At 43.7% G+C, this 144,179-nt stretch overlaps 1 protein-coding gene across 1 annotated transcript; it reads left to right on the forward strand.

The window, feature by feature from the left end:
• The first annotated feature begins 24,841 nt into the window (after window positions 1–24,841).
• On the forward strand, window positions 24,842–83,375 carry LOC142750138 (intercellular adhesion molecule 5-like). The gene is made up of 8 exons (XM_075858965.1): window positions 24,842–25,326; window positions 61,153–61,419; window positions 64,025–64,336; window positions 68,094–68,381; window positions 70,248–70,559; window positions 74,577–74,813; window positions 75,988–76,254; window positions 76,870–83,375. The coding sequence occupies exons 1-8, from the start codon at window positions 25,272–25,274 to the stop codon at window positions 77,067–77,069; spliced, it is 1,938 nt and encodes a 645-aa protein (XP_075715080.1). The 5' UTR covers window positions 24,842–25,271; the 3' UTR covers window positions 77,070–83,375.
• Window positions 83,376–144,179: the final 60,804 nt, after the last annotated feature.

Here is a 144,179-nt window from a genome sequence, read left to right on the forward strand (position 1 = left end):
AGCAAATACAGTAGCAACAAAGTGGATGGGATAAAACAATCTCATCCACATGCTGCGTAAATACTCAGCGGAAAAAACTGACCTGCGGTGCAGAGTTTTATTCTGTAGCATGTCAATTGTATTTGCGTAAACGCACCTTATTTGTTGCGGGTTTTCCCCGTTGTATTCAATGGGGAGGTAAATTCCGCAACAAATAGCAGTCGTGTTTTTTGCGGCGGGTTCGCAGCGATCCTGCCACAAAAAACGCCACTCAGAAAACTCACAATATATTATACTTACCTAGGAATCTGTGTTTTATCCTCCTGGTATGACGCTTCATCTCATGTGACCTCCGTTGCAGCCAATCATAGGCTGTAGCAAGCAGGCTGGCTAAGTGCTGCAGTTTTTCACAGCAGACATTCCAGGCGAGAAACTGCCCCACAGATTGGTGCGGTTTTTCCTTCCAAATTCCCTGCGGAGCACAGGGCAGATACGCTGCGTTATTTTACGCAGCGTATCCGCCCCATATGAACTCAGCCTAAAGGTAATTTCACATTACATCCTGCCCATCTGTGTAACGTATGCACCGGGAAAGCTCCCAGAAAATATGGTAAATAGTCCCATACACCTGATGGAGGTTAAAAAAGCCTCAGTGCGGGGACGACTGCGCTATTTTATGTAGTGGCGTCCAGTAAAAAAAAATACTGCATGTTTTTGGTGTCCATTTAATGTATGCGCCATGAGCTTTTCCGCCACATATGATAAATGGACAGGCAGGACGTAATGTGAAAACAGCCTTACCAAAACATAGGCCTTGTTCACACTGTGCTAAAAACGGCGGAAAAAACTGAAGCAGAACGCCTCCAAACATCTGCCCATTGGGAAAACATTGTTCTGTTCCAACGGGGCGTTTTTTAATACGGCCATGAAAAAGAAGTGCATGTCACTTCTTCAGCCGTTTTTGGGGCAGTTTTTCATAGACTCTATAGAAAAACAGCTCCAAAAACGGCTGTTAAAAACGCAGTGGAAAACGCGACTTTGAATAAAAAACGGCTGAAAATCAGGAGCTGTTTTCCTTTGAAAATAGCTCTGTATTTTGAGACGTTTTTTACTTTATGCGTGCACAAACCCTTAAAAACACTAGTGTTTTTGTAAAGTTCTTTTTAAACTACAGGCGCTTTTGACGCGTATTCATCGCGTTTTTTGCCGCTCAATCAGAACTCCCATTGACTACAGAAATTAGGTGTGATTTTGATGCATTTTCGGCACTTTTACGTGTCGAATAATTGACCTGACACTACTTTTTTTACGCGACACATTTTTTAACAAAACGTGTTGTATGCACTAACGGCGCGCTATACCATTGATGTCAATGGGACCGTTAAACCAAGCATTTTTGACGCGTTTTTCGGCGTGACAAATGCACAAATAAAAGCGCTAAATGCAGACAATACATAACAATGATAAATGGAGTGGGGGGCACCAAAGGGCAATTCCGCACAGGGCACCATATAGCCTAAGGCCGGCCCTGTATGTAAATATCCCATATGTAGTCATAAACTGCTGTTTGGGAACACGGCAGGGCTTAGAACCATTTGGCTTTTGGAGCACAGATTTTGCTGGATTGGCATCGTGTCGCATTTGCGTAGCCCCTGAGGTACCAGTACAGTGGAAACTACCCAAAAGTGACTCCATTTAGGAAACAACATCCCCTGAGGAATTAATCTAGGGGTGTAGTGACCCCAAAGGCATTTCATAGTTTTAATTAGAATTGGGCAGTGAAAATAAATAAAAAAAAACATTTTTCAATAAAATGTAGCTTTAGCTCAAAATGTTTCTATTCTCAATAAATAAAGGAAAAATAGAACCCCCCCCCCCCCCCCATTTGTAAAGCAACTTTTCCAGAGTGCGGAAATATCTCATATGTTGTCCAGAACTGCTGTTTGGGCACACGGTAGAGCTTAGTAGGGAAGATTTTGCTGGATTGGTTTCTTGGCACCATGTCGCGTTTGTAAAGCCCCTATAGGACCAAAACAGTGTAAACTCCACAAAAGTGACTTCATTTGGGAAATTGCAGACTTTAAGGCATTTATCTAGGGGTGTAGTGAGCATTTTGACTCCCTCATGTGTTTCATAGATTTTATTAGAATTGGGCAGTGAAAACAAAAGACAAAGATTTAGCTTAAAATGTTTCATTTTCTCAACAAATAAAAGGAGAAAAAGCACCTCAACATTTGTAAAGCAATTTCTCCCGAGTACGGCAATACCCCATATGTGGTCATAAACTGATGTTTGGGCACACAGTAGGGCTCAGAATGGAAGGAGTGCCATTTGGCATTTGGAGTGCAGATTTTGCTGGATTGGTTTATGGGCGCTATGTCACATTTGAAAATCCCCTGTGGGACCAAAACAGTGGAAACCCCCCAGAAGTGACCCCATTTTGGAAACTACACTCCTCATGGTATTCACCTAGGGGTGTAGTGAGCATCTTAACTCTGCAGGTGTTTTGCAGAAATTAGTGTGAACTCAATGTTGCAGAGTGAAAATGGGATTTTTTTCCATAGATATGCCAATATGTGGTGCCCAGCTTGTGCCATCATGAAAAGACAACTCTCTAATTATTATGCTGTGTTTAACAGTTTTAGAATCACCCTACACGCGGCCCTAATCTTTTGCCTGCATGATCGACAGGGCTCAGGAGTGACTTACAAAGTATTGGTTCACAATTGCAGAGGCTCGGATGTGAAATAATAAAAGAAACCCCTGAGAAGTGAGCCCATTTTGGAAACTACACCCCTCAAGGCATTTATTAAGAGGTGTAGTGAGCATTTTCACCCCACAGGTCTTTTCCATAAATGATTGCGCTGCGGATGGTGCAAAGTAAAAATAGCAATTTTTCCCAAATATGCCATTTCAGTGGAAAATATGTAGTGCACAGCTTGTGCCACTGGAGACACACACCCCAAAAATTGTTAAAAGGGTTCTCCCGGGTATGGCGATGCCATATATGTGGAAGTAAACAGCTGTTTGGGCACGCTGCAGGGTTCAGAAGGGAGGGAGAACCATTTGGCTTTTGGAGCGTGGATTTTGCTTGGTAGTAGTTTTGTTTGAAGTTTAAGGGTATGTGCACACACACTAATTACATCCGTAATTGACGGACGTATTTCGGCCGCAAGTCCCGGACCGAACACAGTGCAGGGAGCCGGGCTCCTAGCATCATACTTATGTACGATGCTAGGAGTCCCTGCCTCGCTGCAGGACAACAGAAGAGGCTGGACGCAGCTGCAGGCTTAAGGGAAGCCGACATGACCGTCCTGGTAGGGAAAGGGTTAATGTTATGAGGTGAGGGAAAGTTGAAGGAGCTGAAGGAGGGACGGGGAGGAGTTAAGGGGGACGGGGGGGCCGTTACTGCGCTTCCCGCTGTTTCTCGGCATTGAGCCGGAAGCAGCGGGAGGAGTAACACACACTAAGCAAAGCTCCCCGTCGCCCGGTTTTTTAGTAATGGCAGAGGCCCTGATTTTAGAGCGGCTGCGTGCCGCTGCTGTGCACCACGGTCCCGGATGGCTGGAGGAGACCGTGGCTGCATTAACGCGGATCCCGGACGCCGTTTCGCCACGCCGGGCACGGCGTTCGGGGTCTGTTGTAAGGGACAGGCTCCCCTCCCCCGGCCCCCTTACGAGCATGGCTATGGCGGCGGGGGGGAGTGGGCAACAACCGCTCCTGCGCTGGGCAGGCAGAGAGCGGTGCCAGGGGTGACGGCGATGCAGGCTGTGTCGACCCGTCCCTCTCGGCGGTCCCGACCTCCAGAGCGCCTTAGTCCGGAGGTAGTCCCGCGGACACGGCGTCGCAGAGGGAGCCCGATCCCGGACGCTGCAGGCCAGGCAGCTGGGAGGACCGCCCCTTCCCAGGCCCTGCGTCCTGGCAGGAATCCCAGGCCGCGACGGGGTCCGGCGGTAAGCAGGGAGTCGCAGGCTGGGCTCCCTGTCACCCCTCCCCCATCAGATGGAAGATGTCGAGAGCATGGTACGGCCGCCCCGCATGGTGATGTTCCGGCCAGGGGGCAGGCTTCGTCAGGATCGTCTAGACGGGCGACTAGATCTGCAGCGACGTCGAGGCAACAGGTCCGGTCGGAAGTCTGGGTCCCGGCGGTCGGGCGGCAGGTTGCCGGCCCATCGGTCAGCGCGTCCTCATCCCCTTTCCGAAGATGTCGTTGGGAGGGACAGTCGTCGGCGAGAGAAGAATTGGAGGAAGGTGAACTGGACGTGTATCGTCGAGGTCAGGATGGTCCGGCTGACGGGAACACAGCGCCTGTGCAGCCCGGTGAGTGTATAACTCCATTATTGTCTTATCCAGCGATTTTTATGTCGGGTGTCGGCGGGGGGGCTGCTAGCATAGCATCGGGGGCCGGTAGTGGCGCGGGCGGACGCGACGGAGCGGGTTTGGCAGATTTAGTGGGTTGCTTACGGGAGCTGGTGGGGCGCCTGGATAGGGCCGCGGCGCCGGTAGTAACGGAAGTGTCCCCTGCGGTAGTTTGGGAAGGCCCCAGGGACGTGGGATCGTTGCAGGCGCGTCCTGTGGTGGCGGTTAGAGAGGCGGTCGCGGTGTCGGTACAGACTGAGGCACAGAAGGACGGCGATCGAGTGCGCATGGATGATCGTGCTCGGGGGGAGGTGTATGTTTGTTTTGAGGGTCCGTTGGGGGCGCATTTAAAGCAGGAGGTGCGTGATCGGATCTGGAAAGATGAATATGTTGAAATTTTTTCTCTCTTGCCGCTGGCTAAATTTAATTTGGATAAGAGCAAGCGGGATGAGAGTAAAAAGGACGAGGAGGAACGGCGGCGGTATAGGCTTATCCCGCAGACGTTCGTTAATTGGTCACAGGCGTTCGCCATATTGGCTAGTGTGATAGGGGAAAAGGCGCCGGAAAATTGTTCGGCGTTATTTTGTTATTTTGATGCTATTGGGGAGGCTCATAGGGCGTATGGGGGTCAGGCGTGGCTGCGATATGATGAGCAATTCCGTCAGCGGAAGGCGGTTCGGCCGGCGATTCGGTGGGACCAGAAGGATATTGCTCTCTGGTTACGGGTTACGGCTCCGGTTAGGCAGCCCTTTCCCGGGAGCGGTGGCCAGGGAGGCCAGTCTAGTCAGAGTGGACAAAGCGGCGGGGGAAAGGCGGGGTTTTGCTGGCAATTCAATGAAGGCCAGTGCAAGTTCGGGGCCACGTGCAAGTTCAAGCACGTGTGCTCCGAGTGTAATGGTGCATCACACGGGGCGGCAAAATGTCTGCGAAAAAAGAGGTCAGGGAACCAGCACGGGGCTGGTCAAGGGGGTGTCGCCGGTGAGGGTGGAAAGGATGGCCCCTTATCTAAGTGAGTATCCGGATAGGGCGGCAGCTAAGTTGCTTTATGAAGGGTTTAGTGTTGTTATTCCTCCGCCTCCTTATGAGGTTCCGGTTACGCGGAGAAATTTAAAATCGGCTTACTTGCAGGCGGAAGTCGTGTCGGAAAAGTTGTTAAAAGAAGTTTCGTTGGGGCGCATGTCGGGGCCATTTGGGGAGGCGCCGGTGAAAGATTTAGTTGTGTCCCCTTTGGGTATTGTCCCTAAACGCGAGCCCGGAAAGTTTCGTTTGATTCAACATTTATCGTATCCCAAAGGTTCGTCGGTAAATGACGGGATTGATCACGAGTTGTGTTCCGTAGTTTATACCTCATTCGATAAGGCGGTGGGGTTAGTGCGGGCTGCGGGTCCGGGGGCGCTGCTAGCAAAAACCGACATCGAGGCGGCGTTCAGGTTGTTGCCGGTCCATCCAGAAAGCCAACGGCTGTTGGGTTGTTTTTGGAATGGGGCCTTTTACGTGGATCGGTGCCTTCCGATGGGGTGTTCTCTTTCTTGTGCATACTTCGAGGCGTTTAGTAGCTTCGTGGAGTGGGTTACGAGGGGAGTATCCGGGGTCGATTCGTTGATCCATTACTTAGATGATTTTTTGTGCGTTGGCCCGGGGGGTTCGCCGGTTTGCGGTAACTTGCTTCATGCCCTGCAGAAGGTGGCGAGGGATTTTGGGATCCCTTTGGCGCCGGAAAAAACGGAGGGCCCGGTAGCGACGATTTGTTTCTTGGGAATCGAAATTGACTCGGTGGCAATGGAGTGTCGGCTCCCGGCGGATAAGTTGGGTGCTTTGAGGCTGGAGGTGCGACGGGCTTGTAGAAGGAAGAAAATGTCGCTGCGGGAGCTTCAGTCGCTGCTGGGGAAGTTGAATTTCGCATGCCGGATTATGCCGATGGGGAGGGTGTTTGGTAGAAGGTTGGCGGCGGCAACGGCGGGAGTGCGGGCGCCGCATCATTTTGTGCGGCTCAAGGAGGAGCACCGAGCTGATCTTCAGGTTTGGGATGACTTCTTGGGCCAGTACAATGGTCGCTCGCTATGGATGGCCCCAGCGCAGGATACGAGTGATCTGAATATTTTCACGGATGCGGCTGGGGCGGGTGGCTTTGGAGCTTACGGGGGAGGTCCGTGGTGCGCAGGTCAATGGCCGGCTAGCTGGGTGTCCAGTGGATTGACGCGGAATCTGGCCCTGCTCGAGCTGTTTCCCATCGTGGTGGCGGCTACCATTTGGGGGGACAGGCTCAGGGATAAGAAGGTCCGTTTTTACTGCGACAACATGGGGGTGGTGCTTGCCATTAATAACATCACGGCGTCCTCTCCTCCGGTAGTTCAATTGTTGCGACATTTAGTGTTGGTGTGTTTGTCGTTGAACGCGTGGGTGGTGGCGGTGCATGTCCCGGGTGTACGGAATTGTGTTGCTGATGCTCTTTCTCGCTCGCAGTGGGACCGGTTTCGGCAATTGGCCCCGGGAGCGGAACGTCTCGGTTTGGCTTGTCCGGATCATCTATGGGATCTGGTATCGGTCCCGTAGAGCAGCTGTTACAAAGGTCTTTGGCGCGCACGACGTGGAGTGCTTATGCTGCTTGTTGGAGGCAGTGGGAGGAGTGGGTAAGAGAGTTGGGTGATGTCAATACGGATAGAGACAGGTTGGTGGCACTTTTGTATTGGTTAGGGGATGCCTGGGAGGTGGGGTTTTCAGTAGCGAAGGTGAACCGGTTCATATCCGCGGTGGCGTTTGGGCTTAAGTTGCGGGGCTTGCGGGATGTATCGAAGGAATTTCTGGTATCGCAGGCTTTGAAGGGGTTGCGCAGAGGTAGGTTGGAGGCGGATAGTAGAAGGCCGGTGTCGTTTGCTTTGCTTGGCTTGTTGGGCGGTTCATTAGCATCGGTATGTCGTTCTTCAGATGAAAGGGATTTGTTTCGGTTGGCTTTTTCGTTGGCGTTCTTCGGAGCATTTAGAATAGGTGAGTTGGTGTCGCCAAGTACTAAACAGGCAGGGGGGCTGAGATCTGGGGAGGTGAGCCTTTTTGCAGATCGGCTGGAGGTATGGTTGCGTAGATCAAAAACTGACCAATTAGGGAAGGGAAAACTGATAGTTTTGTTCGCTCTCCCGGGGTCGGTCATGTGCCCAGTAGAGTGCATGCGGGGTTTTACAAAAAACAGGGGGTCTCCAGATTTGCCTTTGTTACGTCATGTGGACGGGTCGTTCTTGTCCAGGTTTCAGTTTGGAGCGGTTTTTAAAAAATGTTTGACGGTGGTGGGGGTTGCGGCAGGCTCATATTCATCTCATTCCTTCCGGATTGGCGCAGCAACGGAAGCAGGGCGCTGGGGGTTGGATGATGAGGGGGTGAGGCGTATTGGTCGTTGGGAGTCTAAAAGGTTTAAGTCCTATGTCCGCCCCCATATGTTGTAATTTTGTTGTTTATGCTTGCGAATGTTATGGTGGTGCCTAACTGTGTTTTCCGTTTCAGATTCGCCTCCTTGTCTGGTGTGGTTGATGGGTCATTCGTACGTGCACTGGGGGGCTTTGAGGGCGGACGTCCGCCCGGATGGTCGCCAGTTGCGCATTCCGCGACAGGATGCGGTTGTGCATTGGCTGGGGTTTAGAGGTATGTCGTGGAACAGGGTGTTGGCGGAATTCCAGACATATGTGCGGCTTGATAGGGTTCCGGAGGTTTTAGTGTTGCACGTGGGTGGGAATGACTTAGGAGTCCGCCCTTTTCGTGAGTTGGTGCGGGATATCAAACATGATTTGTTGTGTTTGTGGGTATCTTATCCCAAGTTGGTGGTAGTGTGGTCGGACATAGTCCCAAGGAAGCATTGGCGGTTAGCTAGATCGGTGGAGAGAGTCAATAAGGCTCGGATAAAAGTTAACCGGGCGGTGTCCCGTTTTGTGGCGAAGAACGGGGGCATTTGCGTGAGGCATAGGGATTTGGAGTCAGGATTGGGGAATTTCTGGAGAAGTGACGGGGTTCATCTGACCGAGGTTGGCATTGATATTTGGAGCTTGGCTATAGCAGAAGGCATAGAAAGGGCGGTGGTGGTGTGGAGGAACTCACAGGCTTAAGGTGGTCAAGGCCTGTTTCGCGGTGGCGGGGGGAGTCCTTGAGGCCAGTCAGTACAAAATGGTGGGGGGGTCGCATCGGGGGTATGCGTCCCCCAAAAAAGGTACATGGTTGAAGACTTCATCGGGTGTTATCCCTTTGAAGTGGTCTTCTGGTAGAAGGTATGTCACTTGAAGGCTTCATCGGGTGTTATCCCTTTGAAGTGGACTTCTAGTGGTCGGTATATCACTTGAGGGCTTCATCGGGTGTTATCCCCTTGAAGTGGACTTCTAGTGGTTGGAGCCATCTGCAGAGGTGAACGGTGCTTCCGAGCTGGTTTACGGCTGGAGGTAATTAGTGGTTTGCAGATGGCTAATTCGGTGTGTTCTTGAAAGGAACATCTGAAGGGGCTTCAAGGACTTCCTCTGCTCGGGTTAATGTTAACGTTTAATTGTTATTTATGATTCTGACCCATGTTGGGTCATGTGAATTATTAGGAGGAATTCTCGGGTGGATTCCTAACTAGTTATCCGAATGTTTCGGATTTAAATTGTTTTTATAAAACTGTGAAATTAATAAACGGCTGCTGTGGCCATTTCACATCCAACCTCGGTGTCATGTGTCGTTACTAAATGGGGGTGGGGGATAGTATGGTCTAAGGTTAACACACGACTCTACCTAGGCAGGTCAAGAAGAGGCTGGACGCAGCTGCAGGCTTAAGGGAAGCCGACATGACCGTCCTGGTAGGGAAAGGGTTAATGTTATGAGGTGAGGGAAAGTTGAAGGAGCTGAAGGAGGGACGGGGAGGAGTTAAGGGGGACGGGGGGGGCCGTTACTGCGCTTCCCGCTGTTTCTCGGCATTGAGCCGGAAGCAGCGGGAGGAGTAACACACACTAAGCAAAGCTCCCACCCTCCCACCCTTGTTTTGTTACTCCTTAGGTCGTATGTACGTCCGTCTATGAGCGTTGTGTGTTATTTTGTGTGCTTATTTAACATGTTTTTCTTTTTTCCGGAGTAGGTTCTGTTGTCATGGCAGCTGGCGGGGGGAGTCCTTGAGGCCAGTCAGTACAAAATGGTGGGGGGGTCGCATCGGGGGTATGCGTCCCCCAAAAAAGGTACATGGTTGAAGACTTCATCGGGTGTTATCCCTTTGAAGTGGTTTTCTGGTAGAAGGTATGTCACTTGAAGGCTTCATCGGGTGTTATCCCTTTGAAGTGGACTTCTAGTGGTCGGTATATCACTTGAGGGCTTCATCGGGTGTTATCCCCTTGAAGTGGACTTCTAGTGGTTGGAGCCATCTGCAGAGGTGAACGGTGCTTCCGAGCTGGTTTACGGCTGGAGGTAATTAGTGGTTTGCAGATGGCTAATTCGGTGTGTTCTTGAAAGGAACATCTGAAGGGGCTTCAAGGACTTCCTCTGCTCGGGTTAATGTTAACGTTTAATTGTTATTTATGATTCTGACCCATGTTGGGTCATGTGAATTATTAGGAGGAATTCTCGGGTGGATTCCTAACTAGTTATCCGAATGTTTCGGATTTAAATTGTTTTTATAAAACTGTGAAATTAATAAACGGCTGCTGTGGCCATTTCACATCCAACCTCGGTGTCATGTGTCGTTACTAAATGGGGGTGGGGGATAGTATGGTCTAAGGTTAACACACGACTCTACCTAGGCAGGTCATGTCCCGTACTGTAATCATGTTTTCAGTACGGGACAGTTGTCCTGCAGCGAGGCAGGGACTCCTAGCGTCGTACATAAGTATGATGCTAGGAGCCCGGCTCCCTGCACTGTGTTCGGTCCGGTACTTACGGCCGAAATACGTCCGTCAATTACGGACGTAATTAGTGTGTGTGCACATACCTTTACTGGTATTTTAGTTTAATGTGGGGGTAAATGTAAGCTGGGCAGAGTACATCAGGGGCATAGTCAGGTGGTATAATAATGGGGTAAAATAATGCATAGATGTGTGTGAAGCAATCCTTCATGCACAGGCCGGTGTCGCACTAATAAATAGTGTCCTTTCTTATCCCCCTTTTGGCCCACACTAGGGACCTTTGCCAAACTGCAAAGGAATTTTGTTGGGAAAGTGTAGTCCTGGTATAATACGGGCACGCTCGCTTCCAGCAGATATGTTTGGGCCCTCCCCTTCTTGGTTCCCTAATTTTATTGCCTTGATAAATTGCCTCTTGAAACAGAAGAAATGTCCACTCGGGCCTGCACAACTGCATATTTTTCTTTTCTGACTTATTGGAGACTTAACTTATTTTATTTTTTCATAGACGTAGTGGTATGAAGGCTGTTTTTTTTTTTTTGCGGGACCAGTTGTAGTTATTATTGGTAGCAATTTGGGGTACATGCGACTTTTTAATCACTTTTTATCCTTTTTTTTGTTAGACAAGGTGACCAAAAAAGAGCAATTCTGATATCGTTTTTTTAGGGGGTTTTTTTATATAGCGTTTTTATATAGAGTTATAGAGTTTTTATAGGTACCATTTATGGATACATGCAACTTTTTGATCACTTTTTATTTCAATTTTTGGAAGTGACCAAAAAAACAGCAATTCTGGCACAATTTTTTTTTTTTTTTTTTTTACTGCGTTCACTGTGGGGGACAAATAACATAATATTTTTATAGTTCAGGTCATTAGGGACGCGGCGATACCAAATATGTATGGTTTATTTATTTCTTTTTTAAATAATAAATGACTTGATAAGGGAAAAAGAGTCTATTGTGTTTTATTTCATTACTTGAAACTTTTATTTTTTACAACTTTTATGTTTGATTGATGTTCTTTTTTTTCTATAAATTCTTTTATTTTCATTTTGAACATTACGCATACGATAGTACAGTGCAAACATACATCGGCACGCAGGCCAACATAAAGTAGCATTGTAAAACTTGTAAAAACAGCGTCAGACAACTGAGAAAATATACAAGAAAACTTGCCAGTTACAAACCATCAACAGTTGACATTTGCATAATACAAGAAGAATAATAACATAAGAAGGAGGTAGAGAAAGACAGAAGGGGATATAGGAAGGTGAGGGAGAGCAGGAGACCAGCATAGATATCAAGACCAGAAAGATTGGAGTTAAGAGGCAACAGCGGTCCTAAATTCCGGTGAGGACTGTAATCGAATCCAATGGTACCAGGTTTTGATGAATGTAGGATGGGTTCCTCTCATAGATGCAGTAAGATCCTCCATTCTCATGATCTCCTGTATTTTACCAAAGCAAATGGCAATCGAGGGAGGATGGGATTGTCTCCACAACGCAGGGATGTATGCTCTAGCTGCATTCACCAGATGGCGAACCACAGAACGCATGTACATAGATAACGGAACATCACACAGATGGAGCAGGATGAAGGCTGGCGAACATGGGAGGGGGAAGTCCGTAAATTATGAGGAGATACGCCATACTTCTGACCAAAAGTCAGCCAACTTCGGGCATGCCCAAAAGATGTGTAAAATTGTGCCCTTATGATCTCCACATCTCCAACACAGCGGGGAGACCGCAGGTATCAATGTATGCAATCTGGAAGGTACTCTATACCGGCGCGGCAATATTTTAAATCCAGCTTCCTGGAATCTACTAACCATGGAAGATTTATGTGTCATTGTAAACAAACGATCCTTGTGGTCAACAGTAAAAGTGAGGTCTAAGTGTCTCTCCCAACTTACCAAATAGGAAGGCGTAGAGAGATTGGATGGAGAATTTAGGAGGGCATAAAGTCGAGATAGTGTATGACGTATTGTGCCCGTGCCAGTGCAAAGAAGTTCAAAACGGGTGCTGTCTCGGGAGTATTCCGATGGGTTTGGTAATGACGTGAGGAAATGTCGTAGTTGAGTAACCTGCCAAAATGTAAAGGCGTGTGGTGTTGTTCAGATAGAACTAGTTTTTCTCAGGTGCTCGGAATAGGGTCCCAACCCAGTTGAAGATAGAAAGAATTGTATTCGGCACACTCTCGGAATGTTAACGTAAATTTATTTCGAGTTTTTTTAAATTTTTTCATAATGCCATTGGCTACATGTGCAACGTTTCGGTCGTGAGACCTTTGTCGGGCACTGAGCCGTACTGGGGACTGGTTTAGCGATATGGCTGGCGCTGAATCTGTAATGGCGGCTTACCACTCTTAGTGGCGATCTGTAAAGGAGTTAGGATTCATCAGAGATGCTAACTGTTGACAGTGAGATTTCTTTCCGGGGAAAGAGTCGTGACGCAACCGCCAAGGTGGGTCCAATAGTCGGGTGTATATGTGCTGATAGGGGTACGTGTTTGCCTAACCAGGGAAGTACCTGCAGCGGGGAATCAATGAAGATCTGTCCCATAGACAGCCATTGTTTAACCCCAGAGTGTCTACACCAGTCCAGGATTCGTGATAAATGTGAGGTCTGATGGTATGAGGCAAAATCCGAAAGGCCAACACCACCCTCAAATTTAGCATGGAAAAGCATAGAACGGGCAATATGAGCCAGTTTCCCCACCCAGATGAATCTGTGTATTGATAACAATGTTTGGAAGAAGGGACGGGAATGTGGACAGGCAGGGCTTGGAAGAGGTACAAAATCCTAGGGAGTACATTCATTTTAATGATTGAGAACTGACCAAACCAGGTAAAGGTGCCCGTCGTCCAAAAGTCTAGATCACTCTTTGTGTTAAAAAAGCGGAGGGTAGTTCACCGCATAAAGGTCCAAGAGTCTAGATCACTCTTTATGCGTTGAAGAAGCGGAGGGTAGTTCACCACATAAAGGCGAGACAGATCCCTGGTAAGTAGGATACCCAAATATTTGAGAGAGTTCCTAACCAATTTAAAGGAGAATGACTAAGTCAAATCCTCCACAAGAGTCTGCGACAGAGAGATATTGAGTGCAATTAGGTTAGGGAATGAAATCCTGGGTGAAGTAAGAAAAAAGAGCAAATCATCCGCATATGCTGCGACTTTGTGGGACCTCTCCCCTAGAGGAACGACCGTTATATCTTAGTTGGAGCGTACATGACATAAGAAGGGCTCCAGGCATAAAATAAATATTAATTGGGACAGAGGACATCCCTGCGTTGTACAATTCGAGATAACGAGCAGGGAGGAGAAGTGTCCATTGGCCTTAACCCGGGCCGAGGGGGAGAAATAGAGACTCGATATCCATTGCATCATGTGGACGCCTAATCCGAGATACCATAAGGTTGCCAGCATGAAGTTCCAGTTAACCCTGTCAAAGGCCTTTTCCGCGTCCGTGGACAGAAAGAACGTGGGCAGAGCCGAGGCAGTAGCTTGATAAATTAAATTAATAGCCATTGTGGCATTATCACGTGCTTCCCTAAGAGGCATAAAACCCATCTGGTCTTTATGGATTTGATTGATATTCTAATACATTGCACTGTATTAGAACTGTCAGTTGTTCACTAACAGCGAGTCGATGAGGCTCCGCCTCCAGGTGGTGCCTAATTGGCTTCCGTAATGACAAACAGGAGGCCATTGTTGGGCATCCTGTTGCCATAGTAGCAGTCGACAGCCCTGCCATCGCATAGCAGGGCTGCGGATTTGCTACAAACCACTAAGGTACAGCAATCCCTTTTGAACGCTGCATCTAAGAGGTTAATGGCAGGGATCGGAGCTAGCTCCGGTTCCTGCCATTACAGCGGGGTGTCCGCTGTAAAATACAGTGGACACGCACTGCTGATGACGCCGGCCCTGCATCTGAGCCAGAAGCTGAGACAGCGCCATCTTGTCATTGGTACCGGAAACCTTTTAGGCCCTGCCTCTGAGCGGGGCATAGGAGGCTTTCTTTGCTGGCAGACCGGGAAGCCAGTATTAGGCCTCCGGTTGCCATTGCAGCCCGGGCAAGCCAGCGATCACGTTGCTGGGGTGCCGGTGGCTAATAACCCCTCAGATGCTGCGATCTCTAATAAACGCAGCATCTGAGGGGTTAATCGGCTCGATTAGAGGCTAGCGCAAGTCCTGGCTGTTACATCAGGGTGTTAGCTGTAACATACAGCTGGCCCCCAGTGGTGATGATGCGGGGAAAAATTTCCTCAACCTGTTGCAGGAAAATATTATGGACCAGTTTGTGGAAGACCCGACTAGAGGTGGAGCTCTGTTGGATCTGGTCATTTATAATAATGCAGAGCTTTGTTGGGAATGTGAATGTTCGTGAAAACCTTGGTAACAGTGATCACAATATAGTTACATTTTACCTATACTGTAAAAAACAAACACAGGCTGGGACGGCAAAAACACTTCATTTTAAGAAGGCCAAATCCCCCAGGATGAGGGCTGCAACTCAGGATATAGACTGGGAAGAACTAATATCAACATATGTCTCACAGGTCACGTGACTGGTTAGGTGTAGCCAAGAAATTGTTGAGACACCTCCAAAATATAAATAAAGAGTAGCAAACTCCAATATATCATGACAAGAAAATGAGAACAAGGAGTCACAACGCCACAAGTAATAGAAAAAGGTATACATTTTATTTATTAAAATATCATAAACAAGAGAAATATAAAAACAAAGCGAGGATCTAAAGCATAGTCTGTATGTGGATCACTCAAAAAAGACAATAGTATAGCCAAAGGCATAATATTAATATTACACACTAAACAAATGTATGCAACAGGCAGCAAACACAGACCACTTAATCAATTGTATACCATTGACTAAGCGCTAATAAGTCTGATATCTCCTATTTAGAATGTGACAATGGATAACACTAGGGTATCAGAAAAATTTCAGACATAAGAGACATTAGAAAGAGTCATCTGCCCAAAATACCGGACATAGATCAGGGAAAAGTGCCCTGGAATGACCAGAGATGCAAATCTATGCCCACCTGGTATCACCAGAGGGGCCAGTGTGACAAATCTTACCCATGGAGATGAAGGTAATTAGGTGGTCCACACAGTGAGACAACGCCCCGACGTGCGTTTCGCTGGTACAGCTTCTTCAGGGGGTATTGAACAATGTGCATCATGTCCTGTTTATATAGTGTCCCGGGTAGTCAACGGGTGTATTCTGGCATATCAGACCAACTGGTCTACGGCGCATGCGCGTGATTGTATCTGAGGCCACGAGACCTCCATCGCCTGTCGTCACACCGCTACTGCGCGTGTGCGTCTCCGAGGACGCGTCTCTAAGGAGACAGCGCAGGCGCAGAGCCTGTGTATTGACGAGAGGAGACCAAGGCAGGCACTCGATATCACCGCAGCACGCGCGACCCCAGAGAGAGAGATATTTGCAGTGAGTATGTCTGTATCTATTAAGGTGTAGAGTTGACTCTAATAATTTATATATTGTAAATTAGGCTCATTCCAGAAGCACATCCCCCTGTTGTGTAAGAAAAAAATATAACAAAAGCCAAATGCTAATACAAAATAACGTGAAAGCAATATGTTAATATGTACAAAAAGCATTATATAGTGTATCATCAGCCAGAGTAAAGTAAGTGACTTTTATTCAGATAACATTAATAATGAATCGCAAATTAAGTGATCATTACAATACCATAATGCAAAAAGAAAAAATAGTAGTAATCACATTTTTTTTATATAACAGTGAATTAAGTACATGGAAACCATGTAGGGAGGACGCGAGCTATAGTAAAAAAACGAAAGTGCAAGAATAATGTGAAAATTAAGAGTTATCCATACAGTCCAAATGAACAAAAAAAATTTTGAAAGACATAATCAATATCAACAAAGAAGGAATCTCTTCTCATAAACGTATTGATAGATGATTAAACAGATATCTGTTAATTCCTCATCGTTTGTACATCATCATAATTTTTTAGATGTGTCCATTGAGGCCAATGAGGAGGGAGCATTACAGACGGACGTCTATAGAAAGAAGACGTCAGTCAACTCCCTCCTGCATGCCACCTCGGCACATGTACACTCTACTGTTAGGGCTGTCCCAGTTGGTCAATTCCTCAGGATGAAGCGGATCTGTTCTTCAGAGGAAAAATTTGAGAAACAGTCACGGGACCTAAAAGATAGATTTCAAGAAAGGGGCTACAGTCAGAGATGTATCAAGCAGGGGTACAGTCGGGCTAAAAAAACTGAACGAAAACAATTGTTACACCCGACAGGAACAAAAAAGAAAGATGTGTCCGATAATGAAATTAGATTCATTTCCACTTATAATAACCAGTGGCAAACAATGAGATCGATATTACAAAAACACTGGCCCATCTTACAGATGGAACCCACTCTGATGACAGCCTTACCAGTAAATTCTCAGATGACGGCCAGAAGGAGCAAAAATCTTAAAGATATCGAGCATTAGGTACCAAAATAGCCGAACCCCTTCTCAAAAAGCGGTCCGGTTCAAGGATGCTACCCATGCCGTGACTGTGTGGCATGTACTAACATAGCACGGACAACCTTTTTTGACTCCATCAAAAACGGATGTCGTTTTAGAATTCCGCACTGTATTTCTTGCATTACGACACATGTCAGTTATTACGCAACATGTGGATGCCCAAAGGTTTATGTTGGTCTAACATCCAGACAACTGAGAATCCGTGTTCGGGAACATGTACGGGACATAATTGCCGCAAAGGAAATCAATGATTTAACACTATTGAAGACGATCCCTAAACACTTTAAATTACACCATGGGTGTGACCCCAAAACCTTCTAGGCATGGGGCATAGACATGGTGCATTGTGGTGTTAGAGGTGGCGACGCGAAGATGATACTCGCATAGAAGGAATGCTGATGGATCATTACTCTGGGAACTATGACCCCATTCGGTCTCAATGAGAAATTGAGCTTTTCTGCCTTTTTATAAGACCATATCTGTCCCTTGCTTAAAATTAAATGATTTAAGAAAAAAAAACTCTTTCCCCCTGTTCTTAATTTTCACATTATTCTTGCACTTTCGTTTTTTTACTATAGCTCGCGTCCTCCCTACATGGTTTCCATGTACTTAATTCACTGTTATATAAAAAAAAATGTGATTACTATTTTTTCTTTTTGCATTATGGTATTGTATTGTTCACTTAATTTGCGATTCATTATTCTTGTTATATGCAGATAATTTATCACTCTCTTTTTTTTAATAAGAGTCACTTGCTTTACTCTGGCTGATGATACTCTATATTATGCTTATTTGACGGGTTTTCTTTGCGTTTTTTTAAGCAATTGAAGCTAATGCAAAAGACGCAGGCAAAAAAGCACTCCAAACAAGCGCCGCAGGTATTTTCTGCCTCCTATTAATTTCAATAGGAGGTCAGAGGTGGAAACCACTTGAAGACCGTCAGCCCCCCACTCACAGTAAAATAACCGTCAGTCCCCCACTCACAGTAAAATGACCATCAGCCCCGCACTCAAAGATTCCCCCTGTAGGTAGTGCCACACAGCCCCTTGTAGGTAGTGCCACACAGCCCCTTGTAGGTAGCATCACACAGCCCCTTGTAGGTAACACCACACAGCCCCCTTGTAAGTAGCGCCACACAGCCCCCTTGTAGGTAGCGCCACACAGCCCCCTTTTAGATAGCACCACACAGTCCCCTTGTAGATAGCGCCACACAGCCCCCTTGTAGATAGCGCCACACAGCCCCTTGTAGAGAGCGCCACACAGCCCCCAGTAGAGAGCGCCACACAGCCCCCTGTAGAGAGTGCCACACAGCCCCCTGTAGAGAGCGCCACACAGCCCCCTGGTAGGGTGTGCTACACAACCGCCTGGTAGGGAGTGCCACACAGCCCCCTGGGAGGGAGTGCCACACAGCACCCTGGTAGGTAATGTCACACAGCCCACAGCCCCCATGTTGGTACTGCCACACAGCCCACAGCCCCCTTGTAGGTAGTGCCACACAGCCCACAGCCCCCTTGTAGATAGCACCCCCTTCCAGTAGATAGCACCACTGTAGCTCCCTGAAAAAGCGGAATCTCCGTGTGGCCGAGGATTCCGCTCCTGGAGCGCTCCGCTTGATGTCTTTGACCATATATGGACAGTGATATCAGGGGAAACTCCTGAAGCGGAATCCCCGTGCACAGCGTTGCCAACGCTGTGCCCGGGGATTCCACTCTAGGGGAAGCTCCTGTCGTATGTGTCCATTTATGGACAGTGAAGTCATTAACTTCTCCTGGAGCCTTGAATAGCAAGTGGTTTGTATATTAAGTGGAGTTCCAAAAACCGGATTGATTTACTGTGTTGTGTGTGACAAAGTGGGGGGCCATTGTATGTGATATATGTATTGATTGCTTGCTTGCTACAAAGTTTGCAAAAGTGACATAATTTGTAACCTTTTTTTTCCTTTGCAGTTTCCTGAGTAGCTGAGTAAGGGGGAGGGCTTAGCTGCTACCAGGTGGTATAAATCAGGCCTCACTACTCTGTAGAGCCTGCTCTGTGGCTTGAATTGCAAGTGGTTTGTATATTAAGTGGAGTTCCAAAAACCGGAGTTCAAAAGAGGAGTTAAAGCCCAAGTAAGTGCTCTTCTACTTCTTTATCTTTTTGGTTAACACCTGTTCGCTGTTTTTTTGTAACTGGGATAATGGACAGCAAGATTGGAGGTTTTCTTCAGTGCACAGTTTGCCATATGTATGCACGACTGGAGCCGGAGTTCCAGGGTGAATATCTCTGTGGCAGATGTGAGCATGTTGTTCACCTGGAAGCTCGTATTAGAGATCTGGAGGAGCAGAATGCAACACTGAGGAGGATAGACAATTTTGAACGGAGCTTGCTGCTCACAGAGCATGCAGTTAGTGGGTTACAACTGGAGGGTGAAGACATGGGTGAGCAGGATCAGGTAAGTAGCTGGGTTAATGTAGTTAGGGGCAGTAGAAAGGGGTCAAAGACAAGGAAGGCCGATCCGGTTTCTGACATTCCAGGCAAAATTGCCAAGTTGGGTGATGATGCGAGGGTGTCAGTCTCAGAAATGGCAGCCCTAGTGGATACTGATCTCCCTAACAGCCGGGAGAACAGCCCAGCTAGTAGTCGGCGGGATGGTAATGCAGGTAAGCCAAGACAATTGATAGTCGTAGGGGATTCTATAATCAGGAAGACGGATAGAATTATTTGTCGGCAAGACCACCTCAACCGAATGGTTTGCTGTCTCCCTGGTGCCAGGGTTCGGCATGTGGTGGAACGGGTGGACAAATTGCTGGGAGGGGCTGGTGATGATCCAGCTGTCGTGGTCCATGTCGGTACCAACGACAGAATAAATGGTAGGTGGAGGAGCCTTAAGAATAATTTTAAAGAACTAGGCTACAAGCTGAAGGGAAGGACCTCCAAGGTTGTATTCTCAGGAATACTGCCTGTGCCATGCGCATCACAGGAAAGACAGCGGGAGCTTAGGGAGTTAAATGCATGGCTGAAGTCTTGGTGTAGAGGAGAAGGATTTGGGTTCCTAGAGCACTGGGCTGACTTTTCATTGGGGTACAAACTGTATTCTGCAGATGATTTGCACCTAAATGGAAGGGGGTCCGCTGTGCTGGGGGAGAGAATTCTAGCTGGGGTGGCGGAGTATTTAAACTAGGGCTGAGGAGGGAGGTCAATGTAGAAAAAAAAGGGGTAGCCAGGTTAGAGAGGGGTCAGACTATATTGGTGGGGGGAGAAACAGAATGTGGGGAGAGGACTAGACAACAGGATAAGGAGATCCTTTCGTTACAAAACATCAGTGTAAATAAAAAGGACCGATTAATGTCAAATCACATTTCTGATAATAAAAGTGAAAAACTGACAGGCAAGTTAAAGTGTATGTTCACAAATGCCAGAAGTCTAGCAAGTAAAATGGGGGAGCTGGAGGCCTTGATACTGGAAGAAAATATAGATATAGTTGGTGTTGCTGAAACATGGCTGGACTCTTCACATGACTGGGCTGTAAATCTACAGGGTTTTACACTTTTTCGTAAAGACAGGACAAATAGGAAAGGTGGTGGTGTATGTCTGTATGTGAGAAGTGATATGAAGGCGAGTGTGAAAGAGACAATAGTGGGTGAAGACTGTGAGGAGGTTGAAACCTTGTGGGTGGAACTAGAAAGGGAGGTAAACACTGAAAAAATTACTTTTGGTGTAATCTATAGACCCCCCAATATAACTGAGGAGATGGAAGTTCAGCTATATAAACAGATGGAGCGGGCTGCACAGGCGGGTACTGTAGTGATAATGGGAGATTTTAATTTCCGGGATATTAATTGGTGTCATGGTTCGGCTTCAACTGCAAAGGGGAGACATTTCCTCAACCTGTTGCAGGAAAATTTTATGGGCCAGTTTGTGGAAGACCCGACTAGAGGTGAAGCTCTGTTGGATCTGGTCATTTCTAATAATGCAGATCTTGTTGGGAATGTCAATGTTCGTGAAAACCTCGGTAACAGTGATCACAATATAGTTACATTTTACCTATACTGTAAAAAACAAACGCAGGCTGGGAGGGCAAAAACATTTAATTTTAAGAAAGCCAATTTCCCCAGGATGAGGGCTGCAATTCAGGATATGGACTGGGAAGAACTAATGTCAAATAATGGAACAAATGATAAATGGGAGATTTTCAAATCTACTTTGAGTTATTATAGTGCAAAATTTATTCCTACAGGTAATAAGTATAAACGACTCAAATTAAACCCCACATGGCTTACACCTTCTGTGAAAGGGGCAATACATGACAAAAAAAGGGCATTTAAAAAATACAAATCTGAGGGTACAGCTGTAGCCTTTGTAAAATATAAAGAGCTTAATAAAATCTGTAAAAATGTAATAAAATTAGCAAAAATACAAAATGAAAGGCAGGTGGTCAAGGATAGTAAAACAAATCCTAAAAAATTCTTCAAGCATATAAATGCAAAAAAGCCAAGGTCTGAACATGTAGGACCCCTAGATAATGGTAATGGGGAGTTGATCACAGGGGATCAAGAGAAGGCAGAGTTACTAAATGGGTTCTTTAGCTCTGTATATACAACTGAAGAAAGAGCAGCTGATGTAGCCGGTGCCAGTGCTGTTAATATATCGGCTGATATACTGAATTGGATGAATGTAGAGATGGTCCAAGCTAAATTAAATAAAATAAATGTGCACAAGGCTCCGGGACCAGATGGGTTACACCCTAGAATTCTTAAAGAGCTTAGTTCAGTTATTTCTGTCCCCCTTTTCATAATATTCAGAGAATCTCTAGTGACTGGTATAGTGCCAAGGGACTGGCGCAGGGCAAATGTGGTGCCTATTTTCAAAAAGGGCTCTAGGTCTTCCCCGGGTAATTATAGACCAGTAAGCTTAACATCCATCGTGGGGAAAATGTTTGAGGGGCTATTGAGGGACTATATACAGGATTATGTGACAATAAATAGCATTATAAGTGACAGCCAGCATGGTTTTACTAAGGACAGAAGTTGTCAAACTAACCTAATCTGTTTTTATGAAGAGGTAAGCAGAAGTCTAGACAGAGGGGCCGCTGTGGATTTAGTGTTTTTGGACTTTGCAAAGGCATTTGACACTGTCCCCCATAGACGCCTAATGGGTAAATTACGGACTATAGGTTTAGAAAATATAGTTTGTAATTGGATTGAGAATTGGCTCAAGGACCGTATCCAGAGAGTTGTGGTCAATGATTCCTTCTCTGAATGGTCACCGGTTATAAGTGGTGTACCCCAGGGTTCAGTGCTGGGACCACTATTATTCAACTTATTTATTAATGATATAGAGGATGGGATTAATAGCACTATTTCTATTTTTGCAGATGACACCAAGCTATGTAATATAGTTCAGACTATGGAAGATGTTCATGAATTACAGGCAGATTTAAACAAACTAAGTGTTTGGGCGTCCACTTGGCAGATGAAGTTTAATGTAGATAAATGTAAAGTTATGCATCTGGGTACCAACAACCTGCATGCATCATATGTCCTAGGGGGAGCTACACTGGCGGATTCACTTGTTGAGAAGGATCTGGGTGTTCTTGTAAATCATAAACTCAATAACAGCATGCAGTGTCAATCAGCTGCTTCAAAGGCCAGCAAGATATTGTCGTGTATTAAAAGAGGCATGGACTCGCGGGACAGAGATGTAATATTGCCACTTTACAAAGCATTAGTGAGGCCCCATCTAGAATATGCAGTTCAGTTCTGGGCTCCAGTTCATAGAAAGGATGCCCTGGAGTTGGAAAAAATACAAAGAAGAGCAACGAAGCTAATAAGGGGCATGGAGAATTTAAGTTATGAGAAAAGATTGAAAGAATTAAACCTATTTAGCCTTGAAAAAAGACGACTAAGGGGGACATGATTAACTTATATAAATATATTAATGGCACATACAAAAAATATGGTGATATCCTGTTCCTTGTAAAACCCCCTCAAAAAACAAGGGGGCACTCCCTCCGTCTGGAGAAAAAAAGGTTCAAGCTGCAGAGGCGACAAGGCTTCTTTACAGTAAGAACGGTGAATTTATGGAATAGCCTACCGCAGGAGCTGGTCACAGCAGGGACAGTAGATGGCTTTAAAAAAGGGTTAGATAATTTCCTAGAACAAAAAAATATTAGCTCCTATGTGTAGAAATTTTTCCTTCCCTTTTCCCTTCCCTTGGTTGGACTTGATGGACATGTGTCTTTTTTCAGCCGTACTAACTATGTAACTATGTAACTATGGAGTGAGATCCCCGGTCACAATGTCTGCAACGCTGTGGATGAGGATTCCACTTCAGGAGTTTCCCCTGATGTCACTGTCCATATATGGACAGAGACATCAAGCGGAGCGCTCCAGGAGTGGAATCCCCGGCCACACGGGGATTCCGCTCCTTCAGGGAGCTTTAGTGGCGCTAGTAGATAGCAGAGCAGGGAGATATTTCCCTGCTCTGCTATAGTGCCGTCGCTACCGCTGTAGCAGCCGCATCGGCTGCTAGCGGCGCCGCTGTCATGCCCGGTGTCGCCGCTACCAGCCGCTATGGCTGCTACAGTGGTAGCGGCGGCACTGAGCAAAGAAGCGCCCAGGCGGAAAGGCGACTGCTGGGTCGCCGGGCGCGGGCGCTTCTGAAACAAGCAGGGGAAGGGAGCCAGCGCAGCGCCCAATTCCACCTGCTGGAGTGATGCGCCCTGTCCGAAGGCACAGGTCGCACACCCCTAAGGCCACCCTTTTGTATGTATTACTTGAGCACTATATGGTGGTATTTAATTTGTATGACACTGCTGCTTGAAGTGAGTCTGTTACCAGATTCCCCCTCCTCCAAGCCCCTTATATCACTAGACAGGTATAGTGTAGTGGCCACATACCTTTATTACATATGTGGCGGCTTTCAAAAGTGTAAAAAAGTTGATTTATTTCTACAGGTCTCCGCCAAACCAGGAAGTGTCCAGCACTTTTATCACTAACGCCCCCCAGCCCCTTCCCTTTTTACTTGAGTGACGTCTCTGCTCATCTGCTCGGCTGGAGTGGCGTATGACACAGCAGACGAGCAGAGACGTCTGTCAAATCCACAGGGAAGGGGCTGGGAAGGTGTTAGGGATGAAAGTGCAGGACACTTCCCGATTCGGCGGACACGTTGCCTCTAATTTGCATGCAGTGCCCGTAAAATAAATCAAATTTTTTACACTTTTAAAAGCCCTAACATATGTAATAAAGGTAGGTGGCCACTGCGTTACTCTATACCTGTCTGGCGGTGTAAGCGGCTTGGGGGTATGGTGATAGACTCCCTTTAAAGAAGCACTCCTTTCTTATTACCCTCCATTTATAAACTAGGTTATTTTAAAGTTACCCGCTCTGATCCAGGTCGTTAGATCACGTGACCCGCACTCTGACCCTATGAGTCCTACAGTGTCTGCTGATTGGACCAGAAGTCAGTCTCACTATGCAAGTCTACGAGAGTTACTTCGAGGCTCTCGGGGAGTCAGGATGCGGGTCACCTAGAGCAATCAAAAAGATTTCCCGGGAGTACTGTAGAGTATGTTATTGTTGTAGCACAGGGTGGCGGTGACACTGTGTAGCATTATTTAGGAAACTGTATGGAACTGTTGTTTGGCCAGCTTATGGCACTGTTATGTGGGCACTAAACTGTATGGTATGGTTATTTGTACACAGTCTAGCAGTACAACATATTGGGGAGGGGCGCCAACAGAGGGTACCGCACAGGTTGCGATCCAACATATGCCTGGCCCTGGTCCTGCGGGTTATGCTGCCCTTCATTTGTACAAGTTCTGGTCAGATGTTGTGGGAGCAAGCAATGGACCTTCCTGTCCTAGACGGTGGGGTGTGATGACATGTACCAGTCAGGGGGCATGATTTCTTCTTTGGGGCCCCATCTGCACTTTGTATACCCCAGGTTCAGTATAAGTCAACACACCAGTCAGCAGAAACCACTGACATCTAATCTAAAGCACTAGATTGACTCTCTTAGTGTGACAGACAGTCTTGCCTTATTTGGGGAATTCCTGTTTTTTTTAACCTGGAAATCCCCTCACCCCCCTTCACTCGCCCACTTCTCTCCTACAAGAAATAGAAAATGCATGTGAGAGGAACTTTCAAAGGAAAGCATTAGAGGAAGGACCTGTGAGTATATGGAGGGCCGAGACATCAGATGTAGGAAGAGAGAGAGCAATAATACTCAGAGAGTGCAGGAAATGAGCAGTTGTTACATGGTACCAGTGTGACTTCCTATATATATCTGTCCTCCTCCATACCCGCCCTCAGCCCCTGAAGTCACTATAGGGGGCTGGCACCGAGGACATGCAGCAGAGCCAGACACTCTTCTGAGATTCACAACTGGATTTAGTCCTGAGAAGATTAGACAGTATAGGGTAGAAGAAGGGAAACTATCAGAAGACTACAAGAAGGGCACCCCTGGGACATTACAAAGCACTGCCACTTGTGTGGGCACCCTATAAACAATACCTCATCATCCTCATACCCGCCATTTGGAGTTAACCCTCTGCTGCAGCACATCTCACCATGAGGACTTGCCACAGTCTCCTTGCACTGTTTACCGTTATATTGGCTTACCAAGGTAGGACTAACAAAATCAACATGGTGGAGTGGGAGAGGCAATGAGGTGAATGACAATGATGACCGCATTACAGTATGGTAGAGATGTAGCAGGGCTGAGTTTGTCATTCAACACTGTGGGTTGGTGGGTGTATCTGGTGAAAATATTGACCGATCAGACGGTCGCCCCGGAATTGAATTATCAGACAACTGGATTCAAGATCCCACTGACATGTTAGTAACTGGAGAGTGATGTTGAATCCAGCATCAGAGGGGTTAAGTAGAGCTGCAGGCGTGTTTGTTAATGTTTTACTAATGTTGGAGGTGTAGAAGTTCTGGGCCAGGGTCCAAGTCATCCAGTCCTGAGCCCCCTCTATAAGATAAAGCAGTCTGTGGAGCAGGGGGCAACCTCTGCACAGGGGCCCAGTAGGTAAGGGGTGACACTGCCACCTTATAAACAGCACCCTACTGTCTATAGCTCACAATTACAGGGGGGTTTTATGATGAGCTATTAGAAAACAAGGGGCCCACATACTGTTTTTGCTCAGGCACCCTTTGTTGTCTGTGAGGCCCCTGCTCTCGAGTACTATCTGCCATTATTCAAGTCCACTGATGCCCATTCAGTGGGCGAGTGCAATGGTAAATAGTAGTGAAGCCATTCTCCTGGCACTGGGGAAAACCCCACAAACTGCTATTCTCCTAGGAGTCCACCAATGTAAAAAAGGGTCTTTCATCCATGACAAAGAGGGAGATTCCAAGAAAAATTATATTCTATCTATCTATCTATCTATCTATCTATCTATCTATCTATCTATCTATCTATCTATCTATCTATCTATCTATCTATCTATCATCTACCTCATATCTATCTATCTATCTATCTATCTATCTATCTATCTATCTATCTATCTATCTATCTATCTATCTATCATCTATCATCTACCTCATATCTATCTATCTATCTATCTATCTATCTATCTATCTATCTATCTATCTATCTATCTATCTATCTATCTATCTATCTATCTATCTATCTATCTATCTATCATCTACCTCATATCTATCTATCTATCTATCTATCTATCTATCTATCTATCTATCTATCTATCTATCTATCTATCTATCTATCTATCTATCTATCTATCTATCTATCTATCTATCTATCTATCTATCATCTACCTCATATCTATCTATCTATCTGTCTATCTATCATCTACCTCATATCTATCTATCTATCTATCTATCTATCTATCTATCTATCTATCTATCTATCTATCTATCTATCTATCTATCTATCTATCTATCTATCTATCTATCGATAGGTGATGGTGGTTTGGACATCCAGTCCCTAACTGTGCAGCGCCCAAGGAACATGTTCAATGTGTAATATTACCTGTGACACTCAGTCAATTTTAAAGGGGTTATGTGGGGACCAAAACTTATCAGTGCAGTCACTGCAGTATGTAAGTATACGCGCTAACATACATTCCCGTCCCCATCGTACTGATTCTGAGATTTGCAGTGGTACAGCGAGTACATAGAGTACAGCGGGTCGGTCACGTGACGAGGAGTCGTATCGTCATCAAAGACGACTGCAACTAGACTTAAGGTCCCCCGGCAGCGCTATAAAATTCTATGAAAAACTCTGAATCAATGCGACAATGGACCGGAATGTATATTCGCACGTGTACTCACATACTGCAGTGACTACACTGCTAATAATTTCTGGTCCCCACATAACCCCTTTAATATTTCTCTGTACATGACCCAACTATTGGAATAATTGATTGCACACGACTGTTGCCATTGATCGGGCTGCAACTATGGACCACACTCTGGCAGAAACTATTTATTGGGGCAATCTGTCTGTCACTGTTTATGGAGGCACTTTCTGGCAGGCCATGTTAATTAGGGTAGTCTATGGCTGTCACTGTTTATGGGGGCACTCTCTGGCCGGCATTGCTTATGGAACCGTCCTGGGATGTTGTTAATGATGGAATATTCTTAATTGAACTGTTTTTGGAGGCACTCTGCAAATGCATATAGGGACATTATGGCACTATATATACATTTATAGAACATATCCTCTTATATCTTTCCCTGTGCCAGTGGGTATTGCAGTCTGGTTTCTCTATCAAAGACACGTTAAGGTTATTTTTTTTTGAAAGATAATTGACCTACGTGTGGGTGGAAGCATTAAGGCAAACAATATGGCAACCATTACAACTCCCATAGGGGCTTTCTTATAGTCTTGTATACCAAATCTGTCTACTTATGCTGGATATGGTAGAGGATGAGTTATGATTTATATATGCTCATATGACTCGACTAATGTGTGGACTAAAGGAAAAATGTCATATGATTGACACTCCCAGTAGTACCAATGATTCACATCAGTAGTGTATATGGATTTCCAAACCTTGACACACCAGGAGGAAGTTCACAAACAATATAACCATTAGATATGTCTACTATTTTTAGTTATCAGCCAAAGTGGTAATGGCTATTTTAAGGCTAATATCTTAGGAGGGAATTTTTGTATTGCAGCAATTATATTTGCAAAAAATATTTTCTTCAACAGTAGAAAAACTTGAAGGGAATATCCCATAACATTGCATTAAGCGGGCGAGAACATGACATAGTTTTAGAGGTTTATGTGTGGGCTTTCATTAACCTCTGAACCAATGCTCAAGGTACCTTGTGTGCCATACATCTACAGTGCAGCAAAAAACAGCCGCCCATTGCTAGTGGCATATTGGTTGCCCTGGTGTCATTCTAGAAAAGACAGACCACACAGTTCTCAACCATTGCTATGTATATAAGGTTATATAAGGGTCTGTCGGAGGTATACGTTGGGAGATTTCAGGAGCCAATTTGACCTTTTTTATTGGCATGACAAAAATTTCTAAGAACTTGTGTAAAGAACAATAGAAAACAACTCAAAAACTTTGGCACCAGAGGCAAATTCATAGACACATTGAATATCTTGTAAAAGAGGTTCTCTACTATGGTGGGTTACGACCATGTAGGTTTCCATTGAATAGTCCAGCATATCTGAGCCAGGTAGTCAGTGCACCTATAAGTTTTCTGCTGATGCCTACATTTTTTAATTATTTTCTTTTGAAGCCTATGGAAGCTCTAACACTAAGGGGGTTTGGGAGGGTAGGAATTAATTACGTTTTCCAGGACATAAATATTAATGGCCTGTCATCAGGATAGGCCATCAATATTTAATCAGAGGTGTCTGACTTTAGGGAGCAGAATGCATGGGCCGTGTTGCAGTGCCAGGAACATCATACATATGGCTATGCCTGGTACTGTGCAGTGGCCCATTCATTCTGCTCATCAGCGGTGGATCCCTTTATTTTGCTGCTCAGCGGGAGTCCTAGAAATCAAATACCTCCACCTCCCAACTAAACATTTTGTAAGTGTTGGAGACACTGTTGCCCACCTACTCCATAACTCTCTCATATTTTTGAAAGGGTAGACCACTTAGACTCTGTGGTCTTTAGGATGGAGTAAGCTTCTCATTGCATCCATGCCCGGTTATTTCCAGTTTTTTGTAAAAAAAGGGAATTGTGCTTTTTACTAGAACACTTTAATATATGACTCTACATAACTTTCTCTTAGTAATAATTGGTCAAAAAGAAAATGCAATACTCAGTAACAAGAGCCGACATCGAAACCTCACGGATAGGATGTGGCTCCAAACTGCTTTCTGTGTCACTTTCTCCACTGGACGGAGTGGGTTTAAAGGGGTTTTCTTCTTTTGTTATCATGTCACATGTCATTGAGACGGAAAGTAACCAATGGTCTTCCAATATTACGCCCTGGGGGAACACTATCAAGAGCCGTAAATATTGTTTGTGGGGAGTGGGGGTACTGGTACAGATCTTACATTGAGGTCAGAAATCTTTAAGCTACAGCTTTGCTTGGTCTCACTGTGTTACACCGCTGGTGGTGCTCAAGACCACAATACCTGAAAATCGCTATCACATCGGTGAAGCACGCATTAATACTGACAGAAAACAAAAGGCACTAGTCACTAACCAGTGGATTAACGGAACCGAATACTGAATATAATAGAAGATGGAGACGATGCATAAATGGAGTGAATGGCAGATGAATAGCATGCAGGCAGTAAACAGATGAATAGACAGTGGACAAGCATTAACTGACTGACCCTATCTGAATACTATCCCACTGCAGGGTTAGACAACAGCTTGACCGTAGGCCAAACTCAAAGGAAAGGCAAACAAACCAGTGGAACTACTGATCCCAGGATACACATAAAACAATTATCCAAAAAGTAGATCTCTCAGAGGACCAACATGTCCCACAGTACAAACAAACAAAATACACAAGAACAAACTCACCAACTAGAATCTAGAAAGAGTTTAGCACATGAAAGAAATAGTATAACCAGCACCTGAGTAATCCAGGCCTGAAGTATATATAAGCCCAAGAAAAGAACTCTGCCCTAATTAACCAGGCAAAGCCAAATAATGACCAAATCTAGACTCAGACCAAAGGCATTGCCTAAACACAGAGATCACAGAAATCATTGATTAGCAGCAGTCCTGCTGCTAATTGTAACACACTGTACAGGGCCCTTCATGTAAAATATCATTAAATGTAGGGCTACATGCTGGGCTGGAATAATAGGGAGGGCCCAGGGGGCCTCCACCACACTCCCTGATGGCCGTTTGGTGATCCTATCCAGCGGAGAAGAGGTAGAGTGGTGGCCATGCATGTGTGCGGCTCTCTTATTTGAAGTTTAAGAGAATTGCCTGCTAGACTGCCTCCATAACCCATAGATTTCAGTGAAGAAGGGTTACACATTTATACCTCTCCTGAATGTGGCTGAGATAGGGGCTTAGGTAGGATCCGGATCCGAGACTTGGGTTCAGGACCACCACCAACCTTAATCCAGTTCTATGAGCCTTTGATTGCCCATCTGGGGAGATATATAGCATGCTGCCAGATAGGAATAAAACTGGAGAAACTCCAAACAATATTAGTGCATCCTGCGGCCATACTGTCCGTGTGTCAATATCCAACAAAGTGGCCATACAAGTATAGGAGAATTACCTGTCGTTTTTCACCTTCCAAAGAGAGGATTCAATATTTTTCGCTGGACACATTCACGTGGAGGACTACCAACCAAATACGGGGTAGGAGGGCAATTGCCCCACTGTTGTTTCTTACACTTTTTCCACATGTGATCCAAGAATCAAGCACCATTCATACTAGGAAACCACACAAAAGGTGGACTGATTTATTGCTGTTCATTGCTGTCAACAGGAAATCTTGACAATATTCCGAATTGATGGAAACTAAATACATATTTGTACGCAGTATTGGCAGATAGGATCCTCATGTTGTTTTACATGTTTGTCCATTTTTTACCTATACCAGTAAAAGTTATATTTTAGTACTCCGGATCTATTCTTTCTTTATTTTGATACTACGGAGAAGTGAATTCACAATAATCCAGGTGGGGGATATACAACACCACGAATTATCCATACAAGTATACAAAAGTCAATAGTGGCTATAAACTAGAAGTGATTTGTACATGTGTGTCATAAGAGTTCCCATTTTAGATATACATGCAATTATATATTACGAGATTGCTTGTAAATGCTGTTACAGCAATTTCACCTTTGGTGGCCATAGCAATCACCTAATATATAGCTGAATTGCTCCCTTAACAGTCACATGTGACTATCCATACTTTTCTCCATCAACAGAATACAAGCATCATTGGTTTCCCTGCTCTATATTCTCTGGATCATTTTAGCGAATTGCCGTTTACGCAGTTGTATCATTTATTCTGTAAAACCCCTCTAGAGTGTGAGGTGATACTGCTCTGTCTCAGTATTACTTGTTTGTACAGAATCAGGTCCCTGGAAACCCCACAGAATAGAGTAAAAGCCACGTAGCTTAAGCCCCTAAGAACCATGTGTCACGATGGCTTATAACTAAGTCTCTGTACTCATTTTGAGTACTGTGTGCATTTTTGGAGACCCTCTCTCAAGAAATAAAATTAAAAAAATTCAGAGAAGGGCAACTTAAATGGTCTGTGGGCTGCATAACAAAACATATCACCAAAGACTTAAAGGGGTTGTCCAGTTCTAAGAAATTGAAAGTCTATCCTCAGTCTAGGCCATCAATATCTGATCGGTCGGGGTCCAACTCCCGGAACCCCTGCCGATTAGCTGTTTTAAAGGGCCGCCCGCAGAGCTCGTACCACCGCTCCCTTCCCTTCATCTTCTCTACTGCATACACTGTGAATTGCCTACACACTTCAAGTGGGAGAAGGCTGTAATACTGTGAACTGCCCCTACAAGTATGTCAATGATTCACAGTGTGAGCAGTAAAGGAAATGAAGGGGAAGCAGCATTCGTACAAGCACTGCGGCCCCATCAAAACAGTTGGTCAGTGAAGGTGCCGGGAGTCGGACCCTGACCCATCAGATATTGATGGCCTATCCTGAGGATAGGCCATGCATTTCTTAGGACTGGACAACCCCTTTATCCAGTGGATAGGTGATAACTATTAGATCAGCCGTGGTTTGACTGCTCGAACTCCCACCGATCCCCAAAAGGAGGGTGCCGTGTCCCCTGTTCCCCCCAGCCACATGCCCGCAGCCAACGCTTTTCATCCACTCATGGACTTCGTCAGAGCCGGTATTCACATCCTAGTGTTTCTCATTGTTATATAGCATTCACTCCAATTAGGTAAATTCATATTCACCTGGTCCCAATCGCTTTTGGAGACGTAAGTATTTCCTTACATCATCATACACCTGTATATCTGTGTATATGTATAAAGATAATCGACACTGAATCTTGTTTCACAATTTCACATAAGTTTTCATCACATATACTTCTTTATGCAACTTAATAAAATTTTATATATTGTGTAGGTTAAAGAACCAACCAGTAAGTTACATATATTTTTATATAGAATTTCGAACAATAAAACATATTCGTAAACATAATCTATTTTCATTTAGTAAGATATTTGTAATATACAATCGTATACAAACGAAAATATAGGCTATAGTATCCCTCATATAATGAGACTATCATTTTTATAGGTAAAAAGATACTCCATAACGTGAAAACAAGGGGGGGAAGGAAAAACAAATAAGGTAAAAATAATAACAACAAAACAAAAGAAAAAGGAAAAAAAAAAATAAAAAATGTAAAATAAAAAAGGAAATTAAACAAAATTAAAATAAATTAAGAGAAAAAAGTGAAAAAAAAGAAGAAACAAAAATAATATTAAGAACTAAAATAAAAACAAGATAAAATAAATTAAATAAAGTGAAAAAAACAAAAGATAAATAAATAATTAAAAAATATAAAAATAAATATAAATATAAAAATAAAATACAATTTTTAATAAAAAAAAACAAAAAACTCAAATAATAAAATAAAATATAATAAAATAAAATAAAATAAAAAAATAATAATATGTGCTATGAGTGACTCGGCACAGGCAGGTGCGATGACGTCACTACATTGCACCTGTCTGCGCTGAGCCGCTCATGGCTCACGGCACAGTGAATGCTGGAGCAAGAAGCTGTCAGCTCTTTGCTCCATCATTGAATTAAACTGATAGTCAACGGATACAGATGGAACTGGGACCTCGGTGTGTGACTCGCGACCCCCGGAGGTCTTCTCATGACCCCCCCGGGGGTCGCGGCCCACATTTTGTAGCGTACTGCACTGTGCAGTTTGTGTTTGCGGTGGAGAGGGGGGCCTGTAATTTAAAGTCCCCCTCTCCTCTCCACTGCAAGCACAGACAGCACGATATAACACACATTGTGTTCGCTTCCTGACTGGACTCACATTCACATAGTACAGTGAGTGTAACATATGACTGTGACATCTAAGGAGCCCTCAGCCCTGCCCATCCATAACTAGTGCCGGCGTCACGGCACATAAATAATTAAAACATTTTTACTACATGGTTAGCGCTGTGTGGCTATAGGGGACAGGTCACAACTTCGACCGCTGCGACCCCTATAGCTATGCCACTGGCCTCAATCACCTGGATTTATGAGCCACTACATGGACACACGTCATATCCCCATCAGACTGACTACAGATGCCTTAAATCCTAAATTATCACCCCTATAACCTCAGTTTTATTGCCCCGGATTATCTTAATGATATATCACTTCATGTACTAATTGTCTTTGTGTAACATCTTAAATGTTGTAAGTCAGTCATTTGTAAACTTGCCTGAAGAAGGGGCCTCTGTGCACTGAAAGCCGAATATATAATTTTTATGGTTAGCCAATAAAGGTATCATACCTACTATACTTTTGTCTTTTTTGACACAAAAGTATTTAACATTGCATATGTTTTTATGTCAAATTTCTGTGTCCGAAGCCCCGGCCCGACATAATTCCCCGAACTTGTCCGTGTTATTTATATCAAAATAAATGACAGACTATAGCAGATACAAATATCAATCCTATTTTTGAGTTCCTCTAAGTGATTAAAAATATATATATATTACTTCAGCCTGAATTTATATTTTCTATTTTACTATTTTGCCACACTAAATGCCAAGTAATTCTAGAAAAAAAAACATTCTGTGAATCTCAGAATATTACCATCTATATATAAACTGCTTTACGTATAACTGAAATACAGCATAATATTATCCCAGTCAAGCACTGTGTAATCTGAGCCAAGTCGGCTTCCTCTTCCTCGTAATGACTTCCTCTGGGCCCAGGCTAATTCTCCCATTACCACAATTCCAGATTGGCATAGTGCTGGTCATTGTCCCAGTTGTGGCAAAGCTGTGCGCAGGAGTCTGTACAGCGATACACCACAGCTCCATACTACAAAGCTGCAGGGGCAACATGTGCCGCCGCCATGCTCTGTTGGGTGCTGTATGATGGAGATATTCTTCTCTAGAAGCAGTGTTTCTCACAGAATCCGACAGAAGAATACCACTGTTTGCCTCGATTTAAAGTTGTAGGTATTAGTTAAGGACCTATGAACCTCTATGGGTGCCCTATTATGCCTCCTTACTAAAGGGTGCAGTAATATGGCTGTGTGCATGAGGGCTTACATGGCAGCCATTGACATAAATTTCCGCTCTAGATTACAGTGGGTGCTGGTCCTTCATAGGGCTTATGGAAATGGGTTGTCTTACCGAAACAACCCCTTTAACATTACCAGGAGAGCGCCCCGCCACAAATAGTGTCAGTACCCAAAACTTATATCAAAGTTTCCTGAAGTTGTCGCAGAGAAACGGCACTCCAGAAAAAAAAATCATAGAACAGCTTTACGGGGCTAGTAGGAAATTGCATTGGTCTACACAAGAGCAGATAGATGAGTCTCCATGGTAACAGACTACAAACAAGCCTTGTGTGTAGTCTTATGTTACTCTCTTCCATCTTCCCTTTTCCTTACTGCCTATAGGTTATCAATAAGAGAGGGCAGAATGCGTGGCCTAGCAGAAGACTTCAGAATCAGATTACACACAGTATTTGTTTGTAGTCTGCAACCATGGAGACAGAGAGATCTGCACCGTAGCTGTAGATACAAAGAAACAGAAAGCAATTGGTGCCCTTAAAAGACAATTAAGGTCTTGGAAAAACCCAGCCATCTAGTAATGTTATATATTAACTCTAATTCATAGAGTGACAAAAAAAAAATAATACGTAGGAGTGCGAGTCTGATATAGGGATCACAGCGACCAAAGGGCTAAATTTAACCGACCTCCGGGGTGTCTAGCAGAGTACAGCTGTTCCATCTTACAAGAATGGGTTATCACTTCCCATTTTGAAGGTGTAATAGATCATTTCCAATGCCGAGCGATGATTAATCTCGTGGCAAGGATAATATGACCAATTACTACTACCAGATTTCTTGGAATATATTCCATTCCTAAAAAACACAAAGCCAAGGATGGCTCCGGGAGAATCCGATAGGACGTGACCGTATATATCAAATTAAAACTAGAATCCCATAGTTGTTTAATTACCGGGCATATCCACCACATATGAAGGTAAGTCTCCTTAAGTCCGCATTGCCTCCAACAGTACTCCGGTTTAGATTTATCCATTTGAGCTAACCTAACTGGAGTAAAGTACCACCGCAGGAAAATTTTCTTTGCCATCTCCCAGTGGTTAATACTATGTGAGACCCTCCTTACCCAAGAAAGAGCATGCTTCCAATCGGGTAAGGAGAATTGAGCTTCTAAATCTCTTTCCCAGATAAACATATGAGAAGACTTATCTAATGATAAATGTTCAAAAAAGGAGTTGTAAAATGTGGATATTCCCCCAACACTCCTAGATGACAATTATAAAAAAACAAAAGCAACCCTAGAAAAAGTAATATCTACATATCGCAGGGCGTGTCTGATCCTAAGAAACTTACAAAAATCTGTCGCTGGAAGACTGAATTTATTCTGTAGCACTTCGAATGAAGAAAGCTTCCCATCTTTATATAAATCTCCAATTTTCCCAATACCCAAATTTTCCCACTCAGCTAAATCTATATGTAGAATAAATGTATATAAGTATCGTAGTGGGAGGACCGAAATCGACACAGCCCCCAGAGGGTCAGATGCCCTTACCGAGTTGAGATAGGACCAGGCACGAACTGCCGCTTTAATGCCCGCTACCTGAGGTATCAAACATTTATGTGAAGCCGTTTTATGATGTAGAAGGGAGATTAAGGGTGCCCCTAACAGTGCTGTCTCTATAGAGGCCCATCGCTTCTGTGAATTTGAAGACCACCAAAATTTAAGTTGGTCCAGTACAGCTGCGTAATAATATTTTTTAACATCTGGGGCTCCCATACCTCCCAGGTTGATTGGTTTAGATAGGGTGGAAAAATTAATTAGGGCCCGTGCCCGTTCCAGATGTATTTATTCAATATAGATTGTAACTTATTGAGAAAAGACACCGGAGCAGTGATTGGTAAGGTTGTAAATATGTATAAAATGCTGGAAGGATCATCATTTTAAGTACTGCTATACGCCCAGCCCAAGAACTAAAGGGTTTACGAAAGCCAGAGAGTATCTTAGGGATAGAAGACATTAAAGGGGTATAGTTTTTCGCAAACGTAGCGGAACTAGGACTAGCCAGGTATATGCCCACCTTTATTCCCTCAGTCCCAGGGGACCTTCTGACTCGCTCCGCCAGAGGTTCCATCATAAGTGCAAAAATTATAGGAGATAAGGGGGCACCCCTGTCTAGTCTCATTAGAAATACGAAAAGTTCCCGAAAGGCATCCAGAATTAAACACCCTGGCGGAAGGAGACGAATATAAAGCCAACACAGCAGATTTAATAAGCCCTATAAAACCAAATTTGGTCAATGTTGCCTCCAAAAAACCCCAATGAATGCGGTCAAACGCCTTCTCCGCGTTCAAATCTAGGAGCAGAGAAGGTGTCCGAGCTAATTCTGCGGCTCTGATAAGGTTTAAAAACCTGATAAGGTTTAAAAATCGTCTCGTGCCGTCGGGAGCCTGTCTATGCAGAAAAAAGCCTACCTGGTCAGGGTGAATCAGGTCAGGCAGAATCTCAAACAGACGGCAAGCCAGAATATAACTTGACATCCGTGTTCGACATGGAGATCGGCCGGAAATTCGCAGGAGTAGTCGGTTCCTTACCAGGTTTAGGCAAAGTAATTATTAAAGCTTCCAACATCTCCGAAGGGAAGGACCCCTTAACCATTGCCAAGTTGAACACGGACGTCAGGTACGGGGCCAATATTGGGGCATATTTTTTTTAATACCCATTAGAAAATCCATCTGGGCCAGGGAACTTAAAGACCTTTAAGGACGCAATAGCACGCATAACCTCTTCCACAGAGATGTGAAGTGACAGGGAAGCAGCCTGATCTTTAGATAGATGTGGAAGGGGGATTGTGTCTAAAAACTCAGAGATGTCAGCTTCTTTCGGTACATACGGTAAGTATCCTGATCCTTCTCAAGATTCTAAAGAGAATCGTAGTAAAATGTAAACTGGTCCACAATTTTTTGAGGATGTGAAATTTTTTTACCTTGCAAATCTAGTAAAAAATTTATTTTTTTGTTTAGATCTAATAGTTTTTATTTGTTTAGCCAATAAAGCTCCCGGACGATTGTCATGGACATAAAAGTTCATTTGAGTCTTTTTAAACGGATAGTCAAATTTTGACATTAATAAGGTACGTAGATCAGAACGGAGTATTCGTAGTTCAGAAATTAACCGAGGAGAGGGGGACCTTTTATTTTCCGTCTCCAGGAACCGAATTTTAGAGGTTATGGAATGAAATTCTTTATCGCGTTTTCGTTTGGCTAAAGCACTCGCTTTAAGAAGCACGCCTCTCATAACAGCTTTGTATGCATTCTGGATCATAAACTCATCTGACACAGATTTTAAGTTGATGTCAAAATATTGTATCCGTTCCGACTTCAATACGTGTTGATGGTCTGGATGTGTCTAAATATATTCGTTTAGTCTCCACACATACGTGTGCGGACGTGAATCATTTTCGTTAAGGGAAAGTGTAATCGGTGCGTGATCCGACAAGGTTATCGTACCGATCTCGGTCCCCACCACATCCCGCAAACCCTGATATCCCAGGAAGGACATGTCAATCCTGGAGTATGAGGAGTGTACATAAGAAAAAAATGTGAAATCTACCTCTGATTCGTGGTGGCACCTCCAGGCATCATACAATACCCACTCATTTAACAAAGGAACTACATCAGACGGAGATCTCTGTGATATTGCCGAGGTATCCAATGAAGGATCAATTACGGACTTAAAGTTCCCTCCTGTGACCAGAATACCACGTCTAACATCGTCCATCTTTTTAAGGAGAGATGAAAAAAACCTTCGCTGACCGGTATGGGGGAAATACACATTCACTAGAGTATAAAAAAACTTTGTTAATTTCACAGACAACAATGAGAAATCTCCCCAGAGGATCAGAAATGGTAGTATGCAAATAAAAGGACACAGAACGCCATCCCCAAACGCCATCAAAACCCCTCGTTTTTTCCTTGTACCATCAGAAGCAAAAATAACATTGGAGAATTTAGTATGCGTACATATAGGGTGTTTACCTTGAATGAAATGAGTTTCCTGAGCAAAGATTATATCACAACGGGATGTAGTGGCTTCCTTCCAAAACATACTACGTTTAAACGGACTGTTCAAGCCCTTCACATTGAGAGATATTATAGTAATCGGCATGTTTTACAATAAAAATGATGAAACACCAACAGAAATACAACCGCGCCCCACTCATTACCATATAGAAGCCAATGGTCTTTGTGGACTATACGAAAATTATATGTTGTAGTCAGGTACAATATAAAAGGGAAAAATAACATTGCAGCAAGAAAAAAAAAGGGAAGAAAAAGAAAAATAAATAAATAAAAAGAAAAAGGGGGGAGGGAATTATCACCAGGCAAAAATGCTCTATCGGTGAGAAGTAGAGGGGGTAGAACAATATCCAGAGCTAAAAAAAAACAATGGCCTTTAATGAAAAACGACAATAATATGTGGCCCAGGACACCTCTCAGATAAAGCTGAATCAGGAATGATGACCGTTTCTGCTAGCGACAGTCCAATCTTCCTGTATATGAACCGGAGATCTAGGTCGTTGAAGGAGAAATGGCAAGTCGCTCACAATATTCCATTTCTTTAAAAGGTTTATACCCTCTTCTACGGACAGGACCGTGTGTGGAACTTCGTTTTTATGGATGTAAAGCTTTGTAGGGAAGCCCCACCTATACTTGATATTTGCAGCATGACCGGATAGAAACCACGTCTTTTCTGTAAAGTGGCAGCTGATAGATCTGGAAATATGGATAATTCAGCATACGGAGCTGGGAGAGCAACCTTCTTTCGGCATTCCGCCATCAATTTCTCCTTAATCAAATAAAAATGTATACGGACTAGAACATCTCGGGGTGCAAACTCAGGAGCAGACCTCGCCTTAGGAATTCTATGGACCCTGTCAATAGTGAAATTCAATGTGGAGCAAGATGGTAATATTAACTGGAAGACTTGCAAAAAATACTTAGGGAGGTCAGGCTGCAGGACTTCCTCTGGGACCCCCCGAACATTAAGGTTGTTCCATCTTGATCTGTCCTCAAGATCATTGACCTTATTCCGTAACCTATTCACCTCCTCCTTAAGCGCAAAGTGAGCGTCTACAAGCTCATTGTATGCAGTGGAAAAATGGGCCGTTTTTTGTTCAAGATGTTCTGTGCGCGCTCCAAGACCATCAATATTTGTTTGTAATTGATACACAACAGAATTGAAATCTTTAGCTATATCTTTATGTAAAGAAAGCAGCATACCTTTCAAGATGTCAGCAGTCAAAAGTCCTTCTGGTCTCTGGTCCTTCATAGGCACTTAGTCCCGATGGAGTCACCGGAGTTGCAGGCGTCTCAGCCGTGCATCTTTTCCCTAGATGGGGATGTTGTGCGCGAGCACCAGGCGTCTCGCTTATCCAGGTCTGGAGGACTCCTGACAGATGGCTCCGGAGATACAGCGTACTTGCTGACATCCGGCCGCTGGGTGGCACTAAGACAATGCGTCGCGGCCGGAGATAGAAATGCAGTTTCCTGGAAGAGCTGGTCGGCGCCAACTTGTTCCAGGCTCGGGTTCGGATCGAAAAACTCGGTCAAGGCACTTAACAGCTCCATGTGTCATCAGCGTATGATGCGCGGCTGCGTGATTTTCGTGCAGCCGCCATCATTATGACACTCCGTTTGGATGTGGTGCTTTTCTGTTTACATTCAGAGTTTGACAGCGGTTGCGCGAATCATGCTGTTCGCACGGAAGTGCTTCCGTGTGACCTGCGTGATTTTCACGCACCCATTGACTTCAATGGGTGCGTGATGCGCGAACAGCGCACAAATATAGGACATGTCGTGAGTTTTTTTCAGCGGACTCACGCTGAGCAAAACTCACGGACTGTCTGCATGCCCCCATAGACTTATCTAGGTCTGTACGACACGCGTGAAAAGCACGCGCGTCGCACGGAAGTATATCACGCTCGTGTAAACGGGGCCTAAAGGTGAGTATTATACCGTAGTATGGTAGTATAATCCGGGTGTTTTTTTAAGTCCCGCGTCCTGATTTGAGCCGCTTAAGCCCTCGTATTCGTAGAGCTCAAAAAAATGCGGCCATCCAGACCATCAGCCGAGCTCCACCCCTCGTCCCCTTTCACTGCGTTTTTAACGGCTGTTTTTCTATAGTCTATGAAAAATGGCTCCAAAACGGCTGAAGAAGTGACATGCACTTCTTTCTCGCTTCGGCCGAAAATACTCAGTGTGAGCATACCCTAATGATATATCCAGTGAATATTAATAAATACAAAAACAGTGGTAAAACTTTACGTGTCATGCAGTCTTAGGTTAAGTTCACATGGAGGTTTTTGCCAGGCAGAAAAAAATCTGCCTCAAAATTCTTCCAGGATTTTTAAGGCAGATTTTTTTTGTGCTTTTTTTCATGCATTTTGTGTGGCGTTTTTTTATGTGTTTTCTTTTCAGCGTTTTTTCTATGAGGCAAATGCAAAGACTGCGCCAAAAACTGGTTCAAATGAGTGGCACATTTTTTTCATGCCTCTTATTGATTTCAATGCAGGTTTAGATGCTTTTTTACGCGAGTCAAAAACTGCCCAGAAAAAAAAACACCTCTGCCTCCCATAAAAATCAATGGAGTAAGATGTGGGGCGTTTTTTGGCACTTATTCTGACGAGGTTTCCACATCAAAATCAGCACCAAAAAACTCAGTGTGAACTGGGCCTTAGGGGCCTGAACGTAATCCCTATGATTATTCAACTTTAAATTATAGAAAATAAATAAATAATAATAAACTACAGAATAATTGCGACACGTAGGCCCTATTCACACGACAGGATTTCCCGGACGTGTGACGGCCGTTCAAAAAACATCCGCGACACGGCCGCAGTAGGAACAATAGATCCCAAATGGGGCTATTCACACGACCGATTGGGAAATGCACTATTTTTGGCTGTTCTCCTGGCCGCTCGGCTCCCATAGAAGTCTATGGGGCCGGGTAATACACGGCCATCACTTGAATGTGCTCCAAGTGACGGCCGTGTATTCCGTCGCTCGCTCTCTCCTCCTCCTCCTCACAGTGCAAAGTGCATGTGAAGAGGAGGAGGAGGGTATTTTTTTGCTCCGTGTACGAGCGGAATCCCCAATCCCCGGCCACAGCTTCAGCAACGCTGTGGCCGGGGATTGGGGATTCCGCTCCAGTTGAAGTCCCTGACTTCACTGTCCATATATGGACATGAGGACTTCTCCTGAAGCCGTCCCCTACAGGAAGGTAGGGGGTGCCATCTATGGGGGGTGACTATGTACAAGGGGGCTGTGTAGCATTACCTACAGGGGGCTGTGTGGCATTACTTACAGGGGGGATGTGGCATTACCTACAGGGAGGCTGTGTGGCAATACCCACAGGGGGTCTGTGTAGCACTACCTACAAGGGGGTCTGTGTGGCACTCCCTACAAGGGGGTCTTTGTGGCACTACCTAAAAGGGGGTCTGTGTGGCACTACCTAAAAGGGGGTCTGTGTGGCACTACCTAAAAGGGGGTCTGTGTGGCACTACCTAATGGGGGGCTGTGTGGCATTACCTACAGGGGGGCTGTGGCAGTATCTATAGAAGGTAGTGTGTGGCATTACCTACAGGGGCTGTGTGGCATTACCTACATGGGGCTGTGTGGCATTACTTACAGGGGGCTGTATGGCATTACCTACAGCGGGCTGTGTGGCATTACCTACAGGAAGGGCTGTGTGGCATTACCTACAGGGGGCTCTGTGGCATTACCTACAGGGGGTCTGTGTGGCAGTACCTACAGGGGGGGCTGTGTGGCACTACCTACAGGGGGGCTGTGTGGCACTGCCTACAGGGGGCAGTGGCAGTATGTACAGAGGGCAGTGTGTGGCAAAAAATTTACAAATGAAATTCATCCGATTTTAAAACGGACAGGGGAAAAAAACGGATGCAAAACGGGTCCAAATTGTCCATAAGGCCTCATTCACACGGCAGGGTACGAGTATCGGCCGGGAAAATCGGCCGATTTGGACCCGATTTGCATCCGTTTTTTTCCCTGTCCGTTTTAAAATCGGATGAATTTCAATTTGTTGCCACACACAGCCCTTTGTAGATAATGCCACCCAGCCCCCTGTTGGTAATGCCACCCAGCCCCCTGCAGGTAATGCCACCCAGCTCCCTGCAGGTAATGCCACCCAGCCCCCTGCAGGTAATGCCACCCAGCCCCCTGCAGGTAATGCCACCCAGCACCCTGCAGGTAATGCCACCCAGCCGCCTGTAGGTGATGCCACCCTGCCCCCTGTAGGTGATGCCACCCTGCCCCTTGTAGGTAATGCCACCCTGCCCCTTGTAGGTGATGCCACCCTGCCCCCTGTAGGTGATGCCACCCAGCCCCCTGTAGGTGATGCCACCCAGCCCCCTGTAGGTAATGCCACCCTGCCCCTTGTAGGTGATGCCACCCTGCCCCCTGTAGGTGATGCCACCCAGCCCCCTGTAGGTGATGCCACCCATCCCCCTGTAGGTGATGTCACCCAGCCCCCTGTAGGTTGCACCCACCCCCCCCCACCCCTTCCAGGAGAAGTCACTGACTTCAATGTCCATATATGGACAGTGTAGTCACTGACTTCTCCTGGAGAGGAATTCCCTGCCACAGGTCGGGAATTCCGCTTCAGAAGTGAGTGACGTCACTGTGTCCAGTGTAGTCACTCACTTCTCCTGTAGCGGCATCCCCGGCCATAGAGTCGGGGATTCTGCTGCAGAAGTGAGTGACTTTGCTGCGTCCATATATGGACAGTGTAGTCACTCACTTCTCCTGTACCGGAATCCACGGCCATAGAGTCGGGGATTCCGCTGCAGAAGTGCGTGACTTCGCTGTGTCCATATATGGACAGTGTAGTCACTCACTTCTCCTGTAGCGGCATCCCCGGCCATAGAGTCGTGGATTCCGCTGCAGAAGTGCGTGACTTCGCTGTGTCCATATATGGACAGTGTAGTCACTCACTTCTACTGTAGCGGCATCCCCGGCCATAGAGTCGGGGATTCTGCTGCAGAAGTGAGTGACTTTGCTGCGTCCATATATGGACAGTGTAGTCACTCACTTCTCCTGTACCGGAATCCACGGCCATAGAGTCGGGGATTCCGCTGCAGAAGTGCGTGACTTCGCTGTGTTCATATATGGACAGTGTAGTCACTCACTTCTCCTGTAGCGGAATCCCCAATCCCCGGCCGGGGATTAAGGATTCCGACTCCTACAGGGAGAAAAAAAAGATCCTCCTCCTCACATGCACTCTGCACTGTGAGGAGGAGGAGGAGAGAGAGCGCGAGCGACGGTAGACCCAGCCATCACTCGGGACACATTCTGGTGATGGCCGTGTATTACCCAGCCCCATAGACTTCTATGGGAGCCGGGCGGCCGGGTACCCAGCCGAAAATAGGGCATGTCCCACTTTTTGACGGCCGGTTTTCCCGGCCCGTCAAAAAATCGGTCGTGTGAATAGCCCCATTAGGGGTCTATTGTTCCTAATGCAGCCGGGTGCCGGCCGGGAAACCCTGTCGTGTGAATTCCGCCTTAAAAACGGGAACACGGCCCGGAATGGATGCAAAACAGATGCAAAACGTCCGGAAAAAACAGCCGTTTTTATCGGCTGACACTCGGACCCTGTCATGTGAATAGAGCACATCTAGAGCACTAATAGTGATTTCTTGAATGGGAATGCTCTTTAATGCAACAGTTTTGGAGCAATTTTAATTTGCAGCCTAAGAACTCATTTACATACCACAGATCCTAAAATAGGACATGGGTATTCGATATAGTCCCATATTACAGACCAGTAGGCACCTTGTGTGTCATCATATGCTACCATATTATCCATAACAATCAATAACTTCTGTGACCTTCATATAAAACCGGAGGCACACTAAGATACCGCATGAGACTAGAAATTTCTATGGGCGCCATATTACGGATTCACACACGGTGGTTCTGTAATCCGGTCGTGTGAATGAGGCGTTAGTTGTGTGTATTTGTATGGGATTCTATACATAACCATACTTACATACTTTACATTTCGTCCTAGTAATGGGTGTGAGAATTGGAATGCTTCATTCCATGTGAGAGGGCATCTGGAGTATGTTCGGTATGACCGGCATGTCATGGGGGTTTCTATCACTACTAAACATTGTGACAGTAAGTAAAGCCAGCTGCTCAGCTCTGCTCCATATCTCTCTTGTATTTCACTACTTCTACACCACTTCAGTTTTCACTGTACTATTTATTATTCTGGCGTCGACAGAGGTGTAAGCTGTTATAAAACATTTGTCTTTAGAACCAAGAAGATGCACGAATAACGTGAGAAAAACGTAACGAAAAATAAAAACATAACTGTTGGCCCTACATTTTTTTAGGCAGCTTTGGCTCCCAATCAGGCACGGTGGCTCAGTGGTCCCCAATCAGGCACAGTGGCTCAATGGTCCCCAATCAGGCACGGTGGCTCAGTGGTTAGCATCGATGTCTTGCAGCACTGAAGTCCGGGTATTGAATCCGACCATGGGCAATATCTTTTCCCTTCAAGACCAGACTCTCAAGGAGTTCTGGCAGCCCTATGCAATTTCAACAGATCCAGTGAAGTTGTGCAGAATCTTCCTGCATCTGTGTAGTTTGTATGGGCAGTTTAGGACCAGAGGTGATTCTAAGTTCTTAAAAAACTTTTAAGGAATTGGATTTTAGTTACTAAGTATTCAGGGACAAGGTTAGCCCAAAAAATACCAAAATATCAACCTTCAAAGCCCAAATTATACCACCCAGTGGTGACTATATAACAGTGCCATACAAATTATACCTCCATTTAGTGCCCTAATAATAATTTATCACAGCGCTATACAGTGGCCAAATAATACAGCTACGCGGTGCTCACATAAAAGTGCCACACAGTGCCCATATAATAGTCAATTATTATGCAACGTTTTACTTCTTATTAGGCCTAATACACACAACGGTCTGCAAAACCTATCGTAGTGCATCCGTGTGTCATCAGTATCCACAAATCCGCAAGAAAAAAAAATGTAGGGACGGTCATGCCCAATGGGCAAGTCCAAGCTGCAAATACAGTCACTAAAATAACATTTCCAGAGTTTTTGCGGGCCAGATTTGCGGGCCCGACACGGATCCATGAACATCACGGTCATGTGCATGGGGCCATAGAAATGAATGGGTCAGTGGGCTATCCACAATATTGCGGAAAGCACATGGACAGAAAACTACGGTTGTGTGCATGAAGCATAAATATCTTTCTTGCATATAAGTGGATCAGCTGGTTGTTGGTAGTGCATGGTTTCGAGGCTCTGCAGGGGTTTGGCTATCTCGGCCAGTTGCCCTTAAAGTCAAACTACTTTTGCTGAGACAGTCAACAATGAGAGAATTTTGGACATGAAGTGGGAAATCCCTCTAAAGGTAAAGTTTTCCTTTAATAAAGCATGTATGCATCTTTTGCAACTTGAAGCAACTTTACAAACAGTCCTAATTAAAAATCTCCCACCGTTTAGTGTTCACAGCTCTGATCCAGATCTATGTATCTCCATGGTTACAGACTACAAACACACCACAGCTTTATATAACATCTGCTATTGCTCTTTATAATCTACGTACCATAGATTTCCTCTTGCGCAGACATAATTCAGAGTTAAATTGGTTCTTGAAACCCTCGATTTCAACTAGATCACCATTCAATTCTGCCAAAACAGCTGTTAGCTGACAAGTAGTTTATGTGAACTGTCTTCAGCGAGATATCTGGTTTCTTGAGAAACAAGAGTCCTCTCGGAGTGTTTAAAACGGTCTATCACAACTGTGTGTCATGGCGCTGGTGCCGAATAAGACACTTTAGTGTGGATTTTCACATTGTGATCTTAATGTGCTGTGGGCCATATAACTATGAAATGTTCCACTACGAGACCAAGTGCCCAGGCTGACAACATTGGAAGACAGTACTTTAGAAACCAGTGTCAGGCAGCTGCTGCTAAGGCAAATAAAATCATGGGATACGTCATAAGAGACAGAGATACTCGTGACAAGAACATGGTTTTGCCTCCATATAAATCACTAGTCAGACCACCTATGGAATATTTTGTACAATTTTGGGCATCTGTGTATAAGAAGGACATGGCTGAACTAGAACGGGTGCAAAGAAGGACGACCCAGGTAATTAAGGGAATGGGCAGATTGCAGATCCAAGAAAGGTTATCAAACTTGAGTTAGTCACTTTGGAGAAAAGGCGGCTTAGGGGCGATCGAATTAGAATGTACAAATATATAACTGGACATTACAGAGATCTTTCTAATGATCTTTTTACATCTAGGCCTGTAACAAGGACAAGGGAAGGGGGCATCCTCTACATCTAGAGAAAGGAAGGTTTCACCACCGTCACTGACGGGGATTCTTTACTGTAAGAGCAGTGAGACTACAGATCTCTCTGCTACGGGATGTTGTGATTGTTGATTATTTGAACAAGTTCTAGAAGGGCCTTGATGTCGTTCTTGAAAAATATAATATTACAGGTTATGAGTACTAGATTCCGAAGATGGGACGTTGATCCAGGTATTTAATCTGATATTTCTAGGCAATTGGCATCTACCTCACTGGGGTTTTTTCCCCCGTCCTCTGGATCAACAAGGTAGGATTGTAGGTTGGATTTGATAGACCTGCGTCTTTTCAACTTTATCAACTACTTAACATATTTTCAATTAGCAAGGATTCTGGGCATTGCATATATATGACTAGACAGACGGAACAAGGTATTTTATTTTAGACCCAATGTATGCAACTTGCCCACCAAGACCTGGCTACTGTGTAAAACAGTGGTGCTCAGCCCAGCACATTATGGGACCTATTTGTATGGACTGTTCTGGACTGTTCTGAATTTAGAGAAGAATTGAAAACCCCGCCTACAAGATATAAGCAGAAAACAGCATCACTGTGTAATGCTGCCACCTGCTGGCCAAGTTAATTATGTCACCTAAAAAATAGTAAAAGGTATCCGTGATATCTATCTATCTATCTATCTATCTATCTATCTATCTATCTATCTATCCATCCATCCATCCATCCATCCATCCATCCATCCATCCATCCATCCATCCATCCATCTATCTATCTATCTATCTATCTATCTATCTATCTATCTATCTATCTATCTATCTATCTATCTATCTATCTATCTAATCTATCTATCTACATCTACAACAACAGGAAAGTAGCACTGTGACAGGAATAGACGACCTGGGTGCAAGGCCTTGGGTATCAATCCAATACCCAAACGGTAAATAAAAAGCAAAAATGGCAGCACTCCAGTAGAATTCAGTGAAAAGTGTGGGTTTTATTCACCTTGCAACATCTCAGCTCACTCAATGGAGCCTTTCTCAAGCAATACAAACAGTGATTTAGAACAGGTATATATAGGAGACACATTAATTACTATAATGAGGCATATTTAAAGTGTAATATATATAATATAACAGATATACAGTGCAGTGATTTAAAGTGCATCAAATTTATATAATAAAATCAGTGAATTTTATTCAGTGCAAAAAAAGTTAATAATACTGCATACTATCAATTTGGGATGTATATCAGCCAGTACTGCATTAAATTAATCATAATAGCATCAATAAATATAATATATAACAGCTGTCATCTGGGACTCACCACCTAAGGAACGACCACTAATGCATTAGGGAAAGATAATCATAGCCAGGGCCGCTATCAGGGGGGTATTAGGGGTACTTCTGTAAGGGGCCCGGCCAGTGGCGTAACTACCGCCGGGGGCCCACGGCATGAGGGGGCCCGTGTCGCCCGGTGGCACGGGCCCCCACCATGGCCGGAGGCTCCGCTAGCAGCCGCTATGGCTGCTAAAGCGCGACGCCACTGAACACTACGGCAGAGCAGGGAGGTATCTCCCTGCTCTGCCATTAAACAAAAGACATGTATCCCCTATCCACAGGATAGGGGAAACATGTGTGATCGCTGGCAGCGATAGGGAGAACGGGGGACTGAAAGTCCCCTGAACTTCTCCATCACAAACCTCGGACTTCTGGGGTCTGTGTCGGCAGCTTCGTAGAAATTAATTGAGCGCCGTTCGCGCTTCTGCACATGCGTGACCCGCGCTCCTTTCATTTTTATTGAGCTGCGCAGATGCCAGAAGTCAGAGGTTAGTCATGGAGAACTTCAGGGGACTTTCAGTCCCCCGTTCTCCCTATCGCTGCCAGCAATCACACATGTATCCCCTATCCTGTGGATAGGGGATACATGTCTTTTGTAGGACACACTGTAGGTCAGATTTTTTTGGGGGGGTTGGGGCTGCATGGCGTTACCTACAGGGGGGGCTGTATAGAGTTACCTACAGGGGGGGCTGTATAGCGTTACCTACAGGGGGGACTGTATAGCGTTACCTACAGGGGGCTGTATGGCGTTAGCGCCATACAGCCCCCTCTGTAGATAACGCCATACAGCCCCCTTTGTAAATAAGGCTATACAGCCCCCCCTGTAGGTAACGCTATACAGCCCCCCCTGTGGGTAACGCTATACAGCCCCCCTGTAGATAACGCCATACACCCCCCACCCCATAGAGAATGCCATACAGCCCCCCCTGTAGAGAACTCCATACAGCTCCCTCTGTAGAGAACTCCATACAGCCCCCTCTGTAGAGAACTCCATACAGCCCCCTCTGTAGAGAACTCCATACAGCCCCCTCTGTAGAGAACTCCATACAGCCCCCTCTGTAGAGAACTCCATACAGCCCCCTCTGTAGAGAACTCCATACAGCCCCCTCTGTAGAGAACTCCATACAGCCCCCTCTGTAGAGAACTCCATACAGCCCCCTCTGTAGATAACGCCATACAGCCCCCACTGTAGAGAACGCCATACAGACCCCCTTGTAGAGAACGCCATACATACCCCCTGTAGATAACGCCATACAGCCCCCTTTGTAGATATCTACAGAGGGGGCTGTATGACGTTATCTACAAAGGGGGCTATATGGCGTTATCTACAGGGGGCTGTATGGCGTTATCTAAAGGGGGTCTGTATGGCGTTATCTACAGAGGGGGCTGTATGGCGTTCTCTACAAGGGGGGCAGTATGGCGTTCTCTACAGTGGGGGCTGTATGGCGTTAAAACATAAACGCAGCAACAGCACAAACCCCTCTCCTGTGCTGGACTCCAGGCAGATGGCTCTTATCTACACTAATACATTGTAACAAGACCATCAGCTGTGAAAGTAATAAGCCAGGACTGGTTTTAATGTTCTCATTCACAGACAGCAGGCAGAGATCTTGAAAATCATGAGGAACTGAAGCAGGAAGACAGAAAGCTGCAGAATGTCATTATACAGTAGGCTGGGGGGCTGCACCACTCGCAGGGAATTTATACGTGTAAGGCTATGTTCACACTGAGTATTTTGACGATTTTTTTTATGTGGAAACCGCGTCGCAAAACTCGTCAAAAACGGGCCGAAAATGCCTCCCATTGATTTAAATGGGAGGCGTCGGCGTCTTTTTCCCGCGAGCAGTAAAAGGGCGGCCCAGAAAATGTAGCTGTATGGGGCCCTGAAATTCCTGATGGCGGCCCTGATCATAGCACCACGCTTGTACGGCGGTCCGAAAAACTCATTGCACATGAATAAAAAAAAGCCATCACCAATTGGTTGGGGGATGTGTCATTCGAAAGGTCGAAGCGCCTACAAAACATTATTGCTCATGACCGGTTCCGGCGCATCCGTCAAATCGGCCGCCCGGCAAACCCCAGTTACCAACGCGTTTCTAATAACCCGTGCATGCGCAGGGATATATAGTATCCCGGCGCTCGAGTGACAAGAACAGAAGCATGTATGATACCTAAAACTGGGAACAAGTAACCAACGCAAAAGAGAAAATTAGATCATTTTGTCATGTTGAAGAACGATGAATAGTTTAATTAAATGGCCATAGTAAGTGACATATTGGATTAGTGTAATATGACTTATATCGAACACTAAACTATTATATAAACAGATATGTATAAAATCAAAGAACCACGAACAGCACAACAAAAGATAAAGGAAACCTGCATGAGTGGAGGTCGTTCAGTGATAAGTCCTTACGGAGTCACCTATAAAGAAAACAAGAAAAATTTTTTTTTACTAGATGGTATATATTGATAGAATATCATATAATAAATAAAACATTTTTAATAAAGATATATTTACTCCCTAATATTGCATATCAGGATGCCTTTCATACAAAATACAAGGAAATAAACGAAAAGAACAATTAAAGCAATTGGGAGGCAAACGAATTCTCTATCTCAAGTTTCTTAATTTGAAATCCACATTTAAACCGTGTGGTTTCAATGTGCCTAAACGGTGAATCCATTCTAGCTCCTTACGTTTCAAAAGAGCAATTCTGTCGCGACCCCTATTAAGAACTGGTAGATGATCAATTATACGAAATTATAGTTGCCGCTCCGTGTGTCCTGCTTCAGTGAAATGTTTGGATACTGGTTAGGCCCCATGCACACGACCGTAAAAAATCTCCGTAATTGCGGACCGTAATACGGTCCGCAATTACGGACGCATTCAGTTCCATTGGCCGTGGACACCTTTCTCTATCGCTACGGATAGGCGTCTGTGCCGTAGAACTGTGTCGGGAATTATGGAGCTACTTTTCGTATTTTACAGGCCGTGCTCCCATAATTTGTATGGGAGAAAGGGCCGAAAATGTGGGCTGCGGCCGCGCTTGCAATCGCGTGCCATGGTTACGAGCATGGCCATGTGCATGAAGCCTAAGTCTAATCGCTTTTGTCTAATAGTGTATCTGTGTTTGTTGATCCGTGTACGGAGATCAAGAGTTGTCTCCCCCACGTACCAACAGCCACAGGGGCACTGTAACAAATATATCACAAATGCTAAACTGTACGTCAAGTAGTGGCGAATATCAAATCGCCCATTAGTTAAAGGATGGGTAAAACTGTCACCCTTAATCAGCAATCTGCAGTTGATACAAGACAAACAAGGGAAACAACACTTTTTGATTGGTCTCAAACAGGTCCGAGTATCCCTTTCTGGGGCTCTCACATCCGCTCTGACCAATTTATCCCTCAGATTATGTACACGTCTATAGGAGAGAAGGGGTGGTTACTGTAACTCAGGTAGCTTTTTAAGACAATTACCAAAAATGGGCCAATGTTTATGATGTTGGAAACAAACTTACTATGTTCAGTAAATGGGGAAATAAAAGGAATCCTCCCGGTACTCTGGGGGATTTTGTTGTGCTAAGAAGGGATTGTCGATCTAATGAGCGCACCCGTTCTTGGTGTGAGACTATAAGTCCCTTAGACCCTGTTCACACAGAGTTTTTTTTACATGTTTTTTGACTCGGAAACCGCGTCGGAAACTGTGCCAAAAAACTTCAGAAAATGCCTCCCATTGATTTCAATGTGAGGTGGACGCGTCTTTTTACCGCGAACGGTAAAAAACGCTCACGGTAAGAAGAAGCATCATGCCCTATCTTTGGGCGTTTACGCCTCTGACCTCCCATTGACATCAATGGGAGGCAGAAAAAGCGTATTTCGCTGCGTTTTTGCCCGTGGCACTCAATCGGCGCGAGCGAAAATGCAACTAAAAACGCAGTGAAAATCGCAGCAAACCACATGCAGGCAGATCAAAATCTGCCTCAAAATTCCAAACGGAATTTTGAGGCAGAATTTGCCTCCTGCAAAAAACTCAGTGTGAACTCAGCCTTAGGATACCCTCTCTCCAAAAAACATTGACCCATAGAATCTAACTGATTATTAATAATTCTTTCATCATCCACTATCCGCCTAACACGTAGCATCTGACTGCCTGGTAGAGATCTGATCACCCTGCGAGGATGACAGCTATCAAATTTTAAAAGATTGTTGCGGTTAGTTTTTTTTGAGAAAAAGGTCAGTCTCAAGAGAACCCTGTTCCACCTTCACGATCGTATAAAGGAATTGCACCTGTTCATCAGACCAGGTGAGGGTAAATTTCACGTCATTGTCAATTGTGTTCAGAAAAAGGTGAAACTGTTCCAGTTCAATAGCTGAACCGGTCAAAATCAAGAAGACATCGTCGATGTACCGCCACCACCCCAGACAATGTCTGAAGTGGTGTGGTACATAGACGTATGTCTCCTCCAACATCTCTATGTATAGTTTGGCATATACTGGGGCTACGTTTTAACCCATTGCGGTTCCACATAACTGAGCAAAAAAGTAATTCCTGAAACAAAAATAATTACATGTCAATATAATTTTCAATAGATCATGAATGAATGTCTGGCAATCTGCCAAGTAGAAAGATTTTTCTAAAACCCTATTAACTGTATAAAGGCCTGTGTCATGACCTATAGAGGTATAGAGACTCACCACATCAAAAGATGGTACAATGAGGCTATCAGTGAGTGCAGTTTTTTTTATTTTAGTCTTCTTTTATTTTATGAACCAACAATGTACAGCTGCTTAGTTTCTTCACAAAACATCATAGCAGTTATGACAAACATTATAAACCCCCATCCCAAACTAAAAGAAATAATTTAAATAATAAAATAATAGTATCACCAAACCACTTTCTCCTCCCCTCCGCTATATCACCTCCAATACTGTATCTCCAAACCACTTTCTCCTCCCCCTCCGCTATATCACCTCCAATACTTCCCTTTCCAGTGCCTCAAACACTGAAGCCGAGGGGCCCAACCTGACAAGAGAAAAGAGATCTTCCCCTTCTTTCTAAAATCATTCTTTTCTAACATTATAATTCTATTGGTGTATTTAACCCATTTATCTACCAATGGAGGGCTTTTACTCCTCCAATTCAATAAAATACACTTCCTAGCATAATAAAGTAATTTTCCCACTGCCATAGTTCTCCCCGCAGATCCCTCTTCCACCTCCAGAGCTCCCAATAAACAAATCCAAGGGTCTAGATATATTCTTACTTGAAAAATCCCCAAAATATCATTACAGATCTCTTCCCAGAACATATTTATTTTTGGGCACATCCATAGTAGATGCAGGTTATCAGCTTCTAGACTATGACATTTAGGACACCTGGCTTCCTGATGCCCATAGAATTTGGCTATCTTGGCCACGGAGAAATGTAAATTGTGAACAATAAAAAATTGTGATATCCTATGGGCTGGGCTGGTTGACACTTTTTTAAGACCCCTTAATACCAGAGGCCATTCTCTACCATCCCTAGTACCTAGAATCTCTTCCCATTACTTCCTGGATTCACCTGGATTCCTTACCAAACTCTGCCTCATATAGGATTTATATAATTTAGATGACAGCCCCTTGTTAGAATTTAATAAATTCTGGAACCTCCACAATCCTCATTGCTCCATGATCTTCTGACATAAAGGCTTGATACAGCTGCCTGAAATAGAACCAACCTCCTTTACCCAGTCCAAATTTCTTATCAAGAGGCTCAAAGTTCAACAGGACTCCATTCTCTACTAATTGCTCAAGAAATAAAATGCCTCTTCTTTCCCAGTATTTAATATTCAAGATTTTATTGAATTCTGGAAGATAGATTTTCCCCCATACCGGGCTAAAACCATATCTTCCCTTTACATTCCATTTCATTTTAATTTCCCACCATAACTTGTCCAACATTATCATAGTCGGGCAGTTCCTAAAGGGGTCTATCCAGAATATTCCCATCTCCAGCATTTGAAACAGATTAAACCCGGAGCCCAACTTAACCGCTCCACCTAGTTTCTCCCTATTTCCAATATCCCTGTTCATCTCAACAAGCTTTTTCATTTGAGAAGCCAAGTAATATCCAGGGATATCCGGAACAGCCAATCCATATGGGAAAAGATACTGCAAATATTCAAATTTCATTCTTGGTTGTTTTCCCCTCCAGACTAGCTCTCTCAATATTCCCTCAAATTTTTTAAAAATCTTTTCTGGTATGTTTATAGGAGAATTTCCAAAAATATACAACATTTGGGGAAGAAGAATCATCTTAATCAGGGCAATTCTCCCAGGAATAGAAAAATACATTTTCTTCCACACCTGGATCCATCCCTTGATTTTATCAAAAAGAGGTTCAATATTTAATTTAATAAAATCCACTACGTTTTTAGTGAAATAAATTGCCAAATATATTATATGTTGGTCATCTTGAGTGCAAATTTACTATCTCGTATTTTACAAAGAAAATCTGTCGTGTCACGGACACATGATCTGGAATTCATGGCGTAGGGTGTCAATAATTTGTCCAGAAAAATAGCGGTTATTAAAAATAGAACCCGCGCCTGCCACAATAAGGCGGCCGGGAGGTTGCATCAAAGATTTAGTAATCTTAGGCAGTGTATATAACACAGGGGTGATAGGATGAATTACAATAAGGAATATAGCTAGATCATCATCAATCACAGTCGATGCTTTTGCATTATCTACCACGTTTTGAATATCCTGTATTATATCAAATTTAGGATCACATTGTATCTTTTTATATACCAAATTGTCTAAGAATTTCCTGAACATAGCAACTAGTGTCCATGACGACAGTAGCACCCCCCTTATCTGCGGGTTTTATGGTGATACTGTTGTCATGGACCAAAGACTCTAATGCAGCCATTTCCTCTTGTGAGGGTATCCTTCAATGCATCAATCTTGTTCTTAACTGTGGCGACAAATGTATCAACAGCGGGCACATTCAAGTACTTTTATTACACAATCCAAATTTTCTTAAGCATAGTTCGGAACTAATACCTTTATCAGCCCCAGGATGATCTGTGAACCATATTTTCAATTTAATGGCTCGAAAAAAATTACAGAAATCTTCCTCAAGTTGGAACCAATTGACATTTATATTGGGGCAAAAGGACAACCCCTTATTAAGGACATCAACCTGAGCAATGGAAAGTTCCCATGAAGATATTTTTACCACTAAGTTCTGTTTGCATACTCCTTCTTTCAAACGACCTTTGTCAGTGAGGCAGCAGTTCTCGTTTGCCGCCCTTCTCTTTTGGTATGATCCCCGGTGTCTCCACCACCTCTTCTTGTTGGTTTTACAACAGTAGATTCTGCCGTCATGTTCTTTAAAAAAGACCTTTCTTGATTTCCTGGTTGGATTGGTGGTTTACATCTTTTCTTTTGAGAATCATCTCTCGTTGATTGGCTTTTAATTTTATTATTAAAGACATCCATTTGCCAATTGTAGATCTTGCCTGAAGCATAGTCTTCCATATCCCGGAACCATATTTGTCGTTTCATATCCTTTGTCTCTTTGCAGTAATTTAGCAAAAATGGTGGGATGTTCTCCTTGAATATCTATCTGTCACGATCTGTGGGTATGTGGACCCACTGGGCTGTACTGCCGTAGCGGGGATAAGAGCTGGCCAAACAGCGTACCAAGTCAATGTCTATATAGTCCAAGCACAAGGGTACCTGTAGCAGTTCGGACAGTAGTAACAGCTAGGCTCAGATGGGACCTTGGCAGCAGACCCTAGGCGTGGTGTAACACAGCAGGCGTGACCGGTGGCACAACATGACTCCTACTTTCTAAGACACAGGAACAACGGTAGCACGGGATACAGGATACATGTAGCAGGTACGGGAACACTGGGAACAGGATAACACTAAGGGACCATTTGCAAGACTAACAGGGGTAAACACAACAAAGCTCAGGCAATGAGTGAAAGGGCAGAGCCGTTTTATAGTCCAGGGTGATCATGGTTTAATTGATGATTATTTTCATGTGCGCGCGCTGGCCCTTTAAGGCCGTGCACGAGCGTGCGCGTGCACCCTACGGGACATAGCAGAACGGAGCGGAAGCGAGCGCTGGCGTCTCCTGGGGAGGAGATGCGGGCCTGCGCTTACAGATCCATGGCTGCGGCCGTCGGGGGGTGAGTAATCCCGACAGTCCCTGGCCATGGACGCTACACTGTCTATCTATCTATCTTGAACTATATATCTAGTAACTTGAAACTCATGGTTTCCCATGTAAAATTTGTAACAAGGCTACACCTACCATGAGCACCTACTACCTCTGGACTGCACCTCATATATCTATGGTTTATACCAGTAGCACTATATACAGGGTGGGCCATTTATATGGATACATCTAAATAAAATTGGAATGGTTGGTGATATTAACTACCTGTTTGTGGCACATTAGTATATGGGAGGGGGGAAACTTTTCAAGCTGGGTGTTGACCATGGCGGCCATTTTGAAGTCGGCCATTTTGTATCCAACTTTAGTTTTTTCAATGGGATGAGGGTCATGTGACACATCAAACTTATCGAGAATTTCACAAGAAAAACAATGGTGTGCTTGGTTTTACCGTTACTTTATTCTTTCATGAGTTATTTACAAGTTTCTGAGCACTTATAAAATGTGTTCAAAGTGCTGCCCATTGTGTTGGATTGTCAATGCAACCCTCTTCTCCCACTCTTCACACACTGATAGCAACACCGCAGAACAAATGCCTCCCGATCTGACCCCCTTAGACTTTTATCTTTGGGGTCATCTGAAGGCAATTGTCTATGCTGTGAAGATACGAGATGTGCAGCAACTGAAACTACGGATACTGGAAGCCTGTGCTAGCATTTCTTCTGCGGTGTTGCGTCACAATGACAGTTAGAACACATTACACTACGTGTGTAGTATAATGTGTTCCAGCAGCAATCAGAGCTGCAAGTCTAAGGCTATGTTCACACGGAGTATTTTGGGGGAGGAATATCTGCCTCAAAATTCCGTTTGGAACTTTGAGGCAGATATTCCTCTCCCTGCACGCCGATTTTCGCGGCAATTATCGCGCCGTTTTTCGCCCGCGGCCATTGAGCGCCGCGGGCATAAAACAGCGAGAAATACGCTTTCTCCTGCCTCCCATTGAAGTCAATGGGAGGTCAGAGGCGGAAGCGCCCGAAGATAGGGCATGTCGCTTCTTTTTCCCGCGAGGCAGTTTTACTGCTCGCGGGAAAAAGACGCCGACGCCTCCCATTGAAATCAATGGGAGGCGTTCTCGGGCCGTTTTTGCCGAGTTTTGCGATGCGGTTTCCGCGTCAAAATACTCGGCAAAATACCCCGTGTGAACCTAGCCTAAGTGTCCCCTAGTGGGACAAGTAAAAAAAGTAAAAAAAAGATAATAAAATTTTTTGGAATAAGTGTAAAAATAAAAGTTAGAAGTGACATAAACAAAGAATGCTTTTTTTCCTGTAATAAGTCTTTTATTATAGGAAAAAAATTAACATGTTAAAAAAAAGTACACATATTTAGTATCACCGCGTTCGTAACGACCCCATCTATAAAACTGTAGTATTATTTTTCCCGCACGGTGAACACCGCAAAAAAAATAAACGAAAAACAGTGCCCGAATCACAATTTTTTGGTCACCAACCCTCCCAAAATATACAATAAAAAGTGATCAAAAAGTCGCATGCACGCCAAAATGGTACCAATACAAACTACAACCTGTCCCGCAAAAAACAAGCCCTTACCGGCCACATATCTGCGGATAATTTATTTACTGCATTATTATACCCTCTTATTATACCCTGATGTACCCCGCACAGATAACATATGCCCCCTCATTATAAACTAAAACACCAGTAAAACCCCAAACAGAACAACTACCAAGCTACATCTGCACCCCAAAAGCCAAATGGCGCTCCCTCCCTTCTGAGCCCTGCAGCGTGCCTAAACACCAGTTTACGTCCACAGATATGGCATCGCCATACCTGGGAGAACCCGGTTAATATTTTATGAGGTATTTGTCTTCAGTGGCACAAACTGGGCATAACATATAGTGCACTAAAATTGCATTGTAATTTGAATTGTAATTTTCACTCTGCACCATCCGCTGCACATTAACCCCTTCACGCACCACGACATAGCATGTCTTAGTGTGGGGGGTGATGTATGGAGCGTCTCATGTGAAAAATAAAGAATTTAAAACTGCAAAATCGCTGTTTTTTGGTCACCTTCGCTCTACCTAAAAATGTAATAAAAAGTGCTTAAAAAGTTGTATGTACCAAAAAATTGTACCAAAAAAAACGACCGCTCGTCCCTCAATAAATAAGCCCTAATACCGCTCTATTGACTGAAAAATAAAAAAGCTATGGCTCTTGGAACGCGGGGAGGAAAAAACTAAAAAGGAAAAGAAAAAAATGGATGGGCAGCTTTATCCTTTGTGAAATTGGAAGAAATGTTGATATTCATTTTCACGGCCTAATTCTAATAAATCCTGCAAAAGACTTGTGGGGTCTAAATGCCCACTATATCCCTAGATAGATTCTTTAAGTGGTGTAATTTCCACTTTTGGGGGGTTTCCACTGTTTTGGCCTCTCAGGGGCTTTGCAAATGCGACATGGCACCCAAAAACCATTTCAGCTAAATTTGAGCTCCAAAAGCCAAATAGCGCTCTTTCCCTTCTGAGCCTTGCTGTGGGTCCAAACAGCAGTTTATTACCACATATGGCATATTTCCGTAATCGGGAGAAATTGTTTTACAAATGTTGGTGTGCTTTTTATCCTTTATTCCTTGTAAAAATTAAAAATGGCTACCTTTCTTCAGAAAAAAAGTAGATTTTTACCTTTACAGAATAATTCCAATGAATTCAGAAAAACAACTGTGGGGTCAAAATGCTAAATTTACCCCTAGAAAAATTTCTTGATGAGTGTAGTTTCCAAAATGGGGTCACTTTCCGGGGGTTTCCACTATTTTGTTCCCTCCAGTGCATTTCAAACGCGACACGGCACTGTTTTGGCCTCTCAGGGCCTCTCAGGGGCTTTCCAGCAAAATCAGAATTTCAAAATCCAAATGGTGCTCCTTCCCTTCTGAGTCCTGCTGTGGGTCCAAACAGCAGTTTATTACCACATATGGGGTATTGCTGTAATCGGGAGAAATTGCTTTACGTATGTTGGGGTGTTTTTTCTCTTTTATTCCTTGAAAAAATTAAAAATTTCTACGTTTTTTCAGAAAAAAAGTAGATTTTCATCTTCACATACTAATTCAAATAAATTTAGCAAAAAAAACTCTGGGTTCAAAATGCTAACTAAACCCCTAGATAAATTTCATGAGGGGTGTAGTTTCCAAAATGAAGTCACTTTTGGGGGTCTTTATTGTTTTGGCCCCACAAGACCTCTTCAAACCTGACATGGTACCTAAAATTTATGCTAAAAAAAAGGAGGCCTTTTGCTTCTAAGGTCGGTGTTTCAGTAAATTATCGCACTAGGGCTACATGTGGGATATTTCTAAAAACTGCAGAATCTGGGCAATAAATAATAAGTAAAATTTCTCGGGTAAAACCTTGTGTGGTATAGAAAAAATGTATTACAAATGAATTTTGTAAAAAAACAAATGACATTTGTAACTTTCACCTCTACTTTGCTTTAATTCCTGTGAAACACCTAAAGGGTTAAAACACTTTCTGAATGCTGTTTTGAATATTTTGAGGGGTGCAGTTTTCAAAATGGGGTGATTTATGGGGACTTTCTAATATATAAGGCCCTCAAAGCCACTTCAGTACTGAACTAACTGGTCCTTGTAAAAATCGCCTTTTGAAATTTTCTTTAAAATATGATAAATCGCTGCTAAAGTTCTAAGCCTTGTAACGTCCTAGAAAAATAAAAGAATGTTCAAAAAACGATGCAAACATAAAGTAGACATATAGGAAATGTTAATTAGTAACTATTTTGTGTGGTATTACTATCTGTTTTACAAGCAGATACATTCAAATTTAGAAAAATGCCAATTTTTGCCAATTTTCTCCAAATCTTGGTGTTTTTTACAAATAAATATTGAATTTATCAACCAAATTTTTTCACTAACATAAAGTGCAATATGTCACGAGAAAACAATCTCAGAATCGCTTGGATAGGTAAAAGCATTCCGGAGTTATTACCACATAAAGTGTCACATGTCAGATTTGAAAAATCGGCTTCGTCCTGAAGGCCAAAACAGGCTCAGTCCTGAAGGGGTTAAATGTTGGTCATAAGGGCCGAGAACCAGGGCTGGATGACAGGGACTGAATAACCAGGACTAGATAGTTTATATACCCATGGGCATAATATATCCCTTGCCCGCCAGTACCTGAGTACTATAGACATCCAGGTATACACTACATACCTATAAACACTAGAGAAGAAAGGAGTCCATAACTAGTATGAAAAATATCTTTATTAATTATATTTATTTAGATAGCAAAAAAATGAGAATCTAAAACACATCTCTAACTGGATCAGCATTTACATGTACAGATAATAGTTATATGTACACACAGTATACTGTACAACATGGGAAGTCAAAATGACAAGAACAAAAAGAGTAAAACAGCTCGGAGTGAAAGTTTGCGCCTGATAAAGTTAACAGGTGCAGTGGCAGTAGATGAGACCCAACCGAGCCTCAAGTAGTGAGCTTACCCATGTTCAATAACGTAATGGCTTGACCCAGAGGGTGAGGTAGCGCCCCGACGCGCGTTTCGCTTGTAGCTTTATCAAGGGGTGCAGTCTCCATGTCAGTACCCCATTTAAATCCCATACCGTGGTGGTCATGTGGTCTGATTATGGCCAATCCGTGCTGGCCATGCTGACCTATGTTAGCACTATATATGCCATATCATGGGGCAAATATTGTCTTACAGGGACTCCAGTTGTTGTAGACCTTTTGGCTTGCTGTAACTTGATATACTGTATGTGAAGATGTTTGTGAGAATTTTGATCAGGATTGTGCAACTCTGAGATGTTTTTGCATCCTATAATGCCTCATGATTTCTTTTGCAGTGCAGTCCCAGGACTTGATGGAGGTCAAAGCCCTAAGTTCTCATCTGTTCGTCCCATATGGGGAGGACGTTTGGGTAAACTGCTCTACTACCTTTGCTAATGAAACAGTCTATAAAAGCAGATTAAAGAAGAACGAGACTCAGAGGGGGCCCAACTGGTTGGCAGTTAAAGTTCACGTCGATGACTGGGAGAATTCAACATTATATTGTATACTTGATAAAGGAAACAACCAACATATATTATCACCCACCATAGTCATGGCGTACGGTAAGTAGTATATATCATATTTCAAAAACCATAATCAGGGTAATGATGTTAAAGGGGTTGATGTTAAAGGGCCCCCTGAAGACAAACAGATTGCAGTGTGCCCCACTGGTAGGATTTCCAGTGATCTGTAATGCAAGCAGGTGTTCAATTTCTCTGCAGTGCCACCACAGGAGAGATGAAGCATTACACGTGTCAGGAACTCCAGAGTGAGAAACATTTTTTGTAGTAGATCTCCACTCTGGCTAATAGATGAAGGTCTTGAATGAGGATCTCACCTATGGTAACTCATATTCAACCCCAACCCCATCCGGCAAGAATTATGACATGTTTGATGTTTGGGACCACTCATCAGGAAAGGGAAATATGAACAATTGGTAGCAAGGAAAATATTGTACATTTGCATTGACGGAAACATTATAAATAAGTAGTTTCATGGGCCACATCATTTACAATTATCAGTCATCACTGTTTCTTGTAAGTTATGGGCTCTGGAAATAAGTTAAACATGACAAACCTTTCAGACTGGTACAGCTACTATTAGGTACGGACATGTTATAACTCTTTTCTTTCTAGGCGCACAGTTTAGAGGGAAATCTGCCTACAACAGAGGAGGGCATCATCATTGCTAAGGGTGCTAGTCAGGGGGCGGGCTCTGGGCTTATGTGGGCCCTGTGGCAGCAAGAGCCGTAATCGGCCCCCTGTCTACCGCATCCTTCCAAAACCCACCCAAGTTTAGCCCAATTAAAGGGGTTATCCGTTTCTTTCAAATTGATAGCCATTCCTTAGGATAGACAGATCAATATTTGATCAGTGGGCGTCCGACTTTCTGCACTCCTGACGATCAGCTGATTGAAGTGGCATTGGCGCTCCGGCGAGTGCCGCATCCCCTTAATTGTTTACCTTGCGCAACTCCGTACTTTTACTAGCGGTTGTGCCGGGTGATGCAGTTTACTACAACTTCGTGCAATCCTAAGGATAGCTCATCAATTTTAAAGAACTTGATAAACCCTTTAACAGTCGTGGACTCCAATAAGGGCTTGACCACACGTAATGGAATTGCTGCAGAAAATTTCTGCAGTAATTCTGCAGAAACTAGCAGAAATTCTGCTGTGGAAAAAACGCACCATTTCCTGCATTTTTTACTGCAAAAAATGGTGTGGATTTTGCTGCGTTTTTTTTAATTCTGGGAGAGGGTGACATCTCTGAAAAACGCAGCAATTCAGTCCACTTTCCGCAGCAGGAATTGACATGCTGCAGTATGAAATTACGCACTGCAGGTGAATTTCTGCTCTGAAATTTTACGCAGCGTGTGGATGAGATTTGTTGAATCCATTTGCTGCTACTGTATTCTGCTGCGTATATTCCATCCGCAATTCTGGACGGAAAATACAACAGGAAAAGGTGGCGATAATAAAGCTGCTCCTACTTGATCCGACCACTCCACTGTCCTCCTTCTTAGCCAGCCACCCTGTGTAGAAGGGGAAGGGGCAAGGCTACAGGAGTAGAACAGTCATACCAGGGGAAAATGTAAAAAAAGCAAAAAAAGTCTGTTTTAAAATTATTTCATTATATTTCTTTCATAATAGCACAAAGTGCCACTAAAACGAGCTGTCAAATTGTGTCCTCTTTTCTGTTACAGTGAATTTTACATAGGGGATATATAGCGTTAGGTTGTCGTGTGCATTTGGGCTAACTGCGGCATTTGTTTTATTTATTTTATTTCATTTTTTTTTTATTTATTCTACACATTGTGCCCCACATAAGGTCATCAAAGACCTTATGAGGGGCATTTTAACATTACATTATTCTTTTTTTATTATTATTATTATTATTATATCTCCCCTACACTGGGGCTGACATATTAGTTACAGTGGGAAATGCAGCCTCCTGAGATACACTGCAGAGCTAATCTAGGTCTGTTAAGACCCTAAAGATACCCGGCACCTAGCGATCACGTAATCGCCTGGACTGGAGCAGAAAGCATCATTGCTGCTTCCTGATCTGTATACATGGCGCCCATTGAGCGTCGTGTATACAGCTACTGGGATTGAGGAGGTGGTAATAAACTGTCTCCGCCTTTTTATATGGAGACCGACTGTATCTTCCGCGCAGCTGCAGGCTCTGCAAAGACATTCAGAAACATCTCTGCAGGGATATATGGAGACCAACTGGACATTTTAAGACGTTCAGTGGTACGCAATCGCTTAAAAAGGAGCAGGGCAGTGTGAGCCCACCTGAACTCAGAGGGCCCCAGCAGATGCCGGATGCTGACACAGGCCCTGGTGCTAGGGATGGCAGGACAGGCTGGGTCCACCAGAGTATGAGCTTCTCTTTATTAGTTATTTTACACCCTAGTTTATAGAGGGGGGACCTACATCTATGATGTCCATATGCCCCAGTAGAGACAACCTATATAAGGCCTGAACATAATGGATGTATTTATGTTCAGGCAGGTGAAGCACTCCTCAGGGTCTTGCAGTGGTTGGAGAAGGGAGTGTGTCTTAAGTCTTAAAATTTATCAACATTTTTGAAAAATTCATGGTGTGTAATATATCTAACCATATGGGGTCTACCAAATCATGTGACTAAAATAATTTTATTTCAGCTCTGCCTTCCAACGTCACTATAGACCTGCCGACTAAGCTAGAGGAGGAAACACAATACAAAATCAGCTGTAAAGTTTATGATGTCGCACCTTTGGAGTATCTCACGATAAACATCACCAGAGGAGAGGATGTAATTGACAGCAAATCATTTGAAGGACCACACGTGGCGAATAAAACGACTGCGAGTCACATATATTATTACACAGCTGGGCGCAGTGACAACAGTATGAACTTCTCATGTGAGGCCATCCTACAACTTGGGCCACTTACCAAAACAGTCAAGTCATCGAACATAACTGTACAGACCTATTGTAAGTTGATTCACAATCAAAAAATGTCATGATCTATGTCCGGTATTTCCAGGATCTTCTAGAACTATGGTCCACAGTCCTCATCGTTAAGGGACCAAATTTTAAAGGCTTTCCACCAAAAATTTAAAATTGGTCATATAAACATTAGGGCCCAGGAAATCTGAGAGTGGTCTGTGACCGCTTGGGTAATAATGGACATTGGCCCCTTACCAACCACCAAAGTTATAATAAAGTCTCGCTAAAATATATCTGTTTATTAAGTTCTGCCACTGACTGAGAGGCTGTAGGCTTCTTCTGTTCTGACCATGGGCCTACAGCTCTGCCGAATGGCTAGTCCACAAGCGATCTTAGTTAATCAGAAGTATATAGAAGCCTACTAGAAGAAATTGATAAAAGGCCTATGTTGAGATATGATCTCGAAGCCTGAGTCTGTACTACTGAGAGCATATAATGACATTTTTACATCAATGTTCAATGCATATTTAACACTCTCTTTTTTTTTTTTTTTTAAACTTTATCGAGGTAAAAAAAAAGATACAAAAACTACAAAATTACCTTCTTCAGTGTGAAGTGAGCATTTACAAAGAAAGAACCATCATAGACTTCAGTTTATACATTATAGTCTGGTTAGAAGTAATAGTTCCCTTTTCCTACTAAATTTGCCCCATTACCCCTCCCCCCAATCCCCTCCAACCCAGCATCCTTTGGTGTCAGCGGAAAAGTGGCACGCACATAGAGAAAAAAATATATAACAAGAGGAGAAGCTGCAGCACCGGAAGAGTTAGGTCAGATGCCCCTTAAACCAATAGATATCAAGCTGGAGTCTCATTGCTCTTGGCCCACACCAACAAGGGTTCCTAAATTCGATGAAATACAGAATTTTTTTTTCCCCTTAGTTGAGGTTAATTTTTTATATATCACCAAGTGATTGATAGCTCTTTTCCATGTAGTGAATGTAGGAGGACATGGGCTTTTCCAGCCTTCTGTAATCAATTTAGTAGAGATAAAGATTGTTCTTCAATACAGCCTTACAATGATCTCATTCCTCAACTTCACCCAATGCACATAGATTCACACTCAGAGTCAGCTGTATCTCAAAACTTTGATGAATAAAATGAATTATAAATTCCCAATATCTGTGTCGTTTTGGCCAGTGCCATAACATATGCACTAAGTCACAGTTGGGTAGTCCACATCTCGGACATTTATCCTCCACCTGAATTCCTTTCCAGCATAGCCTGAGAGGGGTAAGATAGGCTCTGTAAATTATAAAAAAAAATCTGTATAGTTCTATCTATAGGGCTCAGGGATACAAAGTATTGTGCATGATTTTTTTACATTCTTCAACAGAAACTCCATCAAGGTCCTGAGGCCACAGATTCCCGCATAGCCACATATTTCTTAGTCATCGACATTAATGACAGAACGTAAAATTTTGATATAAATTTTCTCCCATTCCTCTTTTTAAGAAGGGTTTCCAATTTGGCCCATACATTTGAACAAATTGGCTTCAAATAAACCTGATGCTCACTCTCTAGTATGTGGCGGAGCTGAAGATAATCAAAAACTTCATTTTTAGATAAATGTAATTCTCTCTGGAGGAATAAGAAGTTTTTCAGCCCCCGGGGAAAATAATTTGACGTACATAACAAAGATCATTTCCCTGCCAATTATTGAACCCCTGTAGTTTATGTAACATTGATTATTGTTAAAAATCTAAGAAAATTATAAGAAACCCTTCACCTGTAGTGTATCTCTCATTGTGTCCTGAAACTTTTGTACAAAATGCGTTAAGCAGAGGGAGAGAGAAATTCTTAGCTTATAAACACTCGAACCCGTTTCTTTTTCCCAAAATTATAAAACATATAAGTGAATCCCATTTAATAGTCCCTGTGCCCTGATCATATGCCAAAGACTGCGATAGTTGAGCAGATGAGAAATAAAACTTAAAATTCTCCCAATCCACCACAGTGTACTTTGAATGATGTCTATTTGATCCCCAATTTTACTCTTGTTTTCTTCCAAATTAAGTCAGTGATCAACCTCTTTAAAATTCTAAACCATGAATCTTGTAACCAAACTGGTCAGTTGTGCAATATATATATATATATATATATATATATATATATATATATATATAAAAGCTGTGGTAGGGCGATCATCTAGGAAAGAGAGACGTATCCCATAACTGGCAGAGAACGTTTTTTTCAAAATCTCCCTTTATGTTTCAATTTATTAATAACCGATGCCATATTAAAGTGGTTGTCCGGGCATGGGGCAGTTTTTCATACTGATGACCTATTTACAGGATAGGTCATCAGTGTATGATCGGTGCACCCGGACCCCACACCGGTCAGCTGTTCCGGCTGCATCTGGGTGCCGCAAGCTATGCAGTGGTCGGTGCCAGAAGCAGAAGGTTCAGATCACAGTATAGCGGCCGCTATACAGTGTATGGAGCCATATGAATTTCTTCCCGGAGGCAACCGGAACAGCTGATCGGTGCGAGATCCGGGTGTTGGACCCCCACTAATCATATACTAATAACCTATCCTGTAGATAGGTCATCAGTATGAAAAACCGCCTCCTTCCTGGGCAACCACTTTAAGTTCATCATAATCATTAACATTTAATAAAATGGAAAATCCCAAATAGACAAAAGAAGAAACCACACTACAGCTCAATGAGTCCCTCACTTCCTGTCCATCCAATGGGAGCAGACTTGATTTTCTCCAATTGATCTTGAGTCCCGAGTATCAGTCAAACTCCCCTATAACCTCAAACTACTTCTTTAGTGAGTCCGTGGTGTCATCCATGAATAGGAGCAAGTTGTTGGCATACAGCAAAAATTTCTCAGAATGGCCTCTCCATTGGAAGCCAATAATTGCAGCATCATTGCGAATCAAAATGGCCAAAGGCTCAATAACCAGAGCAAAACGTATTGGGGACAAGGGATATCCCTGTCGGGTTTCCATAAATTATTTAACACTTTTCAATTTAAGGAGGACATAGACATTGATACAGACGGTGATTAGAAGCCACACTATGTCTTCATTGATCTTGTCAAAAATCAGAAGGGGACATGTTGTCATCTGAATCTCTCAGGAGTGCAGCCTAAGGCTTTGGGTCTGTAATTTCAAATGGTCGTATCTTAGACTAGAGTTAAAGGGGTTGTTCACGTACAGACACAGGATAGGTCATCAGTATGTGATCGGTGGGGGTCCGACACCCAGACCCCACACCGTTCTGCTGCTCCATTTGCCTCCGGGCACCAGATGTCTATGTCGAAAGCAGATGGCTCTGGTCCAGAACAGTGGCCGAGCTGCAGTACTGCAGCTCTGCTCCTTTTGAATAGGAGCAGAGCTGCAGTTCTGCAGCACGGCCGCTATGCAGTAGTCGGAGCCATCTGCGTCCAGCAGCTGATCAGTGTGGGGTCTGGATGTCAGACCCACCCGATCATATACTGATGACCTATCCTGTGGATAGGTCATCAGTTGACCATGCCTGAACAACCCCTTTAAGATATTGAAAAAAGTTATAATCAAAGGCCTTTCATATATTAATTCTGGTAGGTTTTCTTACAAAGGTTGATGAGAAGCGAATTCTCAGAGGATCCTATTGTTTCTATGTAATAGCTCTTTTTTCTGACTATAGTATATGGCCGTTTTTATGTTTTACGGTTGAAATCCTAATATAGTCTATAAATAATAATATGTTCAATAGCCAATTTCTGCGCTAATATATATATTTTTTATAATAGCACTGCAAGAAAAACCTATTATAACAGTACAGAAATGGATAGAAAATGGGACATCCGTAACAGCGAAGTGTTCGGTTGCCAATGGATTCCCCCCAGAAGATGTCGATTTGAATATGCTCATTGGGGATACCAAAGTTGATGTTAATACTGTCCAGAAAGGTGGAGGAACCGTAGAGGGCACGGCCCAGCTGAATATTACTTATATAAAACTAGGAAGGAAAGACCTCACCTGTGAATCTCACTTATTTACTTTGTCCACGAGGAATGCGATGGATGTATTTATTTATGGTAAGTTTTGTGGGTTCTAGACTCCGTGTAGAGTAGAAAAGGTTTCACCACTGTCACAGATGGGATTCTTTACTGTAAGAGCAGTGAGACTATAGATCTCTCTGCTACAGGATGCTGTGATGGTTGATGCTTTGAACAAGTTCTAGAAGGGCCTTGATGCCTTTCTTGAAAAATATAATATTACAGGTTATGAGTACTAGATTCTGGAGATGAGACGTTGATTCCGGGATTTATTCTGATTGCCCCGGGATTTATTCTGATTGCCGTATTTGGAGATGGGGAGGAATTTTTCCCCTAATGAGGCACTTAGCATCAATCTCATGAGGGATTAGCCTTCCTTTGGATTAACACAGTAGAATTATAGCTTGAACTTTATGGATCTTTGTCTTTTTTCAACCTTAACATCTTTGTAGCTATGTAATGAACACGGTCGTTATCTTTTCTATGAGGTAGTCTAAACCTCTCAGACAGTCCAAGAACCTATGAATCTTTCATTGACAGAAACCACTACCTGTCTATGGACATCTTAAGACAGTTTTGCATCACAATTTTCTCAGCATTCTGTAAATAATGGTTTACGCCATTTGATAAAATTCTATATGTCGCCATACGTGCAAAGCGAAAACCCTAAATGTATTCTTCAAACACCGGCAATCACTTTGTATACTGATGGTATATCCAGCATTAGGTGTATGTGGGGCCTTGAGTAAGAGAGTCACAGTGCCCTCCCCCCTATGTAACCTTTGGCTTCTCAGGCATGGAGCATTTATCCAGATTGACATAGACCCCTAGAAACCCAGTGCCCCCTAGCACCAGCCAATGTTTGCCTGGTGCTGATGCCAGCCATGGGTACCTGTTTTCAGTCTATATCAAAGGGTTGTCATCTGCAGATCTCGGGTGGATTTTCTTTAAAGGCTATGTAAACCTTTGAAAGTGATATGAGATAGATGATAGATAGATAGATAGATAGATAGATAGATAGATAGATAGATAGATAGATAGATAGATAGATAGATAGATAGATAGATAGATAGATAGATAGATAGATAGATAGATAGATAGATAGATAGATATGAAAGATCTATCTCTCTATCTATCTATCTATCTATCTATCTATCTATCTATCTATCTATCTATCTATCTATCTATCTATCTATCTATCTATCTCATATCTATCTAATCTATCTATCTCATACCTATCTATCTTTCTCATATCTATCTATTTGTGTATTATGCCTGTTTTTTGTTTGTTTTTTAAATAAAAATGTTTATCAGTGTGTTCGGTGCAACTTTCAATTTAGTTTTTATTAAATATTATTTTTACTTTTTGAGATACAGTTGCCTTGTATTTTGTATACAGAGCAGCCCTATTTTTCGCTAAGACCTGAATATGTCAGTCCCGAGGACCTAACGGGTTCAGTGTCAGTGGGTCCTGCGTGTCTCTGACACAGGATCCTCCTGTAATCTATCACATCTAAGTTATCGGTAATAGCTCGATCCTGTGTGCTCGAGACACTCAGGACCCGCTGACACTGAACCCTTCAGGTCCTCAGGACTGACAGATTCAGGTCTTAGTGACAGATAGAGCTGCTCTGTATACAAAATACAAGGCAACTGTATTTAAAAAAGTTAAAATATTTTTTAATTAAAACTAATTTGAAAGTTGCACGAAACACACTGACATTTTTATTATTTTTTTAAAAAAAAATCACTTTGAACGGTTTACATAGCCTTTAAGAGTTGGAGTAGTGGTCCTCCCTGGATACCACCTAGCCTGATTATGCTACAGATGACCCCATTATAGTGATGGTGGACTTTACGTCTGGTTTATACACATGCAAATAACTTCTCAATCTTCTTTTCTAGAGCTTCCTACCGTGAGTTTTGCCCTATCCAGAGACATTGTAGACCTGGAAGAGAATGTAACTGCTGAATGTAACGTAACTAATAATCCAGAGACTTATGACCCAGATCCAGAGACTTCTGACCCAGATGCAGAGACTTATGGTCTGTTTATTAGTGTGGACGGTAAAGAAGAGAAGATGGAACAGGGCTCTATGATCACCCACACATTCACTGCAAGCAGAAGGACTCGGAGCCTTGATATCATGTGCACGGCTTATATGATTGCAAATAAAAACATATCTAACTCCTCAACACAGACCCTGGAAGTACAATGTAAGTGTTTTGTATTCATCTTGGAACTACTCCATGGTACATGCGGCTTTTTAGGAGCAAAGGGCCTTGTCCGCTTGACAAAGACTTTGTGTGGCTGATGACAGATGGATAGATGGACAGACAGATAGATAGATAGATAGATAGATAGATAGATAGATAGATAGATAGATAGATAGATAGATAGATAGATAGATAGATAGATAGATAGATAGATAGATAGATAGATAGATAGATAGATAGATAGAGTGTCAGACCCAAATTTATACAAGTTAGTCAATTAAGAGAGTGGTGATACAATTAAGTAATTATTCAAGAAAACAAATATATCCCATGTGTGAAAGTCATCAAGAAAATCAAACTCTATACAGTGTACAATACATCATGGTGCGCATAGGGGGTTTATAAAAATAAAGGAATTATAAACATATATACTAATGAGGTGCTTAATAAAGAGGCTCTGTCTCCAGTTTATAGCTGGCCTTTCTCCTATCTAATCTAATAGGTGCCTTAATGTAGATAACTATTGTATATTGTTTGAATTTTTTTTATTTTAGACCAAGTTATGAATATTTAAAAATTTATGCAAATTTGTACAGAGCGATGGAAGACTGAATAGACATCACCTCCAGCCGCAGCAGATTCGGGTAAACGTCCTGGCACAGCTGGAGGCGATGTTGGTTGACCCTTCCATGGCTCCGGTGAAGGACCTGCGGAAGTAAGTGACGTCACAGCGTGATCTCGCGAGATTACACTGTGCTGTGAAACAAGCTGGGCTAGAATGTAGCAAATTATATGACGCTGATTGGTCTGCGTCATACACTTTTCTTTACAACGCCCACTTGGTGAAAAGTACAAAAAACTTCCAGTTGGGCGTTAAGAAGAAATTTGCATAAATCTTAAAATCTTCATAACTTGGACAAAAATAAATGTTTTTTAAAAAAAACAAACAACAACAGTAGTTATCTACATCAAAGCGTTTATTAGATTAGGTAGAAGATAGGGCACTTATAAACTGGTGACAGGGCCTCTTTAAGCGCAGATGTGACAGATACAGGTGGCGACTCACCAGTTAAAGAGATTGTTTTGGGGATTCCATAGACTCATATAGTGTCCCTGCAGCATGTACTTAGCATCCTAGACGCCTTACTGTGCACATGCAGCAGTTTGGGGCGGGTGAACCTGGGATCGATCAATCAACAGTACAGTGCGCATGCACACAGCAAAGCGGAACACTGCTGATACCATCTCGATTGAGGGCAAGCGCCTGAGAGCGGTGCAGGTATATCTAACTTAGGGCAAAAAGCCTAAGGGAGTTATATTTAGTATTGGCCAGTGAGTGGAGGATATTGGTGTTTAGCTGGGGGAACCATCGCCCAAATTGGGAGATGATGCCCACCACCATAGTGCAGCTAAGGTGATTGTATTTGAATGAACACAGGCAATCCATTCGGTAAGCTGTACAATGTACCAAAATACATAAACAAGAGTGGCATGCCAGATAAACGCACAAAAAACTGCTGATGAATCGCATGAGGTGTAAACAGAGCTCAAAAATGTACTGTTTCATGCCCGATGACAGGGACCCAAATCATATACAGAATACATTTATATCGGTATGGAGTATATATAAGAGACATCAAAAGACATAAAAAAATATATTGAGCCATGAACTGTGGTGACTTCAATTTCGTGAATCTAAAAGAAATTAAAAAATTGTTGTTAGTAAATATAAGAAAAACTGGGTATATGTATAACATCAAAGTACATACACGGAAGAGGGTGGTGTAGAGACACGTCACGAAAAGACGTAAAGAGCAAACAGCGTTATGGGGAGTTTACTTCCATATTTAAAATACAATGCTTATTTTGAAGTCCACATTCATGCCGTTGAGTTTAAGTGTCCCAAACCTGTGGATCCATTGTAACTCTTTCCTTTTAAGGAGTTGTAACCTATTGCCCCCACGTCTCAATGGTGGGACGTGGTCTATGACCCTAAATCTTAGTTGCCACTCATTATGTTTAAAATCGGCGAAATGTTTAGATATTGGTAGGTTCTGTTTCTTGATGCGTAGCGTGTATCTGTGTTGGTTTAATCTAGTTTTAATTTGGCATTAGGATACGGACATCCTTCTCCTATGCAGCGATTGTGACAAAGGCCTGGCATAGGCCGAAACGTCGTAAAAAAAATCGCCTGACAAAAAAACAAAAAGTTCAACTATCTTGAAATAAAAGAAAACACTTTGGAAAAATCCTCCTCTACGTCCATTCTTTCTACTGAGTGCTAGGGTTTCTTTATTAATCGTGTTGTAAGGTCAAGTGCTGTTTCACCTACGTACCACATTGTTGCAGGGGCACTGAAGTAAATATACAACATGATCACTATGAGGAAGACAGCGCCTACTTACACAAACATTTACATGTCGGTCCTGGAGGAGGACTTTGTCTACATGTCCCACCACTTCAACAGAGTTAGGCTTCGCCCACATCTCCATCGGGACTCCCGTCAGGGGAACCCGTGAACGGAATCCAAACTGAAACAAACGGAAACCATAGGTTTCCGCTTGCATCACCTTTGATTTCGGTGGTGACGGAACCGGTGCAAATGGTTTCCGTTTGCCACCGACGTTTAAGGGTTCCATAGTTTTGACAGAATCAATACCGTAGCCAACTGCACTATTCATTCCGTCAAAGCAACGGAACGCTTAAACAGCGGATCCGTCACCATTGAAACCAATCGTGATGCAAATGGAAACCTATGGTTTCCGTTTGTTTTAGTTTGAATTCCGTTCATGGGTTCCCCTCACGGAAAGCTCTGACGTAACCCATGAATGGAGTCCTGATGCAGATGTGAACGAAGCCTTATGGAGTGGTGGCGGTACATCGACGATGTCTTCCTCATTTGTAAGGGATCTGTGACTGAACTTCATGATTCCCATGAGTACCTCAATGGCATTGATCTAGATGTCAAATTCACAAAGGTTTTTTCCCAAACTGCTGTGCAATTCCTTGATGCTATGGTCCCCATTTCGATGGATACCATTACCACTAACCTGTACATAAAACCTACTGATAGGAATAACATCAGCAATCACCTAAGACTTACGGTTAAATAGGTTAGACACTGTATAGAGTCTGACTTTTTTGATGACTGTCAGATGTCTTTCACTTATGTGATATATTTGTTTTCTTGAATAATTACTTAATTGTATCACCACTCTCTTAAATGACTAAGGCCTCATGCACAAAAACTTGTTTTTGCTGCCGCAATTCACCCGCAAATCTGCGGGTGAATTGTGGTCCCATTCATTTCTATGGGCCCATGCACACGACTGTGGTTTCCACGGTCCGTGCATTGCCTGGGAGCCTGGGCCGCAAAAAGATAGGACATGTCTTATTACGGCCACATTTTGCGGTCCAGGCTTATTGAAATGAATGTACACAGCCATGTGCACGGCCCGTGATTTTCTACATCACACTACGGTCGTGTGCATGAGGCCTAACTTGGATAAATTTGGGTCTGACACACTATTTGTTTGCTTGAGAAAGACAGTTGCATCTGCCAAAGCGTCGCTAATGGATTAAAATTCACTTTGATTTCCTGGAGCGCTGCCTATTTTTTTGTATCGTACTACATAAGATATAGCCTTTATCCTTAGGCTTGCACCCACATTTATTTTCATCATATGGTGGTGCTCTTGACTTTCTTTTTTTTTTCGTAGATAGATCGATAGATAGATAGATGAAATAGATATAAATTAGATGATAGATAGATAGATAGATAGATAGATAGATAGATAGATAGATAGATAGATAGATAGATAGATAGATAGATAGATAGATAGATAGATAGATAGATAGATAGATAGATAGATAGATAGTGTGGCATATACAACTTCAAGGGGGTTTTCTGCCCATTATCATACCGCTAGCCTGCTTGTCCCCTATTCTTCTTTGTATATTGTCCTGTGAGATGTTACCCATCAATAATATGTAAATATGTTTTGTTTTCCATTTCAGACCCCCCTGAGTTCTCTGAAAGTTTGTGCCCCTCGACTTTTGTTTTTGTAGAAGGAAAGAAGAAAATTTTTTCGTGTGACGCTAGCGGAAACCCAACGCCTACAGTAGAATGTAATGCCGATGGAAATTCTATAAATGGGGTGGCTGTGAGAACGAGAGACATGTCCGGGATATATACGTGTCAGGCAAAGAACCAGAAAGGAATTGTGGTGAAGATTGTCACTGTTACTGCAGAATGTATGTCCGCAGCTCTTTACGACCTCTGTGACCTTGACCTGAATATATGTTAGAGTACATTGCTCTGCTACCTGTGGCTTTCCAGCTGTCGTAAAACTACAACTCCTGACATGCTGGCGAAATACAGTTTTGTTTACCAATGTAAACCATTTTTACTCAGTATCAATAACTTTAGCATTGCCCCTTTAAGGGAGTATTCAGCAGCATGGGGGAGAGCTGCTGCAAGAAGCGTCTCTGTTTTCGGAGGACTTAGCATGACCATGTATTACAGGGTCGCCCATTCCGTGTAATTTCCCCAGCAGTGGCCATTGTAGGAAAAATTCTACAGTTGCTCCTGGTAAAAAAAAACCAGTCCTGATTCCGGACCCCTAGTGATCAGCTGTAACCTAAGTGTTTAATTTTCCTGCAGCGCCACCACAGAAAATATTAAGCATTACATGATGCCCACCGGGTCTTCCATAGCTCTTTGTAGCCTTTGATAAATCCCTGCTCCCACATATAATCTATATACCTTTAGCGATCAGGAGTCTGCTAAAGCTGGGTGTCAACCTCTGCGGGAAGTGTGATGGCCACCATCATAACACTTTCATTAAGGGCTTATTCACACTAACGCTGAATGCGTCGGAGTGAGGCCGTTAAAACAATGGACGCATGTATTTTTATGGGGCCGTTCACATGGCCGTTGTTTCAACGGACCATGTGAATGGTCCATTGAAAAATAGAACATGTCCTATTTTTTTTCCGTTTTCACGGATCCCTCCATAGACTCAAGTCTATGGGGATCCGTGAAAATGGGTCCCACATGGGTGAAACTCAGACGTGATAAACGGCCGTTTTTCATGTCCCAGTTTCCCAACGTTCGTGCGAATAAGCCCTAAAAGAAATAGATGGACATAATTATAACTTCACAGAAAAACAGCTCTAGAAGGGAATCATAAACCTCTCTCTCCTATAGGTGGCAATAGAGAGTGGTAAAAGAGCTATTTTGCATAATTTACGCAGGAATCGTTGCCTTAAAGTCTCCCTAATGTATACTGGATTTGTAGAAGGATAATCAGTTTCCTAGTAAGGTTACTGCTCCTACCTACCATGTTACCCTACTCTTATTACTTTGCCCCTCCTCCTGGGCATTCATTTTCTGTGTTTTTCATAGAAATATATTTTTTTTATCTAGATGCACCAATGAGCCCAACTGTGACTATTTCAACCAATGTGACAATCAGAACAGGAAATTCATTAAATATAACATGCCACTCGGATGGATTTCCAGCTCCTATGTACAGCTGGCGGATCCCTAATGATGCCGAGGTCACATACTCCCCCGATAAAAGTTCAATGATTATCCACACAGCAGCAAGGACCCACAATGGAACATATACGTGTGTGACCAAGAACGTGCACGGACAATCGGAAGCAATGCAAGAGGTGACAATTGTGTCTGGTGAGTAACAAATTCGAGGGATTAAACAGGCTGTATGAGATTATACAAAAACAGCGCCATCCCTGTGGATAGGTCATGTCTGGTATTGCAGCTCAGCCCCATTCAAGTGAATACCAAGCACATTTTTAGAAAAAAAAATCCAATATCTACAAATACAAAATCCCTAAATCATACCCCTGTGGGAAAAAAAAATGAATAGTCTATTTAACCTAACCATTCCTGATAACCTCTAATAGCAGCCATTACAGTGCCCATAGGGGTTGTCACCCAGGTTTTCATCAACCCTGACCACCCTATAAGTTGTTATTGTTAAGCAGAGTTACATCTTCCCCTTATTTCCTTTTTCCTACTATGCTGCTTGGTTAAGTGTCAGTCTCCTTGGTTAAGTGTCAGTCTCCACTGTAGTTCTGGCATTCTAGTCATGAAGCAGGAAACTCAGGATGAACAGTTCTATTCTCAGCTATATGGGAGAGTAGTACCGCAGTAAATGGGATTGCAGGAGGAGAATATAGCATAAAACATATTCAAATACCATTATTATCGTAATTTAAAACATGCATATCATTATTTTTAGTTTGTTATAATTGTAATCTGTTTCTTTGTTTTTCTTTACAGATATAATTAATATTGCAGTGATTGTTTGTTCAGTGGTTGGCTTACTTGTCTCGCTAGTCATTGTTTTCTTAGTATGCCACTATTTTTGGAAAAAAAACCGAAAGGGAGTTTACAATCTGCTGGGGATAGAACGCCGTCAAAGTCCCCAGAAAGGGAAGATCAAATCAGAATCCTCAGTAAACAAGACATCTAGTGTCTAGTATCGAGACTTTGACTAAAATTCCCATTGGAGTCTGATGACCCGTGAACTTGAGCAATGTGAATATGGACTCCTATGTGAGCCGCCATGTTGTGCCCGCTGCGGTCAATGAGGACAGAGTCTGCCATTCACTTTGGAACCCACATTCATTTTACTTTATCCCAGAAACGGAGGAGAATGCTGGCGAATAGGAAAAGCAAGTCTATCCATGACAGCCAATCAGACTTTAGTTCGTGAAAAAGCAGTGACTTGATTGGTTCCTTTGGATAAAAAGAGAGAGTTTCCTATAGCAACCAATCAGAAACTAGAGGAAAGTTTAAAATGGAATGTCAGAAAGTCTCCATTGCCGGGGGCAGCGCAACTATTCCTATTCCTTTATGCATGGCTCCCACCCCCCTACCTTCACAGAGAGATATTTTTGTATTTTTTTTTATGTTAGTACTGTAAATGTTGTGTTTATGTTGAATGTGCTGTTTCTGACAACACAAGGATAATTTTTCCAAGTAAAAGAACTAACCAAAGCTGCATAGGAAACAAGTATTTGTACTGTTGCGGCCCAAACATGAGGATTTCATCGCTGTCAATCAGTATACAATGAGAATAGATTGGCGGATTATGAAAAATTACCAGACCACTGGTAGTGTAGAAACAGACAGCGCAGGAACTCAAGAAAGAGTATGTGGAGTAGGACACTTGATCAGAAAAGAGATAGATAGACAGACAGACAGACAGACAGACAGAGATAGATCTAGCTCTCATATCTATCTATCTATCTATCTATCTATCTATCTATCTATCTATCTATCTATCTATCTATCTATCTATCTATCTATCTATCTATCTATCTATCTATCTATCTATCTATCATCTATCTATCTATCTATCTATCTATCTATCTATCTATCTATCTATCTATCTCATATCTATCTATGCAGGAATAAAAAAAATCGCCCCACAGGTCAGTTTATGAACTTTTTTTGGCTAATTTTTTCCGCTGTGTATGGCTGAGATTTGTTGAAATCTCATCCACACTGCTGCCACTGTAATACGCTCTGGATTTTCCGCAATGAAATCTATTGCAGTAAATCCGCAATGTATACGCCGTGTGTGTCCCTACCCTAAATGGGTTATTTCTAACATTTTGATAGGTGCGGGTTCAATCTCTGGGATCACCACCAATACAAAGACTTTTTTAGTGCGCAGCAGAGCCTCTGGCCACCTACTGGGTGCAGCCGGGAATTGCAAACAGCCCCATTCAAGTAACTAGGACCCTGCACAGTGGGTGGTAAGAGGAATTGTTCAGAGAAAAATGTGAAGGAGCCGCAGCGCTTAGCAAGAAATGTTGCTCTGTCATTCTAAGAATTGTGGGGGTCCGGGCAAGATCATTAGGTGGTGGTATGGGAGAACCCCTTTATATGGCATACACGGTATAACATTTACTTGATTAAGGTTCATATATGATCCCAATCAAAGTTGCCTATAATACCGCATCACAGTAACACTAGTGAATTAGTACGTGGAACACGACGTGGTTTCGTGTGTCTGCAGTTATAATTTATCACATGTCCCCATCCTGCAGTTACTCTACTGTAATTAAAGTTTTTAAAGAAAATGTCCAAAATGTGTTGTGTAATTACACAGGTTGTCTAGAATTCTGTATTTTCTGTGTATTATGCCTATTTTAGGTATAATCTCTGCTACATTAGATGATTATAATTTGTTGTATTATATCAGTGTTGTTTAATTTATCACTTTTACCTGAAATAAACTAGATTATGTTTCTGAAACTACTCAGGATATTTAAAGGGTATTTCCACCCTTCAAAACCAGTATATAAATATATATAGTCCAAATACAAATGAACACAGCACTCCACAAGTCCAGAAAATCAGGCCATGTGCTCGTCACCAGGGGATGAATCAATAAAGTCACTTGGTAAATACATGATGTTACTTATCCTGTACTGATCCTGAGTTACATCCTGTATTATACTCCAGAGCTGCACTCACTATTCTGCTGGTGGAATCACTGTTTACTTACATTACTTATCCTGTACTGATCCTGGGTTACATCTTGTATTCTACTCCAGAGCTGCACCCACTATTCTGCTAGTGGGCTCACTGTATATATACATTACATTACTTATCTTGTACTTGATACTGAGTTACAGCCTGTATTATACTCCAGAGCTGCACTCACTATTCTGCTGGTAGCGTCACTGTGTACAAACATTACATTACTTATCCTGTACTGATCCTGAGTTACAGCCTGCATTATGTTTCTGAGCTGCACTCACTATTATGCTGGTAGAGTCACTGTGTACATACATTACATTACTTATCCTGTACTGATTCTGAGTTACATCCTGTATTCTTCTCCAGAGCTGCACTCAGAATTCTGCTGGTGGAGTCCCTGTGTACATACATTACATTACTTATCCTGTACTGATCCTGAGTTACATCCTGTATTATACTCCAGAACTACACTCACTATTATGCTGGTAGAGTCACTGTGTACATACATTACATTACTTATCCTGTACTGATTCTAAGGGCAGATACAGACGGACGTTGCGTTTTTGCGCGCGCAAACAACGCAGCGTTTTTTATGCGCGCAAACAACGCAGCGTTTTGCGCGTGCAAAAAACATTTGACAGCTGCGTGTGTCATCCGTGTATGATGCGCGGCTGAGTGATTTTCGCGCAGCCGCCATCATAGAGATGAGGCTAGTCGACGCCCGTCACTGTCCAAGCTGCTGAAAGAGCTAACTGATCGGCAGTAACTCTTTCAGCACCCTCGACAGTGAATGCCGAACACAATATACAGCAACCTGTTAAAAAAAAAGTTCGTACTTACCGAGAACTTCCCGGCCGTTGCCTTGGTGACGCGTCCTTGGTGACGCGCCTCTCTTGACATCGGGCCCCACCTCCCTGGATGACGCGGCAGTCCATGTGACCGCTGCAGCCTGTGCTTGGCCTGTGATTGGCTGGAGCTGTCACTTGGACTGAATTGTCATCCCGGGAGGTCAGACTGGAGGAAGAAGCCGGGAGTTATCGGTAAGTGAGAACTTCATTTTTTTTTACAGGTTCATGTTTATTAGGATCGGTAGTCACTGTCCATGGTGCTGAAACAGTTTAACTCTTTCAGCACCCTGGACAGTGACTATCTCCTGACGTCGCGTACCGGAATTTTTTTTGCCGGGTTCGGCCAAAACGATCCGGCCGAACCCGGTGAAGTTCGGTTCGATTGTCCGGGTTCGCTCATCTCAAAGACACTCCATTTGGATGTTTGGAAACAGAAAAGCACGTGGTGCTTTTCTGTTTACATTCATCCTTTTGACAGCTGGTGCGCTGTTTCAGTCGGTTCGCACGGAAGTGCTTCCGTGCGACCTGCGTGGATTTCACACACCCATTGACTTCAATGTGTGCGTGATGCGCGAAATACGCGGAGATATTGAACCTGTCACGTTTTTTGCGCAGCAGACAAACGCTGCGCAAAAAGCACGGACTGTCTGTACTGCCCCATAGACTTGTATTGGTCTTTGCGTGGCGCGTGAAAACCACGCGGCCCGCACGGACCGAATACACGTTCGTGTGAATCCCCCCCTAAGTTACATCCTGTATTATACTCCAGAGCTGCACTCACTATTCTGCTGGTGGAGTCATTGTGTACATACATTACATTACTTATCCTGTACTGATCCTGAGTTACATCCTGTATTATACTCCAGAGCTGCACTCACTATTCTGCTGGTAGAGTCACTGTGTACATACATTACATTACTTATCCTGTACTGATTCTAAGGGCAGATACAGACGGACGTTGCGTTTTTGCGCGCGCAAACAACGCAGCGTTTTGCGCGCGCAAACAACGCAGCGTTTTGCGCGTGCAAAAAACATTTGACAGCTGCGTGTGTCATCCGTGTATGATGCGCGGCTGAGTGATTTTCGCGCAGCCGCCATCATAGAGATGAGGCTAGTCGACGCCCGTCACTGTCCAAGCTGCTGAAAGAGCTAACTGATCGGCAGTAACTCTTTCAGCACCCTCGACAGTGAATGCCGAACACAATATACAGCAACCTGTTAAAAAAAAAGTTCGTACTTACCGAGAACTTCCCGGCCGTTGCCTTGGTGACGCGTCCTTGGTGACGCGCCTCTCTTGACATCGGGCCCCACCTCCCTGGATGACGCGGCAGTCCATGTGACCGCTGCAGCCTGTGCTTGGCCTGTGATTGGCTGGAGCTGTCACTTGGACTGAATTGTCATCCCGGGAGGTCAGACTGGAGGAAGAAGCCGGGAGTTATCGGTAAGTGAGAACTTCATTTTTTTTTACAGGTTCATGTTTATTAGGATCGGTAGTCACTGTCCATGGTGCTGAAACAGTTTAACTCTTTCAGCACCCTGGACAGTGACTATCTCCTGACGTCGCGTACCGGAAATTTTTTTGCCGGGTTCGGCCAAAACGATCCGGCCGAACCCGGTGAAGTTCGGTTCGATTGTCCGGGTTCGCTCATCTCAAAGACACTCCATTTGGATGTTTGGAAACAGAAAAGCACGTGGTGCTTTTCTGTTTACATTCATCCTTTTGACAGCTGGTGCGCTGTTTCAGTCGGTTCGCACGGAAGTGCTTCCGTGCGACCTGCGTGGATTTCACACACCCATTGACTTCAATGGGTGCGTGATGCGCGAAATACGCGGAGATATTGAACCTGTCACGTTTTTTGCGCAGCAGACAAACGCTGCGCAAAAAGCACGGACTGTCCGTACTGCCCCATAGACTTGTATTGGTCTTTGCGTGGCGCGTGAAAACCACGCGGCCCGCACGGACCGAATACACGTTCGTGTGAATCCCCCCCTAATTTACATCCTGTATTATACTCCAGAGCTGCACTCACTATTCTGCTGGTGGAGTCACTGCGTACATACATTATTCATCCTGTACTGATCCTGAGTTACATCCTATATTATACTCCAGAGCTGCGCTCACTATTCTGCTGGTTGAGTCACTGTGTACATACATGACATTACTTATCCTGTACTGATCCTGAGTTACATCCAGTATTATACTCCAAAGCTGCACTCACTATTCTGCTGGTGGAGTCGCTGTGTACATACATTACATCACTTATCCTGCACTGATCCTGAGCTACATCCTGTATAATACTCCAGAGCTGCAATCACTATTCTGCTGGTGGAGTCACTGTGTACAGACATGCCATTACTTATCCTATACTGATCCTGAGTTACATCCTGTATTATACTCCAGAGCTGCACTCACTATTCTGCTAGTGGAGTCGCTGTGTACATAGATTACATTACTTATCTTGTACTGATCCTCAGTTACAACCTATATTATGCTCTGGAGTTGCATTCACAATTCTGCAGGCCTTAGACTTAAAATTACCCAGCACTCCCTGTGTACTTAGTGTCTGAAGATATTTACAAGATGAGTAATATAATGTATTTAATATGTCAGATGGCCTTAATATCGCTAGATTTCAACAATTTTAAGACCCAGGCCCCTATCACGGTTCTAATCTATTAAACCAAACGTAGATCCCCAGTAGATGTTCGTCAGTTCTTCAGTTGGTCCAAATTTCCCATAGTCTGGATTCACACACAGCGTTTTGCTGCATTTCTGTAACGATTTTTAATGGGGTTTTTTTTAGGCGCTTTTTAAAGCGTTTTTTAATGCAGTCAGATGTTACACTAAAGTCTATAGTAGAAAAAGGAAATGCACTACACACATTTTTTTCAGGCGTATTTCTCTTACCCTTCATAATAGAACTTCAAAATCGGCATAAAAATTTTTTACAAAATGACACCAAATGAAAAATGATACATTTCTTGATGCCTGCCGCCACCACTAGGGGGAGCTTTGCAGCTTACTACATACTGTTCTATTATTATGTATAAACTATATATAGAAAGCTCCTAAGCTCTATGCAGAGGATTTTGAGCTCTGTTTCAGAAAAATGGAGCTCCGACCACTATAAAGATAAATTTAAGACATTATTAAATGGTGGAGCTTTACTTTAAATGTTTTCTGAGTTATTCCTGCATTATTTATTTATCGTAAGAGACTTGTGTGTAAGTTACTGTATGGTTGGTGGTGTGGAAATACAACCAGGAACGTTTTACTTCAAGTCCTCAATCTGTAATGTTTATTGGTCGGAAGCGTTTAGAATACTAATTAACATGTTACAATAATGGTTAAACCTTCACTTTCTATTGGCCTTTCGTTGTTTTTTTTTTACGAGTAGTGATATTTTTAATAAAACCTCAGAGAAGTATTTCTGCTTTATATTTTCTGTGTATATACTGTTTTATATGTTATGTTTAAACTTTCTACAGTAAAGTGGTTTCTCTAGAATGTTATGTTTTATTTTCCTATGCTGGCATTTAATATGCACCGATAGATAGATAGATAGATAGATGATAGATAGATAGATAGATAGATAGATAGATAGATAGATAGATAGATAGATAGATAGATAGATAGATAGATAGATAGATAGATAGATAGATAGATAGATAGATAGATAGATAGATAGATAGATGATAGATAGATATGAAATAGCTGAAGGTGCTGAAGGGGTTAATATTGATATACATTTTACTTGGTGCTGTAGAGTGGTTGGTTGAATGGATAACCACATCAAACCGGCCTCTTCAACATTCCCCCATCTTTTAAATGGTCCAAGATGTCGACTATAAAATATAAAGAGACTATCAACAGATCAGAAGTCCAGGAGATGCTTCATAACCTCTACAACAAGGTGTATGAGACAGACCCAGGAGGGGTAAATCAAGCCGTAAAAGACCTAAATAATATATTCTATATCATGGCAGAGAGGTCTGACCTGAAAATATGTAATTATAAGAGGCCACAAGAAATACATCCTAGCGGTTGGTTTGACCGTGAGTGCAGAGAAGTACGGAAGACCCTAAGAACTGCCTCAAATAAGAAGCACCGAGACCTAAACAACACCGGTCTGAAGGAGACCTACAGCAAAATACAGAGGCAATACAAGACCATCCTCCGAAAGAAAAAACAAAGTTACATCTCCAGCAAACTTAACCAACTTAAGGAGTTCCTTTTGTTACAAAACAGCGATGAAAACAAAAATACCCAAATAATGTCTAATAATCACATTTTTGATACTGAAAGTGAGTGAGAAAGGCAAGTTAAAGTGTATGTCCACAAATGCCAGAAGTCTAGCAAGCAAAATGGAGGAGCTAGAGGCTTTGGTACTGGAGGAACATATAAATATAGTTGGTGTTGCTGAAACATTGCCGGACTCTTCACATGACTGGGCTGTGAATCTACAGGGTTTTACACTTTTGAAAGACAGGACAAATAGGAAAGGCAGTGGTGTATGTCTGTATGTGAGAAGTGACATGAAGGCGGTTGTGTTTGTGAGATGTGATATGAAGGTGGTGGTGTATGTCTGTATGTATGTGAGAAGTGATATGAAGGTGGTGGTGTATGTCTGTATGTGAGAAGTGATATGAAGGCAGTGGTGTATGTCTGTATGTGAGAAGTGATATGAAGGCGGTGGTGTATGTCTGTATGTGAGAGGTGATATGAAAGCGGTGGTGTATGTCTATGTGAGAAGTGATATGAAGGTGATGTATGTCTGTATGTGAGAAGTGATATAAAGGTGGTGGTGTATGTCTGTATGTGAGAAGTGATATGAAGGCGGTGGTGTATGTCTGTATGTGAGAAGTGATATGAAGGCGGTGGTGTATGTCTGTATGTGAGAAGTGATATGAAGGCAGTGGTGTAGGTCTATGTGAGAAGTGATATGAAGGTGATGTATGTCTGTATGTGAGAAGTGATATAAAGGTGGTGGTGTATGTCTGTATGTGAGAAGTGATATGAAGACGGTTGTGTATGTCTGTATGTGAGAAGTGCTAAGAAAGCGGTGGTGTATGTCTGTATTTGAGAAGTGATAGGAAAGGTGGTGGTGTATGTCTGTACATGAGAAGGGATAGGAAAGGCGGTGGTGTATGTCTGTATGTGAGAAAGGATATGAAGGCGGTTGTAAAGGATCTGCCAGGCACAGCTTAGGGGTTAACTTCCATAGGTAATCAGTCTACACCTGAGTCTATCTCTCTGAGACTGACTCCAGCTTCCACCACTCAGGCTGGCAGGCTTAGGAGTGGGAGAGCCTATCGCAGCCTGACCAGACTCAGCTAGCTCCCGCCCTCTGTCTATTTATACCTGCCTTTCCTTTTCCTCCTTGCTTGTGATTCTTTCCGTGTGGTTTCCTGGCCCAGCTACAGCTCCTAACAATTTGATCCTGCTCCATTCTGACCCTGGCTTTCTGACTACTCTTCTGCTCTGCGTTTGGTACCTCGTGCTCTCCTGGTTTGACTTGGCTCGTTCACCACTCTGTTGCTCACGGTGTTGCCGTGGGCAACTGCCCCTTTCCCTTTGATTTATATTCCCTTGTATGTTTTGTCTCGTGCACTTACTGAGCGTAGGGACCGCCGCCCAGTTGTATCCCGTCGCCTAGGGCGGGTCGTTGCAAGTAGGCAGGGACAGAGTGGCGGGTAGATTAGGGCTCACTTGTCCGTTTCCCTACCCCTATCATTACAGCGGTGGTGTATGTCTGTATGTGAGAAGTGATATGAAGGCGGTGGTGTATGTTTGTATGTGAGAAGTGATATGAAGGTGATGTATGTCTGTATTTGAGAAGTGATATAAAGGTGGTGGTGTATGTCTGTATGTGAGAAGTGATATGAAGGCGGTGATGTATGTCTGTACATGAGAAGTGATAGGAAAGGCGGTGGTGTATGTCTGTATGGGATAAGTGATATGAAGGTGGTAGTGTATGTCTGTATGTGAGAAGTGATATGAAGGAGGTGGTGTATGTCTGTATGTGAGAAAGGATATGAAGGCGGTGGTGTATGTCTGTATGTGAGAAGTGATATGAGCCATTGTTACCGTAGGTTACCATCCGATCCTACGCTAGTTTTTAAAGGAGAACTTGATAGTTTATTACAAAGGGACGTGGATGCAAATATTATCAATTCCAAATTGAGGGAGGGTCTTTCTGTGGATTTTCCCATTAAACCCACGTTTTATTTATTGCCTAAAGTGCATAAAAATGTAACCCCCCGGTCGTCCAATAGTATCGGGGATTGGAGGCTTGTGTGAGAACATTTGCAGATTTGTGGATTTTTATTTACAGAAATGTGTGGAAACCTTGCCGTCATACATTAGGGATACCACAGTCCTTGTACACGTCTATATGCCACGACCACGGGATCCGAGCATCTAGACATTTTTTACAGATGACTAATCATGACCCGGATCTTATAGAGTTTATATTGTGTCTCCTTAACTTCGCATTGACACATAACTTTTTTGTATTCAAGGACCGCCTCTTCCTACAGCTCCAGGGTACAGCAATGGGGGCTACTTGTGCGCCTTCATATGCCAATCTGTTCCTGGGGCTGTGGGAGAGGAATACTGTCCTACAGACTCCGGGTCATGATTCAGTGCTCCTGTGGTCGTGGTATATAGACGATATTCTATTTATCTGGCAGGGCTCCACGTCTAATTTGGAGTCTTTTCTCAGCTCCCTCAATAGGAATGATATTAATATTAAACTTACGTGGCAGTATAGTCAAACTCGTGTTGATTTTTTGGACATTTGTATTTCCAGAGATGATAGCGGTTTCATTTCCACCGATATTTTTAGGAAAAAAACCTCCACAAATGCCCTCCTCCATGCTACATCCGCCCATTACCCGAAGGTTACAACATCTATACCTGTGGGCCAGTTCCTAAGGGCAAAGCGTATCTGCTCCAATGACAGCAACTTTGAGCGCCAAGCATTAGATCTGACGGCAAGATTCAAGAGTCGTGGATATAGTCAGAGGGTTATAAAGAGAGGCTACCTTAGAGCTAAAAACTCGACTCGTGATGGACTTCTGGTGAGTAGGCCTAAAAAGCATAATACTGATCAGAATGTCAGATTTACCACCACATTTAATCCTCACTGGACTAAAATCCGTGATATCCTACAAAAGCACTGGCGGGTCCTTCTTACCGATCGACATCTGGCAGGGATTCTACCTAATTATCCCTCCATTACCTGGAGGCGCTCTAAAAATTTGAGGGACCTCTTGACAGCAAGTCACTATATCCCCAGTGCCCCCCACTAATCCATTTGGGAGCAGGGGCCCTCCCTGGGGTTCTTACAACTGCGGTAAATGCTCTGCTTGTAAATATGTTCCACGTGCCCTTAACTTCTATAGCTCAAATAGAGGCAAAGACTATAAAATTGTCTACAACAATACTTGCAATACAGTAGCTGTGGTATATTTTGCCACTTGCCCCTGTGACCTTATTTATATTGGCATGACCAGTAGGCAATTGAAGGTATGGGTATTGGAACATGTAAGCAAAATTAAGTCAGCTTCTAATGCTTTGGATGTGGATAAACTCCAGCCTGTTGCGCGACATTTTCGTGAGTTTCACTCTTGCAATCCAAAAGGTTTTGAGGTACGTGGAATTGATAAAATCTCACTGGGATGCAGAGGTGGGGATGTACGCCTGCCATTACTGAGAAAAGAAATGAAATGGATCACGTTACTCAACACTGTGGCCCCATTTGGTTTAAATGAAGCCACTAGTTTCAGGCCCTTTTTGTAATTTTTTAACCATGCGTGAATTTTATTTTCTCTAGGGTTTTCTTCTTGTTTTTTATATTTACTTTTTATGTTGCAGTTTATCCTTTCCAGTGAGTGGGTTTACTCTCTTATATATCAGAGAAGATTGTGTATGGTCTTAACTGAAAATCAGAAGTGGAGAAGATATAGATGTCCATAATTTTTATAAAATAACTTTTTTGATGTATTATGATCTTTATATTATTGCTCGTTATTGTATTTTCTGCATATATATGTTGAATGCTGTAATGTGGAGTTTCATATATGTATATTTATATTGTATTGTACAACATTATATTTCTAGTTTAATATATATATTTTTGTAGTATTTTTTATACAATATATTATTTATTATCATTTTAATATATTTTGACGGTTTTGTTTATATATATGTTTTTGCATATTTCTATATATATTTGTATGGATTATATTTATTATTATATATTGTGTCTTATATCACTAGTTCACTTTATTATATATCTATATATATATATTTGTTTTTATTTATCTTCATTTAATTATTCACTATTTATTTATCACTATCAAATTTCTACTAGTATTGTGCACGTTTTTTCTTTATATATTTTTTTCATCATATATTCACTAGTGCACTTTGTTCACTTCACACCACACTATTTTATTACATTTTATTATAAGCGCCGTCTTCATTTATACATATTTTTTTTATATACTCTTTATTCGTTATTATTTATTAGTTATTATTTTTAATTATTGCTATATCTTCTTAATCATTTCTGACCTGCCCTATCGCCATAGTTATTCCCTACTCTGTCATTGCTACTACTTTAGTTTTGTCTCGCTATTTCTGTTGCCTCTCCTGTGGTGTTTGCACAGACGCTCGACTGCGCGTGCGTGGTGGGGCTCACATCCGGGAGTGCCGCCTAGCGTCCAGCGTCATAATGGTGATGTTCTCATCATGCGGCGCCCTTCCATCTGACGCGCGGCGCGTCCCGTGATGTGCGCGTCACCGGGCGTCACCGGGCGTGTGTGTCGAGCGCCGATTTTCATCCATCACAGGTGAGTCTAACCTCATTCCATCCTTATATAAACACTTTAAGTTTTACTTAATTTAGCCTCCTGACGAAGCCGGTCTACAGGGCGAAACGCGCGTCGAGGCGTCTATTCACCCACCCATTCTTCTGATCTCTCGCGCTCTTCACCATGTCCCAGGGTATGTGCTTGTCTTTCCAGCCTTTTTAGCCTCCATATCATTGTGCTATTATGTCCAGCTGTTGTCAGTCACATCTCTTTGGCTATTTGAGCCGTTATGTTGTCTGTGTACGTCTCTAGCTGCACTTTCTATGCATTATTATATACTCTGTAGGCTACGATAACATTTCTGTATATCATTATCATTAGCTGACAGCACTACACTACGTGTGGGATTCATCACCCTACACCCTTGGGCTTACAATTTTGTTATATTAGCATTTGAGCGTGTTATGGTCATTAGTGGACGGTTGATTCTGTTGGTCTATGGTCTATTTCATCTGACCCTGTTGTATATATCTCCGTGTATGTTGTATCATATCTCTTTTTCCATTATTTGTTATTGGTCATTATATTCAATAAAGATTTTTTGTATTTTTGTATATTATTGAGCATATTATTTCTCTAAGGGTTATGTCCCTTTATGGTTCGTTCCTAGGTCTAATTGCAATAAGGGACCCCAGCATACGCCATCTTTTGGTGTGAGGTTTTGTTTAGGTTGTCTCTTCTATGTCTGTATGTGAGACATAATATGAATGGGAGTGTGAAAGAGACAATAGGGGGTGAAGATTGTGAGGAGGTTGAAACCTTGTGGGCGGAATTACAAAGGGAGGTGAACACTGAAAAAATTACTTCTGGTGTAATCTATAGACCCCCCAATATAACTGAGGAGATGGATGATCAGCTATATAAACAGATGGAGCTGTAAAGGATCTGCCAGGCACAGCTTCGGGGTTAACTCCCATAGTTAATCAGAATGCACCTGAATCTACGTCTCTGAGACTGACTCCATCTTCCACCACTCAGGATGGCAGGCTTAGGAGTGGGAGAGCCTATCGCAGCCTGGCCAGACTCAGCTAGCTCCCGCCCTCTGTCTATTTATACCTGCCTTTCCTGTTCCTCCTTTGCTTGTGATTCTTCTCGTGTGGTTTCCTGGCCCAGCTACAGCTCCTACTATTTGATCCTGCTCCATACTGACCCTGGCTTACTGACTACTCTCCTGCTCTGCGTTTGGTACCTCGTGCACTCCTGGTTTGACTTGGCTCGTTCACCTCTCTGGTTGCTCATGGTGTTGCCGTGGGCAATTGCCCCTTTCCCTTTGCTTGTATTCCCTTGTATGTTTGTCTCGTGCACTTACTGAGCGTAGGGACCGCCGCCCAGTTGTACCCCGTCGCCTAGGGCGGGTCGTTGCAAGTAGGCAGGGACAGAGTGGCGGGTAGATTAGGGCTCACTTGTCCGTTTTCCTACCCCCGTCGTTACAGGAGCAGGCTGCACAGGTGGGTACTGTAGTGATAATGGGAGATTATAATTACCGGGATATTAATTGGCGTCATGGTTCGGCTTCAACTGCAAAGGGGAGAAATTTCCTCAACCTGTTGCAGCAAAATTTTATGGGCCAGTTTGTGGAAGACCCGACTAGAGGTGAAGCTCTGTTGGATCTGGTCATTTCTAATAATGCAGAGCTTGTTGGGAATGTCAATGTTCGTGAAAACCTCGGTAACAATGATTACAATATAGTTATATTTTACCTATACTTTAAAAAACAAACGCAGGCCGGGAGGACAAAAACACTTAATTTTAAGAAGGCCGATTTCCCCAGGATGAAGGCTGCAATTCAGGATATAGACTGGGAAGGACCAATGTCAAATAATGGTACAAATGATAAATGGGAGATTTTAATATCCACTTTGTATAATTATAGTGCAAAATGTATTCCTATAGGTAACAAGTATAAACGACTAAATTTAAACCCCACGTGGCTTACACCTTCTGTAAAAAGGGCAATACATGACAAAAGAAAAGGGCATTTGAAAAATACAAATCTGAGGGTACAGCTGTAGCCTTTGTAAATTATAAAGAGCTTAATAAAATCTGTAATAAGGTAATAAAATCAGCAAAAATATACAATGAAAGGCAGGTGGCCAAGGATAGTAAAACAAATCCCCAAAAATTCTTCAAGTATGTAAATGCAAAAAAAAAAAACAAGGTCTGAACATGTAGGACCGCTAGATAGTGGTAATGGGGAGTTGGTCACAAGGGATCAAGAGAAGGCAGAGTTAATAAATGGGTTCTTTAGCTCTGTATATACAAAAGAAGAAAGAGCAGTTGATGTAGCTGGTGCCAATGCTGTTAATATATCAGTTGATATACTGAATTGGCTGGATGTAGACATGGTCCAAGCTAAATAAAATAAAATAGATGTACACAAGGCCCGGGACCAGATGGGTTACACCATAGAGTTCTTAAAGAGCTTAGTTCAGTTATTTCTGTCCCCCTCTTCATAATATTTAGAGATTTTCTAGTGACTGGTATAGTGCCAAGGGACTGGTGCAGGGAAAATGTGGTGCCTATTTTCAAAAAGGGCTCTTGGTCTTCCCCGGGTAATTACAGACCAGTAAGTTTAACATCCATCGTGGGGAAAATTTCTGAGGGGCTATTGAGGGACTATATACAGAATTATGTGACAAAAAATTGTATTATAAGTGACAGCCAGCACGGTTTTCCGAAGGACAGAAGCTGTCAAACCAACCTGATTTGTTTTTATGAAGAGGTGAGCAGAAGCCTAGACAGAGGGGCCGCTGTGGAAATAGTGTTTTTGGACTTTGCAAAGGCATTTGACACTGTCCCTCATAGACGTCTAATGGGTAAATGATAGGACTATAGGTTTAGAAAGTATCGTTTGTAATTGGATTGAGAATTGGCTCAAGGACCGTATCCAGAGAGTTGTGGTCAATGATTCCTACTCTGAATGGTCCCCAGTTATAAGTGGTGTACACCAGGGTTCCGTGCTGGGACCACTATTATTCAACTTATTTATTAATGATCTAGAGCAGGGGTCTCAAACTCGGCCGGGTAAGTGGGCCGCATATAGAAAAAATGGGAAGTTGGCGGGCCACATTACTTTCAAATTTGATACAATACAAAATTGTTGTTAATCAATTCATTATTTGAACTACTATAACACTATATTACTATAATAATAATTATACTACATTACTATAATAATACTACATTACTATAAGAATACCGCTAGGTTTAAAATTAGAGATATTTCTCCACGTGCTTATTTCAAGAATCCAGTTTTCCAGTTTAAGTATCGCTAAATGCAGTCCGGCGGCTCAGTTAGCACACATGTCAAGATTGGGCAGCCCATTTTTTTTTTTTTTAAACTCGTTTTATTAAAAGTAACTGTCAGAGTCAAACCATCACATACATCAGGATAACATTATACACTCAATAGTACATATGTCAGAAGAATCAATACATACAAAAGGAGTACTCGCAGGTACCCATGGTGTTATACCGTGGTTCGCAGACCACATATATATAGTACAGATTGATCAAATCATTCTAACACAACTTTTAATCCGGTACATCACGAAAGTAGGAATACGTCCCCAGTTCAATATTCTGCAATAACGCACCCATCATTTTGTACAACATAAACCAAAGCACCTGGAAGTGTCCTCCTCCCAACTTCTTTACCCACTCCCGCCCCTAGCATGAATCAGAGCATCTGATAGCCTTTGGACTGTACAGTGAGTGAGATTCGATGAGCACCAACCATTCCAGATCAAATCAAATCGAATTTAGCCGGTTTCCCCCGGTGTTTATACACTATTTTCTCAAATGGAAGTATGTCATTGACTAATTTACGCCATTGCACTACTGTCGGGGCCCTATCCGCCATCCATCTTATGGCCACCGCCTTCCTTGCCATGAATAGTGTTTCTCTGAGGAAGGTCCTCTCATATATTGACCATTGTTCCTCATTGAGCAGTCCCAGCAAACACACCTCCGGCCTACAAGGTATCGTCCTCCCCAGCACTGCTATCAATAATCAACCACCTCCTCCCAAAAGCTAAGAATCCAGTGACAACCCCACAGTAGGTGAATAAAATCAGCCCGTATCTCTCCACACCTATGACATTGTGAGGACTCCATTCTTCCCATACGATGTAATCTTACGGGCGTCAAATAACATTGGTGGATGATGAACAGTTGCACTAATTTATTGTTTGCCGCTGGTGAAACCAGCAAATGGGAACCCTGAACCTCCCTCCATTCCTCCGCTGTGAGTTGTGGAATTAGTGCACGCCACCTATCTTCAGCCACAAGGGGCTCCATTCGCATTTTAGCCTCCAGTAGAAAATAATAAATTTGAGAAACGACTCCACGTGTAAACGGCGTGTTCAACCTCACCACCAAGTCACAGCTAGAGAACGTCACGGAGTTCAGTGGAAATTGTGCTAATAGAGCATGATGGAGCTGTATGCAATATAATTCATCCCCCGGTGGTATATTGAATGCTGCCCGAATCTCACTCACCGTCATGACCGACCCTTCTTCCGTTATTAATTGTGATAGAGCAGCTACCCCTCTAGAGGACCAGTAACGTTTCCCCACCATCCCGTGCAAATGGGAAAAACTCGGATTCTCCCACAGCGGACTCTCCGCCACCACCCCCTCAAACCCCAGTAGATCTTTAGCCTGTTGCCAGACTCGTCTGGCCAACTTATGCAAGGGTAGCAGGGAGCGGTATCTAAAATCATGCGGTTCCAATATTGGCCACAGGGTTTTCAAGCCCAACACCCTGGCTAAATGACACTCAGCATTAGTAGTTAGGGGGGGAGACCCAAGAAGTCAAGTACCTGAGCTGACCCGCCAAGTAATATAGAAAAACATCCGGTAACGCAGCTCCGGCCTCATCTTTAGGTCTTTGTAGAATCGACAGCTTGAGTTTAGATCCCCCCCCCCCACACAAACGGCGCGAACAGCGAATTTAGTATTTTAAAGAAGCTTTTAGGCACCAACACCTCCATGTGCTCCAACGCATACAAAAACTTCGGCAATACTATCATTTTTAACAGATTAACGCGTCCTGCCACTGACAAAGGCAGACCTTTCCACACCTGTATTTTATCCCTTAGGTACGTGACCAAGGGCGCTACATTTAACCCGTACGATCTAGAACTATCCCTAGCAATGTTAATCCCCAGGTATTTGAACTCTGGTCTTACTGGCAGTACACAGAACTGGGTGCCCCATCCACAGTCATCCTGCCTCAAAGTCATCAGGTACGATTTGGACCAATTAATTAGTAACCCGGAATACCTTCCAAAAACGTTAATGAGGGATATGGCCCTAGGAAGGGTGGCATTGGGATTCGCCATAAACAACGCCATGTCATCCGCATATAACCCTATCCGGTCCTCTCTGTCCCCTATTCTAATTCCCATATATGCGGGATCCCTCCTGATGTTAAGAGCCAATGGTTCAATGGTCAATATGAAAAGAAGTGGCGAAAGTGGGCACCCCTGCCTCGTGCCCCTATGGAGGCCAAAGGAAGGGGACAGGACCCCATTCACCAGCACCTGCGCTCGTGGAGATTTATATAACAAGGAGACCCAATTAATAAATCCATCCCCAACCCAAATCTTCGCAGCACTGCCAGCAGATAAGGCCATTCTACCGAGTCAAATGCCTTTGCCGCATCCAGAGATGCCACCGCCCAGTCCTGCTGCTCCTCCCATCCAATCTGCGTCACCACCTGTACCCGTCTAATATTCTCTGAGGTGGACTTGCCGGATATAAAGCCACACTGGTCTGAATGGATGATCTCCTTTATCACATTACATAGCCTATTAGCTAGCATTTTAGTCAAAATCTTGTAATCCACTGTCAGCAGCGAGATCGGTCCATATGATCCACATTCATCTGGATTTTTGCCTGGTTTCAGCAGTACAATTATGGTGGCGTCACACATGGATTCCGGAAGAGCAGAGCTCCGATAACTATGCTCAAACAGGGCCAGCAATTGAGGGGCCAGCAGCTCCCCATACTGTAGATATACCTCAAGGGGGATACCATCTGGCCCTGAGGCTTTCCCCTTAGCCATAGACGCCATCCCCTCCAAAATCTCGTCTACCGTGAATGGGGCATCCAGCATTGCCACCCGCTCGGCTGTCAATGTAGGAAACGATATTCCATCCAAATACTTCTCCATCTCATCCATCCTATAATCAACTTTTGAAGCATACAGCTGATCATAAAACTGTGTGAATTGTTCGAGAACATCCCTCGAGGAGGTGTAGGTTCTATCGCCAGGCCCATTATACCCATCACCGGGGGGGATCTAGAACTGTTTCGCACCATATGAGCAAGAATTTTACCCGATTGATTGCCCAATTCAAAATGAGATTGTTTACTAAAGAATAGACTACGCAAAGTCTTATCCCTCAAGACCTGTAGGTACTGTCTACCCAAATCCAGCCAGGCATTCCGGTTAGCTGGTGTGGGATCCTGAACAAATGCCCCTTCCGCCTGTGAACATTGATATGCTAAGTCCTCCTCCTGCATGGCGGAAGCACGTTTTACATAGGATATGGAGGATCGGAGACATCCCCTCAAATAGGCCTTAAGGGTATCCCACACCAGTGACCGATTTTCCATCTGAGCATGTGCTTCTATAAATATTGATAGCTGATCCGGTATACGATCGTTTTGTTGAATGAGCTGAAGCCAAAACGGGTGAATTTTACCCATACCCCTTCTGCCTGCCTGTGGCCTTTTCAATGTTAGTAAGATCGGGCTGTGATCTGAGATCCCCCTCGGTAAATGTTCCACAGAATCTACCTCCTGGAAAACCGCAGGCGATCCAAATATATAATCAATTCTGGACAGCGCATTGTACTGTGGGGTGTGGCATGTGTACTCTCTGATCCCTCTGTGTGTCGCTCTCCACAGATCAATCCATCCCATTTCCTTTACAAGGAGACTTCACTGTGAGGGGCTTCCAGGACCTCTATTCCCATTCCCCTGAAATCTATCTATACCAGGGTGCATAACCAAGTTGAGATCCCCCATCATAATCACCCGGGCCCCCGGGTATGCTGACACAAATCGGACGGCTTCCTGGATTATTGCCAGTGAAGCTGGTGGAGGATTGTAAACCCCCAAGATCACATATGGACATTCATCAATAACCGCATGTAGAAAAATGTACCGCCCCTCTGGGTCCATGCTGGATTGTAGCAATTTCCAACGGAGCTCCACATGCACTAAGATGGCCACCCCTCTAGAGTACGAGGTGTGTGAGGCATGTCCCACCCACTGCACCCAGGGCTTACTCAAACTCCTCACAGTATCAGGTGTCATGTGTGTTTCCTGCAGACACGTTAAATGTGGACGCTGTCTCCGCACAGCAGCGAATATCATATGCCTCTTTTCAGGAGACCCCATTCCCCGGACATTCCAGGACATTAACCGCAATCCTGCCATTTCGTACTGTTAACACATATTGGGGCACCGTTGCCCAGGATCCTAACCACAAGCCCCTGAGTGACAATTGTCCCAACCCCGTCTGCAGTTCCCTCTATGTCTCGTAGGTGTACAATATTTATGCCAATTTCTGCGGTAATGTGAGTTGACTCAATATCCTTCATAACAACATCAAGAACAGACATTGCTCAACAGGAGCAAACTTTCGTAGCCAATACTCTAGGGGGTAGTGTCTACGGCTAGTGTATTTCTGCCGCAAACACACTATCTGTATAGGTATAGCGTTTCTCCCGACCAGCATCTCATCCACCAGATATCATAAAACATTTTAAAACCTGACTCATATTAACGGTCCCCCATCTCTCTTATTCAGAACACATAAGGAAGAGATTATGAGGACTAAACTGCCCAGCTTATAACACAGACCTCAGGCCCCCCATAGCAGGTTGCAGATAACATGTTATAACATCACATCATTATCTTATAAGGATACTTTTAACTGGAACTTCTGTACTACACGCAATATGGGGTATCCATGAGTTCCATATATCGGCAATGACCTCCCAGCCTGCACAGCCACAGCGATCAGCGTCGAGGAGATCGCTTATGCTTGCTCGTAAGCCATTCTTCCGCCTCAGATGGATCCGTAAAAAATATGGCTCGATCTCCATCCACAACCCGTAATCTAGCCGGATAGGCCATCGAATATGGAATCTGCATGTCCCGGAGTCGGCGCTTGATAGGGACATATGACGCCCTCTGTCGCTGCAAATCAGGAGAAAAGTCCGGATAAATGGACACAGAGGCATTTTCAAATCGAATCCCGCCGGCCTTCCGAGCTTCCAACAGAACCGTGTCCCGATCTTTGCAATTCAACATCCGAGCAAGCAGTGGTCTTGGGGGAGCACCCGGAACTGGGAACCGTGCTGGAACCCTGTGCGTCCTTTCCACCGCATACGCCAACGAGAAGGAGGCAGCTGGAAAAATCTCCTTCAGCCATTTTTCCACGAATTCTCCCGGCCTCTGCCCCTCTGCCCTCTCCGGCAATCCCACAATGCGGAGATTATTGCGGCGCGATCTATTTTCTAAATCATCGGCTTTCTGGCGCCACAGATCAACTTTACGGTGCAGATCTTGAATAGCCGCCGGCATGTTAGCAGTAAGGTCTTCCAAGGTTGAAATCCTGCCCTCCGTCTCCGTGACTCTCTCCCGCACATTTTGCAGATCCTGCCTCAATAGGCCCACGTCCACTCTCACCTCATCAATCTTAGCCGTTAGTGTCGTACGTGTCTCGAGGATGGCTGTCAGCAGCTTATCCGATGCCTCCTGCAGCGTTATTCCTGCATCATGTTCCGAGGGAGCAGGGGTGGATGTCCCAGCCACAGCCGCGGCCTGCACAGAAGAACTCCCGCCGACGCCATCTTGGATCACCACGCGGGCATATGATTTCAGCTTTTCCGCCACGTCCATCACTTTAGGCGGGCTCATCTTTTTCCTGGAAGTTATCCTTCCCTTCCGACGCAGTTGGTAAGGAATTTTGGCTAATTTCAAGGATTACAGCACCGTCAGGAGGATTTTAGACAGGATGCTGGCCCGGAGCTATCGCCACACACGTCCTCTCACATCAGCAGCTGGCCACGCCCCCGGGCAGCCCATTTTTAGATAGTGCCACAGTGCCCTCGGTGGATGCTGCCGCAGTGCCCTCGGTGGATGCTGCTGCGGTGCCCTCGGTGGATGCTGCCGCGGTGCCCTCGGTGGATGCTGCCACAGTGCCCTCTGTAGATGCTGCCACAGTGCCCTCTGTAGATGCTGCCACAGTGCCCTCTGTAGATGCTGCCACAGTGCCCTCTGTAGATAATGCCACAGTGCCCTCTGTAGATAATTCAACACACCCCTAGATAATGGCACAGTGTCCTCTGTAGATGCTGCCACAGTGCCTTCTCCTCTGTTGATGCTGCCACAGTGCTCTCTGTTGATGCTGCCACAGTGCCCACTGTTGATGCTGCCACAGTGCCCTCTGTTGATGCTGCCACAGTGCCCTCTGTTGATGCTGCCACAGTGCCCTCTGTTGATGCTGCCAGTGCCCTCCGTAGATGCTGCCACAGTGCCCGCCACAGATGCTGCCACAGTGCCCTCTGCAGATGCTACCACAGTGATGTCAGGGGCTTGCCCAGAGCTGGAGTCCCGGAGCAGAGCCGCTTCTGGCACTCTGCCTGGGATTCCAGCTCTGCTCCTGACATCACTGTCCATATATGGACAGAGATGTCAGGGGCAACCCCAGAGCTGGAGTCCCGGGCAGAGCGCTAGTAGGCTCTTCCTGGGACTCCAGCTGTGCTCCTGACATCCCTGGGACTCCTGCTCTGGGGAAGCCCCTGACATCATTGTCGATGTATGGACAGCGATGTCAGAGGCTTCCCCAGAGTCCCGGAGCAGAGCTGATACTAGCGCTCTGCCCGGGAATCCGCTCTGGTGAAGACCCTGACACACTGTCCATATATGGGCAGCGATGTCAGGGAATTCCACAGAGTCTTGGAGCAAAGCCGATACTAGCGCTCTGCCCGGGACTCCGGCTCTGGGGAAGCCCCAGGCATCGTGTGTCCAAACATGGACAGCGATGTCAGGGTATTCCACAGAGTCCCGGAGCAGAGCCTGTTCTAGCGCTCTGCCCTGGACTCCGCTCTGGGGAAGACCCTGACACACTGTCCATATATGAACAGCGATGTCAGGGAATTCCACAGAGTCCCGGAGCAAAGCCGATACTAGCGCTCTGCCCGGGACTCCGCTCTGGGGAAGACCCTGACACACTGTCCATATATGAACAGCGATGTCAGGGAATTCCACAGAGTCCCGGAGCAGAGCCGATACTAGCGCTCTGCCCGGGACTCCGCTCTGGGGAAGACCCTGACACACTGTCCATATATGAACAGCGATGTCAGGGAATTCCACAGAGTCCCGGAGCAAAGCCGATACTAGCGCTCTGCCCGGGACTCCGCTCTGGGGAAGACCCTGACACACTGTCCATATATGAACAGCGATGTCTGGGAATTCCACAGAGTCCCGGAGCAGAGCCGATAATAGCGCTCTGCCCGGGACTCCGCTCTGGGGAAGACCCTGACACACTGTCCATATATGAACAGCGATGTCAGGGAATTCCACAGAGTCCCGGAGCAAAGCTGATACTAGCGCTCTGCCCGGGACTCCGCTCTGGGGAAGACCCTGACACACTGTCCATATATGGGCAGTGATGTCAGGGAATTCCACAGTGTCCCGGAGCAGAGCCGATACTAGCGCTCTGCCCGGGACTCCGCTCTGGGGAAGACCCTGACACACTGTTCATATATGGGCAGTGATGTCAGGGAATTCCACAGCGTCCCGGAGCAGAGCCGATACTAGCACTCTGCACGGGACTCCGCTCTGGGGAAGACCCTGATACACTGTCCATATGTTGACAGTGATGTCAGGGAATTCCAGAGTCCCGGAGCAGAGCCTGTACTAGCGCTCTGCCCGGGACTCTGGCTCTGGGGAAGCCCCAGACATCGCTGTTCATATGTGGACAGCGATGTCACGGAATTCCAGAGTCTCGGAGCAGAGCTGATACTAGCGGCTCTGTGTCCCGCGGGCCGCAGATGACAGCCCCAGGGGCCGCATGCGGCCCGTGGGCCGCGTGCTTGAAACCCCTGATCTAGAGGATGGGATTAATAGCACTATTTCTATTTTTGCAGATGACACCAAGCTATGTAGTAATGTTCATTCTATGGAAGATGTTCGTGAATTACAAGCTGATTTGGACACACTAAGTGTTTGGGCATCCAGTTGGCAAATGAGGTTTAATGTAGATAAATGTAAAGTTATGCATCTAGATACCAACAACCTGCATGCATCATATGTCCTAGGGGGAGCTACACTGGGGGAGTCACTTGTTGAGAAGGATCTGGGTGTACTTGTAAATCATAAACTAAATAACAGCATCCAATATCAATCAGCTGCTTAAAAGGCCAGCAAGATATTGTCGTGTATTAAAAGAGGCATGGACTCGCGGGACAGGGATGTAATATTACCACTTTACAAAGCATTAGTAAGGCCTAGAATATGCAGTTCAGTTCTGGGCTCCAGTTCAAAGAAAGGATGCCCTGGAGTTGGAAAAAATACAAAGAAGAGCAGCGAAGCTAATAAGGGGCATGGAGAATCTAAGTTATGAGGAAAGATTAAAATAATTAAACCTATTTAGCCTTTAAAAAAGACGACTAAGGGGGGACATGATTAACTTATATAAATATATGAATGGCACATACAAAAAATATGGTGAAATCCTGTTCCATGTAAAACCCCCTCAAAAAACAAGGGGGCACTCCCTCCATCTGGAGAAAAAAAGGGTTCAACCTGCAGAGGCGACAAGCCTTCTTTACTGTGAGAACTGTGACTCTATGGAATAGTCTACCGCAGGAGCTGGTCACAGCAGGGACAGTAGATGGCTTTACAAAAGGCTTAGATAATTTTAGTATTAGCTCCTATGTGTAGAAATTTTTCCCTTCCCTTTTCCCGTCCCTTGGTTGAACTTGATGGACATGTGTCTTTTTTCAGCCGTACTAACTATGTAACTATGTAACTATGTAACTTCAGCTCCATGGACGTGGAAGAGAAACTATGCATTCTGCTGGGTGAAGAGGAAAACACAGTGGGCATAGCAGCACAATATGTCACTGTATGCCATAGACTGAGAGAGACATGGTATGCCATGGACTTGTATACTTATCCCTATCCCCCAACCCCCCAGTCCCTATCCCTCATTCCCTTATTCTTACTTGCTTTGGCAATGCTAATGTGTATTTGGTCCTGCCAATAAAGCTTCTTTGAATTGAATTGATAGATTAGACAGACAGACAGACAGACAGACAGATAGATTCCATATATTAATTATAAAGTGCTAAGTGCAAAAGAATAAGGAGAAATACCTAGGAGGAATGGTGGACTACTGACCCATGTTGCTGTGTCTCAAAGATGGTGACCTACCCCGACGCGCGTTTCGGCTTCCGCCTTCGTCTGGGGTTGCCACTTGCTAGTAGGGATGCACGATGCATCGAAACTTCGATACTGTTTTGATACTGTGAATCCCCAAATAGTTCGATACCATTATTTCATGTATTTTGATACTTAGCTGTGCGGCCGCACAGCTCAGTATTGTAACACATGAATGTATGAGAGCGAGGCTGCGGCTGTGTGATACAGTCATTGCCGTGCTCCTGAGTCCTGATAACAAGTGCGCGGGGTCAGGATGATGCGATGCGGCCAGCGCTGCACTAATGAAAGCAGAACATGGCGGGCGCACTACAAAACACCCCCATGTTCTGTCTTCAGTGCCTGAACCGCCGCTCATTAGTGCAGCGCTGGCCGCATCTCCTCATGCTGACCGCGCGTGCACTTCCTGTCAGGAGCGGGGCAATGACTGCATTACACAGCCGGAGCCCCGCTCTATAACGGCGGAGATCAGAGAAACCTCTCATCTCCGCCGTTATTCCCCTGAATGCTGCGATCACAGCGGACTGCAGCATTCAGGAGAAAATGAGAAGAGGGGATGCCCCTTGGATCGCGTCACAGGGAATTCCTGTGACGCGAATGAGGGACATACCATATATGGGCAGACAGCCCAGGGTCCATTGAAGGACCCCAGGACTGTCCTATCATATTTCCTGTTGTTAGGGCATACTTAGGTATGTCCTAACAACTGCCTGTGTACTATCAGTACACAGGCTAATGTACTGTAATATAGATATATGCCAGTACATTAAAGTTTAAAAAATAAAGTAAAAACATAAAGTAATGTTAAATTTAAAAAAAATACACATACACCTTTTTTACAATAAACATTAAAATAAGTCTCAATACATAAAATATTCAGTATTGGCGCAGCTGTAATAACCTGCACAGCAATTTTTTTGCATCATTTATGATATGTACGCTGTAAAAAAATAAAATAAAAACTGCTTTCTATCACTTATTGTGAGGCACGAGGTGTGATGAATTTAACCTCCATGTCACTCACATTAATAGTAATTAACTCTATCGTGTACCTTACATATTAACCCATTATGACTGAGAAACATGATAGGGTTAAATTATTAGGGCGGATTTACACGAGCGTGTGCGTTTTGCGCACGCAAAAAACGCTGCGTTTTCCGTGCGCAAAAGGCACTTAACAGCTCCGTGTGTCAGCAGCGTATGCTGCGTGGCTGCGTGATTTTCGCGCAGCCGCCATCATTATGACACTGTTTGTATGTTTGTAAACAGAAAAGCACGTGGTGCTTTTCTGTTTGCAATAATATTTTGCCTGCTGTTGCGCGAATCACGCGCGTCCCACGGAGGTGCCTCCGTGTGGCATGCGTGATTTTCACGCACCCATTGACTTCAATGGGTGCATGATGCGCGAAAAACGCAGAAATATAGGACCTGTCGTGAGTTTTACGCAGCGCATTCACGCTGCGCAAAAATCACTGACAGTCTACATTGCCCCATAGACTAGCATAGGTCCGTGCGACGCACGTGAAAAGCACGCGCGTTGCACGGACGTATTACACGTTCGTGTAAATCCGCCCTTAATGTGAGGCACGAAGAGGTTAAATTCATCATCACACCACGCGCCTCACATCAGAAAATGGAAGAACTTTTTTTTTCCATTACTGTCAAAGTCGAAATTCTGATATCGTGACATCCCTACTTGCTAGTTTCTACTTCCTATTTATCCCGTGCCCTAGCCAATTACAAAGTACTCTGCTCATCTGCAGAATGCTATTACCCAAAGTACCTCTGTCATTCGTCGGCGTCATGACCGCCTTTGTCCATGGCAGCTCATCACATGGTATGCGCGTCATGTGACACGTGGAATGCGTGCGTAATTACATCATCGCAACGCATCACTAGCACGTGTACATTCAGATACCGACTCATAGTGAGTCGCCATGGACGCCTGCGCATGCGCACTTGACACAGGTACGTACTTATACTCGTTTTGAGATCTCTCCACATGTCCATAGACAGTATGCAAATGAGTATTTTTTTACTGTACAGTACTCACAGCATCTCTGTCTTCGTACAGGAAGGAGAGCATTGCATATATACTAATACAAAGATACATAAATAGGTCATGTGACCAAACCATCATATCAATTTGTTCACTCCTATATCATTTCTAGCTGTCAATTTTGTACAATATAAACATGCGTGAAGATCCAAAGATGCACACAACCAGATCTAGGGATACATGATGTATTTAAGCAACACGATGGTAATCATAAAGTATGTAGTTAAATGCCTATGATGAATTTGGTTTATCCTATGATGAAATAACAACTGCCTCAATGCCCAAATCTTTGGAACACATGGGTAAAACCAAAAAGTATCTTCCAGTATATAGATAAATATATTGAAACATTTGCACATATCAAATCATAAAAAGGATTTCTTAGTGCATAAATAGTGTGTAGTGACATAATATCACAAAAATAAATAAAGGTACGTATATTTTGAACACAAAAAAGTCATAATAATTTTGTAAAGTGCAAAAAGGTGGATGCAAAAAAATATGAAATAAATGTGAAAAACGTGTAGATATAGCAGATCACCCATCTACACATGATACATTAAAGTGAAAAATTAAAAAAGTTGTGTACAAGACAAAATAATGTCTATATTATAAATATATTTTGAGTGTTGTATATATATATATATATATATATATATATATATATATATATATATACAAAACAAATGTAATAGTGGCATAAACAAAATATTTTTATACGTGCATATGTTCAATAAAATATTATACATATATATATATATATATATATATATATATATATATATATATATATATATATATATATAACATAATAATTACATCTCCCACTGGTAATATTCATGTACAAAGATGAAAAATGAAAAAGTAACAAATGAATGGCATCTTATTGATATCTTGCATAGGTCCAACAGTTTTTATAAGTGCCCTCTACTGCAATGTAGAAGTGTATCCTACATATCAGGATAATTCACACCATCTATGTGCACTAGAATAAAATAGGAAGAGAAGACACATAAGTTAAAATCAAAACATCATATTACAATAATACTTTATCCAATTAAGGAATGCCACAGATCGTACTAATAATCAGAGAAAGGAGGCATAGCCATGTGATTCATTTAATCCCTTAGGCTGCATAGTCCCCAGTGTCCATATCCATTTGCTCTCAAGTCTTAACAATTTTTTCATTAATTCCCCCCCTCTCATATTAATTTCTATGTGATCTATTCCCCTCACTTTAAGCAATCTAGAATTGCAGTTATAATAAAGTGACAAGGAATAGTTTTAAATGTCTCCTTTCTCCACATCGTGGATTTATTTTGCAGACTCAATGTCGCGTACATGCTCCCGCACGCGAACCCGAAGTTCGCGTGTAGTTAACCCTTCATAAATCTTATAGCAGGGGCATAATGCGTAATAGATCACACCACGTGTGGCACATGTGATGTGCCATACAATTTTGAATGTTTTATCCCTTTTAGAATTTGTAAACTGAACAGCACGTTCGATGTTCGGACATGAGATGCAATCTCCACAAGGGGAGCAGCCCCATTTTGGCCCTTTGGTCCCAAAGAACTTTTTACCTGATGGTATTCGGGTAAAAAAGCTCTGTACCAGGTGGTCCTTGAAATTCTTTGCACGTCGGTATGTCACTGAGGGGGATTGTGCTAACATTTTATTTAATATTGGATCAGCTTTTAGTATTGGCCAATATCTATTCAACTGACATTTCATCTCATCCCAGCGAGAATGATATGATGTAATAAATCTCACCTCATTGTTTTTAGTTGTTCTCGCAACTGGTTGTAAGAGTTTGCTTCTTTCGGTGTCTTCTGCTCGTTTTTTTAGCCTTCCTAATACAACGTTTACTGTATCCACGATCAGTAAATCTATTTTCAAGGTCTTTTGCTTGCTTTTGAAAATCTTCATTTCTTGAGCAAGTGCGTTTCAATCTGAGGAATTGGCCTATAGGTATAGCAGCAATTGTCTGTTTTGGATGCGCAGAAGTGGCATGTAGAAGTGAATTTACCGATGTCTCCTTCCTAAACAAATCAGTTTGAATATATCCATTATCATCACATTGAATCAAGATGTCCAAAAAATCTAATTGCTTTTTATCATATTTGTATGTTAGTCTAATATTCTGATCGTTTGAGTTTAGTTCCGTTATGAATTGCTGCAACTGCTCCAATGTCCCCTGCCAGATCATGAAGATATCATCAATGAAGCGGGCCCAAAATATTACCCGCTCCATTGATGTACCACGATCTGACAGGAATAAGTCTCTCTCCCACAGCCCCAGGAACAAATTTGCATATGAGGGTGTGCAGGCCGCCCCATCGCAGTTCCCTGGAGCTGTAGTAAAAACGACCCATTGAATGTAAATACCTTGTGTGTCAGAGCAAATTCCAATAGAGTGGTAAGTAATTGGGCAAAATTCTCCTCTAGATTGCTCATACCACGATTTGACAGGAATATGTCTCTCTCCCACAGCCCCAGGAACAAATTTGCATATGAGGGTGCGCATGCCGCCCCCATCGCAGTTCCCTGGAGCTGTAGGAAAAATGACCCATTGAATGTAAATACATTGTGTGTCAGAGCAAATTCCATTAGAGTGGTAAGTAATTGGGCAAAATTCTCCTCTAGATTGCTCATACCTAAAAAATATCTGGTGGCTTGCACTCCGCCGCTGTGTCTAATGCTGGTGTATAGCGATTCAACGTCGCACGTCCCCAACCACATATCTGCGTCCAAATGGATATTCTCTAGTTTCTGTAGCAAGTCTGATGAATCCCTAATGTATGATGCTAAACATTCTACTAAAGGTTTGAGATGATGGTCTATAAATTTACAAATATTTTCAGTAAAATTACCTTGCCCGGAAATGATGGGTCTACCCGATGGATTCTTTTGATTTTTGTGTACTTTTGGCAATAAATACAATGTTGCAATCACAGGTGTTGGTACAATGAGTGCATCATATTCGTTTTTAGTTATAATTACATCGTCAGTTGCTTGTCTCAAAATATTTATCAGTTGTTCACTGTAAGAGAGGATTGGATTCAATGTTAGCCTTTTATAGCATTTTATATCTCTTAATTGGCGATTTGCCTCCTTCTCATACATAGCACTAGGCCATATAACAATGTTTCCCCCCTTATCGGCTGATTTGTACACATCTTTGAGGGTTTTCAATTTACGAAGACTCACTCTTTCGTTTTTAGTTAGATTATCATTAATTAAGGTTTTTGATATAAACTCAAATTCTTTTGTTACTGTTTTTACAAATGTGTCGATTACAGGGCATAAAAATAATGGTGGACATTTTTCCAACTTTCTTTTAATGCACTCAGGAATTGTTATTACCTGTATCTCATCTTGTTCCCCCATAAGTGTCTCTAAGTCTCTCAGTGTAGTCTGTTCTTCAACAGTTTTAAAGATATAATCCTCCTCTTTATAGTGTCATCTTTTAAACATTAATGTTCTGGCGAACAGGTTGAGGTCTTTTATTGCTGTAAAAGCAACAAATGGTGCAGTTGGTGAAAATGTTAGACCTTTACTCAACACAGTTTCATCAATTGCAGAAAGTTCATGCTCTGATAAATTAATTACATTAGGGTTGTGATCCAGTAGTTCGCCTTGTCCATCAGGTCTCCTTTTATTGCGGCCACTGTATTTATTGTCAAATTTACGTTTGTATTGAACATATGCACATATAAAAATATTTTTTTTTATGCCACTATTACATTTGTTTTATATATATATATATATATATATATATATATATATATATACAATACTCAAAATATATCTATATTATAGACATTATTTTGTCTTGTACACAACTTTTTTAATTTTTCAGTTTAAAGAGACTCTGTCACCACATTATAAGTGCCCTGTCTCCTATATAAGGAGATGGGCGCTGTAATGTAGGTGACAGTAATGCTTTTTATTTTAAAAAACGATCTTTTTTCACAACGTTAGGAGCGATTTTGGTTTATGCTAATGAGCTTTCTTAATGCCCAAGTGGGCGTACTTTTACTTTCGACCAAGTGGGCGTTGTACAGAGGAGTGCATGACGCTGACCAATCGGCATCATGCACTCCTCTCCATTCATTTACACTGCACTAGCGATATAGTTATATCGCTATGTGCAGCCTCATACACAAGCCCTAACATTACTACAGTGTCTTGATAATGAATACACATGAAATCCAGCCTGGATGTCAGGTGTACTCAGAATCCTGACACTTCTGACTCTTTTTTGTGAGATTCCAGCAACGGATACGAAATCTCGCAAGATCACGGAGCTAAACGAGATTTGGTTTTACTTGCTGGAATCTCACAAAAAAAGATTCAGAAGTGTCAGGATTCTGAATACACATGACATCCAGGCTGGATGGTCATGTGTATTCATTATCAGGACACTGTAGTAATGTTAGTGCTTGTGTATGAGGCTGCACATAGCGATATAACTATATCGCTAGTGCAGTGTAAATGAATGGAGAGGAGTGCATGATGCCGATTGGTCAGCATCATACACTCCTCTGTACAACGCCCACTTGGTCGAAAGTAAAAGTACGCCCACTTGGGCATTAAGAAAGCTCATTAGCATAAACCAAAATCGCTCCTAACATTGTGAAAAAAGTTAGTTTTTTTTAAATAAAAAGCATTACTGTCACCTACATTACAGCGCCCATCTCCTTATATAGGAGACAGGGCACTTATAATGTGGTGACAAAGTCTCTTTAATGTATCATGTGTAGATGGGCGATCCGCTATATCTACACGGTTTTCACATTTTTTTTGCATCCACCTTTTTGCACTTTACAAAATTATTATGACTTTTTTGTGTTCAAAATATACGTACCTTTATTTATTTTTGTGATATTATGTCACTACACACTATTTATGCACTAAGAAATCCTTTTTATGATTTGATATGTGCAGATGTTTCAATATATTTATCTATATACTGGAAGATACTTTTTGGTTTTACCCATGTGTTCCAAAGATTTGGTCATTGAGACAGTTGTTATTTCATCATAGGCATTTAACTACATACTTTATGATTACCATCGTGTTGCTTAAATACATGTATCCCTAGATCTGGTTGTGTGCATCTTTGGATCTTCACGCATGTTTATATTGTACAAAATTGACAGCTAGAAATGATATAGGAATGAACAAATTTATATGATGTTTTGGTCACATGACCTATTTATGTATCTTTGTATTAGTATATATGCAATGCTCTCCTTCCTGTACGAAGACAGAGATGCTGTGAGTACTGTACAGTAAAAAATTACTAATTTGCATACTGTCTATGGACATGTGGAGAGATCTCGAAATTAATATAAGTACGTACCTGTGTCAAATGCGCATGCGCAGGCGTCCATGGCGACTCACTATGAGTCGGTATCTGAATGTACACGTGCTAGTAATGCGTTGCGGTCATGACGCCGCCGAATGACAGAGGTACTTTGGGTAATAGCATTCTGCAGATGAGCAGAGTACTTTGTAATTGGCTAGGACACGGGATAAATAGGAAGTAGAGACTAGCAAGTGCCACCCCCAGACGAAGGCGGAAGCCGAAACGCGCGTCGGGGCAGGTCGCCATCTTTGAGACACAGCAACATGGGTCAGTAGTCCACGATTCATCCTAGGTCTTTCTCCTTAATCTTTTGCACTTAGCACTTTACAATTAATATATGGAGTCTGATGGAATAGTGGTAGGGGTTTCTATTGTATTCACTGTGGAGGCTGGTAACAGCGTAGTTCTTATATATCTATAACCAGACACATAAATGTTCAATATTCATTTTGCACTATGCACTTTTGTATTATATTTTATACCAACGTATATGTGGATAAATGACTGATATTTGAACCCCCGTATGATAACTGTCTTATGTTTGGCGGTCTTTTTCTGTCATCTGTGGAGATTCATTTTTTAAATAGTTCATGTTCTGATTTTTTAGAATTTATGAAATAAAATTTATGTTTTACCCTTTGACTTATAAAGATAGATAGATAGATAGATAGATAGATAGATAGATAGATAGATAGAAAGATAGATAGATACAGGGCCGGCTCCCGGTTTAGGGGGCCCTTGGGCGTCAGATCCTTAGTGGGCCTCTTTGCGGTGCAACTCCAGCGGCCGCGGTATAAAGGCACAAACTAGACAGTGAATATGAAAACATTTTATATGATATACAGTACTTAATTAGATACAGGGCCCCAGCAGTAAGTATCCTTGTACTAACATACGTTCACCCCCCAAAAAAATGTGTGTGTATGTAATTGCTTTGCTTTGTTACGTGTTACTCATTTTTTTGTGCGTTTTTTTTTTTACAGGTTCGGATGTTGGACTACTTCAGATTCGAGGACTACTTCAATGACGGCGTTTTTTTATTCTCAATAAAATGGTTAAGGAGGGATGTGTGTTTTTTTTTATTTCTATAAAATATTTTTTCTATGTCTTTGTATTTTTTTAAACTTTATTACTACCACCTTACTAATGGCCGCTGGATGATTGACAACATCCATTACTAAGGTGGGGCTTAGTTGTAGCCGGTGCAGAGGCTATCGCTAACCCCCATTATTAACCCGGTACCCACCGCCACCAGGGGTGCCGGGAAGAGCAGAGTACGATCCAGCACCCGACCATCTGTAGCAATGGTCGTGCACTGGGGCGGCCGCAGGCTGGTATTATTAGGCTGGGAAAGGCAAGAAACAGTGGCCCTTCCCACCCTGATAATGCTGCCTGCCGTTGCGGTGTTGTATCTGGATGGTTATGAAAAATGGGGGGTCGTTTTTTCCATTTAAAAATAAATAAATTACGTGGGGTCCCCCCCATTTTTCCTAATTAGCCAAATACAACACAGCAGCAGCAGAAGGCTAGCATTACCAGGGTGGGGAGGTCACTGTTTCTGGCCTTTCCCAGCCTAATAATACCAGCCTATGGCCGCCCCAGTGCCCGGCCGTCGTTACAGATGGTCATGTACTGGATCGTACCCGGCTCTTCCCGGCACCCCTGGGGGTGGGGGGTATCGGGGTAATAATAGGGGGTTAGTGTTAGCCTCTGCACCGGCTAACACTAAGCCCTGCCTCAGTTATTAACGCTGTCAATCAGCCAGTGTCCATTACTGAAGCGGTAACAATAAAAGTTTAAAAGAAAATACAAAGACAGAGAAAAAATATTTTATTGAAATAAAAAAGACCCACACAACCCTCATTAACCATTTTCTTGAAAATAAAAAAAGCAATCATTGAAGTAGTCCTCGAATCCGACATAGTCCAACGACCGAAACTGTAAAAAAACACAAACACACAAAAAATCTGAGTAACACATGTGGTAATCTTAGATACAGGGCCAATGTTTGATACTGTCTGTTAGACCATGTATCTAAGCCTACCACATGCCTAATAATACCAGCCTGCGGCCGCCCCAGTGCACGACCATTGCTACAGATGGTCATGTACTGGATCGTACCCGGCTCTTCCCGGCACCCCTGGTGGTGGGGGGTATCGGGGTAATAATGGGGGGTTAGTGTTAGCCTCTGCACCGGCTAACACTAAGCCCTGCCTCAGTAATGAACGCTGTCAATCAGCCAGTGTCCATTACTGAAGCGGTAACAATAAAAGTTTAAAAGAAAATACAAAGACAGAGAAAAAATATTTTATTGAAATAAAAAAGACCCACACAACCCTCATTAACCATTTTCTTGAAAATAAAAAAAACAATCATTGAAGTAGTCCTCGAATCCGACATAGTCCAACGACCGAAACTGTAAAAAAACACAAACACACCAAAAATCTGAGTAACACATGTGGTAGGCTTAGATACAGGGCCAATGTTTGATACTGTCTGTTAGACCATGTATCTAAGCCTACCACAAGGTAGACTTAGATACAGGGCCCATCAGACAGTATCATACATGGACATACATACATACATACATACATACATGCCCCCATATAGAAGTTAGTCCGTTGTTGTTCTCCCATGTAAAAGTCAAGTGAGCCCCCAGTTTCTGCCCTGCCCCAGTTTAAGCCCCCATGTGAAAGTTTTAGATCACAGGTTTGTGTCCCCGGCCAGTTTGGTGCCTTTGCTCCAATAAAAATAATTAAAACAAATTCACCAAACAAGGTATCGACTCCAATCACTGTCTTCTCACTGGCACTTGACTTGGCGCCGCTCGCATCCACAATAACATAGTGATGCGGCGCAGTCGCACAGATGACGTAATCGCGTCAGTGTGACATGAATACGTCATCTGCGCCGCAACGCTAGGTTGTTATGGATGAGAGAGGCGGGGCCTCCGCTCTGCTCCTCTGCAATCTGCCGCCACGCACCACGGACGGCTACAGTTCATTTAAGCAGGTGGGCGGCGTAAAGCACCCGGCGGCCGAGTGGGCTCCTACAAGAGCAGTGGACCCTGGCACTTTCCCGTGTTCGCCGGGTGCTGACGCCGGCCCTAGATAGATAGATAGATAGATAGATAGATAGATAGATAGATAGATAGATAGATAGATAGATAGATAGATAGATAGATAGATAGATAGATAGATAGATAGATAGATAGATAGATAGAATCCCAAAAACTAGAGGGAGAGATACATGACACATTCATGAACTTAGATAGATAGATCCAGCTAATAACGATCACATCTATCTATCAATCAATCTATCTATCTATCTATCTATCTATCTATCTATCTATCTATCTATCTATCTATCTATCTATCTATCCAGGGATGGGATTCAAATTTTTAACAACAAGTTCCCTGTTTTGTGGGCAAAGACATGCACGCCGGGGGGGGGGGGGGTCGCGGTGTATCATGCCATGGAAAATTATTATAATAACAAAATAAAACAATTACGATATTCGGAATACGCCCTATATTAAAGTGGACTGTAAATAAAGAAATTCCCTGTCCAGAATGTTTAAATGGATTTCCACACTATGTGTATAATTACATAACGTATATACCTACGTACCTACACATTATATTACACTCACCCATTGCGTATAGACCTACAGTATATGCACACATTCAATATCCTTAGCATGCTCAGTCCATTTAGTAAGGCTGTGCACTGTCAGAAGGGTGGAGGACAGTGTGGCGTGCACAGTAAGCCACGACAAATCTCCCGGCTAATGCACAGATATGGTACCAGGGCCAAGCTCAGTACATAAACACAACACCAGAAATAAGATCAGTACATAAAAACAACACCAGAACCAAGCTTACTACATATATACACAAGAACCATACTCTATACATATATACAGCACCAGAACATAGCTCAATACATAAATACAACACCAGAAGCAAACTCAGTGTAATGTCAGGGAAGGGAGACGGACAGGTAAGCCCTAATCTACCCGCCACTCAGTCCCTGCCTACTTGCACGGCCTGTCCTAGGCGACGGCGTACAACTGGCCGACGGTTCCTACGCTCACTATGTCCACGACAGACAAACAAGACAAGGGAACACAGAAGCAAGGGAAGTGGGGCAGTTGCCCACGAAAAGACAGTGAGCAACAAGAGAAGTGGACGAGCGGAGTCAAACCAGGAGTGTACGCGGTAGCAAAAGCAGAACAGGAGAATAGTCAAACAAGCAGGGTCAAAATGAAGCAGAGGTCAATGGTAATAGCAGGAACAGCAGAGCCAGGAAACAAGAGAATCACAGGCAAAGGACAAGAAGGAAATGAAGGTATAAATAGACCAAGGGCAGGAGCTAGAACAGTCTGGCCAGGCTGTGATAGGTTCTCCCACTCCTCAGCCTACCAGCCTGAGTGGTAGCAGATCGAGTCACTCTATCAGACCTAGGAACAGATGCAGACTGATTAACCACGGACGTCGACACAGAAGCTGTGTCTAGCAGATCCTTTACACTCAGTACATAAATACAACACCAGAACCAAGCTCATACATATATACAACACAAGATCCAAGCTCAGTACAAATACACAGCACCAGAACCAAGCTCAGTACATATATACAGCACCAGAACCAAGCTCATACATATATACAGCACCAGAACCAAGCTCATTACATATATACAGCACCAGAACAAAGATCAGTACATAAATACAGCACCAGAACCAAGCTCAATACATATATACAGCACCAAAACAAAGCTTGGTACATATATACAGCACCAGAACTAAGCTCAGTGTCACGATCTGTGGGTATGTGGACCCACCAGGCCGCACCGCTGTAGAGTGGAGGCAGCTGGCGAAACAACAGAGCACCCAAACAATACAAAATTCCGCTCTAGGGTACCTGAATAGTCCAGACAGTGGCCGAGGCTTAGCACGGATGGAGGTGGGTGCAGCAGGTTATGCCAGATGTGGCGGATGACAGCAGGTGCAGCAGGTTGCGCCAGATGTGGCGGATAACACTGGATGTGGTAGATGACACTGGATGTGGCAGATGACACTGGACGTGGAAGTGAAAGCAGTAGGTTGCACCAGACGTGGCGGATAACACTGGATGTGGTAAATGACACTGGACGTGGCAGATTACAGCAGGTGCAGTAGGACACGACTCCAACACTAACAGGCTCAGGAACAAGGACACAGCACGGGATGCAGGATATAGGCAGCAGGGCGTGGGAAACAATGGGAACAGGATAACACTAAGGGACCATTTGCAAGATTGACATGGGAATACTAACGACTCTCAGGCAATGAGCAAAGAGGCAGGCCCCTTCTTACAGTCCAGGGAATAAGGGGCTAATTGATGATGATTCCCATGTGCGTGCGCTAGCCCTTTAAGGCTGGGCACGAGCGTGCACGCGCACCCTACGGGGCACAGCGGACCAGAGCGGAAGTGAGCGCTGGCGTCTCCTGGGAAGGAGATGCAAGCCAGTGCCCACAGATCCATGGCTGTGGCCGCCGGGGGAGTGAGTAAACCCGACGGTCCATGGCCATGGACGCTACACTCAGTACATATATACAGCACCAGAACCAAGGTCATACATATATACAGCACCAGAACAAAGCTCAGTACATATATACAGCACCTGAACAAAGATCAGTACATGAATACAGCACCAGAACAAAGATCAGTACATAAATACAGAACCAGAACCAAGCTCATTACATATATACAGCACTAGAACCTAGCTCAGTACAAAAATACAACACCAGAACCAAGATCAGTACATAAATACAGCACCAGAACAAAATCAGTACACATACAACACCAGAACCAAGCTCAGTACATATATACAGCATCATAACCAAGCTCAGTACATAAATACAACACCAGAACCAAGCTCAGTACATATATACTCACCAGAACCAAGCTCAGTACATATTTACAACACCAGAACAAAGCTCACACATATATACAACACCAGAGAAAAGCTGAGTCAATATATACAGTAGCAGAACAAAGCTCAGTACATTTATACAGCACCAAAACCAAGCTCAGTACATATATACAACACCAGAACAAAGCTCATACATATATACAACACCAGACCCAAGCACATACATATATACAACACTAGAACCAAGCTCAGTACATATATATTCACCAGAACAAAGCTCATACATATATACAACACCAGACCCAAGCACATACATATATACAACACTAGAACCAAGCTCAGTACATGTAGATATGTTTTGAGCCTGGTTGTTATGATGTATATATGCACTGAGCTTGGTTTTGGTATTGTATTTATGTATCGAGCTTGGTTGTTATGATGCATATAACTCCAGAACCGAGCTCAGTACATATATACAGCACCAGAACAAGGCTCAGTACATACAGTATAGGAACAAATATAGCTAGGTTCTTATATCATTTGCAAATTCACTTTAGCCCCTGCCAAGTTTGTACGGCATAAAACTACAGCTCCCAGTATAGCCTGAACGATGGTAAGCATATGCTGGGAGTAGTTATTTCACAAAAAATAATGCTACACCCATCATCTCGCTGCAGATCATACAGTGACTACAGTACTGATAAGTCACAGCGAGAATAAACATTTACATTTAGTGACTCACCGGTGATGACTTCTCAGATTGGAGTCGTTGTTTTTTCTTTTCCATCTGGTCCAGACCTCCATGATGAATTCTCCCGACCACAACCCATTTCTGCAGAGTTTACCGCTAGATGTCTTCGGCTCCTCACTTTTCTAACATTTCCTCACCTATAAACATAGAGAAAGTTCTCATGGTGCCACACTCTTTGTTTCTAAATATAATAGTATCATACACTGTGCACCTGAATATAATAGTATCATACACTGGCGCCCTGGATATAACAGTGCTACACGCTGTGCCCCTGAATATAATAGTACCATACACTGTGCCCCTGAATATAATAGTCCCATGTACTGTGCTACTAAATATAATATTACCATACACAGTGCTCCTGAATATAATAGTATCATACACTGTGCCCATAAATAAAATTTTGTTGAACGCTGTAAAGTAATGCACCACACACACAGTGCCCCTTGTAGATAGTGCCCCTCAAAGTGCCCCCTGTAGATAGTGCCCCTCATAAAGCCCTCTGTAGATAGTGCTCCCCATAGAGCCCTCTGTAGATAGTAGCGTTCACTGTAGATAGTGCCCCCTGTAGCGTCCCCTGTAGATAGGACCCCCTGTAGCATCCCCTGTTAATAGGGCCACCTGTGGCGTTGTTATTATTATTGTTCCCTGTAGATAGTAACCCCATAGCGTTCTGTGTAGATTGTGCCCACTGTAGCATTCCCTGTAGATAGTGACCTCTGTAGCATTCTCTGTAGATAGGGCCCCTATATAGTCCTCCCCTGTAGTTAGTGCCCCCTATATAGTCCTCCCCTGTAGTTAGTGCCCCTATATAGTCCTCCTCTGTAGTTAGTGCCCCCTATGTAGTCCTCCCCTGTAGTTAGTGCCCCCTATATAGTCCTCCCCTGTAGTTAGTGCCCCCTATATAGTCCTCTCCTGTAGATAGTGCTCTCTATATAGTGCTCCCCTGTAGTTAGTGCCCCTATATAGCCCTCCCTGTAGTCAGTGCCCCCCATATAGTCCTCCCCTGTAATTAATACTTCCTATATAGTCCTCCCCTGTAGTTAGTGCCCCCTATATAGTCCTCCCCTGTAATTAGTGGCCCCTATAGTCCTCCCCTGTAGTTAGTGCTTCTTATATAGTCCTGCCCTGTAGTTAGCGTGCCTATATAGTTCTCCCCTGTAGTTAGTGTCCCCTATATAGTCCTCCCCTGTAGTTAGTGTCCCCTATATAGTCCTCCTCTGTAGTTAGTGTTTCCTATATAGTCCCCCTGTAGTTAGTGCCCCCTATATAGTCCTCCCCTCTAGTTAAGTGTCCACTATATAGTCCTCCCCTGTAGTTAGTGTCCCCTATAGATAAGGCACCCAACACTGCCCACAGTAAAAGGAAAAAAAATAAACATTATATGCATACCTGTCCCGTTCCCGCGCCGTCCTCCAGCGCCGCCGGTTCTCCTCCAGCGGAACGACGCAGCGGCGCAATGACGTCATCGCGCAAACTGCATCATCGCTAAAGTCAACTAAATTGTATTTGCGTCCTAAGGACAGGGAAACAATTGAGTTCAGGGGACCGGTTCCGGTCTGTCTGTCTGTCTGTCTGTCTGTCTATTATCTATCTATCTATCTATCTATCTATCTATCTATCTATCTATCTATCTATCTATCTATCTATCTATCTATCATCTATCTATCATCTATCTATCTCATATGAATGCTGTACATCAGGAATTGAGTCTCAGTGTCTGACACATCAATTTGAGTCTTCAGGATCTCTCTGATTGATAGAAATTTCTGGGGAAAGTCTAAGGATAGGCAGCCACAGAGTGACCATCAAGTTCAGTATAGACGCTTTAGTCAAAGCATTTGCAGAAGATTCATCCTTCCGGCCCTTAGTTTCTCCACATCCATGTCAGAGAGTGAGACATAGAGATTTACAACAGCAAGAGGCTGATGGTTGTAATCCACAATGCTGTGTCAGTTCTATATTTCAATGTAGTCTGACTTGTGCAACCATTATCCATCCTGGTATGAACTGCTGATAGGACACATTCATTATCTTCCGCTCCAATCCCGCCAAGGTGCGCTGCCAACACATGCCACTCCTAATTTTACATTGTCCGGGCTGCATCCTCATGACCTGATGGAATGTGTTCTAGCAGGAAGCAGATTGAGTTTTTCCACTGTTACTAGATGGGTCAGTAGATAGTGTCGGAGGGAGGGTCACTCTGGATGCATGTGCTACTTGTTTTCACTGAGCTGGCTCTACATTCCTAGATTTTTTTCTATTTTTCCATTCTTTGATGCATCAAACTGAAATATTTTGGAATAATTATGTATATTTAAATCACAATGCATTAAGAGACCTTGTTACTAGTGGGTACCACAAGGGGACAGTATTGGGCACTGGTTTTTAAATTACTGCAAACAGGACCCCTGGAGCACTTGAGCCATCAGAGCAGAGAGCGGCAAATGTGACCGCGTCTCCAGGAGCATTAAATCTAGATTTTTCGCTCATGCAACTTGCATGACCGACACAACAGGTATCGATATACTGCCTCCCCCTCCTCCATATAGCGCTGTCAGCAGTTTTGAGGTCTTAAAGGAAATGTGTCGCTAGAATTTTTTTTTTTTTTTTTTTTTTAGTTTAACAGTTAGTATATACATGATTAGACATTGCCTTATTTTTTTTAATTTTTTCACAAGTCAGGAAATATTCTAAATTAGATTCTAATTTATAACATTTCCATGTGCTGATCACTAGAGGGAGCAATTCCCAAAATTGCAGCATTGGCATGTGGTAAAGCAACCACCAGTGGCGTAACTACCGCGGTAGCAGCAGTAGCGGCTGCTACGGGGCCCGGGGCTTGAGGGGGCCCGTGCCGACAGCCGACACGCCCTCCCAAATGCCCGGTGGCGCCGCTAGCAGCCGTTATGGCTGCTACAGGGGTGGCGCCGCTACTGTGGGGCCCGCGCCACCGAGCCTTACACAGGCACTCTCATGCCTGTAGGTGTCGCTAGCACCGGAGGGGGCCCCGGTGCTAGCGGCAGCCAAATACATGTATTCGCACTGAATGGCCGGGCATGTTCCGTGCCTGACCATCCAGTGCCTTACAATGACACTGATTGGCTGGGCAGAATGACTTGCCCCGCCAATCAGCACCTTCCAAGCATGGAAGCGGCGCGATGATGTCATCGCGCCGCTTCCATGCTTGGAAGGTGCTGATTGGCGGGGCAAGTCATTCTGCCCCGCCAATCAGCGTCATTGAAGGACGCTCATTCAGCTCCTTCAGACATGCTCAGAAGAGAGAATGTCTGCATCGCCAGTGAACAGCGTGGGAACCGGAGAATGTGAGTATGTCAACTTTATATATTTTTTTCCTCATAAAAATGAGAATGGCATTATCTATAGTGGGGGGGTCGTCTTTATGTGGGCTATTATATATAGGGGGTCTATATGTGGGGCAGTAGCTACAGGGGGGTCTATATGTGGGGCAGTAGCTACAGGGGGGTCTATATGTGGGGGTGTGGGCCACTATATACAGGGGGGTCTATATGTGGGCCACTATATACAGGGGGGGTCTATATGTGGGGCACTAGCTACAGGGGAGGTCTGTATGTGGGGATGTGGGCCACTATCTACAGGGGGGTCTATATGTGGGGCAGTATATGTGAGACACTATACAGGGGTGGGCTATATGTAGAGCACTATCTATAGGGGAGCTATTTTTTAGGGTACTTTCTATAGGGGTGGGCTATGTGTGGGACACTATATACAGGGGTGGGTTACCTGTGGGGCACTAGCAACAGGGTGGCTATATGTAGTGCACAGTCTACAGGGGTGGCCTATATGTGGGACAATATCTACAGAGGTGGGCTATACGTGGAGCACTAACTATAAGGGAAGCTATATGTAGGGCAGCACGGTGGCTCAGTGGTTAGTACTATTGCCTTGCAGCTCTGGAGTCCATATGTGGGCACTATCTACAGGGGCTTCTATGTAGGTCACAATCTATAGGGGGCACTATCTACAGGGGGCTCTGTGTGTGTGTGTGTGTGTGTGTGTGTGTGTGTGTGTGTGTGTGTGTGTGTGTGTGTGTGTGTGTGTGTGTGTGTGTGTGTGTGTGTGTGTGTGTGTGTGTGTGTGTGTGTGTGTGTGTGTGTGTGTGTGTGTGTGTGACAGTTATATTTAGAGGTGTTGAGAATTTTAACTTTGTTTATAGGTGCAGAAATGTTTTAAAAGTGAGAAGCTGAAGACATCTAAACAGAAAACTGCAGAAATGGGTCATGGCCGGGAGAAATCCATCATAGATGTCTGAACCGGAGGGAGAAGAAAAGAACTAGAATCTGATACGTCACCGGTGAGTCACTTAATGTAAATGTTTATTCTGCCTCTAATCAGTATTGTAGTCACTGTATGATCTGCAGCGAGATGATGGGTGGTATGATTTTTTTTTGTGAAACCGCATCTCCCAGCATATCCTTATCATTGTTTCGGCCATGCTGGGAGCTGTAGTTTTACGCGGTACAAACCTATGCGCAGTTGCGTAACTACCGCTATAGCAGCCGTAGCGACTTCTACGGGGCCTGCAGCATGAGGGGGCCCGTGCCACCCGCCGCACGGCCCCTCCCATGGCCGCAGGCTCCGCTAGCAGCCGCTATGGCTGCTACAGCGCGACGCCACTGAAGGGGTTGTTCCTACAAAAGACATGCATCCCCTAACCACAGGATAGGGGATACATGTGGGATCTCTGGGACGCCCAGCGATGAGGAGAACGGGGGACCGAAAGTCCCCCTTAAGTTCTCCATGACAAACCTCGGACTTCCGTAGTCTGTCTGCAGCTCCATGGAAATGACTTGCGCACCGGTCGTGCTTGTGCGCATGCGTGACCAGCGCTCCTTTCATTTTTATTGAACTGCGCAGACGCCGGAAGTCCGAGGTTAGTCATGGAGAACTTCGGGGGACTTTCGGTCCCCCGTTCTCCTTATCGCTGCCAGCGATCACACATGTATCCCCTATCCTGTGGATAGGGGATGCATGTCTTTTGTAGGACAAACTATAGGCCGTTTTTTTTTTGGGGGGGGGGGGTCTGTATGGCGTAATCTACAGAGGGGGCTGTATGGCGTTATCTACAGAGGGGGCTGTATGGCGTTATCTACAGGGGGCTGTGTATGGTGCTATCTATAGGGGGCGCTGTGTGGTGGAATCTATAGGGAGGCACTATCTACAAGGGGGGGGGGGTTGTGTAATACCCAGCAGAGGGGGGGGGCCCCAGTCAAAAGTTTGCTATGGGGCCCAGTCTTTCCTAGTTACGCCCCTGGCAACCACATTGCTTTATTCTGCAAAATTGGTGTAGACACACACGCTCTAGTGAGCACACAGAATCCCCCCTCCCTTATCCTGGCTAGGCTAGGAGAAAGGAGGGGGTTGAATCTTCTAATCCTCCTACACTGTGTGCCGTCATTTTTTGAGCGAATGCAGTGTAGGAGGATTAGATACAGTGGTAATCACACAGTAAAACACAAACATACACAAACATAACTTACCTGCTCCTGCCGCCGCCGCTGCCGCCGCTCCCTTCGCTCCGTCCGCTCACAGTACTTGCTTCTAATCACATGTCCGGAAGCCGCGACCGGAAGTAGTCATCTTACTGTCCGGCCACGGCTTCCGATCCTCATGAAAATGGCGCCGGATGTCGCTCGGCCGAAGACCTTCCTTTTGGACTGTGTGGGAGCGCCGTTCCCACACAGACGGCGTACACCATAGTGAATGGAACGGCTCCCGTTCGCATTCTCCATGGGGATGTATGTGCCGTATTCCATCTCTGTATGTGTCGTTAATCGACACATACAGAGATGAAAAAAAAAATGGCAGCCCCCATAGTGAAGTAAAAGTTAGAAAAAATAAAAAGTAAAACACAAACACACAAATAAATAAAATGTATTTTAATAGCACACTAAAATCAAATTTATATAAAAAAAAAATGTTTTTGCGACACCCGTCCTTTAAAGCTGCTGACCAAGTACCTTTATAGAAATTCTCCATTTCTATGTTAATAATGCTTAACCCCTTAGTGTCTAAGCCTGTTTTGGCCTTGTGGACACAGACGATTTTTGCAAATCTGACATGTGTCACTTTATGTGGTAATAACTCCAGAATGCTTTTGCCTATCCAAGCGATTCTGAGATTGTTTTCTCGTGACATGTTGTACTTTATGATACTGAAAAAAATTTTGTCGTTAAATTCAATATTTATTTGTCAAAAACACCAAAATTTTGAGAAAATGTGCAAAAATCTGCATTTTTCTAAATTGTAATGTATCTGCTTGTAAAACAGATAGTAATACCACACAAAATGTTTACTAGTTAACATTTCCCATATGTCTACTTTATGTTTGCATCGTTTTTTTGAACGTGCTTTTATTTTTCTAGAACGTTACAAGGCTTAGAACTTTAGCTGCAATTTCTCGCATTTTCAAGAAAATTTAAAAGGCTATTTTTTCAGGGACCAGTTCAGTTCTGAAGTGGCTTTGAGGGCCTTATATATTAGAAAGTCCCTAGAAGTCACCTCATTTTGAAAACTGCACCCATCAAAGTATTCAAAACAGCATTCAGAAAGTGTTTTAACCCTTTAGGCGTTTCACAGGAATTAAAGCAAAGTAGAGGTGAAATTTACAAATTTCATTTTTTTTCTTCAAAAAAAATTGTAATACATTTTTTGTGTACCACTGAAGGTTTTACCCAAGAAATGCAACTCAATATTTATTGCCCAGATTCTGCAGTTTTTAGAAATATCCCACATGCGGTCCTAGTGCGGTAATGGACTGAAACACAGGCCTCAGAAGCAAAGGAGCACCTAGTGGATTTTGGGGCCTCCTTTTTTTAGAATATATTTTAGGCACCATGTCAGGTTTGAATAGGTCTTGTGGTACCAAAACAGTAAAGACCCCCCAAAAGTGTCCCCATTTTGGAAACTATACCCCTCAAGGAATTTATCTATGGCTATAGTTAGCATTTTGAACCCACAGTTTTTTTGCTAAATTTATTTGAATTAGTATATGAAGATGAAAATCTACTTTTTTTGTGAAAAAACTTAGAAATTTGAAATTTTTACAAGGAATAAAGTAGAAAAAATACCCCAACATATGTAAAGCAATTTCTTCCGATTATAGCAATACCCCATATGTGGTAATAAACTGCTGTTTGGACCCACAGCAGGCCACAGAAGAGAAGGAACACCATTTGGATTTTGGATTTCTGATTTTGCTGGAATAGTTTTCAGTGCCGTGTCGGGCTTGCAATGCATTGGAGGGATGAAAACAGCGGAAACCCCCCAAAAGTGACCCCATTTTGGAATTTACACCCCTCAAGGAATTTTTCTAGGGGTAAAGTTAGCATTTTGACCCCACAGTTGTTTTGCTGAATTCATTGGAATTAGTCTGTAAAGGTAAAAATCTACTTTTTTTCTGTAAGAACTTAGAAATTTTTAATTTTTACAAGGAATAAAGGAGAAAAAGCACCGCAACATTTGTAAAACAATTTCTCCTGATTACGTAAATACCCCATATGTGGTAATAAACTGCTGTTTGGACCCACACCGGGGCTTAGAAGGGAAGGAGCGCTATTTGGCTTTTGGAGCTCAAATTTAGCTGGAATTGTTTTTGGGTGTCATGTCGAATTTGCAAAGCCACTGAGAGAGCGAAACAGTGGAAGCCCCCCAAAAGTAACCCCATTTGGGAAACTACACCACTTAAGGAATCTATCTAGTTGTATAGTGAGCATTTAGGCCCCACACGTCTTTTGTAGAATTTATTAGAATTAGGCTGTTAAAATTAATATCAACATTATTTCCACTAAAATGTTGAATTTTTTCAATTTCACAAAGGATAAAGGAGAAAATGCCGCCCAACATTTGTAAAGCAATTTCTCTCGAGTACGGCAATACCACATATGTGGTCATAAATGCTTTTTCATTAGAAAGTAATTAACCCTTTCCGGACTGATCCATGTTTTGCTTTTTTCTTTTTAGTTTTTCCTCCCCGCTTTCCGAGAGCCACAACTTTTTTATTTTTCCGTCAATAGAGTGGTGTGAGGGCTTATTTTTTGCGGGACGAGCTGTAGTTTTTATTGGTACCATTTTCTGGTACATAAGACTTTTTGAGCATTTTTTATTAAATTTTTTGGTAGCGCCAAGGTGACCAAAAAACTGAGATTTTGCCATTTAAAATTCTTTATTTTTCACAGCGTTCACCGTGCGAGTTCAATAATGGTATATTGTAATAGCTTGGACTTTTACGGACGCAGCGATACCAATTTTGTGTATTTTTTTTTTTTTTTTTACATTACTTTAGAGAAAAAATGTGAAAAGGGTTTCTTTTTGGACTTTAAATATTTATTACATTTTTTCCACTAATAATAACTATTTACTTTTGTTTTTACATATTTTATTAGTCCCCCTAGAAGACTTGAACCAGCAATCATTAGATCACTCGTAGAATACACTGCAATACTAATGTATTGCAGTATATTGTCATTTTTACAGGCTCCTGTAACAGCGTGTTCGCTGTTTCTGTCCGTTAGTCCCAGGTATCAGCTGTAATACACAGCTGACACCCGCAGAGTATGGCGCGGGCTCAGCGCGTGAGACGCTCCATATATCCCACACCACGACATGCTATTAAGTCATGGTGCGCGAAGGGTTTAATGCGCAGCGGATGGTGCAGAGTGAAAATTACAATTTTCCACTGATATGCCATTTTAGTGCACTATATGTTGTGCCCAGTTTGTGCCACAAATACCACATAAAATATTAACCGGGTTCTCCCGGGTATGGCGATGCCATATCGGTGGACGTAAACGGCTGTTTGGGCACGCTGTAGGGCTCAGAAGGGAGGGAGTGCCATTTGGCTTTTGGAGCGCATATTTTGCTTGGTAGTAGCTCTGGCGTTTTGCTGGTATTTTAGTTTATAATGTGGGGGCACATGTAGGCTGGGCAGAGTACATCAGGGCATAATAAGAAGGTATAATAATGGGGTAAATAAATAATAATCCACAGATATGTGGCCAGTGTCGCACTTATAAATTGCACCCGATCCTATCCGCTTTTGGAACGCTCTGCACATTTTGCATCGCCATAATCTGAGAGCCGGAACTTTTTTCTTTTTTCACCAACAGAGCCATGTGAGGGCTTATTCTTTGCGGGACAATCTGTAGATTTCATTGGTACCATTTTGGGGTACATGCGATTTTGTTGATCACTTTTTATGCCATTTTTCGGCAAGCCAGGTGACCAAAAACCATCAATTCTGACTATGATTTTTATTTATTTTTGACGGCGTTTACCCTGGGCTATAAATGACCATTATACTTTATTCTGCGGTTCGGTACGATTACGGCGATACCATATGTATATAGGTTTTTTTATGTTTTGCAGCATTTGCGCAATAAAATAACTTATTTAGAAAATAAATTATTTTCTGTGTCACCGTATTCTGAGAGCCATAACTTTTTTATTTTTCAGTCAAAAAAGCTGTGTAAGGGCTTGTTTTTTGCGGGACGGGTTGTAGTTTGTATCAGTACTATTTTGGCGTACATGCGACTTTTTGATCACTTTTTATTGCATATTTTGGGAGGGGTGGTGACCAAAAAATAGTGATTCTGGCATTGTTTTTCGTTTATTTTTTTTTCGGTGTTCATCGTGCGGGAAAAATAATATTATAGTTTTATAGTTGGGGTCGTTACGAACGCGGTGATACCAAATATGTGTACTTTTTTTTAAATGTTCATTTTTTTCCTATAATAAAAGACTTCTTATAGGAAAAAAAAGCAGTTCATGTTTATGTCACTTCTAACTTTTATTTTTACACTTTTTTTAAAACATTTTTATTCTTTTTTTTACTTTTTTCACTTGTCCCACTAGAGGACCCTTAGACTTGCAGCTCTGATCGCTGCTGGAATACATTACACTACACACGTAGTGTAATGTATTCTTACTGTCATTGTGACGTAACTGTCACACTGACAGGAAGCCTACGACGACCAGCCTCCGGCTGGTCCTCATAAGCTTCTGTGCATGGTAACCCGGAAGCCATTGTCTGGCGTCCGGTTGCCATGGGTACCATGGCCAGCCCCCGTGATTTCACGTGGGGGCTGTCGATCGGTGCTAAACACCTTAATTGTGGCGTTCACAATCGAACGCCGCAATTAAGGGGTTAACTGCCAAAATCAGCGGCGATGGGCCGCTAATCGGCAACGGGGAATGCAGGGCAGACACCCTGCACAGTTAACCGCCGCTGCGGTGTAGCGCCGCGCGGCGGCTAAGTGTCAAAGCACAGGCGTAACTGCACGTCAAGGTGCGCGAACTTACTGCTCACCTTGACGTAGTTACGTCAAGGTGCGGGAAGGGGTTAATCCCTGTATAAAAAAAGTTCTACAACTTTCTAATATACTTTGCGTTTCAATTCCTTACCTTTTGCAAGATATGCTTTTGCTGTCAGTGAATGAGGCCATTTGTTTAGATTCAGAGGCAGCAAACCTGTACATATATAGTCCTGGTCTCAGCGGAGAAGTGGAGACAATTGTATCCAGTCTAGGTAATGCTCTGTGAGGACCCATGCATACGACCGTAGATTTCGTCCGTATTTACAGACCCATTAATTTCTATGGTACATTTACGGGTAGGTGTCCGTGCCGTAGAAAAATGCGGACGGCCATCCGCGGCCGGCCCTGCCCGTAATCAAGGACAGTGATGTGCATGGGGCCTGAGCTAAATCTCTCTGCTAGTTTGCTACAATGTATCCGTCTGGAGTCCAGGATATTGACAGAGGGTTGTCGAGACTCCAGACTGATACAATTGTCTCCACTTCTCCACTGAGACCAGGACTAGATATGTACACGAATGCTGCCTCCGAATGTAAACAAGAATGTTCTCATTTACTGACAGCAAACTAATATTTTGAAAATGGTGAGGAAAATAAAGTTATTAGAAAGAGATAGAACTTTATTCATATAGTGATTTTTTTTAGTAAACCACAAAACCCCCTTTATAATGAATGACTGTATAAATTGTTATCTCAGAGGAAAGAGCCACCTAGTTCTTAATTCCCCTGAGGTGATGCTACAGGTTAAATATATTATTACATGGCCCCCATTCAAATCAATGAGTGCGCAAGACAGAGGCTTGCTCTTTATACTGGCTTCCTCTGCTCTGGCTGACAAAGGGGGCCGCAACGTGATAATTTTTCTTTCATTAATAGTGGTTATCTAGGGCAATAAAGGAGTTAAAGGCTATGTAATAAATGTATATTAGAAAAAAAAATTAAATGCTACAAAGGTTTAAATAGCTTTTAATCAAATCTCATGTGGTCTATGGCAGGGGAGGGGTTAATGATTACATTCCTGTGGTCTAGGGCAGGGAACGGGTAAATAATAACATCCATGATGATCTATGGTGGTGAATGGGTTAATGGTAACATCCCAGGGGTCTAGGGCTGTGAAGGGGTTTTACACGGTTAATAGTAACATCCCTTGTGGTCTATGGTAATAAAGGAGTTAATAGTACATCTCTTGCAGTCTATGGCAGTGGAGGGGTTAATGGTTACATCCCTGGTGGACTAGGGCAGTGAAATACAGATGTCTACAACTGACCTAACTTTGCAGATACATTGTATTACTTATCTTGTACTGATCCTGAGTTACATTCTCAATTATACTCCAGAGCTGTGCTCAGTATTCTGCTACAGGAGTCACTGTGTACATACATTATATTACTTACCTTGTACTGATCCTGAGTTAAATCCTGTATCTCTTTATTTTATATAAAAGTACAAAACATATCATACTCCACAATAATAATCCAAAACGACTTCTTACACCATACACATTACTATACACATTACTATACACATTACTATATACAGAAGCAAGCCAGACCTGGCCACACACAACCCACGTGTCAGATATACTCTCACCAACATACCATTATACTAAAAGAAATAAAACATATACCGACCTTATCAACCAGGGGCCAATCACTGATACACAAGAAAGAAATAATAAATAATACAATAACAATAATATTATTATCACTATTATTATTATTATTATTATTATTATTAACCCCTAGGCGCAGCTCAACGCAACTGTACATCCATGTGGCCAGTGTCTTAGCGCACAGGGACGTACAGTTACTGCGTAGTTCCCGGTGCACATTGTCGGAACCGGGAGGCCAGCTGTCCCTGACAGCTGACACTCCACTGTATGCCGATCAGCGGCTTATTTCCACTGATTTCGGCAATTAACCCCTTAATTGCGGTGATCGATAGCAATCACCGCATTCAGGGGTTTCTAGCACATCGGCAGAACTCACAGTGAAATCGTGAGGTGTCCAGATGGCTAGCATGGCGATCGGAGACCAAGTAATGGCCTCCGTGTCTGCCATGTACGGAAGCCTATCAGGACCAGCATCAGGACGTCACTGCCATTCGCGATGCACACTGTCGATGACAGTGTTTGTGACAGTGACGGTGACAGTGTGCATCGGGAACCGGGTGGACAGGTGTTCCTGACAGTTGACACTCCACTGTTGCCGATCAGCGGTCATTTTGGCAATTAACCCGTTACATGCAGGGCTCGATTGCGATCTCCGCATATAGGTGGTTTGTAGCACATCAGCAGCCCCCATGCAATTGTGGGGGCTGCTGATGCTTGTGATGGCATCCGGGGGCCAGACAACGGCCTCCGGGTCTGCCATGTATGCTAGCCTATGAGGATCAGCCTCTGGCTGGTCCTCGTAGACTAACTGTCAGAGTGACTGTGACGTCACACTGACAGTTGGAATACGTTACACTACCTAGGTAATGTAATGTATTCTAGCAGCGATCAGAGCTGCAGGTAAAAAAAAGAAAGTGTAAAAAGTAAAGAAAAAAATTAATAAAAAGTTAATAAAAATGTTTTACAAAAGTGTAAAAATAAAAGATTTTTTTTTTCCTATAATAAGTCTCTTATTATAAAAAAAAAATGAAAACGTTAAAAAACAGTACACATATTTGGTATCACCACGTTCGTAACGACCCAATCTATAAAACTATAATGTTATTTTTACCGCACGGTGAACGCCGAAAAAAAAAAAAAGAAAAACAATGCCAGAATCACTATTTTTTGGTCACCACCCCTCCCAAAATATAGAATAAAAAGTGATCAAAAAGTCGCATGTGCCCCAAAATTGTACCAATAAAAACTAGAACCCGTCCCGCAAAAAACAAGCCCTTACACAGATTTTTTGACTGAAAAATAAAAAAGTTACGGCTCCCAGAATATGGTGACACAGAAAAAATATTATTTTATAAAGAATTTTGCGCAAACGCTGCAAAACATAAAGAAACCTATATACATATGGTATCGCCGTAATCGTACCGACCTGCAGAATAAAGTAAAATTGTCATTTATAGCGCATTATGAACGCCGTAAGAAATAAAGAATTTAAAACGCCAAAACCACTGGTTTTGGTCACCAAAGTTCTAAATAAAATGTAATAAAAAGTGATCAAAAAGTTGCATGTACAAAAAAATGGTACCAATAAAAACTACAGCTCGTCCAAAAATAAGCCCTCACACTGAAAATGGAAAAATAAAAAAGTTATGGCGTTTGGAAGGCGGGGAGTGAAAAACTAAAATGGAAAAGTAAAAAAGCATCATTCCTGCAAAGGTTAATTAATTTCTATTAAAAAAATTAATTATTACCACATGTGGGATATTATCATACTAGGGAGAGATTGCGTTACAAATTTAGGGCGACAATTTCTCCTTTATCCCTTGTGAAAATGAAAAAATGCAACATTTTAGTGAACAAAAATGTTTATATTCATTTTCACGGCCTAATTCTACTAAATTCTGTGTGGTATAAATGCTTACTATATCACTAGAAAAATTCCTTGAGGGGTGTAGTTTCCCAAATGGGGTCACTTTTGGGGTGTTTCCACTGTTTTGTTCCCTCCGGGGCGTTGCAATCGCGACATGGCACTAAAAACCAATCCAGCAAAATCTGGGCTCCAAAATCCAAATGGCGCTCCCTCCCTTCTGAGCGCTGCCGTGGGTCCAAACAGCAGTTTATTATCACCTATGGGGTATTTCCGTAATCGGGAAAAGATGCTTTACAAATGTGGGGGTGCATTTTCTTCTTTATTGCTTGTAAATATTAAAAATGTCTATGTTTTTTCAGAAAGAAAGTAGATTTTCATTTTCACAGTCTAACTCCAATAAATATAGCAAAATACCTGTGGGGTTAAAGTGCTAACTATACCCCTAGATAAGTTCCTTGAGGGGTCTAGTTTCCAAAATCGGGTCACTTTTGGGGAGTTTCCACTGTTTTGGCACCACAAGACCTCTTCAAACCTGACAAGGTGCCTAAAATATAAACTAAAAATAAGCAGGCCCCAAAATCCTGTAGGTGCTCCTTTGCTTCTGAGGCCGGTGTTTTGGTCCATTAGGGCACTAGGGCCACATGTTGGATATTCCTAAAAACTGCAGGACCTGGGCAATAAATATTGAGTTGTATTTCTCTGATAAAACCTTCTGTGTTACACATTTTTTTTTTATTACAAATGAATTTCGGCAAAAAAAAGAGAAATTTGTAAATTTCCCCGCTACTTTGCTTTATATCCTGTGAAACGCCTAAAGAGTTAAGAAACTTTCTGAATGCTGTTTTGAATACTTTGAGGAGTGCAGTTTTTAAAATGGGGTGATTTATTGGGGGATTCTAATATATAAGGCCCTCAAAGCCACTTCAGAACTGAACTGGTCCCTGTAAAAATAGCCTTTTGAAATTTTCTTGAAAATGTGAGAAATTGCTGCTAAAGTTCTAAGCATTGTAACGTCCTAGAAAAATAAAAGGATGTTCAAAAAACTATGCAAACATAAAGTAGACATATGGGAAATGGTAACTAGTGACTATTTTGTGTGGTATTACTATCTGTTTTACAAGCAGATACATTTAAATTTAGAAAAATTCAAATTTTGCAAATTTTCTCTAAATTTTGGTGTTTTTCACGAATAAATATTGAATTTATCGGCCAACTTTTTTCACTATCATAAAGTACAATATGTCACGAGAAAACAATCTCAGAATCGCTTAGATAGGTAAAACCATTCCGGAGTTATTACCACATAAAGTGACACATGTCAGATTTGTAAAAATCGGCTGTGCCACAAGGCCAAAATAGGCTGCGTCCTAAAGGGGTTAACAACAACAACAACAACAGCAGCAGCATTACTAATAATAATAATAATAATTTTAAAACAAACTAAAAAAAACCACTAATAATAACATAATAACTGAAACTATCTCTAATATAGATAATTTTATATATATATATATATATTTTTTTTTTTTTTATTTTTTTTTTATTTTATTTATTTATTTATTTTTTTCTACAACTACTACCTAAGGCTGGGTTCACACGTGGCGGAATTTCACTAAAATTCCGCTGCGGACACTCCGCAGCGTTAATCCGCAGCGGTGCCGTTTGTCCATTGACTTACACTTTAATTTAGCAGTGTTCGTTTAGACGAGGCGTAAAATTCCGCTGCGGAGCATAGGCTGCGGAGCGGAATTTGGTGTCCGCAGCATGCTCTGTCTGTTGCGGAGCAGTGGCGGACTCATGGCGGAATTTCTCCATTGACTTCAATGGAGAGTCAAAATTCCGCAATGAAGTCCGCAGATCTTATGTGTGCTGCGGAGCGTATTGGTTTTACTACCATGACATTTCTTCATTCTGGCTGGACCTATGTATTTCTAGGTCTACAGCCAGACTGAAGAAGTCAATGGGGCTCCCGTAATGACGGGAGCGTTGCTAGGAGACGTCTGTAAATAGTCACTGTCCAGGGTGCTGAAAGAGTTAAGCGATCGGCAGTAACTGTTTCTGCACCCGGGACAGTGACTACCGATCTCAATATACATGTATCTGTAAAAAAACATATAAGTTCATACTTACCGAGAACTCCCTGCGTCTGTCTCCAGTCCGGCCTCCCAGGATGACGTTTCAGTCTAAGTGACGGCTGCAGCCAATCACAGGCCAAGCACAGGCTGCAGCGGTCACATGGACTGGCGCGTCATCCAGGGAGGTCGGGCTGGATGCCGAAAGAGGGACGCGTCACCAAGACAACGGCCGGTAAGTATGAAAATCGTTTACTTTCACTAGGGAAAGTGCTGTCCCTTCTCTCTATCCTGCACTGATAGGGAGAAGGGAAGCACTTTTCCCGCAGTCCGCAGCAGCTTGTCCGCATCAATGTACTGCACATTTTGTGCAGATCCGCAGCAGAATCTGCAACGCAGATTCTGTGCGGCATTGATGCGGACAGTTGCGGAGGAAATCCGCCACGTGTGGTCATGCCCTAACTCTCCCTAACCATCCTTATCTATCCCTCACCACCCTAGCCCGCATCTCGCCTCATCTCCTCCCATGTCCGCATAGTCCAGATGCTTGCACCTCCACCACACCCTACACCCCAGCCCAACCTCTTGCCCCATGTCTTTCTCATGTCCGCATAGTCTAGGGTTGGGCCAGGCACACACCCCACCCCCCCCCCAACCCCCCTCCCAACCTATTTTTTCCCCATCTAACCCTAATCTAACAGTTTTTATTATATACAAATGTACCATCACCACAAATATATACAATTTACCACAGCAATCCTATCAATTCCATACCCGAAAGCACCAAGTTCGGCCGCTTGTAAGCCTTTCTTCCTGTCAACTCAGAAACAATACAAAAATTCTACTGTTTCATGCCAGCCCACCACAAGAAAGAGAGAAGGGGAGAGCCCCCCCCAGCACCCCGCCAGAGGTTGAGGTCCACGCCCACCGACACACCATCCCTATCGCTTGCCCTATCGCCTTGCCCTACTACTAGCCCTCCATCTTGCCTTGCCTCCCTTTCCCTATCCTGACCCTATTGCTTACTTTAAGATTCCCCGGAGGAACGCAGACCCCCACCACCAGCGGAGCACCGGCAACGACCCCCCCTCCCCCTCATGGAAACAGACACATTAGTGAACCCTAAAGGAGAAGCCCCTCCACAGACGAGAGGCTCTAGATGGACCCAATCTGCCGACCTCCAAAGATTTAACCTTCACCAGGTCACCCAGGATCTTGCTAACGACCTTTTCCTTGAGAAGGACTTTTTTCTGCGTTGTCACTAAGCACTGTGCATTCCATATAAAGTGCCTAACTACTATGCTAACTAAAAACATAGAGCACCTGTCCCTTCTACCAAGGTCTCTGAACACCCCATAGGCCCAACCAGCCTAAGAGAGGCTGGTTAGGCCGGGCCAACCTATGGAGGCCTCTACCCTTTTGTGGACCTCTTTATTAAAGGGGCAATGAAGCAGAAAATGCTCCATGCTTTCCATCATTCCGCCGCACTCCTCCCGGGAGCAACCCCTATCATCAGAGTTCCTGCACTTTAGATTACCCCTCACATACAGTCTCCCATGGAAGCAACGCCAAGCCAGATCCCAAAACTTCTGGGGAATCCTCTTCGAATTCAAAAGTCTTAATCCCACCCCGAGGTCACTACTTGGGCAGTCTTTGAGCGCCAGGGGCTTCTGGAAGTGGGTCATCAGGACCCTCCTGTCAAGAAATTTTCTCGACATAGTCCTCATCTCCCACACTCCCAGACCCCACCGACAAACAACCTTCAGAACCAAGGCGGCATAGGCCGGGAGATGTCCATGGGGTGTGCGCCCTCCTGTCTCCCATTCCTGGAAGAAGGGCCGAAACCACTCCCTGCAGGAGGATATCCACCAAGGAGGCCTCTCTTGCCAGAGGTTTGCCAGGTGAATCTTAATAAAGGTGTTCACTAGGAACACCACCGGGTTAACCATACCTAACCCACCTAGTGTCCTTGGTAGGTAGGTAACCTCCCCCTTGATTAGGTTAAGCCTGTTCCCCCATAACAGTTGGAAGAACAAGCTGTAGACCCGAGTCCAGAGAGGTTCTGGCCGAACGCATACACTGCCCAGATAAAGCAACATGGGCACCAGGTAGACCTTGGCCAAGTGAACCCTTTCCCTCAGGGTTAAGGACCAACCCTTCCATTGGTCGACCTTCTGGGCAACTAGAGTCAGCCTACCCTCCCAGTTTTTCTTAGGGTTATCACCTGGGCCAAACTCCACTCCTAAAATTTTAGCAGACACGTGAGGCTCTGGAAGGGTGTCCAGGAGGCCAAAACCAGGACCTTCTCCTCCCAACCAGAGACTTTTGCACTTATCCCGTTTGACCTTGGACCCAGATGCCAACGAGTAACGTTTCACTTCCAACATCACCCATTCTGCCTCCCCTTTCTAGGAGACAAAGATGGAGACGTTGTCCGCATAAGCAACCACCCTCTGAGCGGCCTCTGGCCCTACCAGGCTAGCCCTGACTCCCGCCAATGGTCCTTGATCAATCCTTCTGAGAAAAGGATCGATAGCGACCACATATAGCAAAGGGCTCAAGGGACAACCCTGGCGGACACCAGACCCAACATCAAAGTGGGTTCCAACCAAAATGTTCACTAGTGCAAAAGTCTCTGCCCCAGCATATAGGGTCTGGAGCCAATTTACAAACCCTTCCGGTAGGCCGTACCTCAGAAGGACCGACCAGAGGTACTCATGATTCACTTGGTCAAAAGCTTTAGCTTGGTCCAAGGACAGAATGTACCCCTCCCACCGACCAGAATTTCCCTGCTCCACTGCCTCTCTGAAAACTGATGACAGCACTAAATGTGCTGCAGCCTGGAACAGAGCAATGCTGGAGCGGCGAAAGGAGCCGGGATGCAAACTTCACCTGTCCGATTAAACAGTACTTTCGCAAGAACCTTTCTGTCTGCATTGAGAAGCGCTATGGGACGCCAATTCTCAATACAGGTCGAGACACTGGCGAAGAGATGACTTCCTCCGTCAAAAAAAACCTGTCTATCCTAGACCTACAACTACCTCTATGATAGGTGAACCCCGAGTGGCTTGGGGTATGCCTGATGTGGATATCCACCAGGCGAGCATAGCTTACTATACTTGTTAATGCTACACTATCATAGGTATATTTTTTATTTTCGGAACCTCCTCTATCTCAGGGCCTCACGACAGTATTGAAGCCCCCCTCTAAAGATAACTTTGTCGGCCTGAAAAAAGGAAAAGCTTAATCCTCATGAAGAGACTTTTACGGTCCCATTTGCTCTGGGGTCTATATATATTAATTAATATTAATTCCTGTCCCCTCATGAGGACATCTAAGATCAAGCACCTCCCCATTTTTAACTCAATCATCCATCGGCATGTCACCGGTGCGTTGAAAAGGACCGCCACTCCGCTATAGGGCTCAGCGGCAAGAGACCAGTAGGAGGGCCCGTGTCGCCATTCCTTCCTAGATTTAATGACATCTGCCACAAGTGACAGCCTGGTCTCCTCCAAAAACAATATGTCGGCTTCAACTTGGCCAAGAGAAAATAAAAGGCTGCAAATCTCGCCCTATCTGACTTAATGCTGGCAACGTTAATTGATGCCAGCGTCAACGGAGTGGGTGCCGCCATCATGGATGTTTGAGTTAGACGGCTTTCTTCTTCCCACCCCCTCTTTATCTGACGAGGACCCCCCTTCTTTGCCTCGTTTCTTGCAAATTGAGAAGTCCATACTCACCACCCAATTCCCATCTTCATCCCCAAGTTCCGGGCCAACCTCCCCTTCTGGGGACAATGGCCCCTGCAGCGGGGGAGGCTCAATGACTCTAGGGCACCCTACCATGCCCTCCCTCTTAGTATGAGAGGCTGGAACATCCACAAGAGCATGGTATCGATCAGTAGAGCGCACCAGGGGGTCCAGGATTTACCTTCCTGGGCCAGGGCGGGGCCAGATGTACTTGGCCCTTAAGTTTAGCCCGTGTCCCTTTTGCTGTAGACTGAGTCCTCTCCCCCTCCCCCACACTTTCATTGTGGGAGAACTGAGAGTCCCCAGCCCTCTGCTCCCTTTGGATCCTCCTTATCTCCTCACTCAATTTTGCCTCCCCAGGGGCATCAGCTTCAGGGGGGCATCCAGATCCGAATCAGAGGTCGTCCCAGTTTCCTGGAGCGCCCTCCGCTCCCTCTCCTTCCTTCGCTTCTCCGCCCTTCTCTGGCGAGAAGGGGGACCCCTCTTCCCCTGCCCCTGTGCCCCATCATTTCTGCCCGCACCCTCACCCACGGAGGCCTCCCTCCTTTCATCCTCTGCAGGTTTGAAACAGGCATTGACGACAGAGCGAGGACACCGACTGAACGGGTGACCTAAGTCACCACACAGGTTGCAGCGAATCCGGTCACAGGATGCGGCTAGATGACCAATCCCCCCACAATGAGCACATTTCTGCACCTTGTAGCCTGCACTCAAATGTGAGGGGTCGCCATACCGGTGACACAGCTTCAGCTGCCCCTGGTAGAAGACACGGATCCGATCTCTTCCCAAGAAAGCAGACAATGGTATGTGGGACACTGTCTGTCCCAGACGCCTTAGTTTTACTATGACCGTCCAGGCCCCTGACCAGATGCCAAACTCGTCTAAGTTCTTCCGTGGCATCTCTACTACCTCTCCGTACCTTCCCAACCAGGTCATGATATCAATACAAGAGAGGGACTCGTTATGGGTAAGAACGGTCACTCTCTTGGGAACACTTTGGCGAGAAATTGCTTGTGCAGCAAAGTCTCGCCAGCCGGGCTCCTCCTTCACCAGCTCGGAGTTCCCCCAGAAGACTTCAAGGCCCCCTGGGTGAACAAAGCTGATGTCGAACTCGACCGAGCCATGAGGATGTATCAAGGCAAAGATGTCACTCGCCTTGAAGCCCATCCCCAGCAGCAGCTCCACCACCCTCTTCCTGGGAGGGCACGCATCATTGCCACGCCACCGGAGACAGACCACATTCCTCCTGGCTGCAGTCTGCCCAGCTGTTGGGAGCGACCACTGATCTCCTCGTTGCTCTCGGAAGGCATTTAGACCATATCTGTCTATCCAAAAAGACAGGTCCTTCTGCACTCCCCCTCTGTTTAGGGTTTGCTTTCCCTCTCTTAAAGCGTCCTAGAGACGTAGTTGCAAGTTACCGTCCCCGGACCTTGAGGATGAAGATGGGTGGGCCCGCTGTCCCCCCGCTGCGACACCAGCATAAGACCTGCCGGATGTTACAGCAAGAGGAGCGCCAGGCCCATTGCCCCTGGTTGATACCCCATCCCCACCACCCACCACCTCACCACCTACAGACACAGCACTCAACACCCCATTACCAGCAGACACTCCAGAAGCTCTATTTACAGACACCTGCATACTCCAAGCAGTTTCCACATCCACAGCAGCAACTTTTTTATTTAACCCACCAGGTCCACCGTGAGTCATCCTTCCGGCCAGGCCTGGTTCTATGTTATGCATTTTTCCTTTCCATTTTGTGTGAGTAGACACTGCTTCAGTCTCCGCATCATCAGGCACCTTTGCAGGGACGCCACCAGCTGTTATAAGCGGTGTCCTTGCAGACATACACACACACACACATATATATATATATATATATATATATATATATATATATAATATATATAATATATATAATTTTAGATATATATAACTTTTTTGGGGGGGGCAAATATATGTCTTGGGGCTTGTGGCCCTTATCTTTTAAGACCCTAGCAACGCCCCGTGTACAGGCATAATGTTAGCATACAGCTCTATCTCAATGAGGTCCTTTTGTCATCGTAGGTGATATAATATTTGGTTTTTGAGGTTTACATGTAATTTTCTGTAAAATATAAAAACACAACGATGGTATCTGATTTTTGTACAGAAATGTATGTGTGTTATCGAAAAAAAATATAGACAAAATACATGCAGAGCCCAAACAGTACTATACAGTGCTTAGATTACCAGATAATGCCATACAATGCATAAGTCAAAGGGAATACAGTGCACATACAGTATGCATAGAGAAAAGAATGCCCATCTAAATAGTGCATATAGTGCCCCTGGTAGTGCCACACAGTCACCCTAAAGCATGAATAGTGACAAGCCCATGGAGAAGAGTAGTGATGCTTCTGGAAACATCTCAGACAACCTATAATTCGGAACATGCTGATGTGACAGCCAAGTCACTAATGATGGTTGTGCAGACAAAGCGGGTCTGGGCGTGGTGCCATGGTGTACGATTCAGGAAGCTAAGTGAATTGGAGGAACAAGTCCAAATTCCCTGACGAATTAGAGTTCTGTGTTAATGGCAAAAATGAGAGGTGTGGACTCAATACCCCTGTGCCCAGTTAGCATTCATTACTCGGTGTGTGCCAACATATAATGCCAGGTCCCACATGTGAACTACCCGCTCAGTACAAAATACTCCCAAATAAGAAATAAAGTGTAATGCTATGCAGAAGTATCACCCCATCATTATAAACAACAGTAAACCATAGCTATTGTTTATTATAGTAAAAATCCTTTAATCCGCCATTTGATAATCCAGAAAGTCTGATAATCTGGCTCTTGTCTCCAGCAGGAAACTACAATCTAAAGAGGCTCTGTCACCAGATTCTCAAACCCCTATCTCCTATTGCATGTGATCGGCGCTGCAATGTAGAGAACAGTAACTTTTTTTTTTTAAACGTTCATTTTTGGCCAAGTTATGAGCTATTTTATAATTATGCAAATGAGGTTTGAAATGGACAACTGGGCGTTTTTTTTTCGTTATGTCCAACTGGGCGTGTATTGTGTTTTTAACTGGGCGTGTTTACGTGTATGACGCTGACCAATCAGTGACCAGTCAGCATCATACACTCATCTCCATTGATTTACACAGCAGCGATGTGCAGCCACATACACAGAGATTAACGTTAATCAAGTGTCCTGATAATGAATACACATGAAATCCAGCCTGGGCGTCATGTGTATTCAGAATCCTGACACTTCGGAATCTTTTCTTTGAGATTTCTAGCAAGGGAAACGAAATCTCGCGAGATTACGGAGGTAAACGAGATTTCGTTTTCCTTGCTAGAAATCTCACAGAAAAGATTCAGAAGTGTCAGGATTCTGAATACACATGACGTCCAGGCTGGATTTTATGTGTATTCATTATCACGACACTTGATTAACGTTAATCTCTGTGTATGTGGCTGCAGATCGCTGCTGTGTAAATCAATGGAGATGAGTGTATGATGCTGACTGGTCACTGATTGGTCAGCGTCATACACGTAAACACGCCCTGTTAAAAACACAATACACGCCCAGTTGGACATAACGGAAAAAAAACGCCCAGTTGTCCATTTCAAACCTCATTTGCATATATATAAAATAGCTCATAACTTGGCCAAAAATGAACGTTTTTTAAAAAAAAAAAACGTTACTGTTATCTACATTGCAGCGCCGATCACATGCAATAGGAGATAGGGATTTGAGAATCTAGTGACAGAGCCTCTCTAAGCAGAAAACTGAGCAGAGAAAACTATTTAGCAACTTCCCCTGATCAAAGTTGTTTAAGTGAATTGTATATGATTTTCTGAGACCGTCTGATAATTCAGTCCAATGGTCCAGAATACTTGTTAATGTGGCTCTGGGCTATAATAGTCTAAAATAGTCGCAATGAGAAGATTGTTTGGTATCACTGGTATCAGTGGCGGCTTCAGGATGTATGAAGAATACAAGCAGCAGGAGGCGATAAGAAGGATTGATACAGGTGGTGGGAAGCATCATGGGAGATGGGGAGGCAATAGTCTGACACCCCTGCACTCCCAAGCATGCCAGATGATCAGAATTGGATTTATTGATCATGAAGTAGCTAATATAGATTCTTGAGTCGTCTTGCAGTGTACTAAGTAGTTAAGTGTCTTTGCTGATGATATAATGTGTACTCAGTTATGAGTCAGTACCATGAGGCTCAGAAGAGTCATCTGACATGGAGATTACTCAAGGTTATTATTGTTGTGGTTGTTTTTACAAATGACACTATTGCAGGAAGTGAAACCTCAAACGGATTCTAAGGGTATGTTCACACGGCGGGGGTCCGTAACGGCTGAAATTACGGGGATGTTTCAGCCTGAAAACATCCCCGTAATTTCAGCCGTACCGGCATGTGCAGGCGCTTGAACGCCGCGTCAATTACGGCCGTAATTAGCGCTGCTATTCATTGGAGTCAATGAATAGCGGCTCCAATTACGGCCAAAGAAGTGACAGGTCACTTCTTCTACGCGGGCGTCTATTTACGCGCCGTCATTTGACAGCGGCGCGTAAATTTACGCCTCGTGTGAACAGACAAACGTCTGCCCATTGCTTTCAATGGGCAGATGTTTGTCAGCGCTATTGAGGCGCTATTTTCAGACGTAATTCGGGGCAAAAACGCCCGAATTACGTCCGTAAATAGGCCGTGTGAACATACCCTAAGAAATATTAGAAGTTAATGTCTGATTTATCTGTGGAAAGACCCAGATTTGATAAATATAGTCTTCTCTGGAAATGGCCACCCCACCAGTGACACCAATTCTCGGATTCCGATGTTTTTTTTGGAGCACGACGAGACCACCAGGCAAAATCCTAACATCAGATCGAGTCTAAATACAAAACCAGGAAGGTCTTTTTTAGGGTCCGGCTCAACCACCAAACACGCACCAGACGATCAGGTTCCAGGCACAGATTGAAGGAACAAAAGGTATCAAATGCGCAGATAGAGCAACGAATAAACAAATTTACAGTTCTAAATGTGTCTGCCACAATTTTGACATGGGACCAAATGGATATTCTCAAAAAGGAATAAAATTTGTTCCAGCCAGACGTTTTAATTTTTACCGCACACTACTCGATGTCAATAAATTTGTCAGACTCCTGACAGTCAAAAGCATTTTTCACCATTAGAGGATTCGAATACCGAATCAACCAAAATGAAAAAGAAGGTTCAATGGAGAGGATTTCTGGAAGTTTTATATTCAAAGAATACATTAACCTTAAAGGAGTTATCCAGCCGCTAAAAATTGATGGCCTATTCTCAGGATATGGCATCAATAGCTGATAGGTCGGGGTCCTACTCCCGGGACCCCCATCAATCAGCTGTTTTAAAGGGGCCGCTGTGTTTGGTGGAACAGGCATTGAAGGAACTGCACAATAATACTACACCTATACCTCACAATCGAAAGGCCCTTTTATACCTGCCGATAAGCGGCCGGTGCATCGAGCGCCGATCAATGAAACATCGTTAATCAGCGCTCGTTTGCTCCTGTTACACGGAGCTATGGATGGGAACGAACACTCGTTACTCCGAATTCGTTGCGGAAAATACGCAGTAAATACAGTAGTAGAAAAGTGGATGATTTAAAACAAATCTCATCCCCACGCTGTGGCAAAAACGCTCAGAAATTGACCTGAAGTGCGGAATTCTATTCCGCAGCATGTCAATTGTATTTGCATAAATGCTGCTTACCTGTTGCGGGTTTTCCCTACTGAACTCAATGGGAGGTAAAAGCCACAACAAACAGTATTTTTTGTGTTTTTTGTTGCGGGTTCACAGCGATTCCACCGCAAAAAAAGCAATTCAGGAAAAAAAAATCTTATACTTACCCAAAAGTCTGTCTTCCTCCCTCCAGCGCCGCCTCCTGGGATGACGTTTCATCACATGTGACCGCTGCAGCCAATCACAGGCTGTAGCGGCGGTCACATGGGATAAAACATCATCCCAGGTGGCCGGCCTGGATGACATCAGAGGTCCGGCCTCCTGGAATGACACTTCACCCCATGTGATCGCCGCTGCAGCCAATCACAGGCTACAGCGGTCTCCTGGGATGAAACGTCATCCCAGGAGTCCGGCCTACTAGCTTTCGCAGCGGACATTCCGGGTGAAAAACTGCACCACAGTTTGTTTCACAGGGCGAATACGCTGCATGCTTTTAACGCAGTATATCCGCCCCATGTGAACTCAACCCTACTATTGATAGGAGTTCAGGCCCGAGGTTCTGTAAATTGTATTCTCTATAGGAAACCTGTTTCAGGCAACCCAGTATTATACACAACGAGCTCTTAAACATGTTATTAAAAATCTTCCCATAGGAGTGTAATGGATTTGCCTGACACAGCTTCTTTGTCGACGCCCGTGGTTAATCAGCCTGCATCTGAGCCTAGGTCTGTTAGAGTGACTCGATCTGCTACCACTCAGGCTGGGAGGCTGAGGAGTGGGAGAACCTATCACAGCCTGGCCAGACGGAGCTAGCTCCCGCCCTTGGTCTATTTATACCTTCATTTCCTGCTCCTCCTTTGCCTGTGATTCTGTCTAATTTCCTGGCTCTGCTGCTCCTGCTAATACTATTGACCTCTGCTTCAAATTGACCCTGGCTTTACTGACTACTCTCCTGCTCTGTGTTTGGTACCTCGTACACTCCTGGTTTGACTCGGCTCATTCACTACTCTTGTTGCTCATGGTGTTGCTGTGGGCAAATGCCTAATTTCCCTTAGATTCTGTGTACCCTTGTATGTTGGTCTGTCGTGCACTTATTGAGCGTAGGGACCGTCGCCCAGTTGTACGCCGTCACCTAGGACGGGCCGTGCAAGTAGGCAGGGACTGAGTGGCGGGTAGATTAGGGCTCACCTGTCTGTCTCCCTACCCCGTCATTACATAATCACAGGCCCAAATACTTTTTCTACCCTGGTCCCTGACACACTATGGACCCCCATGAGGCCCTGGCTCAGCAAATGCAGGGTCTTTCCCTACAGGTCCAAGACCTGGCTCAGAGGTGCAACCAGCGTGATGCTACCCTGGTAGTGCCCCCCACCTCAACTCTAGAACCCCACCTCAAGTTGCATGACCGGTTCTCTGGGGACCGGAAGACTTTTTTCTCCTTCCGGGAGAGTTGTAGGCTTTATTTCCGTTTAAGGCCCCACTCCTCAGGTTCTGAGAACCAGCGAGTGGGTATAATTATCTCCCGGCTCCAGGACGGCCCCCAGGAATGGGTCTTTTCCTTGGCTCCTGACGCCCCTGAACTTTCCTCTGTTGACCTTTTTTTTCTGCTCTCGGGCTCATCTAAGACGAGACTTAGAAGACTGCCTTTGCCGAGAGTCAGCTGGTGACCTTACGTCAAAGACCCGTTGAGGAGTACTGCTCTGACTTTAGGAAGTGGTGTGTAGCTTCTCGGTGGAATGACCCTGCCTTGAGGTGCCCGTTTAGATTGGGTCTGTCGAACGCCCTGAAAGACCTATTAGTTAGCTATCCCTCTTATGACTCTCTAGATCAGGTTATGGCTTTAGCGGTACGTCTTGACCGACGTCTCAGGGAACGACGACTTGAATGTTTTTGTGCCTTCTCCTCTGGCTCCCCCATGATGGCTCCCGAGGTTCCGTTGCTTCGTTTTTCCATGGAAAACTCGGATGAACCAATGCAACTCGGGGCCTCTGTGTCTCCCCAACAACGTAGAAAGCTCCACAGGAAGAATGGTCCCTGCTTCTACTGTGGGGATGACAAGCATCAAGTGAACAACTGTCCTATCCGTAAGAATAAGCAGCCGGAAAACTTCCGCGCCTAAGTGACCATCGGGGAGGTCGCTTGGGCGCACAGGTATTTCCCGTAAATATGAAACCTAATAAGATCTTGCTTCCCTTTCAGGTCTCTTTTGAGGGTAGTTCTGCCACCGGCAGTGCCTTCGTGGATTCAGGGTCTTCTGCTAATATTATGTCTGTGGAATTTGCTATGCCTCTAGCTATGCCATTGATTGATTTACCTAAACCTGTCCCGGTAGTGGATAGCGACTCCACACCACTTGCTAATGGTTATTTTACGCAGCATACCCCTGTTTTTTAACTCATTGTTGGCTCCATTCATTTGGAGCAGTGCTCGGTACTAGTGATGCAGGGATTATCGTCCGATTTGGTTTTAGGCCTTCCCTGGTTGCAGATGCATAATCCCACGTTTAACTGGAATTATGGGGATCTTACTAAATAGGGTAATGAATGCATGACGTCCTGTTTTTCTATTAATTTGATTTCTCTCCCTGAGGAGGTGAACACTCTACCTGAGTTTATTCAGGACTTCGCTGATGTTTTTTCTAAAAAGGCCTCCGAAGTGTTACCTCCTCATAGAGAATACGATTGCGCAATCGATTTGGTACCAGGAGCTAAGGTCCCTAAGGGTAGAATATTTAATCTCTATTGTCCCGAACGTGAGGCCATGAGAGAATATATCCAGGAAAGCCTGGCCAAGGGTTACATTCGCCCCTCTACTTCTCCGGTAGGTGCTGGCTTCTTCTTCGTAGGGAAGAAGGATGGTGGTCTTAGGCCGTGCATCAATTACCGAAACTTGAATAAGGTCACTGTAAGGAACCAGTATCCCCTTCCTTTGATTCCTGATCTCTTCAATCAGGTTCAGGGGGCCCAATGGTTCTCTAAGTTTGATCTTCGGGGGGCTTATAACCTTATCCGAATCAGAGAAGGGGATGAGTGAAAGACTGCGTTTAACACGCCCGAAGGTCATTTCGAATACCTCGTCATGCCCTTTGGGTTGTGTAATGCTCCCGTGGTCTTCCAGAATTTCATAAATTAGATTTTAAGAGACTACCTGGGGGTATTTCTTGTAGTGTACCTTGATGACAAACTTGTGTTTTCCAAGGACTGATCCTCCCACATTGAGCATGTCAAGAAGGTGCTCCAGGCCCTTTGGGAAAACAAACTCTTTGATAAAACTGAAAAATGTGTGTTTGGGGTGCAGGAGATACCATTTTTGGGTCAAATCCTCACTCCTAATGAATTCCGCATGGACCCAGCCAAGGTTCAGGCTGTGGCTGAATGGGTCCAACCTGCCTCCCTGAAGGCGTTACAGTGCTTCCTGGGGT

Source organism: Rhinoderma darwinii, chromosome 3, assembly GCF_050947455.1.
Source record: "Rhinoderma darwinii isolate aRhiDar2 chromosome 3, aRhiDar2.hap1, whole genome shotgun sequence".
Lineage (NCBI taxonomy): Eukaryota > Metazoa > Chordata > Amphibia > Anura > Rhinodermatidae > Rhinoderma > Rhinoderma darwinii.

Coding starts and splice junctions, on each gene's coding strand:
- LOC142750138 (XM_075858965.1), top strand. CDS start 25,272: ATGAGGACTTGCCACAGTCTCCTTGCACTGTTTACCGTTATATTGGCT. Junction 25,327..61,152: donor CGTTATATTGGCTTACCAAG/GTAGGACTAACA, acceptor TTTCTTTTGCAG/TGCAGTCCCAGGACTTGATG. Junction 76,255..76,869: donor AGAGGTGACAATTGTGTCTG/GTGAGTAACAAA, acceptor TTTTCTTTACAG/ATATAATTAATATTGCAGTG.